We start from the raw sequence: 144179 nt of genomic DNA, 5'->3' as shown, positions 1-144179 counted from the left end.
GTGCAGATCCCTGATAGGATCACATGGAGGGAGTCTGTGCGGGGAGGGGGGACAGGCTCCTCGGACAGGGAGCCTTGGGGAGGGACTGAAGCCGAGGGGGCAGGCGGAGCACACCGGCCATAGGGCACAGCCTGTGTAAGGGCTCCGAGCCTGGCAGCTGTCGGGCAATCCCTCTGTCAGCTCTCCAGGCTTTTGCTCTCTCTACTTTGCCTCCTCCCCAGCTGTTCTTCGACTGAGCCCGGACTCCCCCACAAAGCTGAAGCCTCCCTGGCCTCCCCAGGCAGCTCTGGCTGCTCTATCCCTTTCTTCTTCTACACTGATCCTGGAGGGGGAGCTGGGCCCACTGCCAGGCTGTCCCTCTGCCAGCACCCTCCTCCGAGGACAGTTACCAGCGCCCACAGTTCTGGTGGCTGCTGTCTCCTGACCTCTCTCTCTCTCCAGATTTAGAACATGCTTCTCCTTCATCCCTTGGGGTCCTTGGGACGTCCGAAGTACTCCGGTTTAGGAATCAGCATCAGAGTTGTGTCAAAAAAGGAATTTGGTAGACTCGTTCACATAGTTTTCAAATAGTTTGAGAGTATTTGGAATTAATTCTTCAAATGTTTGGTGGAATTCACTTGTGACATATCTAGCCCTGGAAAATTTTGCTTAGGGAGTTCACTGTTGATTTGTTCAATTTCTTTTCCTAAACTGGGTTTATTTAAGTATTTTGCTTCCTTTTCTGTTAATTTGGACAATTGAGATTTTTGTAATTTCCATTTCAGTCATCTCAATTATGTTGTCAGATATACTGGCACAGTTGAACAAAATAGCTACTAATTGTTGCATTCATTTCCTATTTATGGCAGTAATTCATTTTTCATTTTTGATCCTGGTAATTTGGTTTTCTTTTTTCTTTATCTAATCAAATAAGCCAAAGTTTTACCTATTCTATTGTCTTTTTATCATAAAATCAAATCTTACTTTTATTTCTTAGTTCAATAATTTTCTTACTTTTAACTTTATTAATCTCTTTATTAATCTCTTCTTTGGTATTCAGAATTTTAAAGTTAGCATTCAATTGGAGTTTTAAAATTTGTTATTTTTCTAGATATCTAAAATTAACTGCATAATACACTGATCTCCTCTTTCCTTATTTTATTCATGTAAGGATTTAAAGAAATAAGGATTGCTTTGGCTGTATCCCATAAATTTTGGCATGTTTTTTTAATTGCTATTTTCTTGAATGAAATAAGTTTCTCTGATTTGTTGTTTGATCTATTCATACTTTAGAATTATATTGATTAGTTTCCAATTAGTTTTTTAATCTATCTTTCCTTTATTTCATGTAATACTTATGGTACCATGATCTGGAAATGATGCATTTAATATTTCTGCCTTTCTGCATTGGAGTGTGAGGTTTTATGCCCTCAAATGTGGTCAGTTTTTGTGTCGGTGGCAGGTATTGCTGAGAAAAAGGTATATTTCTTTCTCTCTCTATTCAATTTCTCCAGAAGTCTATCATATCTAACTTTCCTAAAATTCTAATCACTTTCTTAACTTCTTTCGTGTTTATTTTGTGATTACATTTATCTAGTTTTGAGAGGGGAATATTGAGGTTCCCCACTTGTAAGTGTTAAATTTTTGTTAAGTATTTGAAATAAAGTTGATAAAGAACAACAAAAAATGGCCAAACCAATCGTAGTATATTAATGGAACAGAACACTAGTGTGCTGGAAGAAATGAGGTGTGTGATGAATAAAACATTATGGAAAGTCCTATATGATCTGATGCAGAGTAAAGTCATCAGAGCCACAAAAACAATATGCACAATAATGGCAAAAATGTAAATGAAAAGAACAGAAATAAAGAATCAAAAGCAAATATAGCCAAATGATGGGGGTCAAGTGGGACATGAATAAAGAGATATGGGAAGACAATCCTAGTTCATCCCTTCTTGGAGGTGTCCCTTAATGCACATGTTCTCAGACAGTCATAAAGTACTGATAAGTTGTGCTGAAATTTTTTCACCTTTTAAAAAAGAAATACCATATGTCAAAAAAGAGAAACCATCATAAAAAAATTAAGTGTGGAGACTGGATTAGTTACTTGACATCCCAGTCATCCTGTGGCCTCCTGGATTTTTTTCAGTAACATTCCCTGGAATTTATATCAGATGAGGAGATATCCTCATCTCCTGTATAAAATCAAATTAAAAGAAGTAATTGTGTTTCTCCCACAGAAAGAAATTGTAAAAGAATAATAAGATAGAAATTTTTCCTCAAATGGATTCTCTGTGAACAATAACATAGAAGAAGAGAACAGGGTAACAATCAAAATAATAATAATATTAATAGCAGCTTCAAACTTCAACTCATTTTCCATAAAAGGTGGGGGAATGTGGGGAGAACTGAGAATGACAAAGGAAAGTTGTTGAAGGTGAAATACAGGATGAGGAATAAGTGTGGCTGAAGACAGCTTTAGTAGCTCTGATTACCTCCCAGGAAGCCAGAAATGCCAGTTCCTGGGCTCTGGAGAGACCACTGATTGGGTTACCAACCAGAACTAATGGGATGCAACTGTTCCTCTGAATCTCAGAAATTGAAGGGGTTCTCCAGACTCAGTGTACGAGCTGTCATGATCATTGATTTATCAGAGAGGACAAAAGGGCATTGGATCTCTTTATGTTACAGTGCCAAGATGGCAAGGTCCTTTGGAACAAAACAAAAAGACAGCCATTTTTTCTTGCTAGAAAGGTTTCCATGCAGATAGTCCTCATGTCCAAAGATGGCAAACCATGAAGGCATAACAAACCATGAAGACTGAACACAAGGAAACTCTCATTATATACCAATACTATTTAACTTTGCTTTTTATGAAGAGTTCTTAGGTTTCTTCTTTTTTTTCCAATAATTTTTAATGTTTTCCCAATTCCATGTAAAAACAAATTTTCACAATCATTAAATAAATGTTTGAGTTCCAAATTCCTTCCATTTCTCTTTTTCTTCTCTATTCCCTGAAATGGAAAGCAAATTCTTCCAGGCCAAATATATGAAATCACATAAAACATATTTCTATATTAACCATGTAGTGAAAGGAAACACAGACCAAATTTCTCATAAAAGGAAAAAAAGATAAAAAGACTCTTCTTTGACCTGCATTAAGACTCCATCAGTTCTTTCTCTGGAGATAGAATGTTTCATCATGCGACCTTTGGATTTTCTTGGATCACCACACTGCGGTGAATAGCTAAGTCATTCAGTGTTGACCACTGTAACACTGCTGTTACTATGTACAAAATTAGTCTGCTCAATTCACTTTTAATCAATTTGTATAATATGGTTTCCATGTTTTTTCTGAAATCCACATGCTCACCATTTCTTATTGTACAGTAGTATTCCACTGCAAACATATGCCACAGCTTATCCAATTATTCTTGAATTGGTAACATCTCCATTTCCAATTCTTTGCCACCACAAAAAGAATTGCTATAATTCTTTTTTGTACACATATAGTTTTCCCCTTTGAAAATCTCTTTGAGATATAGACCTAGCCACTGGTATTCCTGGGTCATTGGGTATGCAAACCCTTTGGACAGAGTTCCAAATGACTTTCTAGATTTGTGCAACCATTTCACATTTCTTCCAAAAGTACATTAGTGTTCCAGATTTCCCATACCCTCTCCCATACTTGTCATTTTTATTTTCTGTAATATTCGCCAATCTGATGGGTGTGAAGGGTTCCTTCGAGCTGTTCTACTTTGCATTTCTCTATTTAATATTTACACCATTTTTCATATGACCAAGCATCATTAATGCTTGCTGATGGTTGTAGAGAGATGCTCCTTAACATTTTAAAGGAAACCCCCATTTATTCCTAGGCTCTCTAATGTTTTTAACAAAAATGAGTGTTCTATTTGGTCACTAGATTTTGCTGCATCAATTGAGATAATCATATGATTTTTCTAAGTTTTATAATTTAGTTGATTACAGTGACAGTTTTCCTAATATTGACAAAATCCCTATTTTCCTGGTATTATAGATCTCACTTGCTCCTAGCATATTATCCTGGTGATAAATTCTTGTAATCTCTCTATTAATAGTTTATTTAAAGTTTTTACATCAGTATTCTTTGGGAAAATGGTCTGTCATTTTCTTTTCTCTATTTTGGCTTGTCCCGGCTTAGGGAGCAGCATCTTAGTTGTGTCATAAAAGGAATTGGGTAGACTCACATATTTTTCAAATAGTTTATTTGGAATTAATTGTTCTTTAATGTTTGGCAGAATTCCCTTGTAATACATCAAGCCCCGGAACATTTTTCTCGGGGAGCTCACTGATGACTTGTTCCATTTCTTGTCCTAAGATGGGGCTACTTAAGTCTTTTATTTCCTCTTCTGTTAACTTGGACAACGGGTATTTTGGTAATTTCCATTTCATCCATTTCTGTCACATTGTCCATCCAGAGCTAATCTCACAGTGCCACCTAGTGGCTGGAGGTCACCCCAGCCTTGTAAGCAAACCTCAGGAGCCCCACAGCCAGAAGGAGACCCTTGCTTGCTGCCCCCTGTTCCCCAAGCTAGCATCTGTGCACAGGACAAAGGGGCCGCTCGGCCCCAGAGAGGACAACCTTGGGGGGGGGACGTGCTTGTTTTTCCCTGAGTCTCCTAAGGGACAATGGGCCAGAGCTTTGAACCCAAACTGTTCCCAGTCTAAGGTCGAAAAGTAACACAGCGTGAGCGGCTCCTGCAGGTGCTGCAGTCACAGCTTCGGAAAACTGGGAAAGGGGGGACTGGTCCCAAAGAACAAGTTCTGGGGGAGAGTTCTGACCTGGAAGTGACAGGATTTTGTCACTCTAAGTGGGTGATGGGAAAGAGGGAGGGTCAGAAAGACAGAGACAGAGACAGAGACAGAGGCAATAAGCTGCTGTTCCCTCAAGCCAGCCTGAGCGTTCCAGGTGATCTGCAGCCAAAATTTCCAGGAGAAGGGGAGCCCCTTGAGGTTGGGGCTGTCTGCGCTGCTCATTGGGGTCCCCGCCCTCAGCATGGAGCCCCCACACTAAGCACTGCCCACGTGTGTCCATCATTCCTTGTCTGTGCTCCTCTGGCCGAGGGGGAGGATAAAGGCTTCTTTAGGGGGGTCTGTCCGGGGGAGTCTCCCCGCTTGCACTTGCGTCCCCAGTCTCCTTGTGGCCCCGTCACCTGCCAGGACTGAGGGAACTGGGGACACAAACTCTCTGCTGGGGCCGAGGACATCCTGTCTTTGGGGAAAGTCTGGGAGAACCTGAGGAAAGATGCTGAAGGAGCTGGAGCCGCCGGAAGAGAACAGGGGCCGATCCCTAGAGCTGGGCAGAGGCTCCAGGACAGATGTGGGGCCACAGGTCACAGGGACGGGTGAACACCTGCCCAGAGAGGGACAAGGGCCCCGGCGTGGCTATGGCCAAACACGCTTGGGGACAGCAGGACTGCTCCATCTCCTTCATTCCTGAAAAGTGACGGGGCAGGGGCAGCCAGTGGGGGCAGTGGATAGAGCAGCAGCCCTAAAATCAGGAGGAAGTGAGTTCTAATCTAGCTTCTGATACCTAACACTTCCTGGCTGTGGGACCCTGGGCAAGTCACGTCACCCAAATTACCTCAGCAAAAAAAAAAAAAAAAAGATGGTGCTGAGCCTTTGTGATTGAAGAGTGATGGAGTATACACACACACACACACACACACACACACACACACAGACATAACACACACACAATATTATCATCCCATTGTCCTCTGCACAGACCCCCCCTTGTGGAACTGGTGACCATTACCAAGAATCTTCTTGCTCTGAGGCCCCTGAGCTTTGCTGAAAAGGGCGGGACAGTGCTGTGGGTGACTCGAGGGCCTGCAGCCTCTAGGAGACACTGTGGGACTGTCTCTGGGCAGGCAAAGGGGGCAGGAGGAGCCTGGGGGTCTCAGGGGGGATGAGCCCAGCTGCCTGTGTCTGTGGCTGCTCTGACCCTGGGATCCCTCACGAGCGACATCTCAGCTGGGCTGGGCAAGGGCTTTCACTGCTCCATCCCCTCCCCCTGGGAGACATGCCTTCCCCGTGGGACCTGGACCCCACATTTAGGGCCCAGGGCTGCTTCAGAAGACCCAGATTTGCATCCAGCCCCGCCCCTCCCAGCCCCATCCCAGGCTCCCAGGGAGAGGATAAGAGGGGCCTGGCAGAGCCCGGACCCAGCTGCTTCTCTCTGGGGGGCAGAGCTCTCGGGGTCCCCTGCACCATGGGCTGGCCTCTCGTCTGCCTCCTCCTGCTCACCTGCTGCTTAGGTCAGGGCTGACCCTGCTTGTCCTGCTCCCTCCCCCCTGTCCCGGGGTCTCCTGTGAGGGTCTCCCAGCACCTCCCCCCTCCCCCCTGTGCTGGGACATTAATGTCTGTCTGTGCTTCCAGGTTCCTTCTCCCAGCCTGTGCTGATTCAGGCTCCCTCCATGTCTGCGTCCCTGGGAGCCACGGTCAAACTCTCCTGCACCCTGGACAGTCAGCACAGAGGGTACACTATTGGTTGGCACCAGCAGAGCCCGGGAAAGGCCCCTCGGTACCTCATGTATGTCACCAGCAGTGGATATGTAGAGAAGGGCAAGGGGGTCCCCGACCGCTTCTCGGGCTCCAGCTCTGGGGCCGATCGCTACTTGTCCATCAGCAACATCCAGCCTGAGGACGAGGCCGATTACTACTGTTTGGCAGGTGATAGTGATGGTTTACACAGTGATACATTCAGTGGGGAAGTGGGACAAAAACCTCCCTGCCAGCCCAGCCCCCGCCCCCCTGCTGGCCCTGACTTCTGGCGCAGCCCCAGCTGCTAAAGGGCCCTGAGTTTGTGCTTCCTCTTTCTCTGTCTCGGGCTCAGAGGCCGGTGACCAGGACTTGCCCAAGAGCACACTGAGAGTAAGTCCCAGAAATGGAGCATTTGTCTCCCCTGACCCAGCACTTTGCTCCTTCCCAAGCTACTTCCCAGGGCACTGACTCCAGGGCAGGCTTTAGCTGAGCCTTCGGGCTGTGGTGGTGGAGGGGGCTGAGGGGCCCTGGCTCCCTGAGGCTGCCAAGGCCAGGCCCTTGTAGAGTGAAGGCTCTTTGAGGTTCCCATTGGCTCCTACCAAGTGACACAGCCACATAAATCTACAAAGAGACTTAATAAAGAAGCTGAAAGAAGAGGCAAAACCTTATAAAGGGAGCCCAGAGAGGTCGGGAGAATTCTAGAAATTGTCAGCAGATCGGGGAGCCCTGTTATGCCACAGTTCTCTTTAACTGTCCTGACTCAGTTTCCTTGTACAAGTTTCCCTTGTCTCAAGTCTTCCTAATTACTCCCCTAAGCTGTAAATCTCCCTCTGGTCCATGAAGGCTGAGGGCCAATTAGTCTAAGGTTATGAATTGTTAACCCAAGCAAGATAAAGAAGAGAGTAGACCTCCTGATTATCTTCTGTCCTTGAGCATTTACAACATCCCTCTAAAACATTCCAAGGTGTTTCACTGACATCTTTATCTCTGGGTATTCAGACATCCTGTCTCTGGGTTCCTCTTTGATTCACAGCCTTTTCCAGCTGGGCTTCCCGCTCTTTCCTACTCTTTCCCTCTTCTTTGTCTCCAAAAGGCATATAAAGGTTAGAGATTCTCCATTCATTGCTGGAGAATGGCGGCTGGCGGTGGATGCTGGACGCTGGATTCTTTGAGATGACAGTCTCCTCCAGACCTGGGACCAACATGAATTCCTTGGTCCCAGTATATCTTTATCTCTGTCTGGCTGGATAATTTGAGACGAGAGTCCTGTCCAGTCAATCTTACTCTCCCATTAATAAAATTAAAAACTCTCTAATCTCTCTCCTGCCTCAGTTTCTCTGGCATTACAGCCCCAGCTCTAGAATCAGCGGCTGGGAGAGCCCTGGCTCTAGAATGAACATCTGGGGGAGCCCCGGCTCTAGAATCAACATCTGGGGGAGCCCCGGCTCTAGAATCAACATCTGGGGGAGCCCCGGCTCTAGAAACAGCAGCTAGGGGAGCCCAGGGTGGCCAGGCGAGTTCCTGTTGGGAAGGGTCCCAGACAGGGTGTCCTCTCCATGACTCCGACTCCGACCAGGAGCCAGACTGTCCCTGTGAAACGTCTCAGCACAAGAAGGCATCCTACCGGAAGACCTGGCAAAGTCCGAGTCCTTCCATAAGGCTCTGCAGGGGGGATGACCCTCCATGACTCCGGGACAATCTGCCCCCACAGTGGCCGGTTCTGGGGGTCCCCAGGCAGCTGACCATGGTCCTCCTGGAGACTGGCCAGCATCGCACAGGGAGGTTTCCTTCTCGTTCTCCAGACCAGCTGCTCTCGAACATCCTGAGGGTCAGTTACATGTGGTTCAGCGGCTGGTTCTAGAGCAGGTCGTGCTGTAAGTCTCGGGCCTGGGTTTGGATAATCCAGTCCTGGTGTTTCTCATCCTTTCAGCCCTCGCAGCTCCCCCCGAGAGCAGGCTTGTGGGTCTAAGGTGACCCCCCTCACACCCCCCCCCCGACACTTGCCAGGGCCCACGAGCCACTGACCTCGGACACCATGGAGGGAAGCAAAGCCACTAGAAAGGAGGCGGGAACCCCGAGGACGGGGCCGGCTGCTGACCGTCCCTGCCCGAGAGCTGCTCCTGCTGTTAGCCAGCGCCCCCTCCCCAAGGGGCCGTGACCAGGATCTGCTGAGGGCAGCCTGGACCCCGAAACTCTGCCCCCCATGCTGATAATGAGGGCAGCTCTTGTCCAGCTCTGCCAGCCAGGCAGAGGCTACAACCCCCCGCTCTGGGTGATACCGCCCTGGCATTCGAGGCTCTCGCCCCACACAAGCCATTGTCAGTGCCAAAGGTTTAGGCCTCCAGCTCAACTCAAAAGTCCCCTCAGGGAACAGTGCCCTCTACTGGCGTTCCAGAGAGAAGGCTGGCGCTGGGAGCATGAAGAGCTGAGTTCCAATCTGCCCTCAGACAATTATGATGGTTTCAATCTTGACAAATCCGCCTTTCTTGCCTGTTAAACAGGTATAACAGCCCCTACCTCCTGTTGCTCTTTTGAGGATAAAATGAGACGGTAAAACGCATCAAGCTCTATTTTCATGTTATTACGATCGCTAAGTCCACCAGTCCCCCTGACAGGGAACTTCCCCGGGGATACCACAAGGTGATGGTTCCGTGTGGCTGCAAATAACACAAACAGTGGCTCCAAGTCCTGGGAATCATCAGCCCAAGGGCATGAGTTCCTCAAAACTGGCTTTTATGGAAGTGATGTCACTCACCAAGTGGTCAGAAACAGCAATGCAAGGACACTCCCAAGGTCTCTCTGAAGAACGTTAGAATCGATTGTATGACATGGGAGAGCCTGGCCTGGGACCTCTCCGCCTGGCGTGCCCTCCTCAGAGAAGGCGCCACGCTCCGTGGGCAAAGCAGACCCGAACTGGCTCAGAAGAAAGGCCAGATGTGCAAAGTCAGAGAATGCCCCCAGATGTTCAGAGGGATGTTTGTGTCTGAGCTGTGACCCCTGGCATTGTCTGGTCAGCCACGGTTGGATGCCACGTTGGTCCTCCTGGAGAACGAAGCACAATCACCGCCCATCTGTGCAACAGTGATGAACAGACCTGGAGAAACTCCCCCAAAAGGCTGCGGGTCAGGGAGAAGCAGGGGCACCCACTGATGGTCCTCGGGGAGGGACCGCATAGAGGGTCAGGTGGCCACGACAGCCCATTCCGGAGACCCCGCAGGGTCTCATGGCACCGGGCCGGCAGCGGGCACCCAGCATTCCTGACGTATCTGCTCCCCATCAGATACAAAGCTATGAGGAGACAAAGAAAGGGAAATGACCGTCCCAGATTTCCAAGAGCTTACAACCTAAGGGCAGAGGAGACAGAATGAAATGTGCAGATCTCTGATAGGACCCCATGGAGGGAGTCTGTGTGGGGAGGGGGGAAAGGCTACTCGGACAGGGAGCCTTGGGGAGGGACTGAAGCCGAGGGGGCAGGCGGCGCACGCCGGCCATAGGACACAGCCTGTGTAAGGGCTCCGAGCCCGGCGGCTGTCGGGCAATCCCTCTGTCAGCTCTCCAGCCTTGTTGCTCTCTCTACTTTGCCTCCTACCCAGCTGTTCTTCCACTGAGCCCGGACTCCCCCACAAAGCCGAAGCCTCCCTGGCCTCCCCTGGCAGCTCTGGCTGCCCTGTCCCTTTCTTCTTCCACACTGATCCTGGAGGGGGAGCTGGGCCCACTGGCACTGCCAGGCTGTCCCTCTGCCAGCACCCTCCTCCGAGGACAGTTACCAGAGCCCACAGTTCTGGTGGCTGCTGTCTCCTGACCTCTCTCTCTCTCCAGACTTAGAACATGCTTCTCCTTCATCCCTTGGGGACCTTGGGATGCCCGAAGAACTCCGGTTTAGGAATCAGCATCAGAGTTGTGTCAAAAAAGGAATTTGGTAGACTCGTTCACATAGTTTTCAAATAGTTTGAGAGTATTTGGAATTAATTCTTCAAATGTTTAGTGGAATTCACTTGTAACATATCTAGCCCTGGAAAAATTTGCTTAGGGAGTTCACTGTTGACTTGTTCAATTTCTTTTCCTAAACTGGGTTTATTTAAGTATTTTGCTTCCTTTTCTGCCAATTTGGACAATTGATATTTTTGTAATTTCCATTTCAGTCATTTCAATTATGTTGTCAGATATACTGGCACAGTTGAACAAAATAGCTACTAATTGCTGCTTTCATTTTCTATTTATTCACAATAATTCGCTTTTCATTTTTGATCCTGGTAATTTGGTTTTCTTTTTTCTTTATCTAATCAAATAAACCAAAGTTTTACCTATTCTATTGTCTTTTTATCATAAAATCAAATCTTACTTTTATTTCTTAGATCAATAATTTTCTTACTTTTAACTTTATTAATCTCTTTATTAATCTCTTCTTGGGTATTCAGAATTTTAAAGTTAGCATTTAATTAGAGTTTTAAAATTTGTTATTTTTCTAGATTTCTAAAATTAACTGCCTAATACACTAATCTCCTCTTTCCTTATTTTATTCATTTAAGGATTTAAAGAAATAAGGACTGCTTTGGCTGTATCCCATAAATTTTGGCATATTTTTTAATTGCTGTTTTTTTGGATAAAATGACAGTTTCTCTGATTTGTTGTTTGACCTACTTATACTTTAGAATTATACTGATTAGTTTCCAAATAGTTTTTAATGTATCTTTCCTGTATTTCATGTAATACTTATGGCACCATGATCTGGAAATGATACATTTAATATTTCTGCCTTTCTGCATTGGAGTGTGAGGTTTTATGCCCTTATATGTGGTCAGTTTTTGTGTCGGTGGCAGGTACTGCTGAGAAAAAGGTATATTTCTTTCTCTCTCCATTCAATTTCTCCAGAAGTCTATCATATCTAACTTTCCTAAAATTCTAATCACTTTCTTAACTTCCTTCTTGTTTATTTTGTGATTATATTTATCTAGTTTTGAGAGGGGAATATTGAGGTTCCCCACTTGTAAGTGTTAAATTTTTGTTAAGTATTTGAAATAAAGTTGATAAAGAGTAACAAAAAAATGGCCAAACCAATCGTAGTATATTAATGGAACAGAACACTGGTGCACTGGAAGAAATGAGGTGTGTGATGAATAAAACATTATGGAAAGTCCTATATGATCTGATGCAAAGTAAAGTCATCAGAGCCACAAAAACAATATTCACAATAATGGCAAAAAATGTAAATGAAAAGAACAGAAATAAAGAATCAAAAGCAAATATAGCCAAATGATGGGGGTCAAGTGGGACATGAATAAAGAGATATGGGAAGACAATCCTAGTTCATCCCTTCTTGGAGGTATCATTTAATGCACATGTTCTCAGACAGTCATAAGGTACTGATAAGTTGTGCTGGAATTTTTTCACCTTTTTAAAAAGAAATACCATATGTCAAAAAAGAGAAACCACCATAAAAAAAAATTAAGTGTGGAGATTGGATTAGTTACTTGACATCCCAGTCATCCTGTGACCTCCTGGATTTTTTTCAGTAACATTCCCTGGAATTTATATCAGATGAGGAGATATCCTCATCTCCTGTATAAAATCAAATTAAAAGAAGTAATTGTGTTTCTCCCACAAAAAGAAATTGTAAAAGAATCATAAGATAGAAATTTTTCCTCAAATGGATTCTCTGTGAACACTAACATAGAAGAAGAGAACAAGGTAACAATCAAAATAACAATAATATTAATAGCAGCTTCAAACTTCAACTTATTTTCCATAAAAGGTGGGGGAATATGGGGAGACCAGAGAATGACAAAGGAAGGTTGTTGAAGGTGAAATACAGGATGAGGAATTAATGTCGCTGAAGATAGCTTTAGTAATTCTGATTACCTCCCAGGAAGCCAGAAATGCCAGTTCCTGGGCTCTGGAGAGACCACTGATTGGGTTACCAACCAGAACTAATGGGATGCAACTGTTCCTCTGAATCTCAGAAATTGAAGGTGTTCTCCAGACTTATAGTATGAGCTGTCATGATCATTGATTTATCAGAGAGGACAAAAGAGCATTGGATCTCTTTATGTTACAGTACCAAGATGGCAAGGTCCTTTGGAACAAATCAAAAAGACAGCCATTTTTTCCTCATGTCCAAAGATGGAAAACCATGAAGGCATAACAAATAGACTGAAGACAAGGGAACTCTCATTATATACCAATACTATGTTACTTTACTTTTTGTGAAGAGTTCTTAGGTTTCTTCTTTTTTTCCAATAATTTTTAATATTTTCCCAATTCCATGTAAAAACAAATTCCTTCCATTTCTCTTTTTCTTCCCTATTCTCTGAAATGGAAAGCAAATTCTTCCAGGCCAAATATATGAAATCACATAAAACATTTTTCTATATTAACCATGTTGTGAAAGGAAACACAGACCAAATTTCTCATAAATGGAAAAAAAGATAAAAAGACTCTTCTTTGACCTGCATTAAGACTCCATCAGTTCTTTCTCTGGAGATAGAATGTTTCATCATGCGACCTTTGGATTTTCTTGAATCACCACACTGCTGTGAATAGCTAAGTCATTCAGTGTTGACCACTGTAACATTGCTGTTACTATGTACACAATTAGTCTGATTCTGCTCAATTCACTTTTAATCAGTTTGTATAATATGGTTTCCATGTTTTTTCTGAAATCCACATGCTCACCATTTCTTATTGTACAGTAGTATTCCACTGCAATCATATGCCACAGCTTGTCCAACTATTCTTGAATTGGTGACATCTTAATTTCCAATTCTTGCCACCACAAAAAGAATTGCTATAATTCTTTTTTGTACACATGTAGTTTTCCCCTTTGAAAATCTCTTTGAGATATAGACCTAGCCACTGGTATTCCTGGGTCAAAGGGTATGCATAGTTCTGAAGCCCTTTGGACAGAGTTCCAAATGGTTTTCTAGAATTGTGGAACCATTTCACATTTCTTCCAAAAGTACATTAGTGTTCCAGATTTCCCATACCCTCTCCCATACTTGTCATTTTTATTTTCTGTAATATTTGCCAATCTGATGGGTGTGAAGGGTTCCTTCGAGCTGTTCTACTTTGCATTTCTCTATTTAATATTTACACCATTTTTCGTATGACTAAGCATCATTAATGCTTGCTGATGGTTGTAGAGAGATAGTCCTTAACATTTTAAAGGAAACCCCCATTTATTCCTAGGCTCTCTAATGTTTTTAACAAAAATGAGTGTTCTATTTGGTCGCTAGATTTTGCTGCATCAATTGAGATAACCATATGATTTTTCTAAGTTTTATAATTTAGTTGATTATACTGACAGTTTTCCTAATATTGACAAAATCCCTATTTTCCTGGTGTTATAGATCTCACCTGCTCCTAGCATATTATCCTGGTGATAAATTCTTGTAATCTCTTTATTAATAGTTTACTTAAAGTTTTTGCATCAGTATTCTTTGGGAAAAGGGTCTGTCATTTACTTTTCTCTATTTTGGCTTGTCCCGGCTTAGGGAGCAGCATCTTAGTTGTGTCCTAAAAGGAATTGGGTAGACTCACATATTTTTCAAATAGTTTATTTGGAATTAATTGTTCTTTAATGTTTGGCGGAATTCCCTTGTAATACATCAAGCCCCGGACATTTTTCTTGGGGAGCTCACTGATGACTTGTTCCATTTCTTGTACTAAAATGGGGCTGCTTAAGTATTTTGTTTCCTCTTCTGTTAATGTGGACAACGGGTATTTTGGTAATTTCCATTTCATCCATTTCTGTCACATTGTCACATGTACTGGCAGAGTTGAGCAAAAGAGCAGCTAATTGTTGCTTTCGTTTCCTCTTCGCTGGCTTCATGAGCCTCCAGACTTCCTGCCAGCCAAAGCCTGACTGCCATCCCTGGGAAGAAATCCTTGGGAGAAATGGCCCATCTTCCTCAGCACCACCAGCAACCAGTGCTCAGCAGCGCCCCCAAAAGGCAGACAGCCGCATCAAGCAGCGGAGGACCTGGTTCTAGGTCACTCATCCCAAGTCTCCGGGAGGAGAGGAGCTCTCACGGAGGACGGACAGCCGTCCTCAGCAGCTGTCAGCCAAGTGCCCCCCGCAGCGCAGATGAAGCCGTCTGGTTGGAGCAACCAAAGTCCTCGGAGGAATCATGGGAGTTAGTATGGGGGCCACAATCACAACCCCAACCACTCTCCTCCCTCAGGTCCTAAGGGACAATGGGCCAGAGCTTTGAACCCAAACCTGTTCCCAGCCTAAGGTCAAAAAGTAACACAGCGTGAGTAGCTCCTGCAGGTGCTGCAGTCACAGCTTCGGAAAACTGGCAAAGGGGGGACTGGTCCCAAAGAACAAGCTCTGGGGGAGAGTTCTGACCTGTAAGGGACAGGATTTTGTCACTCTAAGTGGTGATGGGAAAGAGGGGGGGGGGTCAGAGAGACAGAGACAGAGACAGAGGCAATAAACTGCTGCTCCCTCAGGCCAGCCAGAGCATTCCATGTGTCCTGCAGCTGAAACTTCCAGGAGAAGGGGAGCCCCTTGAGGTTGGGGCTGTCTACGCTGCTCATTGGGGTCCCCGCCCTCAGCGTGGAGCCCCCACACTAAGCACTGCCCACGTGTGTCCATCATTCCTTGTCTGTGCTCCTCTGGCCGAGGGGGAGGATAAAGGCTTCTTTAGGGGGCTCTGTCCCGGGGAGTCTCCCCGCTTGCACTTGTGTCCCCAGTCTCCTTGCGGCCCCGTCACCTGCCAGGACTGAGGGAACTGGGGACACGAACTCTCTGCTGGGGCCGAGGACATCCTGTCTTTGGGGAAAGTCTGGGAGAACCTGAGGAAAGATGCTGAAGGAGCTGGAGCTGCCGGAAGAGAACAGGGGCCGATCCCTAGAGCTGGGCAGAGGCTCCAGGACAGATGTGGGGCCACAGGTCACAGGGACGGGTGAACAGCTGCCCAGAGAGGGACAAGGGCCCCGGCCTGGCTATGGCCAAACACGCTTGGGGACAGCAGGACTGCTCCATATCCTTCATTCCTAAAAAGTGACGGGGCAGGGGCAGCCAGTGGGGGCAGTGGATAGAGCAGCAGCCCTGAAGGCAGGAGGACCTGAGTTCTAATCTAGCTTCTGATACCTAACACTTCCTGGCTGTGGGACCCTGGGCAAGTCACGTCACCCAAATTTCCTCAGCAAAAAAAAAAAAAAAAAAAAAAGATGGTGCTGAATGGAGCCTTTGTGATTGAAGAGTGATGGAGTATACACACACACACATACACACACACACACACATACACACAGAGACAAACACACACACACACAGACACACACAGACAAACACACACACACATACACACAGACACACACATACACACAGACACACACATTCACACATACACACACACATACACACAGAGACACATACATACACACACATACACACACAGACAAACACACACACACAGACACACACAGACAAACACACACACATACACACAGACAAACACACACACACACAGACACACACATTCACACATACACACACATACACACAGAGACACATACATACACACATACACATACATACACACACATACACACATACACATACATACACACAAACACACACACATACACATACATACACACACATACATACACACAGACACACACACATACACACAGACACATACATACACACATACACACATACACACAGACACACACATTCACACATACACACACATACACACACATACACACATACACACAGAGACACATACATACACACATACACACATACACATACATACACACAGACACACATACACACACATACACATACATACACACAAACACACACATACACACATACACACACATACACATACATACAGACACACACATACACACACATACACACAGAGACACACACATACACACATACACACACATACACACATACACACAGAGACACACACATACACACACATTCACACATACACACATACACACTCAGACACACACATACACACACATACACACACAGACACACACAGACACACACAGACACACACAGACACACACAGACACACACACAGACACACACAGACACACACACTCTCACACACATACACACACATACACACATACACACACAGACACACACATACACACACATACACACACACATACACACACATACACATACAGACACACACATACACACATACACACACAGACACACACATACACACACACAGACACACACATAACACACACACAATATTATCATCCCATTGTCCTCTGCACAGACCCCCCCTTGAGGAACTGGTGACTATTACCAAGAATCTTCTTGCTCTGAGGCCCCTGAGCTTTGCTTAAAAGGGCGGGACAGGGCTGTGGGTGACTCGAGGGCCTGTAGCCACTAGGGGACACTGTGGGACTGTCTCTGGGCAGGCAAAGGGGGCAGGAGGAGCCTGGGGGTCTCAGGGGGGATGAGCCCAGCTGCCTGTGTCTGTGGCTGCTCTGACCCCGGGATCCCTCATGGGTGACGTCTCAGCTGGGCTGGGCAAGGGCTTTCACTGCTCCATCCCCTCCCCCTGGGAGACACGCCTTCCCTGTGGGACCTGGGACCCCACATTTAGGGCCTAGGCTGCTTCAGAAGACCCAGATTTGCATCCAGCCCCCGCCCCCTCCCAGCCCCCTCCCAGGCTCCCAGGGAGAGGATAAGAGGGGCCTGGCAGAGCCCGGACCCAGCTGGTTCTCTCTGGGGAGCAGAGCTCTCGGGGTCCCCTGCACCATGGCCTGGCCTCTCATCTGCCTCCTCCTGCTCACCTGCTGCTCAGGTCAGGGCTGACCCTGCTTGTCCTGCTCCCTCCCCCCTGTCCCAGGCCCTCCTGTGAGGGTCTCCCAGCACCTCCCCCCTCCCTCCTGTGCTGGGACGTTAATGTCTGTCTGTGTTTCCAGGTTCCTTCTCCCAGCCTGTGCTGACTCAGTCTCCCTCCATGTCTGTGTCCCTGGGAGCCACGGCCAGACTCTCCTGCACCCTCAGCAGTCAGCACAAAGGGTACACTATTCGTTGGCACCAGCAGAGCCCGGGAAAGGCCCCCAGATTTGTCATGAGGGTGAACAGTGATGGAAGTGTGAGCAAAGGTGATGGGGTACCCGACCGCTTCTCGGGCTCCAGCTCTGGGGCCAATCGCTACTTGTCCATCAGCGACATCCGGCCTGAGGAGGAGGACGATTATTACTGTGGGGCAAATTATAAGAATGATGGTAACTATGGTTAACACAGTGCTACATTCAGTGGGGAAGTGGGACAAAAACCCCTTGCCAGCCCAGCCCCCCACAGCTGGCCCCGACTTCTGGCGCAGCCCCAGCTGCTAAAGGGCCCTGCGGTTGTGCTTCCTGTTTCTCTGTCTCAGGCTCAGAGCCCAATGTCCAGGACCTGCCCAAGAGCACAGTGAGATAAGTCTCAGAAATAGATCATTTGTCCCCCCATGACCAGCACTTCCCCCCCTTCCCAAACTACTTCCCAGGACACTGACTCCAGGGCAGGGCTTTAGCTGAGCCTTCAGGCTTTAGCTGGTGGAGGGGGGGGAGGGGCCCTGCCTCCCTGAGGCTGCCATGGCCGGGCCCTTGTCAAGTAAAGGTTCTTTGAGGTTTCCATTGGCTCCCACAAATGACACGCCCACATAATTCTACAAAGAGATTTAATAAAGACACTCAAAGCAAAGACAAAACTATATAAACCACCTGTTTATATCCTTCAACAATATATCAGTTGGGGAATGACTTGAATTCTTATCGATCTGACTTCATTCTCTCTATTTATTTTTAAATGAGGCCTTTGTCAGAAACATTTTTTGTAAAATTGGTTTCCCCGTTTTCTGCTTCCCTTTTAATTTTGATTGAATTGGCTTTGCTTGTCCAAAAAAAAATTATTTTCATGTAACCAAAATTATTCATGTTTTGTGTCCTAATGTTCTCTGTCTCTTGTTTAGCCATAAGTTTCTCCCTTCTCCAAAGATGTGATGGATAAACAATTCTTTGTTTTCCTTATTTACTTTGTATAGAATCTTTTAGGTCTAAATCAGGAATCCATTTTGACCTTATCTTGGTATGGGATGTGAATCACTGGTCCATGCCTCATTTCTGCAATACTCTTTCCCACTTTTCCCAGCAGTTTTTGCCAAATAGTGAGCTATTAACCAAGAAGCTGGAGGTTGGGGAGTTATCAAAGAGTAGATTACCATGGATACATGCCTTGTGTACCTTACCTAGTTCACTAATCCACCACTCTTTTTTCTTAGTACCAAATGGTACTAATGCCACTTATAATACAGGTTTAGATATGGCATGATTAAGGTACCATCCTATGCATTTTTTTTTCATTAATTCCTTTGATATTCTTGACCTTTTTAATTAAATCTTGCTTGCATTCACCTTCATAGCATTTCTTGTATATACCTACTTTTTTTCCCTGGCACCGCTACCACCCTGGTAGAGACTCTCATCACTTCATACTTGGACTTCTACAATAGCCTGTTAGTTGCCTCAACTCTTTGCTTCAAATCCATTCCCACTCCAGTCCATCCTCCATGCTGCTACCCAAATCATCATTCTAAAGTGCAAGTCTCCTCTATTTAATAAACTCTTGTGTCTCTTCAGTATCTACAAGATCAGACATAACATTCTCATTTTAAATCCCTTAATAACCCCCAATCAAATACCAAACTTGAAATTCTAAAAATAAAAGATAAATTAATAAATTAATAGTGTGTGCTATTAGCTTGGCAACTTGAAAACTTGCTCACAGTGATGAAATATTTAGCTGCTTCTGCTTCATAAAAGTATTTTGCTGACTTGTCAATGTATTTTTCAGTTTTAATATTTTATCTTTTCTCACTTCTCCAAACAAACAATCATATTTATCTTTATGTTGAGTTTCATAGTGTTCACGCAAATTATATTCTTTGAACATAGAATATAGTGTCTGGTATATCAGACATCCAGCTGTCTCCTTGTACTGCATGGAAAAGTAATCCTAAGTCCACTGTTCTTTGAATATCCTACACTCTGAGTCAAGTTTTCTTTTTCTTGACATCATTATTTCCTAGGCATTCCAAATTGCTTTTAGTAAAATACCAATATACATATACAGCGCCACAAAAACAATATACCAGCAATAACTTTGCCCACACAGAGAGATACAGACTGTAATGCCCAACTTCCTCCAAGCTGCCTCTGTGCTGTGATGCCTCTGTTTCTCTACTCTCTCTCTCATCTTCACACACCCACTTCTGATCTTCACTGCTGCAGTGAATTCCCCCTGCAGCGGCCGTGACATGCACAGCATGCACTCTACATCCCCTGCGTCTGTCTCTTGTGGTGGCTGTTGTTACTGTACAAGGCTGCAGGCTGTCAGTTCTCCATCTTCTGCAACTCTCTCCCTTCCCCACACCACACACCCCAGCCTGGGAACTCACCTCACCTTGGTATCACCTCACACTCTGTCTCTGCAGCCTCAGCCCAGGGCCGGAAGTGTGCATTGCTAACACGAGTTTAGATCCAACGTCACTTCCGGTCTGATTTTGCCATAACCCGGTGGGCCACATAAACATCCTCAGAGGGCCGCATCTGGCCCGTCAGCTGTAGTTTGAGAACCCCTGGTCTAGCTCATGGGGATGGTTTCAGCCACACACAACGGCCATGCTCCTGCATCCCCCCTTCCAAAGCACAAGGGGCTGTGGGATGCTACAGAATCCCCTGGTGATGTCCAAGTGTCTGTCAGGAAGTGAGCTAAGCCCCCATTACACCTATCAGCATGAAGGGTACCTGTTAAGAGACAGGTCAGTTCTCTGGGAGCCTCCCCAGCTGTGGATCACAGTATATGAAAAAGTTGCAGGGCAGCCTTTGCTGACACAGGTGTTGGCGACTGGGAATGAGCTAAATTGGAGGCAGAGGGAAGAGGGGAGAGGTCAGACAACACAACGGCCTCTCAGGCTCCTTGTATCATCCTCTGATATGAGGAGATCCATTCTACAGGTTTGGTTTGGATCTCCAGCAACCATTGTCAGGTACCTCCCATGTATTCCAACAGGTACCCCTCCCACACTTTACTTCACCCCCCTTCCTCACTCCCCCTTCCCTCTCCCCTCCCCCCCGACAGCCTCTTTGAGGCAGGGACACCTTGGCTGTTGTCTTGGTATTCCTGATGCATTGTACATAGGAGAGGCTGAAGGGATGGCTCATTGGTTCATTGATTGGCTGAACATACAGGACACAGTGAGTTCTGAGAGTGTGTGGACAGGGATCAAAGCAGGCCTAGGAGCTCAGGCAAAAGAGCTCTTTGTGCTCCATGACGACCTGAGAGGAGGCTGGCTTGGCCCAGGGATAAAGGAGGAATCCCTAGAAGAAGGAACTCCAGGTTTCTAGGAGGCCCTGGGGCACTATCAGGCTGTGACCAGGAAGGGAAGGCCGGGCTCTGGGGAGAATCTGGGGTCCAGGACATGTGGAAGCCTGCAGGTGAGAAGCAAAGACTTCAGATTCTGGAGGCCCTCATGGCTCCCTCTCTGCTGGCTGAGGGTGGTGGGGGCAAAGCCCCAGGCCAGATGAGGGGACTGAGGAGCAGTAGGGTCTGGGACCCTGAAGCTGCAGCTCAAGGGCTGGCTCTGCTTTTGGGAAGGGGAACAGAGCAGCCATCAGGGGCCTCCTTCATTTGCTGAGGCTCCTGAGGTTTGCCTCCAAGATGGGGCCAGATGGGGATCCTAGAGCCAACAAGGGCATTGAGGGGCTAGTCTAGGACAGGCAGGGGACCATGGGGAGCCCAAGGGTCTCAGGTGGGGATCAGTTCAGCTGGCTGGGGCTGGGGGCTGCTTGCTATAATCACTCAGTTGGAGCATCTCAGCCAGGCTGGGCCAAGAAGGATTACCAAGCAACCATTGTTAGGTGACTCTTGTGTATTCCAACAGGAACCTCTCCCCACTTTCTACCAAGGGCTACCAAGAACTTCAGGCCCGCCCAGAGCTCTGTTCATGCTGCTGCAGCCTGGGTGTGACCTCAGGTTGTAAATGAGAGACCACACTCAGTCCATTGCCCTCCTTCTTCAAATGTGAAAATGTCACCCTTGCACCTGTGACAAGGTCTGCCTTGATTCCCTTACGGGAGGCTTCCAGAGTAGGAGGGAGTGTAAAGGGCCTGCTTGGGAGTATGTGAGAGCAAAGTGATTGTGGGACAAGGGAATGGAGGCCAGAAGGATGTCTCAGTACTTGAGACCCATCTGTCCTGGAGAGAGTGAAGTTGATGAGCCACATCAGAGGAGCCTCACATGGACAATGAGGTGAGGAAGAGAAAGCCAAGAGGAAAATGTTCCCATTTAGAGAGGAATCACGTGGGCTTCCAGCTGCAGCAGGAGCCTAGTCTGGCAATCACAACAGCAATAAAAGGGGTAATAATCACTATGAACCTCTCCCCTACCACATTCAGTCCAGCATTCTGGCCTGACAAGGACTTTGATAAGAAAACTGTCCCCAGAGACTCCAAAATGTTGATATCCACACTTTCTGGGAGAGTTAAATATTTGAAATAAAGTAGATACCGAACAATGAAAAAATGGCCAGACCAATTGTAGTATATTAATGGAGCAGAACACTAGTGCACTGGAAGAGATGTGTGTGAACAACAAAGAATTATGGAAAGACCTATATGATCAGATACAGATTAAAGTAATCAGAGCCACAAAAACAATATGGACAATAATGGCAACAATGTAAATGAAAAGAACTGAACCAAAGACTCAAAAGCAAATGTAGCAAAATGAAGTAATCAGAGCCACAAAAACAATATGCACAATGATGGCAACAATGTAAATGAAAAGAACTGAGCCAAAGAATCAAAAATAAATGTAGCCAAACGATGGAGGTCAAGTGGGACCTGAATGAAGACATCAGGCAAGACATCCCTAGTCCACCCCGTCCTGGAGATGTCCCTCATTGCACATGTTCTCAGACAGTTTTAAGGTATTGATAAGTTGTGCTGGATTTTTTTCACTTCTTAAAAAAACGCTATTTGTGATATGAAAGGGCTCTCAGGCAGGGAAAGGGGAATAGGGAGATATATGTAAAATACTGTGGTGATATAAGAAACAGAAAAATACACAAAAATTATTTTTACAAATGAGAAAACAATATAAAAAATTAAAAGTGTGGAGACTGGATGAGTTACTTGACATCTCAGTCATCCTGTGACCTCCTGGATTTGTTTCAGTGACATTTCCTTGAATCTACATCAGATAAGCCGATATCCTCATTTTTTTGTTCAATTACAAAAAGGCAGTCGTGTTTCCCCCACAAAAAAATTAAATGTAAAAGAATAATAAGATAGAAATTTATCCTCAGATGGATTCTCTGTGAACCGCATCATACATGACGAGAACAAGACAGCCATCAACATAACAGTACTATTAATAGCAGCCTCAAAGTTCAACTCCAACTCATTTCCATATCAAGGTGGGGAATGTGGGGAGAACTGAGAATGAGAAAGGAAAGGTGTGTATTGAAGGCAACCTACAGGATGAGGAATTTGTGTGGCTGGAGACAGCTTTGGTAGCTGTGATTACCTCCCAGGAAGCCAGAAATGCCAGTTTCTGGGTTCTGGAGATACCACTAATTGCTTTGCCAACCAGAACTAATGGGATGCAACTGTTCCTCTGAATCTCAGAAATTCCCCAGACTCACCACACAAGCTGTCATGATCATTGATTTATCAGAGAGAACAAAAGAGCATCGGATCTCTTTATGTTACAGTACCCAAGATGGCAAGGTCCTTTGGAACAAAACAAAAAGGCACTCCATTGTCTCTTGCTCTAAAGGTTCCCATGCAGATGGTCCTAATGTCCAAAGATGACAAACTATGAGGGCATAAGAAATAGACTGAAGACATGGGAACTCTCATTATCTACCAATACTATTTTACTTTACTTTTTATGAAAAATGCTTAGGTTTATTCTTTTTTTTGGAATAATTTTTCATTTTCTTCCCAATTTCATGAAAAAACAATTTATCACATCCATTATTTAAATGTTTGAGTTCCAAATTCTTTCCCTTTCTCTTTTTCTTCCCCATTCCCTCAATTGTTGCAGGCCAAATATGTGAAAACACATAAAACATTTCTATATTAATCATGTTGTGAAAGGAAACACAGACCAAATTTCTTATAAAAGGAAAAAAAAAGATAAAAATATCTGCTTTGACCTGCATTAAGACCCCATCAGTTCTTTCTCTGGAGATAGAATGTTTCATCATGACACGTTTGGGATTTTCTTGGATCACCGCACTGCTGGAATAGCTAAGTCATTCATCATTGATCATTGTAACGTTGCTGTCACTATGTACAACATAGTCTGGTTCTGCTCAAATGACTTTAAATCAGTTTGTATAACATGGTTTTCATGTTTTTCTGAAATCTTCATGCTTGCCATTTCTTATTGCACAATAGTATTCCACTGCAATCATCTGCCTCAGCTAGTCCAACTGTTCTTGAATTGGTGGACATCTCAATTTCCAATTCTTTGCCACCACAAAAAAGTTGCTATAAATATTTTTGTACACATCCAATTTTTCCCCTCTATAAAATCTCTTTGCGATATAGACCTAGTCACTGGTATTCTGGAACAAGGGTATTCGTAGTTCTGAAGCCCTTTGGACAGAGTTCCAAATGGCTTTCTAGAATGTTTGAACTGCTTCACATTTCTACCAGGACTACATTAGTGTACCCAATTTCCCATATACTCTCCCATACTTGTCATTCTTATTTTCTGTAATATTAGCCAATCTGATAGATGTGAAGAGTTCCTCAGAGTTGTTCTACTTTGCATTTCTCTATTCAATCGTTAGACTATTTTTTTCAAGTGACTCTAGATAGCTTTAATTTCTTCTTCAGAAAATCACCTGTTCATCTTCTTGAAGAATTTGTCAATTGGGGAATGATTTTATTTTTATAAATTTGATTTGTATTCTTATAAATTTTGATTATATATTTGAAAAATAAGCTCTTCGAACATAATAAAGATGACAATACTCCCTAAACTAATCTATTTATTTAGTGCTATACCAATCAGACTTCCAAGAAAATATTTTATTGATCTAGAAAAAATAACAACAAAATTCATATGGAACAATAAAAAGTCGAGAATCTCAAGGGAATTAATGAAAAAAAAAATCAAATGAAGGTGGCCTATCTGTACCTGATCTAAAATTATATTATAAAGCAGCAGTCACCAAAACCATTTGGTATTGGCTAAGAAATAGATTAGTGGATCAGTGGAAAAGGCTAGGCTCACAAGACAGAATAGTCAATTATAGCAATCTAGTGTTTGACAAACCCAAAGCCCCTAACTTCTGGGAAAAGAATTCATTATTTGATAAAAACTGCTGGGATAATTGGAAATTAGTATGGCAGAAATTAGGCATGGACCCACACTTAACACCATATACCAAGATAAGATCAAAATGGGTCCATGACCTAGGCATAAAGAACGAGATTATAAATAAATTAGAGGAACATAGAATAGTTTATCTCTCAGACTTGTGGAGGAGAAAGAAATTTGTGACCAAAGATGAACTAGAGACCATTACTGATCACAAAATAGAAATTTTGATTACATCAAATTAAAAAGCCTTTGTACAAATAAAACTAATGCAAACAAGATTAGAAGGGAAGCAACAAACTGGGAAAACATTTTCACAGTTAAAGGTTCTGATAAAGGCCTCATTTCCAAAATATATAGAGAATTGACTCTAATTTATAAGAAATCAAGCCATTCTCCAATTGATAAATGGTCAAAGGATATGAACAGACAATTTTCAGAGGATGAAATTGAAACTATTACCACTCATATGAAAGAGTGTTCCAAATCATTATTGATCAGAGAAATGCAAATTAAGACAACTCTGAGATACCACTACACACCTGTCAGATTGGCTAAGATGACAGGAAAAAATAATGATGAATGTTGGAGGGGATGCGGGAAAACTGGGACACTAATGCATTGTTGGTGGAGTTGTGAACGAATCCAACCATTCTGGAGAGCAATCTGGAATTATGCCCAAAAAATTATCAAATTGTGCATACCCTTTGATCCAGCAGTGTTTCTATTGGGTTTATATCCCAAAGAAATACTAAAGAAGGGAAAGGGACCTGTATGTGCCAAAATGTTTGTAGCAGCCCTGTTTGTAGTGGCTAGAAACTGGAAAATGAATGGATGCCCATCAATTGGAGAATGGCTGGGTAAATTGTGGTATATGAATGTTATGGAATATTATTGTTCTGTAAGAAATGACCAGCAGAATGAATACAGAGAGGACTGGAGAGACTTACATGAACTGATGCTAAGTGAAATGAGCAGAACCAGGAGATCATTATACACTTTGACAACGATATTGTATGAGGACATATTTTGATGGAAGTGGATTTCTTTGACAAAGAGACCTGAGTTTCAATTGATAAATGACAGACAAAAGCAGCTACACCCAAAGAAAGAACACTCGGAAAGGAATGTGAACTATCTGCATTTTTGTTTTTCTTCTCGGGTTATTTATACCTTCTGAATCCAATTCTCCCTATGCAACAAGAGAACTGTTCGGTTCTGCAAACATATATTGTATCTAGGATATACTCCAACATATAAAGGACTGCTTGCCATCTAGGGGAGGGGGTGGAGGGAGGGAGGGAAAAAAAATCGGAACAGAAACGAGTGTCAATATAAAGTAATTATTAAATAAAAATTAAATTAAAAAAAAGATAAAAAAAAAAAGAAAAATAAGCTCTTTATCAGAGAAACATGCTGTAAAAATACACTCTGCAGGTTTCTGCTTTCCTTCTAACTTTAATTGAATTAATTTTGTTTGTGCAAAAATGTAATCAAAATTATTCACTTTACCTGCCATGTTTTGTCCTCCTAAATATTATTGGTCTAGGTGCATGTTTTAACAGTCAAGTCATTTTCCTCTTTTCGTATCCCTTGGAATGATTGGGCATCGAACAAAAATACTACAGTGGACAAATTACCGAAACCAAGATTCAAGATGTACTTGATAATTTATTAATCCAAATGAAGTTTTATCTTTGAAATTTTAAGCATCAAAGACATCGGAGGGAGAGACAACATGGAGAGCCGGCAAATCAAAGGACTGCCCCTGCACTGACCACCATCTCCTCACAGACTCTCACGGGACCCTGGACTCAGGAACTTTGGGAATAGCGGCGCTTCATGAGCCTCCAGACTTCCTGCCAGCCAAAGCCTGACTGCCATCCCTGGGGAGAAATCCCTTCGGAGAAATGACCCATCTTCCTCAGCACCACCAGCAACCAGTGCTCAGCAGCGTCCCCAAAAGGCAGACAGCCGCATCGAGCAGCGGAGGTTTTCCATATGATCTGCAGCCAAAATTTTCAGGAGAACGGGAGCCCTTGAGGTTGGGGCTGTCTGAGCTGCTCATTGGGGTCCCCGCCCTCAGCGTGGAGCCCCCACACTAAGCACTGCCCACGTGTGTCCATCATTCCTTGTCTGTGCTCCTCTGGCTGAGGGGGAGGATAAAGGCTTCTTTAGGGGGGTCTGTCCGGGGGAGTCTCCCCGCTTGCACTTGCGTCCCAAGTCTCCTTGTGGCCCCGTCACCTGCCAGGACTGAGGGAACTGGGGACACAAACTCTCTGCTGGGGCTGAGGACATCCTGTCTTTGGGGAAAGTCTGGGAGAACCTGAGGAAAGATGCTGAAGGAGCTGGAGCCGCCGGAAGAGAACAGGGGCCGATCCCTAGAGCTGGGCAGAGGCTCCAGGACAGATGTGGGGCCACAAGTCACAGGGATGGGAGAACACCTGCCCAGAGAGGGACAAGGGCCCCGGCCTGGCTATGGCCAAACACGCTTGGGGACAGCAGGACTGCTCCATCTCCTTCATTCCTGAAAAGTGACGGGGCAGGGGCAGCCAGTGGGGGCAGTGGATAGAGCAGCAGTCCTGAAGGCAGGAGGAAGTGAGTTCTAATCTAGCTTCTGATACCTAACACTTCCTGGCTGTGGGACCCTGGGCAAGTCACGTCATCCAAATTACCTCAGCAAAAAAAAATGATGGTGCTGAATGGAGCATTTGTGATTGAAGAGTGATGGAGTATATACACACACACACACACACACACACACACACACACACATACACACACATACACATACATACATACACACATACACACACATACATACACACACACATACACATACACACACATACACACACATACATACACACATACACACACATACACACATACACACACATACACACATACATACACACATACACATACACACACATACACATACACACACATACACACACATACACACACATACACATACACACATACACACATACACACACACATACACACACATACACACACATACACACATACACACACATACACACACATACACACATACACACACATACACACATACATACACACACATACACACACACATACACACACATACACACACATACACACATACACACATACATACACATACACACATACACACATACACACATACACACACATACACACATACACACACATACACACATACACACATACACACACACACATACACACACATAACACACACATACACACACATACACACACACAAACATACACACACACACATACACACACATACACACACATACACATACACACATACACACATACACATACACATACACACACATACACACATACACACATACACACATACACACACATACACACACATACACACATACACACACATACACACATACATACACACACATACACACACACATACACACACACATACACACACATACACACATACACACACATACACACATACATACACATACACACATACACACATACACACACATACACACCCCCACACACCAAACACAGATTCACACATAACACACACAAAATATTATCATCCCATTGTCCTCTGCACAGACCCCCCCTTGTGGAACTGGTGACCATTACCAAGAATCTTCTTGCTCTGAGGCCCCTGAGCTTTGCTTAAAAGGGCGGGACAGGGCTGTGGGTGACTCGAGGGCCTGCAGCCACTAGGGGACACTGTGGGACTGTCTCTGGGCAGGCAAAGGGGGCAGGAGGAGCCTGGGAGTCTCAGGGGGGATGAGCCCAGCTGCCTGTGTCTGTGGCTGCTCTGACCCCCGGGATCCTTCAAGAGCGACATCTCAGCTGGGCTGGGCAAGGGCTTTCACTGCTCCATCCCCTCCCCCTGGGAGACACGCCTTCCCCATGGGACCTGGGACCCCACATTTAGGACTCAAGGTGTGGTTTAAAAAACCAAATTTGCATCCAGACCCCACCCACCCCCAGCCCATCCCAGGCTCCCAGGGAGAGGATAAGAGGGGCCTGGCAGAGCCCAGACCCAGCTGGTTCTCTTTGGGGAGCAGAGCTCTTGGGGTCCCCTGCACCATGGCCTGGCCTCTCGTCTGCCTCCTCCTGCTCACCTGCTGCACAGGTCAGGGCTGACCCTGCTTGTCCTGCTCCCTCCCCCCTGTCCCGGGGTCTCCTGTGAGGGTCTCCCAGCACCTCCCCCCTCCCTCCTGTGCTGGGACGTTAATGTCTGTCTGTGTTTCCAGGTTCCTTCTCCCAGCCTGTGCTGACTCAGGCTCCCTCCATGTCTGCGTCCCTGGGAGCCACGGTCAAACTCTCCTGCACCCTCAGCAGTCAGCATAGCAATTACCCAATTGCATGGCACCAGCAGAGCCCGGGAAAGGCCCCTCGGTACCTCATGTATGTCAGCAGTGGTGGATATGTAGACAAGGGCGAGGGGGTCCCCGACCGCTTCTCGGGCTCCGGCTCTGGGGCCAATCGCTACTTGTCCATCAGCAACATCCAGCCTGAGGATGAAGGCGATTACTACTGTGGGACAGGTGATGGTAGTGGTGGTTTACACAGTGCTACATTCAGTGGGGAAGTGGGACAAAAACCCCCCTGCCAGCCCAGCCCCCGCCCCCCTGCTGGCCCCGACTTCTGACACAGCCCCAGCTGCTAAAGGGCCCTGAGTTTGTGCTTCCTCTTTCTCTGTCTCAGGCTCAGAGTCTAGTGTCCAGGACTTGCCCATGAGCACACTGAGAGTAAGTCCCAGAAATGGAGCATTTATCTCCCCTGAACAGCACTTTGCTGCTTCCCAGGGCACTGACTCCAGGGCGGGCTTTAGCTGAGCCTTCAGGCTATGGTAGTGGAGGGGGCTGAGGGGCCCTGGCTCCCTGAGGCTGCCAAGGCCAGGCCCTTGTAGAGTGAAGGCTCTTTGAGGTTCCCATTGGCTCCTACCAAGTGACACAGCCACATAAATCTACACAGAGATTTAATAAAAAAGCTCCAAGAAGAGGCAAAACCTTATAAAGGGAGCCCAGAGAGGTGGGGAGAGTTCTAGAAATCGTCAGCAGATCGGGGGAGCCCCAGCTATAGAATCAACATCTGGGGGAGGCCCGGCTCTAGAAACAGCAGCTGGGGGAGCCCGGGGTGGCCAGGCGAGTTCCCATTGGGAAGGGTCCCAGACAGGGCGTCCTCTCCATGACTCCGACTCCGACCAGGAGCCAGACTGTCCCTGTGAAATGTCTCAGCACAAGAAGGCATCCTACCGGAAGACCTGGCAAAGTCCGAGTCCTTCCATAAGGCTCTGGCAGGGGGGATGACCCTCCATGACTCCGGGACAATCTGCCCCCACAGTGGCCGGTTCTGGGGGTCCCCAGGCAGCTGACCGTGGTCCTCCTGGAGACTCTGGCCAGCATCGCACAGGGAGGTTTCCTTCCCATTCTCCAGACCAGCTGCTCTCGAACATCCTGAGGGTCAGTTACATGTGGTTCAGCGGCTGGTTCTAGAGCAGGTCGTGTTGTAAGTCTCGGGCCTGGGTTTGGATAATCCAGTCCTGGGATTTCTCATCCTTTCAGCCCTCGCAGCTCTCCCTGAGAGCAGGCTTGTGGGTCTAAGGTGACCCCCGGACACTTGCCATGGCCCATGAAACCACAACCACGGACACCATGGAGGGGAAGCAAAGCCACTACAAAGGAGGCGGGAACCCCGAGGACGGGGCCGGCTGCCGACCATCCCTGCCCGAGAGCTGCTCCCTGCTGTTAGCCAGCGCCCCCTCCCCAAGGGGCCGTGACCAGGATCTGCTGAGGGCAGCCTGGACCCTGAAACTCTGCCCCCCATGCTGATAATGAGGGCAGCTCTTGTCCAGCTCTGCCAGCCAGGCAGAGGCTACAACCCCCCGCTCTGGGTGATATCGCCCTGGCATTCGAGGCTCTCGCCCCACACAAGCCATTGTCAGTGCCAAAGGTTTAGGCCTCCAGCTCAACTAAAAAGTCCCTTTAGGGAAAAGTGCCCTCTACTGGTGTTCCAGAGAGAAGGCTGGCGCTGGGAGCATGAAGAGCTGAGTTCCAATCTGCCCTCAGACAATTATGAATAGTTTCAATCTTGATAAATCCGCCTTTCTTGTCTGTTAAACAGGTATAACAGCCCCTACCTCCTGTTGCTGTTTTGAGGATAAAATGAGACGGTAAAACATATCAAGCTCTATTTTCATGTTGTTACGATCGCTAAGTCCACCAGTCCCCCTGACAGAGAACTTCCCCTGGAATACCACAAGGTGATGGTTCTGTGTGGCTCCAAATAACACAAACAGTTGCTCCAAGTCCTGGGAATAATCGGCCCAAGGGCATGCGTTCCTCAAAACTGGCTTTTATGGAAGTGATGTCACTCACCAAGTGGTCAGAAAAAGCAATGCAAGGACACTCCCAAGGTCTCTCTGAAGAACGTTAGAATCGATTGTATGACATGGCAGAGTCTGGCCCGGGACCTCCCCGCTTGGCGTGCCCTCCTCAGAGAAGGCGCCACGCTCCGTGGGCAAAGCAGACCTGAACTGGCTCAGAAAAAATGCCAGATGTGCAAAGTCAGAGAATCCCCCCCAGATGTTCAGAGGGACGTTTGTCTCTGAGCTGTGACCTCTGGCATTGTCTGGTCAGCCACGGTTGGACGCCACGTTGGTCCTCCTGGAGAACAAAGCACAACCACCGCCCATCTGTGCAACAGTGATGAACAGACCCTGGAGAAACTCTCGAGGGTCAGGGAGAAGCGGGGGCACCCACTGGCGGTCCTCGGGGAGGGGCCACATAGCCCTGGAAAATTTTGCTTAGGGAGTTCACTGTTGACTTGTTCAATTTCTTTTCCTAAAATGGGTTTATTTAAGTATTTTGCTTCTTTTTCTGCTAATTTGGACAATTGATATTTTTGTAATTTCCATTTCAGTCATTTCAATGATGTTGTCAGATATACTGGCACAGTTGAACAAAATAGTTACTAATTGTTGCTTTCATTTCCTGTTTATTGGCAGTAATTCATTTTTCATTTTTGATCCTGGTAATTTGGTTTTCTTTTTTCTTTATCTAATCAAATAAACCAAAGCTTTACCTATTCTGTTGTCTTTTTATCATAAAATCAAATCTTACTTTTATTTCTTAGTCCAATAATTTTCTTACTTTTAACTTTATTAATCTCTTTATTAATCTCTTCTTGGTATTCAGAATTTTAAAGTTAGCATTTAATTGGAGTTTTAAAATTTATTATTTTTCTAGATTTCTAAAATTAACTGCCTAATACACTGATCTCCTCTTTCTTTATTTTATTTATGTAAGGATTTAAAGAAATAAGGACTGCTTTGGCTGTATCCCATAAATTTTGGCATATTTTTTAATTGCTGTTTTTTTTGGATAAAATGACAGTTTCTCTGATTTGTTGTTTGACCTACTCATACTTTAGAATTATACTGATTAGTTTCCAATTAGTTTTTTAATCTATCTTTCCTTTATTTCATGTAATATTTATGACATCATGATCTGGAAATGATTCATTTAATATTTCTGCTTTTCTGCATTGGAGTGTGAGGTTTTATGCCCTAATATGTGGTCAGTTTTTGTGTCGGTGGCAGGTACTGCTGAGAAAAAGGTATATTTCTTTCTCTCTCCATTCAATTTCTCCAGAAGTCTATCATATCTAAATTTCCTAAAATTCTAATCACTTTCTTATCTTCCTTCTTGTTTATTTTGTGATTATATTTATCTAGTTTTGAGAGAGGGGTATTGAGGTTATCCACTAGTAAGTGTTAAATTTTTGTTAAGTATTTGAAATAAAGTTGATAAAGAGCAACAAAAAATGGCCAAACCAATAGTAGTATATTAATGGAACAGAACACTAGTGTGCTGGAAGAAATGAGGTGTGTGATGAATAAAACATTATGTGTTGGAATCCTTACTAACTGCTAACTAATGAGAGTTGATCTAATCTTACAAGAAGATGTTTTGGGCAGAACCTGAAACAAGGTACTAAGTAGAACTAATTAATACAAGGCTTGTGTTCACACCTTTACTCATTGGAGTTCAATGAGTCCACACCTCCCTTGAAGCCCTTTGGGCCAGAGAGCACTATGGGAGAAAACCCACAATCCCTCTCTCTGGAAGGAGCATAAATAGGCCAATGGGCCAGTCGAGAGAGGTTCTTCAGAGGAAGACGCTACAAGTCGAGATTTCACCGGAATGACATGAAGACTGGAGCTGGCTAGAGGCTGAAGAAAGCAGAGGCAGAGGCTGAAGGACCAGACCTTTGGATTTAAAGACATTTGGAGAGAGCTCTTGGAACCAAGCAGAGAGATAGGCCTCTAAGCTAACCGGGCTATATTGGAGATAATAAAAGATCTGAACTTTTATCACCTGGCTGCATTTTTGCGAAGAAAAAGATCACAACATTTTGGCGCCCGAACAGGGACGGACAAAATCCTGATTCCAGGCACCCAGAGAGAACTCCAACATTTGAACTCCTAACATCTGAACTAGATCACAACATTTTTAGATCACAACATTTTGGGTGAGTGCAACAAAAAAAATTTTGTTAGAAGAGTTAAAGTAGAATTTCATCTAAGATGGGACAGATATTTAGAAAACAGCCTGTTTCTGTTCAAGGAAAATGTTTAGAGAGCATTGTCAAAGTTATGGAAAGCCAAGGTTTAATTATAATTTTGGAGCAGATCACTGAACTTTTAGAAATTGTTAAGTACATATGTCCTTGGTTTTCTACAGAAAAGGAATTAGATTTAGACGAATGGAAATTAATCGGAGAAAAACTGGGTGAATGCTACAGATCTAATTCAAACTCAATGCAGTGGACATTAGAAAGAGAGGATCTTTTTTTATAATAGAAATGGACCTGACTCAATTTCCAAAGACATAATTAATACATATAATGTAATACAATTGGCTATAAGAAGTTATTTAAGTGATAGAATGATGAAAAGGAAAGTACAGGAGGAAGAAGTGCCAACTTTACTAGGTGAAAAGGAGGACAGATCAGATGAGAATGGAGTTAATTACAATTCTGAGTATGATACTTCACAGCAGGAGGAATTAGGTGATTCCACATCTCATGACCCTCCCTCCGCAATTAACCCTTCATGGGTGGAACAAGGGGGAGGGAGAGAGACAGAAACACAGTCAGCTTCTCCTGTAAAGCAGAATTTAGCAAGATTAGAAAAAGCATTAATTAAGGCAAAAAATGAAGGAGAAGATATATCTGATTTTATAAATGCATATCCTGTGATTGAAGAGCTCAACTCCTCAGGTCAAAAAGAGAGAAAATACACTGCTTTTAATTTGGGAAAAATTAAAGATTTGAAAAAGGATTGCACTCTTTATGAGGCTACATCATCTTATGTGAAGATGTTACTAGATAATTTGTCTTATGAAATCCTAACCCCGAATGACTAGAAATCCATAACGAAAACTTGTCTAGAACCGGGACAAAATTTATTGTGGCTTTCGGAGTTTCATGAATTATGTAGGATTCAAGCCCAACGCAATAGGCAAACAGGAGCTATTGTACAAGTTGCTTTTGACCAACTAGCTGGTGAAGGTCAGTATGCAGAGAGTTCAGAACAGATTTATTATCCCATAACAGTGTATGAGCAAATTTCTAAGGCTGCAATAAAAGCTTGGAATTCTCTCCCTGGACAGAAAGATGGAAATAATGCTTTCACAAAAATAGAGCAAGGTCCCAATGAACCTTTTGCAGATTTTGTGGGACGTTTACAAACAGCTGTAATAAGAACCATTGGAGACAATGCAGCAACAGAAATAATGACTAAACATTTGGCTAAGGAAAATGCCAATGAGGCTTGCAAAAGAATTATATGGGGGCTAGACAAAGATGCTCCTTTAGAGGAAATCATAAGACACTGTGCCACAGTGGGCACAAATGCTTATTATGCCCAGACTATGATGAACATGGAAAGACAAGGTCCTTCTTGGCAGAGGAATTCTAGAGAAACTCGTCGATGTTTTCATTGCGGAAAAGTTGGACATTTGAGAGCCCAATGTAGAAATGGAGATAGGGTGAGAAGACAGGGTGAGAGAAAACCCCAAACCCCATGTCCAAAATGTAACCGAGGCTTTCATTGGGCCTCTAAATGTATATTGACCCAGAGGAAGGAGAGGCAGGACCCAGCTCCAAAGTATCAATCAAAAGACAGGTGGGGCATGATAGCAGTTGAAGTTACACCCAGAGAGACTTTAGAAATTCAGAACTCTGATGTCATCAACCAACAGAAAAGCAATCAGGATTACAGTTGGGAAGAATACAGGCCTTTTAAGACAACAAGGCAATATCCAGTGCAAACAGCTCCAATGTAATTACCAGATGATGAGGAGAAATCCCAAATTTGGTAAATAGAAGGGAATTAGATTAACTGCTTGGGGAAGAGGATCTGCTTATATTTCCACAGATGGAGAAAGAATCAAATGGCTGACAATGAGGCTGTCAAAAGGACTCTTAAAATCTTCAGAAATCATTGGATTTCCTGACACAAAATGAAACTGTTTTAGTTCTTGAAAAACCAGCAAGAATCATTGGGTTCCCTGAGATGAAAAATTGTTGATGAGACCTTTTGCAGTACTTCAGAGCTTACAGGAATTATTAGATTCCTGGCACATGAACTAATGGACAATGGATTGCTTATGGACTATTTCTAGGATTTATGGACATGTGTAAATTTTCAGGTTGATTTATGTTGTTACATTACTACTAGCCTGTGTTATATTGCTATGTGCTTATGTAAATTATGTATAATGCCTCCCATATTGATGGATTTATGTATACCATGTATATCATATTGATGGATTTATGTGTACCCCTTCAGAAACCCCCTATGTTTTAAAACAAAAGAAAGGGGGAGATGTTGGAATCCTTACTAACTGCTAACTAATGAGAGTTGATCTAATCTTACAAGAAGATGTTTTGGGCAGAACCTGAAACAAGGTACTAAGTAGAACTAATTAATACAAGGCTTGTGTTCACACCTTTACTCATTGGAGTTCAATGAGTCCACACCTCCCTTGAAGCCCTTTGGGCCAGAGAGCACTATGGGAGAAAACCCACAATCCCTTTCTCTGGAAGGAGCATAAATAGGCCAATGGGCCAGTCGAGAGAGGTTCTTCAGAGGAAGACGCTACAAGTCGAGATTTCACCGGAATGACATGAAGATTGGAGCTGGCTAGAGGCTGAAGAAAGCAGAGGCAGAGGCTGAAGGACCAGACCTTTGGATTTAAAGACATTTGGAGAGAGCTCTTGGAACCAAGCAGAGAGATAGGCCTCTAAGCTAACCGGGCTATATTGGAGATAATAAAAGATCTGAACTTTTATCACCTGGCTGTGTTTTGAGAAGAAAAAGATCACAACAATTATGGAAAGTCCTATATGATCTGATGCAGAGTAAAGTCATTAGAGCCACAAAAACAATATGCACAATAATGGCAAAAATGTAAATGAAAAGAACAGAAATAAAGAATCAAAAGCAAATATAGCCAAATGATGGAGGTCAAGTGGGACATGAATAAAGAGATATGGGAAGACAATTGTAGTTCATCCCTTCTTGGAGATGTCCCTTAATGCCCATGTTCTCAGACAGTCATAAGGGACTGATAAGTTGTGCTGGAATTTTTTCACCTTTTTAAAAAGAAATACCATATGTCAAAAAAGAGAAACCACCATAAAAAAAATTAAGTGTGGAGATTGGATTAGTTACTTGACATCCCAGTCATCCTGTGGCCTCCTGGATTTTTTTCAGTAACATTCCCTGGAATTTATATCAGATGAGGAGATATCCTCATCTCCTGTATAAAATCAAATTAAAAGAAGTAATTGTGTTTCTCCCACAAAAAGAAATTGTAAAAGAATAATAAGATAGAAATTTTTCCTCAAATGGATTCTCTGTGAACACTAACATAGAAGAAGAGAACAAGGTAACAATCAAAATAATAATAATAATATTAATAGCAACTTCAAACTTCAACTCATTTTCCATAAACGTTGGGGGAATGTGGGGAGAACTGAGAATGACAAAGGAAAGTTGTTGAAGGTGAAATACAGGATGAGGAATTAATGTTGATGAAGATAGCTTTAGTAGCTCTGATTACCTCCCAGGAACCCAGAAATGCCAGTTCCTGTGCTCTGGAGAGACCACTGATTGGGTTACCAACCAGAACTAATGGGATGCAATTGTTCCTCTGAATCTCAGAAATTGAAGGGTTTCTCCAGACTCATTGTACGAGCTGTCATGATCATTGATTTATCAGAGAGGACAAAAGAACATTGGATCTCTTTATGTTACAGTACCGAGATGGCAAGGTCCTTTGGAACAAAACAAAAAGACAGCCATTTTTTCTTGCTGGAAAGGTTTTCATGCAGATAGTCCTCATGTCCAAAGATGGCAAACCATGAAGGCATAACAAATAGACTGAAGACAAGGGAACTCTCATTATATACCAATACTTTGTTACTTTACTTTTTATGAAGAATTCTTAGGTTTCTTCTTTTTTTCCTTTTTTTTAAAAAAATATTTTATTTTATTTTATTTAATAATAACTTTATATTGACAGAATCCATGCCAGGGTAATTTTTTTTACAACATTATCCCTTGCACTTGTTTCTGTTCCGATTTTTCCCCTCCCTCCCTCTACCCCCTCCCCTAGATGGCAAGCAGTCCGATATATGTTAGATATGTTGCAGTATATCCTAGATACAATATATGTTTGCAGAACCGAACAGTTCTCTTGTTGCACAGGGAGAATTGGATTCTGAAGGTAAAAATAACCCAGGAAGAAAAACAAAAATGAAGATAGTTCACACTCGTTTCCCAGTGTTCTTTCTTTGGGTGTAGCTGCTTCTGTCCATCATTTATCAATTGAAACTCAGTTAGGTCTCTTTGTCAAAGAAATCCACTTCCATCAGAATACATCCTCATACAATATCATTGTCGAAGTGTATAATGATCTCCTGATTCTGCTCATTTCACTTAGCATCAGTTCATGTAAGTCTCTCCAGGCCTCTCTGTATTCATCCTGCTGGTCATTTCTTACAGAACAATAATATTCCATAACATTCATATACCACAATTTACCCAGCCATTCTCCAATGGATGGGCATCCATTCATTTTCCAGTTTCTAACCAGCACAGACAGGGCTGCCACAAACATTTTGGCACATACAGGTCTCTTTCCCTTCTTTAGTATCTCTTTGGGATATAAGCCCAATAGAAACACTGCTGGATCAAAGGGGATGCACAATCTGATAACTTTTTGGGCATAATTCCAGATTGCTCTCCAGAATGGTTGGATTCGTTCACAACTCCACCAACAATGCATTAGTGTCCCAGTTTTCCCGCATCCCCTCCAACATTCATCATTATTTTTTCCTGTCATCTTAGCCAATCTGACAGGTGTGTAGTGGTATCTCAGAGTTGTCTTCATTTGCATTTCTCTGATTAATCGCGATTTGAAACACTCTTTCATATGGGTGGTAATAGTTTCAATTTCATCCTCTGAAAATTGTCTGTTCATATCCTTTGACCATTTATCAATTGGAGAATGGCTTGATTTCTTATAAATTTGAGTCAGTTCTCTATATAGTTTGGAAATGAGGCCTTTATCAGAACCTTTAATTGTGAAGATGTTTTCCCAGTTTGTTGCTTCCCTTCTAATCTTGTTTGCATTAGTTTTGTTTGTACAAAGGTTTTGAACCCAAACCTGTTCCCAGCCTAAAGTCAAAAAGTTACAAGGCATGAGTAGCTCCTGCAGGTGCTGCAGTCACAGCTTCGGAAAACTGGGAAAGGGGGGACTGGTCCCAAAGAACAAGCTCTGGGGGAGAGGTCTGACCTGTAAGGGACAGGACTTTGTCACTCTAAGTGGTGATGGGAAAGAGGGAGGGTCAGAAATACAGAGACAGAGGCAATAAGCTGCTGCTCCCTCAGGTGGCAGGAGTTTTCCATGTGATCTGCAGCGGAAATTTCCAGGAGAACGGGAGCCTGTAGCCACTAGGGGACACTGCGGGACTGTCTCTGGGCAGACAAAGGGGGCAAGAGGCGCCTGGGGATCACGGGACGGATGAGCCCAGCTGTCTGTGGCTGTGGCTGCTCTGACCCCGGGGATCCCTCATGAGCGACATCTCAGCTGGGCTGGGCAAGGGCTTTCACTGCTCCATCCCCTCCCCCTTCCCCGTGGGACCTGGGACCCCACATTTAGGACTCAGGGTGTGGTTTAAAAAGCCAGAGTGTAGTTAAAGAAACCCAGATTTGCATCCAGTCCCCGCCCCCTCCCAGCCCCATCCCAGGCTCCCAGGGAGAGGATAAGAGGGGCCTGGCAGAGCCCGGACCCAGCTGGTTCTCTCTGGGGAGCAGAGCTCTCGGGGTCCCCTGCACCATGGCCTGGCCTCTCGTCTGCCTCCTCCTGCTCACCTGCTGCTCAGGTCAGGGCTGACCCTGCTTGTCCTGCTCCCTCCTCCCTGTCCCGGAGTCTCCTGTGAGGGTCTCCCAGCACCTCCCCCCTCCCTCCTGTGCTGGGACATTAATGTCTGTCTGTGTTTCCAGGTTCCTTCTCCCAGCCTGTGCTGACTCAGTCTCCCTCCATGTCTGTGTCCCTGGGAGCCACGGCCAGACTCTCCTGCACCCTCAGCAGTCAGCACAAAGGGTACACTATTCGTTGGTACCAGCAGATCCCGGGAAAGGCTCCCCGTTTTGTCATGAGGGTAAAAAGTGATGGAAGCGTGAGCAAGGGCGAGGGGGTCCCCGACCGCTTCTCGGGCTCCGGCTCTGGGGCCGATCGCTACTTGTCCATCAGCAACATCCAGCCTGAGGACGAGGCCGATTACTACTGTGGGGCAGCTGATAGTAATGGTTTACACAGTGATACATTCAGTGAGGAAGTGGAACAAAAACCCCCCTGCCAGCCCAGCCCCCGCCCCACAGCTGGTCCCGACTTCTGGCGCAGCCCCAGCTGCTAAAGGGCCCTGAGGTTGTGCTTCCTGTTTCTCTGTCTCAGGCTCAAAGCCCCGTGTCCATGACTTGTCCAACACCACACAGAGTAAGTCCCAGAAATGGAACATTTATCTCCCCTAACCAGCACTTTGCCCCTTTTCAAGCTACTTCCCCGGACAAGGACTCCAGGGCAAGGGGTTTTCTGAGCCTTCAGGTTGTGGCAGTGGAGGGGGATGATGGGCTCTGCCTCCCTGAGGTTGCCATGGCTGGGCCCTTGTAGAGTGAAGGCTCTTTGGAGTTCCCATTGGCTCCTACCAAGGGACACGCCCACATAATTCTACAAAGAGATTTAATAAAGAAGCTCCAAGAAGAGGCAAAACCTTATAAAGGGAGCCCAGAGAGGTGGGGAGAGTTCTAGAAATCGTCAGCAGATCAGGGGAGCCCCAGCTATAGAATCAACATCTGGGGGAGCCCCAGTTCTAGAATCAGCGGCTGGGGGAGCCCGGGGTAGCCAGGCAAGTTCCCTTTGGGAAGGGTCCCAGACAGGGCGTCCTCTCCATGACTCTGAATCTGACTGGGAGCCAGACTGTAATGGGCCAGAATTCTGGAGAAATGTACTTGAAACCAGGATTCTTACAGCAAGGTGCTAAGTCAGCGGCACTGAGGAGACAGTGGGTATCTAGTTCAGCGTGAGACTCTGTGGTTCAGTATGACTGACTTAATTTTGCAACAACTAATGGCTCCCTAGCGATAGAATGATTGGTTTGTACTCATTGTGCTGTAATGATGGAATGGTAATAGAGCATAAACTGGGGACAAAGTCAGCCACAGGAGATTCCGTCTTGGACCAGCCTCTGGTGGCTCTGCTAGCTCCTGCACTGAAAGCCAGCCCAGCCCCGGAGAAGGAGACCGACTGTGAGGGAGACAATAAAGACTTTGGACGTTATCCCTGTTTCTTGTGGTTATTATTCTGCTGAAACAAAGGCTGGTTCTGTGACCTCCAGAAAACCAACCAGAACCTTACACTAGACTGTCCCTGTGAAACGTCTCAGCACAAGAAGGCGTCCAAAGGCGCTGGCAAAGTCCGAGTCCTTCCATAAGGCTCTGGCAGGGGGGCCGACCCTCCATGATCCCGGGACCATCCATCCCCACAATGGCCGGTTCTGGGGGTCCCCAGGCAGCTGACCATGGTCCTCCTGGAGACTCTGGCCAGCATCGCACAGGGAGGTTTCCTTCCCGTTCTCCAGACCAGCTGCTCTCGAACATCCTGAGGGTCAGTTACATGTAGTTCAGCGGCTGGTTTTAGTGCAGGTCGTGCTGTAAGTCTCAGGCCTGGGTTTGGATAATCCAGTCCTGGGATTTCTCATCCTTTCAGCCCTCGCAGCTCTCCCCGAGAGCAGGCCTGTGGGTCTAAGGTGACCCCCGGACACTTGCCAGGGCCCACGAGCCACTGACCTTGGATACCATGGAGGGGAAGCAAAGCCACTAGAAAGGAGGCGGGAACCCCGAGGACGGGCCGGCTGCCGACCGTCCCTGCCCGAGAGCTGCTCCCTGCTGTTAGCCAGCGCCCCCTCCCCAAGGGGCCATGACCAGGATCTGCTGAGGGCAGCCTGGACCCTGAAACTCTGCCCCCCATGCTGATAATGAGGGCAGCTCTTGTCCAGCTCTGCCAGCCAGGCAGAGGCTACAACCCCCCGCTCTGGGTGATACCGCCCTGGCATTCGAGGCTCTCGCCCCAGACTAGCCATTGTCAGTGCCAAAGGTTTATCCTCCAGCTCAACTAAAAAGTCCCCTCAGGGAACAGTGCCCTCTACTGGTGTTACAGAGAGAAGGCTGGAGCTGGGAGCATGAAGAGCTGAGTTCCAATCTGCCCTCAGACAATTATGAATGGTTTCAATCTTGACAAATCAGCCTTTATTGGTCTTTTTTTTTTGTCCATTAAATATGTATAAGAGCCCCTACCTCCTGTTGCTGTTTTGAGGAAAAATTGAGGCAATATTTGTAAAGTCCCTTGAGAACCATCAAACTCTATTTTCATATTATTATGATCACTAAGTCCACCAGTCGCACTCACAGAGAACTTCCCCTGGAATACTACCACAAGGTGATGGTTCTGTGTGGATCCAAACAACACGAGCTGAGGCAATTTGGGTGAAGTGATTTTTTCCCAGGTTCACACAGCTAGGAAAGGTGATGTGTCTGAGGCCAGATTTGAACTCAGATCCCCCTGACTTGAGGGCTGGTCCTCAGTCCACTGCACCAGCTAGCTGCCCTAAATCACAGACTTTTGAAGAATCAGCCCAAGGGCATGAGTTCCTCAAAATTGCCTTTTATTTAAATGTCACTCACAATTTGGTCAGAAAAAGCAATGCAAGGACATTCCAAGGTCTCTCTAAAAAACTTTAGAATCTATTATATGACATGAGAGACCCTGGCCCTCCCTGCACGGCGTGCCCTCCTCAGAGAAGGTACAGCTCAAGAATGGCCTCGAGCCCTCTCTAAAGAACTTTGTAACAGATTGGGAGACATGGGAGACACTGGCACAGAATGATCACCTGCAGCACAGGAAGCAGTGTGCTCCATGAGCAAAACGGAAATGCAGTTGCACTAAAGACACGTGAAATGTGCAAACTCAGAGACATCTCCATTCAGATGATTTGTGCCTGATCTGTGGTGGAGCTTTCTGAACTCTCATTGGTATGATCAACCACAGTTGGGCCCATTGTACATTGGCCATGACATCGTGATTTCCTTTTGGTTCTCTTTGAGAATGTAGGATGGACATCATAGTGGTTTGAATTTTGTTTCCCCCATTAGACTGTATCTTGAGACAGGGACCCTTTGCTTTTTTTTCCTATAACACAATGGTTGTAGTGTCCAAAGAAATAGTAGGTTCTTTTTTGCACTTAATGTTAGGTTATTTTTCCCAGTTACATTTAAAGACAGGTTTTGAGATTTATCTTTGTAATGTTTTGAGATCTGTAAGATTTCTACATTATTCATGTTGTGAAAGAACACATTAAAATAAAAGTGAAAAACCACAAGAAAGGGGGAAAAGTGAAAAGAGTGTGCTCCAAACTGCATTTAGTCTCCCTAGTTCTGTTCTTGGAGATGGAGGGGATTTTTACATCAGAAATCAACTGGAATTATCTTGGATGACTATTTTTGCCAAGAAGACCTGTGTATCCTACTTGATTGTCACACAATGTTGCTGTCACTCTGCACAGTTACTTCTGGTTCTTTTCATTTCACTCAGCATCAGTTCATATAAGTCTTCCCAGGGTTTTCTAAAATTCACCTACTCATCATTTATTATAGAACAATAATATTCCATTACATTCATGTACAACAACTGATTCTTCCATTCCCCATTTGATAGGCATTCCCTCAATTTTCAGTTCCTTGCAGCCACAAAAAAGAGTGGCTACAAATATTTTTGTACATGTGGGTCCTTTTCTTTATTCTTTTTAATGATCTCTTTGGGATACCGATGCAGTAGAGACATTGCTGGTTCAAAGGCTATCCACAGTTTTATAGCCCTTTGGACAGAGTTCTAAATTGCTCTCCAGAATGGGTGGATTAGTTCACAACAGTTCACAGTTCTACCATGAGTGCATTAATGTCCCAATTGTCCCATGTCCCTTCCAACATTTATCATAGTTTTTTTTTTCTGTCATCTTACCCTATCTGATAGATAGTACTTCAGACTTGATTTTCTTTGTATTTTTTAATCAATAATGATTTAGAGCATTTTTTCACATGACTATAGATAGCTTTAATTTTTTTTTCCTGTAAACTATCTGTTTATATTCTTTGACAATTTATCAACTGGGGCATGATTTGAATTCATATAAATTTGACTTAGTTCTCTATGTATTTTTAAAATAAGGCCTTTAGCCTCATTTCCAAAATATATAGAGAACTGACTCAAATTTATAAAAAATCAAGCCATTCTCCAATTGATAAATGGTCAAAGGATATGAACAGACAATTTTCAGATGAAGAAATTGAAACTATTACCACTCACATGAAAGAGTGTTCCAAATCACTATTGATCAGAGAAATGCAAATTAAGACAACTCTGAGATATCACTACACACCTGTCAGATTGGCTAAGATGACAGGAAAAAATAATGATGAATGTTGGAGGGGATGCGGGAAAACGGGGACACTGATGCATTGTTGGTGGAGTTGTGAACGAATCCAGCCATTCTGGAGAGCGATCTGGAATTATGCCCAAAAAGTTATCAAACTGTGCATATCCTTTGATCCAGCAGTGTTTCTATTGGGCTTATGCCCCAAAGAGATATTAAAAAAGGGAAGGGGACCTGTATGTGCCAAAATGTTTGTAGCAGCCCTGTTTGTAGTGGCTAGAAACTGGAAAATGAATGGATGCCCATCAATTGGAGAATGGCTGGGTAAATTGTGGTATATGAATGTTATGGAATATTATTGCTCTGTAAGGAATGACCAGCAGGATGAATACAGAGAGGCTTGGAGAGACCTACATGGACTGATGCTAAGTGAGATGAGCAGAACCAGGAGATCATTATACACTTCGACAACAATATTGTATGAGGATGTATTCTGATGGAAGTGGATTTCTCTGACAAAGAGACTTAACTGAGTTTCAATGGATAAATGATGGACAGAAACAGCTACACCCAAAGAAGGAATACTGGGAAAGGAATGTGAACTATTTGCATTTTTGATTTTCTTCCCGAGTTATTTTTACCTTCTGAATCCAATTCTCCCTGTGCAACAAGAGAACTGTTCGGTTCTGCAAATATGTATTGTATCTAGGATATACTGCAACATATTTAACATATATAGGACTGCTTGCCATCCTGGGGGGGGGGGGAGGAGGGAGGGAGGGAAAAAAAGGAAACATAAGTGATTGCAAGGGATAATGTCGTGTAAAAATTATCCTGGCATGGATTCTGTCAATACAAAGTTATTATTAAATAAAATAAAATTAAAAAAAAATAAAATAAAATAAGGCCTTTATCAGAAACACTTTTTGTAAAATTTGTTTCTCAGTTTTCTGCTTCCTTTTTAATTTTGGTTGAATTGGCTTTGCTTTTCCCTGAAAAAAATAGTTTAGTGTAATCAAAATTATTCAGGTTTTGTTTCCTAATGTTCTCTGTCTCTTGTTTAGTCAATCATAGGTTCCTCCCTTCTCCAAAAATCGAATGGGTAAACAATTCTTTGTTTTCCTAATTTACTTTCAGTAGGATCTTTTAGGTCTAAATTAGGAATCCATTTTGACCTTATCTTAGTATGGGATGTGAATTGTTGGTCCATACCTAGTTTCCACAATACTGTTTTCTACTTTTCTCAGCAGTTTTTGCCAAATAGTGAGCTATTAACCAAGAAGCCGGAGTTTTGGAGTTTATCAAAGGTAAATTTCCAGGAATAGAGATCACTGTGCCTTGTGTACCTTCCTATTTATTTCACTGATGCATCACTCTGTGTCTTAGTACCAAATGGTTTTAATTACTGCCCTTTTTAAATACAGTTTTAGGGCTAGTATGGCTAAGGTACATTCCTGTGCATTTTTTTCCCCCAATAATTTCCTTTATATTCTTGACCTTTTGTTCTTCCGTTTGGATTATTTTATAATTTTTTCCTAGCTCTATAAAATAATTCTTGGCGGTTTGGTTCATATGACACTGAAGAAGTAGACTAATTTAAATGGAATTGTGATTTTTATTATATTGGTTCAACTTACTTTGAGCCATTTATATTTTTCCAATTGTTTAGATCTGACTTTGTGTGGAAAGAATTTTGTATACAGTTCCTGGCTTTGTCTTGGCAGATAGATTCTCAAATATTTTATATTATTTATAGTTATTTTAAGTGGAATTTGGCTTTCTATCTCTTGCTGCCAGGGTTTGTTGGTGATATATAGAAATGTCAATGATTTCATGGAGCTTATTTTATATCCTGCAAATTTTCTAAAATTGTTAACAATTTCAAGTAGTTATTAGTTAGTAATGGGGTTATTTCATTATTTTTGCTTCCTTTACTATTAATTTGGCCAATTGATATTTTTGTAATTTCCATTTCATCCATTTCAATTATGTTGTCAGATATACTGGCATAGCTAAGCAAAATAGCTACTACTTGTTGCTTTCATTTCCTCTTCATTGGTGTAAATTCACCCTTTTCATTTTTGATCTTAGTAATTTTATTTTTTGCCCCTTTACCTTATAAAATAAAACAAAGTTTTCCCAATTATGTTGTCTTTTTATCATAAAATCAACTCTTACTTTTATTTTTTTAGTTCAATAGAGTTCTTACTTTTGGCTTTATTAATCTTTCCTTTGGTATTCAGAATTTCTAATTTAGTATTTAATTGATCTTTTTAAATGTGTTATTTTTCTAGATTTCTAAATTTCACTGCCTAATTCACTGATCTCCTCTTTCCTTATTTTATTCATGTAAGCATTTAAAGAAATAAGGATGCCTTTGGCTGTATCCCCTAAATTTTGGCATGTTGTTTTATTGCTGCTATTTTCTTGGATGAAATTATTGTTTCTCTGATTTGTTGTTTGCCCTACTCATTTTTTAGAATTAGATTGTTTGGTTTCCAATTAGTTTTTTAATCTATCTTTCATTTATTGCATGTAATTTTTATGGCCTCACAGTCTGGAAAGGATGCATTTAATATTTCTACCTTTCTGTATTTGAGTGTCAGGTTTTATGCCTAATATGTGATCAGTTTTTTTTTTTTGTAGGTTGCATGTACTATAGAGAAAAATATATATTCCTTTCTCTCTATATTCAATTTTCTCTAGATGTCTATCATATCTAACTTTCCTAAAATTCTACTCACTTCCTTAACTTCTTTCTTGATTATTTTGTGGTTAGATTTCTCTAGATGTGAGAGGGGGAGGCTGAGATTCCCCTCTAGCATAGTTATGATTTCTATTTCTTCTTGTAACTCACTTCATTTCTCCTGTAGGAATTTGGATGCTATGCCACTTGTAGCACAAATTATTAGTATTGAAATTACTCCCTCGTTTATGGGATCCTTTAGTAAGATGTAGTTTTCTCCCTTATCTCTTTTAATTAGACCTATTTTTGCTTCTGTTTTGTCTGAGATCAGGATTGCTCCCCCTGCTCTTTATTACCTCAGCTGAAGCAGAATATCTCCTAATCAAGCCTTTTGCTTTTATTCTGCATGTTTCTCCCTTACCATCTTCAGTCCAGCATTCTGGCCTGACAAGAACTTTGATCAAGGACTTTGATAAGAAAAATATCCCCATAGACTCCAAAATGTTGATATCCACACTTTCTGGGAGAGTTAAATGTTTGAAATAAAGTAGATACCAAACAACGAAAAAATGGCCAAAACAATTGTAGTATATTAATGAAAAAGAATACTAGTGCACAGGAAGACATGATGTGTGTGATGAACAAAGCATAATGGAAAGACCTATATGATCTGATGCAGAGTGAAGTAGTCAGGGCCACACACACACACACACACACACACACAAAACCGATGTGCACAATGATGGCAACAGTGTAAATGAAAAGAACAATGAGACAACAAAGAAACCAAAGCAAATGTAGCAAAATGATGGAGTTCAAGTGGAGAGAACTGACAATGACAAAGCAAACGTGCTTATTGAAGGTGACATACAGGAGGAGGAATTAGTGTGGCTGAAGACAGTTTGGGTAACTGAGATTACCTCCCAAGAAGCCAGAAATGCTAGTGACCGGGCTCTGGAAATACCCCTGATTGGGTTACCAACCAGATCTAATGGGAAGACATTCTTAGTCCACCTCTTCCTGCAGGGGTCCCTCATTGCACATGTTCTCAGACAGTCTTAAGTTATTGATGAGTTATGCAGGCTTTTTTTCACCTTACTAAAAAAAATGACCATTTGTCATGTGGAATTGCTCTCAGGGAGGGGAAGGGGAATAGGGAGGTCTATGTAAGATACTGTGGTGATGTAAGAAACAGAAAACATCCAGAAAAATTATTAAAAGACCAGTTGGACAATGGGTCAATAAGTTATGGTATGTGAATGGTATGGAATATTATTGTTCTCTTTTAATTAGATCTATTTTTGCTTTTGTTTCTTCTGAGCTCAGGATAGCTACCCCAGCTTCTTATTCCCTCAGCTGAAGCAGAGAATCTCCCATTCCAGCCTTTTGCATTTGTTCTGGATATCTCCCTCACCGCTTTGTCCCTTGCCAATTCCTTCCCAGCCTAAGGTCAAAAAGTAACACAGCGTGAGTAGCTTCTGCAGGTGCTGCAGTCACAGCTTTGGAAACTTGGGAAAGGGAGGACTGGCCCCAAAGAATGCGGCTCTGGAGGATAGTGCTGAGCTGGAAGTGACAGGATTTTGTCACTATCAGTGGTGATGGGGAAGAGGGAGAGTCAGAGACACAGAGAGAGACAGAGAGAGACAGGCAGAGAGAGACAGAGACAGACAGAGACAGACGGAGAGAGGCAGACAGAGAAAGACAGAGGCAATAAACTTCTGCTTGCTGCTGCTCCCTCAAGCCGGCAGAACTTTTCTTGTTACCTGCAACAGAAATCTTCCAGGAGAATGGGAGCCACTTGAGGACAGGGCTGCTGCGCTGCTCAGTGGTGTCCCCGGCCCTTAACCTGGAGTCCCCACACTAAGCACTGCCCGTTTATGTCCATCATTCCTTGTCTGTGCTCCTCTGGCAGAGGGGGAGCATAAAGGCTTCTTTAGGGGGGTCTGTCCCAGGGAGTCTCCCCACTTGCACTTGTGTCCCAAGTCTCCTTGTGGCCCATCACCTGCCAGGACTGAGGGAACTGGGGACACAAACTTTCTGCTCAGGCCGAGGACATCCTGTCTTTGGGGAAACTCCAGGAGAACGTGAGGAAAGATGCTGAAGGAGCTGGAGTGGCCGGAAGAAAACAGGCCGATCCCTAGAGCTGGGCAGAGGCTCCAGGACAATGTGGGACCACAGGTCACAGGGACGGGAGAACACCTGCCCAGAGAGGGACAAGGGCCCCGACTTGGCTATGACAAAAGTCGCTTGGTGACTCCATTGGTGCAGGGGGCAGCAAGTGGGTGTAGTGTGGTGTAGTGGATAGAGCACCAGCCCTGAAGTCAGGAGGCCCTGAGTTCAAATCTGACCTCAGACACATTGCCTGGCTGTGTGACCTTGGGCAAGTCACTTGACCCCAATTGCCTCAGGGAAAAAAAAAGCAAAAAATGATGGTGCATTTGAGGACCCACTAAATGTGCCGATTGCAGTATTTGTGATTAAAGAGTGATGCAGGACACACAGAGACACACGCAGAAAAAATGTTATCATCCCATTGACTTGTGCACAGATGTCCCCTTGTGGGACTGTGAGCAGCAAGCTGGGCTCTCCTGGCTGTGGGGCCCTTTAGCTTTGCTGACAAGGCTCAAGTGACCTGGGGGGGGCCGGCAGCCACTAGGGGGCACTGTGGGGCTGGCTATGGGCAGGAATGGGGCCACATCTCAGCTGGGCTGGAAGAAGGACTTTCACGGCTCCATCCCCTCCCCCTGGGAGACACGCCTTCCCCAAGAGACCAGTGACCCCACATTTAGGGCCCAGGCTGCTTCAGAAGGACCAGATTTGCATCCAGCCCCCACCCACCCCCAGCCCATCCCAGGCTCCCAGGGAGAGGATAAGAGGGGCCTGGCAGAGCCCGGCCCCAGCTGGTTCTCTCTGGGGAGCAGAGCTCTCGGGGTCCCCTGCACCATGGCCTGGCCTCTCGTCTGCCTCCTCCTGCTCACCTGCTGCTCAGGTCAGGGCTGACCCTGCTTGTCCTGCTCCCTCCCCCCTGTCCCGGGGTCTCCTGTGAGGGTCTCCCAGCACCTTCCCCCTCCCTCCTGTGCTGGGACATTAATGTCTGTTTGTGTTTCCAGGTTCCTTCTCCCAGCCTGTGCTGACTCAGGCTCCCTCCATGTCTGTGTCCCTGGGAGCCACGGCCAAACTCTCCTGCACCCTGGACAGTCAGCACAGCAATAATGGAATTGGTTGGCACCAGCAGAGCCCGGGAAAGAGCCCTCGGTACCTCATGCTTGTCTACAGTGATGGAGATGTGAACAAGGGCGAGGGGGTCCCCGACCGCTTCTCGGGCTCCAGCTCTGGGGCCGATCGCTACTTGTCCATCAGCAACATCCAGCCTGAGGACGAGGCCGATTACTACTGTGGGGCAGCTGATAGTAATGGTTTACACAGTGATACATTCAGTGAGGAAGTGGGACAAAAACCCCCCTGCCAGCCCAGCCCCCGCCCCATAGTTGGCCCAGACTTCTGGCGCAGCCCCAGCTGCTAAAGAGCCTGATTTTGTGCTTCCTGTTTCTCTGTCTCGGGCTCAGAGGCCGGTGACCAGGACCTGCCCAAGAGCCCACTGAGAGTAAGTCCCAGAAATGGAGCATTTGTCTCCCTTGACCAACACTTTGCCCCTTCCCAAGCTACTTCCCAGGGCACTGACTCCAGGGCAGGCTTTAGCTGAGCCTTCAGGCTGTGCTGGTGGAGGGGGCTGAGGGGCCCTGGCTCCCTGAGGCTGCCAAGACCAGGCCTTTGTACAGTGAAGGCTCTTTGAGGTTCTCATTGGCTCCTACCAAGTGACAGGCCCACATAATTCTACAAAGAGATTTAATAAAGAAGCTCCAATAAGATGCAAAACCTTATAAAGGGAGCCCAGAGAAGTCGGGAGAGTTCTAGAAATCATCAGCAGATCAGGGGAGCCCCGGCTCTAGAATTAGCAGCTGGGGGAGCCCCGGGGTGGCCAGGCGAGTTCCCGTTGGGAAGGGTCCCAGACAGGGCGTCCTCTCCATGACTCTGACTCCCACTGGGAGCCAGACTGTCCCTGTGAAATGTCTCAGCACAAGAAGGCATCCTACCGGAAGACCTGGCAAAGTCCGAGTCCTTCCATAAGGCTCTGCAGGGGGGATGACCCTCCATGACTCCGGGATCATCCACCCCCACAGTGGCCGGTTCTGGGGGTCCCCTGGCAGCTGACCGTGGTCCTCCTGGAGACTCTGGCCAGCATCGCACAGGGAGGTTTCCTTCTCGTTCTCCAGACCAGCTGCTCTCGAACATCCCGAGGGTCAGTTACATGTGGTTCAGCGGCTGGTTCTAGTGCAGGTCGTGCTGTAAGTCTCGGGCCTGGGTTTGGATAATCCAGTCCTGGGATTTCTCATCCTTTCAGCCCTCGCAGCTCTCCCCGAGAGCAGGCTTGTGGCCTAAGGTGACCCCCGGACACTTGCCAGGGCCCACGAGCCACTGACCTCGGACACCATGGAGGGGAAGCAAAGCCACTAGAAAGGAGGCGGGAACCCCGAGGATGGGGCCGGCTGCCGACCGTCCCTGCCCGAGAGCTGCTCCTGCTGTTAGCCAGCGCCCCCTCCCCAAGGGGCCGTGACCAGGATCTGCTGAGGGCAGCCTGGACCCTGAAACTCTGCCCCCCATGCTGATAATGAGGGCAGCTCTTGTCCAGCTCTGCCAGCCAGGCAGAGGCTACAACCCCCCTGCTCTGGGTGATACCGCCCTGGCATTCGAGGCTCTCGCCCCACACTAGCCATTGTCAGTGCCAAAGGTTTAGGCCTCCAGCTCAACTAAAAAGTCCCTTCAGGGAAAAGTGCCCTCTACTGGTGTTCCAGAGAGAAGGCTGGCGCTGGGAACATGAAGAGCTGAGTTCCAATCTGCCCTCAGACAATTATGATGGTTTCAATCTTGACAAATCCGCCTTTCTTGTCTGTTAAACAGGTATAACAGCCCCTACCTCCTGTTGCTGTTTTGAGGATAAAATGAGATGGTAAAACACATCAAGCTCTATTTTCATGTTGTTACGATCACTAAGTCCACCAGTCCCCCTGACAGGGAACTTCCCCGGGAATACCACAAGGTGATGATTCCGTGTGGCTCCAAATAACACAAACAGTGGCTCCAAGTCCTGGGAATCATCGGCCCAAGGGCATGAGTTCCTCAAAATTGGCTTTTATGGAAGTGATGTCACTCACCAAGTGGTCAGAAACAGCAATGCAAGGACACTCCCAAGGGGTCTCTGAAGAACGTTAGAATCGATTGTATGACATGCGAGAGCCTGGCCCGGGACCTCCCCGCCTGGCGTGCCCTCCTCAGAGAAGGCGCCACGCTCCGTGGGCAAAGCAGACCCGAACTGGCTCAGAAGAAATGCCAGATGTGCAAAGTCAGAGAATGCCCCCAGATGTTCAGAGGGACGTGTGTGTCTGAGCTGTGACCCCTGGCATTGTCTGGTCAGCCACAGTTGGATGTCACGTTGGTCCTCCTGGAGAACAAAGCACAACCACCGCCCATCTGTGCAACAGTGATGAACAGACCTGGAGAAACTCCCCCAAAAGGCTGCGGGTCAGGGAGAAGCAGGGGCACCCACTGGCGGTCCTCGGGGAGGGGCCGCATGGAGGGCCCGGGTGGCCACAACAGCCCATTCCGGGGACCCCGCAGGGTCTCATGGCACCGGGCCGGCAGCGGGCACCCAGCATTCCTTATGTACCTGCTCCCCATCAGATACAAAGCTCCGAGGAGACAAAGAAAGGGAAATGACCATCCCAGATTTCCAAGAGCTTACAACCTATGGGCAAAGGAGACAGAATGAAATGTGCAGATCCCTGATAGGACCACGTGGAGGGAGTCTGTGCGGGGAGGGGGGAAAGGCTTCTCAGACAGGGAGCCTTGGGGAGGGACTGAAGCCGAGGGGGCAGGCGGAGCACGCCGGCCATAGGGCACAGCCTGTGTAAGGGCTCCGAGCCTGGCGGCTGTCGGACAATCGCTCTGTCAGCTCTCCAGCCTTGTTGCTCTCTCTACTTTGCCTCCTCCCCAGCTGTTCTTCGACTGAGCCCGGACTCCCCCACAAAGCTGAAGCCTCCGTGGCCTCCCCAGGCAGCTCTGGCTGCCCTGTCCCTTTCTTCTTCCACACTAATCCTGGAGGGGGAGCTGGGCCCACTGGCACTGCCAGGCTCTCCCTCTGCCAGCACCCTCCTCCGAGGACAGTTACCAGCGCCCACAGTTCTGGTGGCTGCTTTCTCCTGACCTCTCTCTCTCTCCAGATTTAGAACATGCTTCTCCTTCATCCCTTGGGGTCCTTGGGATGCCCGAACAACTCCGGTTTAGGAATCAGCATCAGAGTTGTGTCAAAAAAGGAATTTGGTAGACTCGTTCACATAGTTTTCAGATAGTTTGAGAGTATTTGGAATTAATTCTTCAAATGTTTGGTGGAATTCACTTGTAACATATGTAGCCCTGGAAAAATTTGCTTAGGGAGTTCACTGTTGACTTGTTCAATTTCTTTTCCTAAACTGGGTTTATTTAAGTATTTTGCTTCCTTTTCTGTTAATTTGGACAATTGATATTTTTGTAATTTCCATTTCAGTCATTTCAATTATGTTGTCAGATATACAGGCACAGTTGAACAAAATAGCTACTAATTGTTGCTTTCATTTCCAATTTATTCACAGTAATTTTTCATTTTTGATCCTGGTAATTTGGTTTTCTTTTTTCTTTAATCAAATAAGGCAAAGTTTACCTATTCTATTGTCTTTTTTATCATAAAATCAAATCTTACTTTTATTTCTTAGTTCAATAATTTTCTTACTTTTAACTTTATTAATCTCTTTATTAATCTCTTCTTTGGTATTCAGAATTTTAAAGTTAACATTTAATTGGAGTTTTAAAATTTGTTATTTTTCTAGATATCTAAAATTAACTGTCTAATACACTGATCTCCTCTTTCCTTATTTTATTCATGAAGGGATTTAAAGAAATAAGGACTGCTTTGGCTGTATCCCTTAAATTTTGGCATGTTTTTTTAATTTCTATTTTCTTGGATGAAATAACAGTTTCTCTGATTTGTTGTTTGATCTATTCATACTTTAGAATTATATTGATTAGTTGTCAATTAGTTTTTTAAATCTATCTATCCTTTATTTCATGTAATACCTATGGCACCATAATCTGGAAATGATGCATTTAATATTTCTGCCTTTCTGCATTGGGGTGTGAGGTTTTATGCCCTAATATGTGGTCAGTTTTTGTGTCGGTGGCAGGTACTGCTGAGAAAAAGATATATTTGTTTCTCTCTCCATTCAATTTCTCCAGAAGTCTATCATATCTAACTTTCCTAAAATTCTAATCACTTTGTTAACTTCCTTCTTGTTTATTTTGTGATTATATTTATCTAGTTTTGAGAGGGGGGTGTTGAGGTTCCCCACTAGTAAGTGTTAAGTTTTTGTTAAGTATTTGAAATAAAGTTGATAAAGAGCAACAAAAAATAGCCAAACCAATTGTAGTATATTAATGGAACAGAACACTAGTATGCTGGAAGAAATGAGGTGTGTGATGAATGAGGTGTGAAAATGAATTATGGAAATCCCTATATGATCTGATGCAGAGTAAAGTAATTAGAGCCACAAAAACAATATGTACAATAATGGCAAAAATGTAAATGAAAAGAACTGAAATAAAGAATCAAAAGCATATATAGCCAAATGATGGAGGTCAAGTGGGATATGACTAAAGAGATACGGGAAGACAATCCTAGTTCATCCCTTCTTGGAGGTGTCCCTTAATGCACATGTTCTCAGACAGTCATAAGGTACTGATAAGTTGTGCTGGAATTTTTTCACCTTTTTAAAAAGAAATACCATATGTCAAAAAAGAGAAACCACCATTAAAAAAAATTAAGTGTGGAGATTGGATTAGTTACTTGACATCCCAGTCATCCTGTGGCCTCCTGGATTTTTTTCAATAACATTCCCTGGAATTTATATCAGATGAGGAGATATCCTCAGCTCCTGTATAAAATCAAATTAAAAGAAGTAATTGTGTTTCTCCCACAAAAAGAAATTGTAAAAGAATAATAAGATAGAAATTTTTCCTCAAATGGATTCTCTGTGAACACTAACATAGAAGAAGAGAACAAGGTAACAATGAAAATAATAATAATATTAATAGCAGCTTCAAACTTCAACTCATTTTCCATAAAAGGTGGGGGAATGTGGGGAGAACTGAGAATGACAAAGGAAAGTTGTTGAAGGTGAAATACAGGATGAGGAATTAATGTCGATGAAGATAGCTTTAGTAGTTCTGATTACCTCCCAGGAAGCCAGAAATGCCAGTTCCTGGGCTCTGGAGAGACCACTGATTGGGTTACCAACCAGAACTAATGGGATGCAACTGTTCCTCTGAATCTCAGAAACTGAAGGTGTTCTCCAGACTTATTGTATGAGCTGTCATGATCATTGATTTATCAGAGAGGACAAAAGAACATTGGATCTCTTTATATTACAGTACCAAGATGGCAAGGTCCTTTGGAACAAAACAAAAAGACAGCCATTTTTTCTTGCTGGAAAGGTTTCCATGCAGATAGTCCTCATGTCCAAAGATGGCAAACCATGAAGGCATAACAAATAGACTGAACACAAGGAAACTCTCATTATATACCAATACTATTTAACTTTACTTTTTATGAAGAGTTCTTAGGTTTATTCTTTTTTTCCAATAATTTTTAATATTTTCCCAATTCCATGTAAAAACAAATTTTCACATTCATTAAATAAATGTTTGAGTTCCAAATTCCTTCCATTTCTCTTTTTCTTCCCTATTCCCCGAAATGGAAAGTAAGTTCTTCCCGGCCAAATATATGAAATCACATAAAACATATTTCTATATTAACCATGTAGTGAAAGGAAACACAGACCAAATTTCTCATAAAAGGAAAAAAAGATAACCTTCTTTTGACCTGCATTAAGATTCCATCATCAGTTCTTTCTCTGGAGATAAAACGTTTCATCATGCGACCTTTGGGATTTTCTTGGATCACCACACTGCTGTGAATAGCTAAGTCATTCAGTGTTGACCACTGTAACATTGCTGTTACTATGTACAAAATTAGTTTCATTCTGCTCAATTCACTTTTAATCAGTTTGTATAATATGGTTTCCATGTTTTTTCCGAAATCCACATGCTCACCATTTATTATTGTGCAGTAGTATTCCACTGCAATCATATGCCACAGCTTATCCAACTATTCTTGAATTGGTGACATCTCAATTTCCAATTCTTTGCCACCACAAAAAGAGTTGCTATAAATATTTTTGTACACATATAGTTTTCCTCTTTGAAAATCTCTTTGAGATATAGACCTAGCCACTGGTGTTCCTGGGTCAGAGGGTATGCATAGTTCTGAAGCCCTTTGGACAGAGTTCCAAATGGCTTTCTAGAATTGTGGAACCATTTCACATTAGTGTTCCAGATTTCCTATACCATCTCTCATACTTGTCATTTTTATTTTCTGTAACATTAGCCAATCTGATAGGTGTGAAGGGTTCCTTGGAGTTGTTCTACTTTGCATTTCTCTATTTAATGTTTACACCATTTTTCATGTGACTAAGCCCTTTACATATAATGCTTGCTGATGGTTTAGAGAGATACTCCTTAACATTTTAAAGGAAACCCCCATTTATTCCTAGGCTCTCTAATGTTTTTTTTTTTTAACAAAAATGAGTGTTCTATTTGGTCACTAGATTTTGCTGATCAATTGAGATAACCATATGATTTTTCTAAGTTTTATAATTTAGTTGATTATACTGACAGTTTTCCTAATATTGACAAAAATCCCTATTTTCCTGGTATTATAGATCTCACCTGCTCCTAGCATATTATCCTGGTGATAAATTCTTGTAATCTCTTTACTAATAGTTTATTTAAAGTTTTTGCATCAGTATTCTTTGGGAAAAGGGTCTGTCATTTTCTTTTTTCTATTTTGTCTTGTCCCGGCTTAGGGAGCAGCATCTTAGTCATAAAAGGAATTGGTTAGACTCGAATATTTTTCAAATAGTTTATTTGGAATTAATTGTTCTTCAATGTTTGGTGGAATTCCCTTGTAATACATCAAGCCCCGGAACATTTTTCTTGAGGAGCTCACTGATGACTTGTTCCATTTCTTGTCCTAAGATGGGGCTACTTAAGTATTTTGTTTCCTCTTCTGTTAATGTGGACAATGGGTATTTTGGTAAATTCCATTTCATCCATTTCTATTACATTGTCACATATACTGGCAGAGTTGAGCAAAAGAGCAGCTAATTGTTGCTTTCCTTTCCTTGTCTCTGGCTTCATGAGCCTCCAGACTTCCTGCCAGCCAAAGCCTGACTGCCATCCCTGGGAAGAAATCCTTGGGAGAAATGGCCCATCTTCCTCAGCACCACCAGCAACCAGTGCTCAGCAGCGCCCCCAAAAGGCAGACAGCCGCATCGGGCAACGGAGGGCCTGGTTCTAGGTCACTCATCCCAAGTCTCCCCTAGGAGAGGAGCTCTCACGGAGGGCGGACAGCCGTTCTCAGCAGCTGTCAGCCAAATGCCCCCCACAGCGCAGATGAGGCCGTCTGGTTGGAGCAACCAAGGCCCTCGGAGGAATCATGGGAGTTAGTATGGGGGCCACAATCACAACCCCCACCACTCTCCTCCCTCTGTCCCTAAGGGACAATGGGCCAGAGCTTTGAACTCAAACCTGTTCCCAGTCTAAGGTCAAAAAGTAACACAGCCTGAGCAGCTCCTGCAGGTGCTGCAGTCACAGCTTCGGAAAACTGGGAAAAGGGGGGGCTGGTCCCAAAGAACAAGCTGTGGGGGAGAGTTCTGACCTGGAAGTGACAGGATTTTGTCACTCTAAGTGGTGATGGGAAAGAGGGAGGGTCAGAAAGACAGAGACAGAGACAGAGACAGACAGAGGCAATAAGCTGCTGCTCCCTCAGGTGGCAGAAGTTTTCTAGATGATCTGCAGCCAAAATTTCCAGGAGAACGGGAGCCCCTTGAGGTTGGGGCTGTCTGCGCTGCTCATTGGGGTCCCCGCCCTCAGCATGGAGCCCCCACACTAAGCACTGCCCACGTGTGTCCATCATTCCTTGTCTGTGCTCCTCTGGCCGAGGGGGAGGATAAAGGCTTCTTTAGGGGGGTCTGTCCCGGGGAGTCTCCCCACTTGCACTTGTGTCCCCAGTCTCCTTGTGGCCCCGTCACCTGCCAGGCCTGAGGGACCTGGGGACACGAACTCTCTGCTGGGGCCGAGGACATCCTGTCTTTGGGGAAAGTCTGGGAGAACCTGAGGAAAGATGCTGAAGGAGCTGGAGCCGCCGGAAGAGAACAGGGGCCGATCCCTAGAGCTGGGCAGAGGCTCCAGGACAGATGTGGGGCCACAGGTCACAGGGACGGGAGAACAGCTGCCCAGAGAGGGACAAGGGCCCGGCCTGGCTATGGCCAAACACGCTTGGGGACAGCAGGACTGCTCCATATCCTTCATTCCTAAAAAGTGACGGGGCAGGGGCAGCCAGTGGGGGCAGTGGATAGAGCAGCAGCCCTGAAGGCAGGAGGAAGTGAGTTCTAATCTGCCCTCAGACACTTAACACTTCCTGGCTCTGTGACCCTGAGCAAGTCACTTAACCCCAATTTCCTCAGGAAAAAAAACAAATGAAGGTGCATTTACTGACCCACTAGATGTGCTGACTGGAGCCTTTGTGATTGAAGAGTGATGGAGGACACACACACACACACACACACACACACACACACACACACACACAAAATGTTATCATCCCACTGCCCAGTGCACAGATGCCCCCTTGTGGGACTGGTGAGCATTGCCAAGCATCTTCTTGCCATGGGGCCCCTGAAGTTTGCTTACAAGGCTGGGGCCTGCAGCCACTAGGGGACACTGTGGGACTGGCTCTGGAAGGTAAAGGCGGCAGGAAGAGCTTGGGGATCTCAGGGGGGATGGGCCCAGCTGCCTGTGTCTGTGGCTGCTCTGACCCCTCGGATCACTCATGGGTGACAAATCAGCTGGTTTTCCCCCTGAGAGACTCACCTACACTAGGGGACCCATAATCCCAGATTTAGGACCAAGGGGGACTTAAAAAGCCCCAGATTTGCATCCAGACCCCACCCTCTTCCCCAACCCCATCCCGGGCTCCCAGGGAGAGGATAAGAGGGGCCTGGCAGAGCCCGGACCCAGCTGGTTCTCTCTGGGGAGCAGAGCTCTCGGGGTCCCCTGCACCATGGCCTGGCCTCTCGTCTGCCTCCTCCTGCTCACCTGCTGCTCAGGTCAGGGCTGACCCTGCTTGTCCTGCTCCCTCCCCCCTGTCCCGGGGTCTCCTGTGAGGGTCTCCCAGCACCTCCCCCCTCCCCCCTGTGCTGGGACATTAATGTCTGTCTCTGTTTCCAGGTTCCTTCTCCCAGCCTGTGCTGACTCAGGCTCCCTCCATGTCTGTGTCCCTGGGAGCCACGGCCAGACTCTCCTGCACCCTCAGCAGTCAGCACAGCAGCTACTTTATTCATTGGTACCAACAGAGCCCGGGAAAAGCCCCCAGATTTATCATGAGGGTGAACAGTGATGGAAGTGTGAGCAAGGGCGAGGGGGTCCCCGACCGCTTCTCGGGCTCCAGCTCTGGGGCCAATCGCTACTTGTCCATCACCAGCCTCCAGCCTGAGGATGAAGCCGATTACTACTGCGGAGCACCTTATGGTAGTGGTAATAACTATGGTTAACACAGTGCTACATTCAGTGGGGAAGTGGGACAAAAACCCCTTGCCAGCCCAGCCCCTGCCCCCCTGCTGGCCCCGACTTCTGGCGCAGCCCCAGCTGCTAAAGGGCCCTGAGGTTGTGCTTCCTGTTTCTCTGTCTCAGGCTCAGAGCCCAATGTCCAGGACCTGCCCAAGAGCACAGTGAGATAAGTCCCAGAAATGGATCATTTGCCTCCCCATGACCACCACTTCCCCACCCTCTCAAACTACTTCCAAGGACACTGACTCCAGGGCAGGGCTTTAGCTGAGCCTTCAGGCTTTAGCTGGTGGAGGGGGGTGAGGGGCCCTGTCTCCCTGAGGCTGCCACCGCCGGGCCCTTGTCAAGTAAAGGTTCTTTGAGGTTTCCATTGGCTCCCACAAAATGACACGCCCACATAATTCTACAAAGAGATTTAATAAACATGCTCAAAGAAAAGGCAAAACCTTATAAACCACCTGTTTATATCCTTCGACAATATATCAGTTGGGGAATGACTTGAATTCTTATCGTTCTGGTTCATTCTCTGTATTTATTTTTAAATGAGGCCTTTGTCAGAAACACTTTTTGTAAAATGTGTTTCCCAGTTTTCTGCTTCCCTTTTAATTTTGATTGATTTGGCTTTGCTTGTCCAAAAAAAAAATTATTTTCATGTAACCAAAATTATTCATGTTTTGTGTCCTAATGTTCTCTCTCTTGTTTAGCCATAAATTTCTCCCTTCTCCAAAGATGTGATGGGTAAACAATTCTTTGTTTTCATTATTTACTTTGAGTAGGATGTTTTAGGTCTAAATCAGGAATCCATTTTGACCTTATCTTGGTATGGGATGTGAATTGTTTGTCTATACCTAGTTTCTGCAATACTCTTTTCTACTTTTCCCAGCAGTTTTTGCCAAATAGTGAGCTATTAACCAAGGAGCTGGAGGTTGGGGAGTTATCAAAGAGTAGATTACCATGGATACATGCCTTGTGTACCTTACCTAGTTCACTAATCCACCAATCTTTTTTCTTAGTACCAAATGGTACTAATGCCACTTAATACAGGTTTAGGTATGGTATGATTAAGGTACCTTCCTATGCATTTTTTTCATTAATTCCTTTGATATTCTTGACCTTTTTTATTAAAACTTGCTTGAATTCACTTTCATAGCATTTCTTGTATATACCTACTTTTTTCCCCTGGCACTGCTACCACCTTGGTAGAGACTCTCATCTTTCATACTTGGACTTCTACAATATTCTGTTAGTTGCTTCAACTCTTTGCTTCAAATCCATTCCCACTCCAGTCCATCCTCCATGCTGCTACCCAAATCATCATTCTAAAGTGCAAGTCTCCTCTATTTAATAAACTCTTGTGTCTCTTCAGTCTCTACAAGATCAGACATAACATTCTCATTTTAAATCCCTTAATAACTTCCAATCAAATACTAAACTTTAAATTCTAAAAATAAAAGAGGACATTAATAAAATTGAAAATTAAAAAAAAACTATTGAATTAATAAATAAAACAAAGAGTTGGTTTTATGAAAAAGCCAACAAAATAGATAAACCTTTAGTTAATTTGATTTAAAAAAGGAAAGAGGAAAATCAAATTGTTAGTCTCAAAAATGAAAAGAGAGAACTTTCCACCAATGAAAAAGAAATTAGAGCAATAATTAGGACTTATTTAGGGGCCAAAGATCTTGCTGATTCCATGAAGGTTATTTAGAGCCAAAGACCAACAGTCTCAAGTACTCAGTACTTATGAATCCTCACCGATCAGTGATAAAGACATGATCTTTTAGAGATGTCCTGAACACTTCCAGAGTCTTCTCAAGAGCCCATCCCCAACCAATGCTGAAGCCACTGACTGTATACATCTTGTTGAAGTCAATCTCTCTCTAGCTAAACTTCCAACTGAAGGAGGTCATTAGCACCTGGTGCTGATTCTTTTCTAGTTGAACTTTACAAGGTAGGGAGTCCACTGGTCAGCAAAATCTGATTTATATTTTGGATCATAAAGCAAGAGGCGGTTGTCCCTCAGGAGTTCAAAGATGCATCCGTTTTCCATCACCATAAAAGAAAAGAAAATAGGCTATTATGTGACAATCACCTAGGGAGGGGGGATGTCTGTCTCAGTCACTGCTGACAAAATTCTTGCCAATGCCCTTTTCAATAAGCTAATTCTTTACCTGGAAGATGGTCATCTCCCCAAGAACCAGGGTGACTTCAGAAAGGTCTGAGGAACGGCTGATTTGCTATTTGTTTCCTGACCATTCAAGGACAAATGCTAGAGCAGAACAGAGGTATGTACACATTTGTCAAATTGACCAAAGCTTTTGATTGTGACAGTTGGGAGGGATTGTGGGAGACGATAGAAGAATTTAGCTGCCCAGAGAAGTCCATCGACACTGTACATCAGGCATGCTGGCCTGGCTTCTGGATGAAGAATCATGATCTCTCACTTTCCCAAACAAAACAGGGCTGTATACTCACTCCCTTTTTAAAAAGCACGATGTTCTCAGGAACGCTGTTGGTGCCTTCTTCAGTGAGGGTGAGAATGTCTTCAAGGTCAGCTTCTGCACTGATGGTAAATCACCTAACTGGAAAATGCTACAAGGCAAGATTACAATCCAGGCAAAGTGGATGCAGGATGTCTTACTTACAGATGATTGCGCCCTCAGGGTAGCCACTGAGTCTGAGAAGCAATGAAGTATGGATGGATTTTTCTAGTCCTAATTTTGCTCAGACAATTAAAACAAGAAAGCAAAGGTTCTCCAGCAGCCAGCACCACGCCATCCATGTGTGGAACCATCAATCACAACAAATGGAGATGTGCTGAAGATAAGTAACTTAGCCTGGCACTCATACTCCCAGAATGTCCACAGAGATGATGAAGTTGGTGCATGAGAGGATAACCACCCCCCCCCCATCATGTAAAGCAAGAACAAACCCAAAGAAGTGAGCTGCTCCTTCACAGACCATTTCTTGGCCCCTGACAGAGAAATTGTGCCTCTCCTCATCCTGAGGCTTCCAGCACATCTTGGCTCTCCCACAGGAAGTGAGGAACGACAAGGCCACTAACCCCTTTTTGCTGGAACCAACCATAAGGCTTCTCTCCTTTGCATTTCATCAGAAAAGGGAACTAGTAACAGAATGGGGCCCAGGCTCCAGGGAGGAAAGTGTGTAATGTTCTCTCTAAAATGTGATATTCTCTGTTAAGGTTTTCTTGGGGTCTCTGGGAGCAGCCTTCATTTCAATTCAGTAATCACCACAAGTGCAGCCAGGTGTTAAAGTCCAAATCCTTTATTGTCTCCTTCAAAGTCTTGTCTCCTTTCCTGCAGCCCAGTTAGCTTTCTTATAGTCCAGATCCTTTATTATCTCCTTCCTGGGCCTGGGCAGCATTCTGGAGAGCCTTCTGGAATCTTGGTTTCAGTGAAGAAGAGAAGAAGAAGAGCCTTCCACCAAGGTGGTGTGATATGGGATGAATGAATGTGGCTCTGAGTCCCCGCTTATATGCCCCACACTGAGTATATACCAATCATTATATCACTAGGAAACCATCATTTGTTGTAGGATTAAGTCAATGCTAAACTAGATTTAACCACTGTCTCCTCAGTTCCATTTTGTTTTCCTTGTTTACTTTGAGTAGGATCTTTTAGGTCTAAATCAGGAATCTATTTTGACCTTATCTTGGTATGGGATGTGAATCGCTGGTCCATGCCTCATTTCTGCAGTACTCTTTTCCACTTTTCCCAGCAGTTTTTGCCAAATAGTGAGCTATTAACCAAGAAGCCAGAGTTTGGGAGTTTTCAAGTTCTGGCCCATGACATCTCCTTGTAGGATTAAATCAATCATAGTGAATAATGCCAAATTACATAACTATTGTCTCTATCAATTCCATTGGCTTTGTACCTTGTAAGACTCCTTTGTTTCAAGTTCAGAGTTCTGGCCCATAACAGAAGTGGGCCTGATCATTCCACATGCACTGGTCCTTATGGGAGGAGGGTCTAACCTAGAGGTCCTCAAACTTTTTAAATAGGAGGCCAGTTCACTGTCCCTCAGACTGTTGGAGGGCCGGACTATAGTAAAAACAAAAACTATGAACAAATTCTTATGCATGCTGAATATATCTTATTTTGAAGTGAAGAAACAAAACAGGAACAAATACAATATTTAAAATGAAGTAAAGTTAAATCAACAAACTTGCCAGTATTTCGATGGGAACTATGGGCCTGCTTTTGGCTAATGAGAAGGTCAATGTCTGGTTCCATATTTGTCACTGCTAGTTGTAACAAGTGATGCAAGTGTGCATCTGTTAGTCTTGATCTGGTTGGAGATTTCAAATGTGTTGGAGTTCTTGTTCTTCTATAAAATATTATAAAAGTTCTCTCTGGGTGCCTTCCCTGGAATCAGGATTTTGTCGGTCCCTGTTCGGGCGCCAAAATGTGGTGAGCTTTTTCTTCTCAAAACACAGCCGGTGATAAAAGTTCAGATCTTTTATTATCTCCAATATAGCCCGGTTAGCTTAGAGGCCTATCTCTCTGCTTGGTTCCAAGAGTTCTTGTCGCTTTGTCGCCAAATCCAAAGGTTTTGTCCTTCAGCCTCTGCCTCTGCTTTCTTCAGCCTCCAACCAGCACAGAGATGGAATGAATCTCTTGTCTCCTTCACTTGGGGCTGGGCTAGCTTTCTGGTGAGTCTTTCAGACCAGCTTGGTCTCAGTGGGGGAAGTGCAGGAGCCCAGCCACCAACTCCTCTCCAATGCAGCTGAACTCTCTTCTGCGACCAGCCAGCCAAGCGGAAAATATATTCTCTCTTGCCTTGCCTCGGAGAGAGGGCTTCTGGCGTAACTCTGCTGAAATCTGACCGAGAGGCTCTGTCTGTTTCTTTTATCCAAGAGGGAGGAATCGTGGGATACGAGAGAGAGGGATTATGAGTTTTCTCCCATAGTGCTCTCTGGCCCAAAGAGCTTCAAGGGAGGTGTGAACTCATAAAGGTACAAAGTTTACTTTGCGAAGCTGGCATACTTGTGAACTCCAATGAGTAAAGGTGTAAACACAAGCCTTGTATTAATTAGTCCTACTTAGTACCTTGTTTCAGGTTCTGCCCAAAACACAAATGTTTCATTCTAGAAAAAGTCTGTTCACAGACATAAGTGCTGCCAAAGATGGTTGCCATTTTGAGTGCATGGTCCTGAGATGAGGATATGCCTCAGAGGGGAGAGATGCATAGAAACTATGAAGGCTGCTTGACTTGAATGACTCTTTCAGAGAGTCACAATTCTGCAGTTCAGCCAGTTCCATTTGGTAAATTGTATCTACATTTTCAATGTCAATAAAAAATGGGTTATGGAAAAGCTGTATGTCCTGTTCATGGAGAAAAAGCTCTTTACATCTAAATTGGAACTCCTTTTGCAATTTTTCCAGTGAATCCACACACGTTTTGTTTGGGAATGCAATCAGCAGATTTTCCGCTAAGAGATTTTGTGTTGTGGGGAGATGGCAGAAGTTTTCTTCCTTCACTTGTTTGATGAGGAGGCCTAATTTTACTTCAAATGCTTTGACATGTGATTGCATATCATAGATGAGCTTCCCTTTTCCTTGAAGTTGCATATGGAAATTGTTGAGTAGCTCTGTTACATCTGTCAGAAAGCCAAGGTGAAAAAAAAAAATTAAAAAAAAAAAAAAAAGAAAGCCAAGGTGCCATTTCCATTATGCATCATTGAGCTCTGGTACTTCTTTGTTTTTTGAAAGCAGAAAAGTTGTAATCTGTGGATGTAAGTCATAGAAACGTTTCAAAACTCTCCCTTGACTCAGTCAATGGACTTCTGTGTGATATAGAACATCTTTATACTCAACATTTATCTCAGATAGAAATTCTTGAAATTGTCTGTGATTTAATGCATTAGCTCTAATGAAGTTAACACAAGATACCACAATTTTCATGACAGAGTCCCACTTCAGTGATTTACTACACAGCACTTGTTGGTGGATGAGGCAATGTATGGCTATTGAATGAAAATGGTTATGTTTTAAGCAAGTGCAAGGGATAATGTTGTAAAAAATTACCCTGGCATGGACTCTGTCAATATAAAGTTATTATTAAATGAAATAAAATTAAAATTTAAAAAAAAAAGAAAAAATGTTTTCCACAAACTCATGTTCTTCCAAAACTGATGGGAAATAGTTTAGTATTTTATCACTTTATTATCATGAGGACATATTTCTACAGTATAGGAGCTACAGAAAGTCCTTGTGGAATTTTCAGATTTTCTAGTAACTTGGAGTATAGAGATGATAGAAACAATAATCTGTCTAGTAAGAATGGCGACTTTTCTTTTAATAGCTAGCATGGACCTAAGTTTTGTTTAACAAAGGGCCTAGTTTATATTCTTATCAAACAGTGCCAATTTTTATTCGTCACAGAATCTGAAATCACATTGTATACAACTCTGTATTAAATGTACTCATTTTAAACTGTAATAAATTTGCTTTCAAAATGCCAAAAAACAAAACAAAACAAAACAAAAAAAGAGAATGGTTATGTTTGTCCACCTTTTGGTTAATGCGAGCAATTACTCCTTTCTTAGACCCCACCATGGTAGGAGCACCATCAGTTGTCACGCTGGCTAGTTTAGCCCAGTCCAGCTCCAAACCATTCATAGTTTGGCAAACCTTTTCATAGATATCCCCTCCTGTAGTCGTTCCTTTGATGCTTGGCAGTGCAGCAAGCTCTTCTATGACTTCAAAATCATTTGTCACACGAATAAAAATTAGAAGTTGTGCAGAATCATGAACATCATTGCTTTCATCGAGTGCCAAGGAAAAATATGAAATTTTTTTATGGAGTTTTGCAAATGCTGATGCAGATTGTCAATCATTTCTTCAATCCTCTATGTAATTGTAGGTCCTGAAAGACTCACTGTACTAAATAAATCGACCTTCTCTGGACACATCTTTTTAGCAACAGAAAGAAGGCATTCTTTAACAAATTCTCCCTCCACGAATAGTCTGCCAGTGCGTGCTATTAGCTTGGCAGTTTGAAAACTTGCTCACAGTGATGAAATGTTTAGCTGCTTCTGCTTCACAAAAGTATTTTGCTGAGTTGTCAATGTATTTCTGTTTTAATATTTTATCTTTTCTTACTTCTCCAACCAATCATATTTATCTTTATGTTGAGTTTCATAGTGTCCACCCAAATTATAGTCTTTGAACACAGACACTATATTCTGGCATATCAGACATCCAGCTCTCTCCTTGTACTGCATGAATAAGTAATCATAAGTCCACTTTTCTTTGAATTTCCTACACTCCGAGTCAATTTTTCTTTTTCTTGACATCATTATTTCCTAGGGATTCCAAATTGCTATTAGTAAAATACCAATATATATTATATATTTGTATATATGTATATATATATATGTATATATATATACAGCACTACAAAAACAATATACCAGCAATAACTTTGCCCACACAAAGACATACAGACTGTAATGTCTCCTCCAACTTCCTCCAAGCTGCCTCTGTGCTATGATGCCTCTGTTTCCCACACTCTTCTGTTCTTCACACACCCACTTCCGACCTTCACTGCTGCAGTGAATTCCCCTTTCAGTGGCCGTGACATGCACAGCATGCACTCTACATCCTCTGCGCCTGTCTGGTGTGGTGGCTGCCATTACTGTACAAGGCCGCAGGCCGTCACTTCTCGGTCTTCTGCATCTCTCTCTCTTCCCCACACCACACACCCTGGCCTGGGAACTCACTTCACCTCGGTATCACCTCACATTCTGTCTCTGCCGTTTCAGCCCAGTGCTGGAAGTGTGCATTGCTAACGGGAGTTTAGGTCGAACGTCACTTCTGGTCTGATTTTGCCATAACCTGGTGGGCCACATAAACATCCTCAGTGGGCCGCATCTGGCCCCGGGCCATAGTTTGAGGACCCCTGGTCTAGCTCATGGCAGTGGTTTCAGCCAGACACAATGGCCATGCTCCTGCATCCCCCCTTCCATTGCACAGGGGGCTGTGGGATGCTACAGAATCCCCTGGTGATGTCCAAGTGTCTGTCAGGAAGTGAGCTAAGCCCCCATTACACCTATCAACATGAAGGATACCTGTTAAAAGACAAGTCAGTTCTTCGGGAGCCTCCCCAGCTGTGGATCACAGCATATGAAGGAGCTGCAGAGCAGCCTTTGCTGACACAGGTGTTGGGGATGGGGAATGAGCTAAATTGGAGGCAGAGGGAAGAGGGGAGAGGTCAGACAACACAACGGCCTCTCAGGCTCCTTGTATCATTCTCTGACATGAGAAGATCCATTTTGCAGATTTGGTTTGGATCTCTAGCAACCATTGTCAGGTAGCTCCCATGTATTCCAACAGGTACCCCCCACACTTTGCCTCGCTCCCCCTCCTCCCCCTCCACCCCCCTGGACAGCCTCTTTGAGGCAGGGATGCCTTGGCTGTTGTCTTGGTATTCCTGATGCATTGTACATAGGAGAGGCTGAAGGAATAGCTCATTGGTTCATTGACTGGCTGAACATGCAGGACACAGTGAGTTCTGAGAGTGTGTGGACAGGGATCAAAGCAGGCCTAGGAGCTCAGGCAAAAGAACTCTTTGTGCTCCATGACGACCTGAGAGGAGGCTGGCTTGGCCCAGGGATAAAGGAGGAATCCCTAGAAGAAGGAACTCCAGGTTTCTAGGAGGCCCTGGGGCACTATCAGGCTGTGACCAGGAAGGGAAGGCCGGGCTCTGGGGAGATTCTGGGGTCCAGGACATGTGGAAGCCTGCAGGTGAGAAGCAACGACTTCAGATTCTGGAGGCCCTCATGGCTCCCTCTCTGCTGGCTGAGGGTGATGGAGGCAAAGCCCCAGGCCAGATGAGGGGACTGAGGAGCAGTAGGGTCTGGGAACCTGAAGCTGCAGCTCAAGGGCTGGCTCTGCTTTTGGGAGGGGAAACAGAGCAGCCATCAGGGGCCTCCTTCATTTGCTGAGGCTCCTGAGGTTTGTTTCCAAGATGGGGCCAGATGGGGATCCTAGAGACAACAAGGGCATTGAGGGGCTGATCTGGGACAGGCAGGGCACCATGAAGAGCCCAAGGATCTCAGCTGGGGATCAATCCAGCTGGCTGGGGCTGGGGCTGCTTGCTATAATCACTCAGTTGGAGCATCTCAGCTAGGCTGGGCCAAAAAGGACTATCAAGAACTTCAGGCCCGCGCAGAGCTCTGTTCATGCTACTGCAGCCTGGGTTTGACCTCAGGTTGTAAATGAGAGACCACACTCAGTCCATTCCCCTTCTTCTTCAAATATGAAAATGTCACCGTTGCAACTGAGACAAGGTCTGCCTTGATTCCCTTAAGAGAGGCTTCCAGAGTAGAAGGGAGTGTAAAGGGCCTTGTTGGGAGTATGTGAGAGCAAAGTGATTGTGGGACAAGGGAATGGAGGCCAGAGGGATGTCTCAGAACTTGAGACCCATCTGTCCTGGAGAGAGTGAAGTTGATGAGCCACATCAGAAGAGCCTCACATGGACAATGAGGTGAGGAAGAGAAAGCCAAGAGGAAGATGTTTCCCATTTAGAGAGGAATCACATGGGCTTCCAGCTGCAGCAGGAGCCTAGTCTGGCAATCACAACAGCAATAAAAGGGGTAATAATCATAATCAACCTCTCCCCTCCCACATTCAGTCCAGCATTCTGTCCTGACAAGAATTTTGATAAGAAAAGTGTCCCTATAAAAAACTGGAACCTTTACCAGTAAGATCTGGAGTGAAGCAAGGTTGCCCACTATCACCATTATTATTCAATATTGTATTAGAAATACTAGCCTCTGCAATAAGAGTCGAGAAAGAGATTAAAGGAATTAGAGTAGGCAATGAGGAAACCAAACTATCACTCTTTTCAGATATGATGGTATACCTAGAAAACCCCAGAGATTCTACTAAAAAGCTATTAGAAATAATTCATAATTTTAGCAAAGTAGCAGGATACACAATAAATCCCCATAAATCCCCAGCATTTTTATACAGCATCAACAAAATCCAAGAGCAAGAGATACAAAGAGAAATTCCATTCAAAATAACTGCTGATAGCATAAAATATTTAGGAATCTACCTACCAAAGGAAAGTCAGGAATTATTTGAGCAAAATTACAAAAAAGTTTCCACACAAATAAAGTCAGACTTAAATAATTGGAAAAATATTAAGTGCTCTTGGATAGGCCAAGTGAATATAATAAAGATGACAATACTTCCTAAACTAATCTATTTATTTAGTGCTATACCAATCAGACTTCCAAGAAAAGTATCCACATAGATTCCAAAATGTTGATATCCACACTTTCTGGGAGAGTTAAATATTTGAAATAAAGTAGATACCGAACAACGAAAAAAATGGCCAGACCAATTGTAGTATATTAATGGAGCAGAACACTAGTGCACTGGAAGAAATGTGTGTGAACAACAAAGAATTATGGAAAGACCTATATGATCAGATACAGAGTGAAGTAATCAGGACCACAAAAACAATATGCACAATGATGGCAACAATGTAAATGAAAAGAACTGAACCAAAGAATCAAAAGCAAATGTAGCAAAATGAAGTAATCAGAGCCACAAAAACAATATGTACAATGATGGCAACAATGTAAATGAAAAGAACTGAGCCAAAGAATCAAAAACAAATATAGCCAAACAATGGAGGTCAAGTGGGACCTGAATGAAGAGATATAGCAAGACATCCCTAGTCCACCCCTTCCTGGAGGTGTCCCTCATTGCACATGTTCTCAGACAGTCATAAGGTACTGATAAATTGTGCTGGATTTTTTCACTTCTTAAAAAAAACGTCATTTGTGATATGAAAGGGCTCTAAGGGAGGGAAAGGGGAATAGGGAGATATATGTAAAATACTGTTGTGATATAAGAAACAGAAAAATACACAAAAATTATTTTTACAAAAGAGAAAACAATATAAAAAATTAAAAGTGTGGAGACTGGATGAGTTACTTGACATCCCAGTCATCCTGTGACCTCCTGGATTTGTTTCAGTGACATTTCCTTGAATCTACATCAGAGAAGCCGATATCCTCATTTTTTGTTCAATTACAAAAAGGCAGTCGTGTTTCCCCCACAAAAAAATTAAATGTAAAAGAATAATAAGATAGAAATTTATCCTCAGATGGATTCTCTGTGAACCCTATCCTACACGATGAGAACAAGACAGCCATCAACATAACAGTACTATTAATAGCAGCCTCAAAGTTCAACTCCAACTCACTTCCATATCAAGGTGGGGAATGTGGGGAGAACTGAGAATGACAAAGGAAAGGTGTGTATTGAAGGCAACCTACAGGATGAGGAATTTGTGTGGCTGGAGACAGCTTTGGTAGCTGTGATGACCTCCCAGGAAGCCAGAAATGCCAGTTTCTGGGTTCTGGAGATACCACTAATTGCTTTACCAACCAGAGCTAATGGGATGCAACTGTTCCTCTGAATCTCAGAAATTCCCCAGACTCACATACACACATACACACATGCACACACATACATCCACATACACACACATATATAACACACACACAAAATATTATCATCCCATTGTCCGCTGCACAGACCCCTCCTTGAGGAACTGGTGACCATTACCAAGAATCTTTGTGTTCTGAGGCTCCTGAGCTTTACTTAAAAGGGCGGGACAGGGCTGTGGGTGACTCGAGGGCCTGCAGCCACTAGGGGACACTGTGGGACTGTCTCTGGGCAGGCAAAGGGGGCAGGAGGAGCCTGGGGGTCTCAGGGGGGATGAGCCCAGCTGCCTCTGTCTGTGGCTGCTCTGACCCCCCGGGATCCCTCACGAGTGACATCTCAGCTGGGCTGGGCAAGGGCTTTCACTGCTCCATCCCCTCCCCCTGGGAGACACGCCTTCCCCATGGGACCTGGGACCCCACATTTAGGGCCCAGGGCTGCTTAAGAAGGCCCAGATTTGCATCCAGCCCCCGCCCCCTCCCAGCCCCCTCCCAGGCTCCCAGGGAGAGGATAAGAGGGGCCTGGCAGAGCCCGGACCCAGCTGGTTCTCTCTGGGGAGCAGAGCTCTCGGGGTTCCCTGCACCATGGCCTGGCCTCTTGTCTGCCTCCTCCTGCTCACCTGCTGCTCAGGTCAGGGCTGACCCTGCTTGTCCTGCTCCCTCCCCCCTGTCCCAGGGTCTCCTGTGAGGGTCTCTCAGCACCTCCCCCCTCCCTCCTGTGCTGGGACATTAATGTCTGTCTGTGTTCCCAGGTTCCTTCTCCCAGCCTGTGGTGACTCAGTCTCCCTCCATGTCTGTGTCCCTGGGAGCCACGGCCAGACTCTCCTGCACCCTCAGTAGTGAATACGATGATTATGGAGTTACTTGGCACCAGCAGATCCCGGGAAAGGCCCCTCGGTATCTCCTGTATGTCAGCAGCGATGGAGATGTGAACAAGGGTGAAGGAGTCCCCGACCGCTTCTCGGGCTCCGGCTCTGGGGCCAATCGCTACTTGTCCATCAGCAACATCCAGCCTGAGGATGAGGCCGATTACTACTGTGAGACAAGTGGTAGTGATGGTTCACACAGTGACACAGTCAGTGAGGAAGTGGGACAAAAACCCCCCTGCCAGCCCAGCCCCCGCCCCATAGTTGGCCCAGACTTCTGGCGCAGCCCCAGCTGCTAAAGAGCCTGATTTTGTGCTTCCTGTTTCTCTGTCTCGGGCTCAGAGCCCCATGTCCAGGACCTGCCCAAGAGCACACTGAGAGTAAGTCCCAGAAATGGAGCATTTATCTCCCTTGACCAGCACTTTGCCCCTTCCCAAGCTACTTCCCAGGGCACTGACTCCAGGGCAGGCTTTAGCTGAGCCTTCAGGCTGTGGCAGTGGAGGGGGCTGAGGGGCCCTGGCTCCCTGAGGCTGCCAAGGCCAGGCTTTTGTACAGTGAAAGCTCTTTGGAGTTTCCATTGGCTCCTACTAAGTGACAGGCCCACATAATTCTACAAAGAGATTTAATAAAGAAGCTCCAAGAAGAGGCAAAACCTTATAAAGGGAGCCCAGAGAGGTCGGGAGAGTTCTAGAAATCGTCAGCAGATCAGGGGAGCCCTGGCTCTAGAATTAATGGCTGGGGGAGCCCGGGGTGGCCAGGCGAGTTCCCGTTGGGAAGGGTCCCAGAGAGGGCATCCTCTCCATGACTCCAACTCCAACTGGGAGCCAGACTGTCCCTGTGAAACATCTCATCACAAGAAGGCATCCTACTGGAAGACCTGGCAAAGTCCGAGTCCTTCCATAAGGCTCTGGCTATGATCACTCAGATGGAACATCTCAGCCAGGCTGGACCAAGAAGGACAACTAAGAACTTCAGGCCCGCCCAGAGCTCTGTTCATGCTGCTGCAGCCTGGGTTTGACCTCAGCTTGTAAATGAGAGACCACACTCAGTCCATTCCCCTTCTTCTTCAAATATGAATATGTCACCGTTGCAACTGTGACAAGAACTGCCTTGATTCCCTTACGGGAGGTTTCCAGAGTAGAAGGGAGTGTAAAGGGCCTGCTTGGGAGTATGTGAGAGCAAAGTAATTGTGGGACAAGGGAATGGAGGCCAGAGGGATGTCTCAGTACTTGAGGCCCATCTATCCTGGAGAGAGTGAAGTTGATGAGCTACATCAGAAGAGCCTCACATGGACAATGAGGTGAGGAAGAGAAAGCCAAGAGAAAGATGTTTCCCATTTAGAGAGAAATCACGTGGGCTTCCAGCTGCAGCAGGAGCCTAGTCTGGCAATCACAACAGCAATAAAAGGCATAATAATCACAATGAACCTCTCCCCTACCACATTCAGTCCAGCATTCTGTCCTGACAAGGATTTTGATAAGAAAACTGTCCCCAGAGACCCCAAAATGTTGATATCCACACTTTCTGGGAGAGTTAAATATTTGAAATAAAGTAGATAACAAACAACGAAAAAATGGCCAGACCAATTGTAGTATATTAATGGAACAGAACACTAGTGCACTGGAAGAAATGTGGGTGAACAACAAAGAATTATGGCAAGACTTATATGATCAGATACAGATTAAAGTAATCAGAGCCACAAAAACAATATGCACAATGATGGCAACAATGTAAATGAAAAGAACTGAAACAAAGAATCAAAAACAAATGTAGCCAAATGATGGAGGTCAAGTGGTACCTAAATGAAGAGATATGGCAAGACATCCCTAGTCCACCCCTTCCTGGAGATGTCCCTCATTGCACATGTTCTCAGACAGTTTTAAGGTATTGATAAGTTGTGCTGGATTTTTTCACTTCTTTAAAAAAATGCCATTTCTGATATGAAAGAGCTCTCAGGCAGGGAAAGGGGAATAGGGAAATATATGTAAAATACTGTGGTGATATGAGAAACAGAAAAATACACAAAAATTATTTTTACAAAACAGAAAACAATATAAAAAATTAAAAATGTGGAGACTGGATGAGTTACTTGACATCTCAGTCATCCTGTGACCACCTGGATTTGTTTCAGTGACATTTCCTTGAATCTACATCAGATAAGCCGATATCCTCATTTTTTTTGTTCAATTACAAAAAGGCAGTCGTGTTTCCCCACAAAAAAAATTAAATGTAAAAGAATAATAAGATAGAAATTTATCTTCAGATGGATTCTCTGTGAACCCTATCCTACACGATGAGAACAAGACAGCAATCAACATAACAGTAGTATTAATAGCAGCCTCAAAGTTCAACTCCAACTCACTTCCATATCAAGGTGGGGAATGTGGGGAGAACTGAGAATGACAAAGGAAAGGTGTGTATTGAAGGCAACCTACAGGATGAGGAATTTGTGTGACTGGAGACAGCTTTGGTAGCTGTGATGACCTCCCAGGAAGCCAGAAATGCCAGTTTCTGGGTTCTGGAGATACCACTAATTGCTTTGCCAACCAGAGCTAATGGGATGCAACTGTTCCTCTGAATCTCAGAAATTCCCCAGACTCACCACACAAGCTGTCATGATCATTGATTTATCAGAGAGAACAAAAGAGAATCGGATCTCTTTATGTTACAGTACCCAAGATGGCAAGGACTTTTGGAACAAAACAAAAAGGCACTCCATTGTCTCTTGCTAGAAAGGTTCCCATGCAGGTGGTCCTAATGTCCAAAGATGACAAACTATGAGGGCATAAGAAATAGACTGAAGACATGGGAACTCTCATTACCTACCAATACTATTTTACTTTACTTTTTATGAGAACTGCTTAGATTTATTCTTTTTTGGAATAATTTTTCATTTTCTTCCCAATTTCATGAAAAAACAATTTATCACATCCATTATTTAAATGTTTGAGTTCCAAATTCTTTCCCTTTCTCTTTTTCTTCCCCATTCCCTGAATTAGAAAGCAAATTGTTACAGGCCAAATATGTGAAAACACATAAAACATTTCTATATTAATCATGTTGTGAAAGGAAACACAGACCAAATTTATTATAAAAGGAAAAAAAAGATAAAAATATCTGCTTTGACCTGCATTAAGACTCCATCAGTTCTTTCTCTGGAGATAGAATGTGTCATCATGACACGTTTGGGATTTTCTTGGATCACCACACTGCTGGGAATAGCTAAGTCATTCATCTTTGATCATTGTAACATTGCTGTCACTATATACAACATAGTCTGGTTCTGCTCAAATGACTTTAAATCAGTTTGTATAAGACGGTTTTCATGTTTTTCTGAAATCTTCATGCTCGCCATTTCTTATTGCACAGTAGTATTCCATTGCAATCATCTGCCTCAGCTAGTCCAACTGTTCTTGAATTGGTGGACATCTCAATTTCCAATTCTTTGCCACCACAAAAAAGTTGCTATAAATATTTTTGTACACGTACAATTTTTCCCCTCTTTAAAATCTCTTTGCGATATAGACCTAGTCACTGGTATTCTGGAACAAGGGGTATTCGTAGTTCTGAAGCCCTTTGGACAGAGTTCCAAATGGCTTTCTAGAATGTTTGAACTGCTTCACATTTCTACTAGGACTACATTAGTGTACCCAATTTCTCATATACTCTCCCATACTTGTCATTCTTATTTTCTGTAATATTAGCCAATCTGATAGGTGTGAAGAGTTCCTCAGAGTTGTTCTACTTTGCATTTCTCTATTCAATCGTTAGACTATTTTTTTCAAGTGACTATAGATAGCTTTAATTTCTTCTTCAGAAAATCACCTGTTCATCTTCTTGAAGAATTTGTCAATTGGGGAATGACTTTATTTTTATACATTTGATTTGTATTCTTATAAATTTTGATTGTATATTTGAAAAATAAGCTCTTTATCAGAGAAACATGCTGTAAAAATACGCTCTGCAGGTTTCTGCTTTCCTTCTAACTTTAATTGCATTAATTTTGTTTGTGCAAAAATGTAATCAAAATTATTCACTTTACCTGCCATGTTCTGTCCTCCTAAATATTATTGGTCTAGGTGCATGTTTTAACAGTCAAGTCATTTTCCTCTTTTCGTATCCCTTGGAATGACTGGGCATCGAACAAAAATAGTACAGTGGACAAATAAACCACAACCAAGATTCAAGATGTACTCGATAATTTATTAATCCATATGAAGTTTTATCTTTGAAATTTTAAGCATCAAAGACATCGGAGGGAGAGACAACATGGAGTGCCGGCAAATCAAAGGACTGCCCCTGCACTGACCACCATCTCCTCACAGACTCTCACGGGTCTCGGGACTCGGGAACTTTGGGAATAGCGGCGCTTCATGAGCCTCCAGACTTCCTGCCAGCCAAAGCCTGACTGCCATCCCTGGGGAGAAATCCCTTCGGAGAAATGACCCATCTTCCTCAGCACCACCAGCAACCAGTGCTCAGCAGCCCCCCCCAAAGGCAGACAGCCGCATCGAGCAGCGGAGGGTCTGGTTCTAGGTCACTCATGCCAGGTCTCCCCTAGGAGAGGAGCTCTCACGGAGGACGGACAGCCGTCCTCAGCAGCTGTCAGCCAAGTGCCCCCCACAGCACAGATGAAGCCGTCTGGTTGGAGCAACCAAGGTCCTCGGAGGAATCATGGGAGTTAGTATAGGGGCCACAATCACAACCCCAACTACTCTCCTCCCCCAGGTCCTAAGGGACAATGGGCCAGAGCTTTGAACCCAAACCTGTTCCCAGCCTAAGGTCGAAAAGTAACACATTGTGAGTAGCTCCTGCAGGTGCTGCAGTCACAGCTTCGGAAAACTGGGAAAGGGGGGACTGGTCCCAAAGAACAAGCTCTGGGGGAGAGTTCTGACCCGGAAGTGACAGGATTTTGTCACTCTAAGTGGTGATGGGAAAGAGGGAGGGTCAGAAAGACAGAGACAGAGACAGAGACAGACAGAGGCAATAAGCTGCTGCTCCCGCAGGTGGCAGAAGTTTTCCATGTGATCTGCAGCCAAAATTTCCAGGAGAAGGGGAGCCCCTTGAGGTTGGGGCTGTCTGCGCTGCTCATTGGGGTCCCCGCCCTCAGCGTGGAGCCCCCACACTAAGCACTGCCCGCGTGTGTCCATCATTCCTTGTCTGTGCTCCTCTGGCCGAGGGGGAGGATAAAGGCTTCTTTAGGGGGCTCTGTCCCGGGGAGTCTCCCCACTTGCACTTGTGTCCCCAGTCTCGTTGCGGCCCCGTCACCTGCCAGGACTGAGGGAACTGGGGACACAAACTCTCTGCTGGGACCAAGGACATCCTGTCTTTGGGGAAACTCTGGGAGAACCTGAGGAAAGATGCTGAAGGAGCTGGAGCCGCCGGAAGAGAACAGGGGCCGATCCCTAGAGCTGGGCAGAGGCTCCAGGACAGATGTGGGGCCACAGGTCACAGGGACGGGTGAACACCTGCCCAGAGAGGGACAAGGGCCCCGGCCTGGCTATGGCCAAACACGCTTGGGGACAGCAGGACTGCTCCATCTCCTTCATTCCTGAAAAGTGACGGGGCAGGGGCAGCCAGTGGGGGCAGTGGATAGAGCAGCAGCCCTAAAATCAGGAGGAAGTGAGTTCTAATCTAGCTTCTGATACCTAACACTTCCTGGCTGTGGGACCCTGGGCAAGTCACTTCACTCAAATTACCTCAACAAAAAAAATGTGATGGTGCTGAATGGAGCCTTTGTGATTGAAGAGTGATGGAATATAACACACACACACACACACACACACACACACACACAGACACACACACACATACACACACACACATACACACACACACACAGAGACACACATACACACACACACACAAAATATTATCATCCCATTGTCCTCTGCACAGACTCCCCCTTGTGGAACTGGTGACCATTACCACGAATCTTCTTGCTCTGAGGCTCCTGAGCTTTCCTTAAAAGGGCGGGACAGGGGTGTGGGTGACCTGGGGCCTGCAGCCACTAGGGGACACTGTGGGACTGTCTCTGGGCAGGCAAAGGGGGCAGGAGGCGCCTGGGGGTCTCAGGGGGGATGAGCCCAGCTGCCTGTGTCTGTGGCTGCTCTGACCCCGGGATCCCTCACGAGCGACATCTCAGCTGGGCTGGGCAAGGGCTTTCACTGCTCCATCCCCTCCCCCTGGGAGACACGCCTTCCCCATGGGACCTGGGACCCCACATTTAGGACTCAAGGTGTGGTTTAAAAAACCAAATTTGCATCCAGACCCCACCCACCCCCAGCCCATCCCAGGCTCCCAGGGAGAGGATAAGAGGGGCCTGGCAGAGCCCGGACCCAGCTGGTTCTCTCTGGGGAGCAGAGCTCTCGGGGTCCCCTGCACCATGGCCTGGCCTCTCGTCTGCCTCCTCCTGCTCACCTGCTGCTCAGGTCAGGGCTGACCCTGCTTGTCCTGCTCCCTCCTCCCTGTCCCAGTGTCCCCTGTGAGGGTCTCCCAGCACCTTCCCCCTCCCTCCTGTGCTGGGACATTAATGTCTGTCTGTGTTTCCAGGTTCCTTCTCCCAGCCTGTGCTGACTCAGCCTCCCTCCATGTCTGTGTCCCTGGGAGCCACGGCCAGACTCTCCTGCACCCTGGACAATCAGCACAGAGGGTACACTATTGGTTGGCACCAGCAGAGCCCGGGAAAGGCCCCTCGGTACCTCATGTATGTTGGTACTGGTGGAGCTGGAGGCAAGGGCGAGGGGGTCCCCGACCGCTTCTCGGGCTCCAGCTCTGGGGCCAATCGCTACTTGTCCATCAGCAACATCCAGCCTGAGGACGAGGCCGATTACTACTGTGGGGCAGATTATGGTAGTGGTGGTAACTATGGTTTACACAGTGCTACATTCAGTGGGGAAGTGGGACAAAAACCTCCCTGCCAGTCCAGCCCCCGCCCTACAACTGCCTTCTGACACAGCCCCAGCTGCTAAAGGGCCCTGAGGTTGTGCTTCCTCTTTCTCTGTCTCAGGCTCAGAGCCCGGTGTCCAGGACTTGCCCAAGAGCACACTGAGAGTAAGTCCCAGAAATGGAGCATTTGTCTCTCCTGACCCAGCACTTTGCTCCTTCCCAAGCTACTTCCCAGGGCACTGACTCCAGGGCAGGCTTTAGCTGAGCCTTCGGGCTGTGGCAGTGGAGGGGGCTGAGGGGCCCTGGCTCCCTGAGGCTGCCAAGGCCAGGCCCTTGTAGAGTGAAGGCTCTTTGAGGTTCCCATTGGCTCCTACCAAGTGACACGCCCACATAATTCTACAAAGAGATTTAATAAAGAAGCTCCAAGAAGAGGCAAAACCTTATAAAGGGAGCCCAGAGAGGTCTGGAGAGTTCTAGAAATCGTCAGCAGATCGGGGGAACCCTGGCTCTAGAATCAACATCTGGGGGAGCCCCGGCTCTAGAATTAGCGGCTGGGGGAGCCCGGGGTGGCCAGGCGAGTTCCTGTTGGGAAGGGTCCCAGACAGGGTGTCCTCTCCATGACTCCGACTCCGACCAGGAGCCAGACTGTCCCTGTGAAACGTCTCAGCACAAGAAGGCATCCTACCGGAAGACCTGGCAAAGTCTGAGTCCTTCCATAAGGCTCTGGCAGGGAGGATGACCCTCCATGACTCCGGGACAATCTGCCCCCACAGTGGCCGGTTCTGGGGGTCCCCTGGCAGCTGACCGTGGTCCTCCTGGAGACTCTGGCCAGCATCGCACAGGGAGGTTTCCTTCCCGTTCTCCAGACCAGCTGCTCTGGAACATCCCGAGGGTCAGTTACATGTAGTTCCAGGGCTGGTTCTAGTGCAGGTCGTGCTGTAAGTCTCGGGCCTGGGTTTGGATAATCCAGTCCTGGGGTTTCTCATCCTTTCAGCCCTCGCAGCTCTCCCCAAGAGCAGGTTTGTGGTCTAAGGTGACCCCCGGACACTTGCCAGGGCCCACGAGCCACTGACCTCGGACACCATGGAGGGGAAGCAAAGCCACTAGAAAGGAGGCGGGAACCCCGAGGACGGGGCCGGCTGCTGACCCTCCCTGCCCGAGAGCTGCTCCTGCTGTTAGCCAGCGCCCCCTCCCCAAGGGGCCGTGACCAGGATCTGCTGAGGGCAGCCTGGACCCTGAAACTCTGCCTCCCATGCTGATAATGAGGGCAGCTCTTGTCCAGCTCTGCCAGCCAGGCAGAGGCTACAACCCCCCTGCTCTGGGTGATACCGCCCTGGCATTCGAGGCTCTCGCCCCACACAAGCCATTGTCAGTGCCAAAGGTTTAGGCCTCCAGCTCAACTCAAAAGTCCCCTCAGGGAAAAGTGCCCTCTACTGGTGTTCCAGAGAGAAGGCTGGCGCTGGGAGCATGAAGAGCTGAGTTCCAATCTGCCCTCAGACAATTATGATGGTTTCAATCTTGACAAATCCGCCTTTCTTGTCTGTTAAACAGGTATAACAGCCTCTACCTCCTGTTGCTCTTTTGAGGATAAAATGAGACGGTAAAACACATCAAGCTCTATTTTCATGTTGTTACGATCGCTAAGTCCACCAGTCCCCCTGACAGGGAACTTCCCCGGGGATACCACAAGGTGATGGTTCCGTGTGGCTCCAAATAACACAAACAGTGGCTCCGAGTCCTGGGAATAATCGGCCCAAGGGCATGAGTTCCTCAAAACTGGCTTTTATGGAAGTGATGTCACTCACCAAGTGGTCAGAAACAGCAATGCAAGGACACTCCCAAGGTCTCTCTGAAGAACATTAGAATCGATTGTATGACATGGGAGAGCCTGGCCTGGGACCTCTCCGCCTGGCGTGCCCTCCTCAGAGAAGGCGCCACGCTCCGTGGGCAAAGCAGACCCGAACTGGCTCAGAAGAAAGGCCAGATGTGCAAAGTCAGAGAATGCCCCCAGATGTTCAGAGGGATGTTTGTGTCTGAGCTGTGACCCTTGGCATTGTCTGGTCAGCCACGGTTGGACGTCACGTTGGTCCTCCTGGAGAACGAAGCACAAGCACCGCCCATCTGTGCAACAGTGATGAACAGACCCCGGAGAAACTCCCCCAAAAGCCCGAGGGTCAGGGAGAAGCAGGGACACCCACTGGCGGTCCTCGGGGAGGGGCCGCATGGAGGGCCCGGGTGGCCACGACAGCCCATTCCGGGAACCCCGCAGGGTCTCATGGCACCGGGCCGGCAGCGGGCACCCAGCATTCCTTACGTACCTGCTCCCCATTAGATACAAAGCTCTGAGGAGACACAGAAAGGGAAATGACCGTCCCAGATTTCCAAGAGCTTACAACCTAAGGGCAGAAGAGACAGAATGAAATGTGCAGATCCCTGATAGGACCACGTGGAGGGAGTCTGTGCGGGGAGGGGGGAAAGGCTCCTCGGACAGGGAGCCTTGGGGAGGGACTGAAGCCGAGGGGGCAGGCGGAGCACGCCGGCCATAGGACACAGCCTGTGTAAGGGCTCCGAGCCTGGCGGCTGTCGGGCAATCCCTCTGTCAGCTCTCCAGGCTTGTTGCTCTCTCTACTTTGCCTCCTCCCCAGCTGTTCTTCCACTGAGCCCAGACTCCCCCACAAGGCTGAAGCCTCCCTGGCCTCCCCTGGCAGCTCTGACTGCCCTGTCCCTTTCTTCTTCCACACTGATCCTGGAGGGGGAGCTGGGCCCACTGGCACTGCCAGGCTGTCCCTCTGCCAGCACCCTCCTCCGAGGACAGTTACCAGAGCCCACAGTTCTGGTGGCTGCTGTCTCCTGACCTCTCTCTCTCTCTCCAGACTTAGAACATGCTTCTCCTTCATCCCTTGGGGTCCTTGGGATGCCCGAAGAACTCCGGTTTAGGAATCAGCATCAGAGTTGTGTCAAAAAAGGAATTTGGTAGAGTCGTTCACATAGTTTTCAAATAGTTTGAGAGTATTTGGAATTAATTCTTCAAAAGTTTGCTGGAATTCACTTGTAACATATCTAGCCCTGGAAAATTTTACTTAGGGAGTTCACTGTTGACTTGTTCAATTTCTTTTCCTAAACTGGGTTTATTTAAGTATTTTGCTTCCTTTTCTGTTAATTTGGACAATTGATATTTTTGTAATTTCCATTCCAGTCATTTCAATTATGTTGTCAGATATACTGGCACAGTTGAACAAAATAGTTACTAATTGTTGCTTTCATTTCCTATTTATTGGCAGTAATTCATTTTCCATTTTTGATCCTGGTAATTTGGTTTTCTTTTTTCTTTATCTAATCAAATAAACCAAAGTTTTATCTATTCTGTTGTCTTTTTATCATAAAATCAAATCTTACTTTTATTTCTTAGTCCAATAATTTTCTTACTTTTAACTTTATTAATCTCTTCTTTGGTATTCAGAATTTTAAAGTTAGCATTTAATTTAAGTTTTAAAATTTGTTATTTTTCTAGATTTCTAAAATTAACTGCCTAATACACTGATCTCCTCTTTCCTTATTTTATTCATGTAAGGATTTAAAGAAATAAGGACTGCTTTGGCTGTATCCCATAAATTTTGGCATATTTTTTAATTGCTGTTTTTTGGATAAAATGACAGTTTCTCTGATTTGTTGTTTGACCTACTCATACTTTAGAATTATACTGATTAGTTTCCAATTAGTTTTTTAATCTATCTTTCCTTTATTTCATGTAATACTTATGACACCATGATCTGGAAATGATGCATTTAATATTTCTGCCTTTCTGCATTGGAGTGTGAGGTTTTATGCCCTAATATGTGGTCAGTTTTTGTGTGGGTTGCAGGTACTGCTGAGAAAAAGGTATATTTCTTTCTCTCTCCATTCAATTTCTCCAGAAGTCTATCATATCTAACTTTCCTAAAATTCTAATCACTTTCTTAACTTCCTTCTTGTTTATTTTGTGATTATATTTATCTAGTTTTGAGAGGGGAATATTGAGGTTCCCCACTTGTAAGTGTTAAATTTTTGTTAAGTATTTGAAATAAAGTTGATAAAGAGCAACAAAAAATGGCCAACCCAATCGTAGTATATCAATGGAACAGAACACTGGTGCACTGGAAGAAATGAGGTGTGTGATGAATAAAACATTATGGAAATCCCTATATGATCTGATGCAGAGTAAAGTCATCAGAGCCACAAAAACAATATGCACAATAATGGCAAAAATGTAAATGAAAAGAACAGAAATAAAGAATCAAAAGCAAATATAGCCAAATGATGGAGGTCAAGTGGGACATGAATAAAGAGATATGGGAAGACAATCGTAGTCCATCCCTTCTTGGAGGTGTCCCTTAATGCACATGTTCTCAGACAGTCATAAGGTACTGATAAGTTGTGCTGGAATTTTTTCACCTTTTAAAAAAGAAATACCATATGTCAAAAAAGAGAAACCACCATAAAAAAATTAAGTGTGGAGATTGGATTAGTTACTTGACATCCCAGTCATCCTGTGGCCTCCTGGATTTTTTTTCAGTAACATTCCCTGGAATTTATATCAGATGAGGAGATATCCTCATCTCCTGTATAAAATCAAATTAAAAGAAGTAATTGTGTTTCTCCCACAGAAAGAAATTGTAAAAGAATAATAAGATAGAAATTTTTCCTCAAATGGATTCTCTGTGAACACTAACGTAGAAGAAGAGAACAAGGTAACAATCAAAATAATAATAATATTAATAGCAGCTTCAAACTTCAACTCATTTTCCATAAAAGGTGGGGGAATGTGGGGAGAACTGAGAATGACAAAGGAAAGTTGTTGAAGGTAAAATACAGGATGAGGAGTAAGTGTGGCTGAAGACAGCTTTTGTAGCTGTGATTACCTCCCAGGAAGCCAGAAATGCCAATTCCTGGGCTCTGGAGATACCCCTGATTGGGTTACCAACCAGAAATAATGGGATGCAATTGTTCCTCTGAATCTCAGAAATTGAAGGGGTTCACCAGACTCATTGTATGAGCTGTCATAATCATTGATTTATCAGAGAGGACAAAAGAGCATTGGATCTCTTTATGTTACAGTGCCAAGATGGCAAGGTCCTTTGGAACAAAACAAAACACAGCCATTTTTTCTTGCTAGAAAGGTTTCCATGCAGATAGTCCTCATGTCCAAAGATGGCAAACCATGAAGGCATAACAAATAGACTGAAGACAAGGGAACTCTCATTATATACCAATACTATTTAACTTTGCTTTTTATGAAGAGTTCTTAGGTTTCTTCTTTTTTTCCAATAATTTTTAATGTTTTCCCAATTCCATGTAAAAACAAATTTTCACATTCATTAAATAAATGTTTGAGTTGCAAATTCCTTCCATTTCTCTTTTTCTTCCCTATTCCCTGAAATGGAAAGGAAATTCTTCCAGGCCAAATATATGAAATCACATAAAACATATTTCTATATTAACCATGTAGTGAAAGGAAACACAGACCAAATTTCTCATAAAAGGAAAAAAGCTTAAAAAGACTCTTCTTTGACCTGCATTAAGACTCCATGAGTTCTTTCTCTGGAGATAGAATGTTTCATCATGCGACCTTTGGGATTTTCTTGGATCACCACACTGCGGTGAATAGCTAAGTCATTCAGTGTTGACCACTGTAACACTGCTGTTACTTTGTACAAAATTAGTCTGCTCAATTCACTTTTGATCAGTTTGTATAATATGGTTTCCATGTTTTTTCTGAAATCCACATGCTCACCATTTCTTATTGAACAGTAGTATTCCACTGCAATCATATGCCACAGTTTGTCCAATTATTCTTGAATTGGTTACATCTCAATTTCCAATTCTTTGCCACCACAAAAAGAATTGCTATAAATTTTTTTTTGTACACATATAGTTTTCCTCTTTGAAAATCTCTTTGAGATATAGACCTAGCCACTGGTATTCTTGGGTCATTGGGTATGCATACCCTTTGGACAGAGTTCCAAATGGCTTTCTAAAATTGTGGAACCATTTCACATTTCTTCCAAAAGTACATTAGTGTTCCAGATTTCCCATACCCTCTCCCATACTTGTCATTTTTATTTTCTGTAATATTCGCCAATCTGATGGGTGTGAAGGGTTCCTTGGAGCTGTTCTACTTTGCATTTCTCTATTTAATATTTACACCATTTTCGTATGACTAAGCATCATTAATGCTTGCTGATGGTTGTAGAGAGATAGTCCTTAACATTTTAAAGGAAACCCCCATTTATTCCTAGGCTCTCTAATGTTTTTAACAAAAATGAGTGTTCTATTTGGTCACTAGATTTTGCTGCATCAATTGAGATAATCATATGATTTTTCTAAGTTTTATAATTTAGTTGATTACAGTGACAGTTTTCCTAATATTGACAAAATCCCTATTTTCCTGGTATTATAGATCTCACCTGCTCCTAGCATATTATCCTGGTGATAAATTCTCATAATCTCTCTATTAATAGTTTATTTAAAGTTTTTACATCAGTATTCTTTGGGAAAATGGTCTGTCATTTTCTTTTCTCTATTTTGGCTTGTCCCGGCTTAGGGAGCAGCATCTTAGTTGTGTCCTAAAATGAATTGGGTAGACTCACATATTTTTCAAATAGTTTATTTGGAATTAATTGTTCTTTAATGTTTGGCGGAATTCCCTTGTAATACATCAAGCCCCGGAACATTTTTCTCGGGGAGCTCACTGATGACTTGTTCCATTTCTTGTCCTAAGATGGGGCTACTTAAGTCTTTTATTTCCTCTTCTGTTAACGTGGACAACGGGTATTTTGGTAATTTCCATTTCATCCATTTCTGTCACATTGTCCATCCAGAGCTAATCTCACAGGGCCACCTAGTGGCTGCAGGTCACTCCAGCCTTGTAAGCAAACCTCAGGAGCCCCACAGCCAGAAGGAGACCCTTGCTTGCTGCCCCCTGTTCCCCAAGCTAGCATCTGTGCACAGGACAAAGGGGCCGCTCGGCCCCAGAGAGGACAACCTGGGGGGGGACGTGCTTGTTTTTCCCTGAGTCTCCTAAGGGACAATGGGCCAGAGCTTTGAACCCAAACTGTTCCCAGTCTAAGGTCGAAAAGTAACACAGCGTGAGCGGCTCCTGCAGGTGCTGCAGTCACAGCTTTGGAAAATTGGGAAAAGGGGGGACTGGTCCCAAAGAACAAGTTCTGGGGGAGAGTTCTGACCTGGAAGTGACAGGATTTTGTCACTCTAAGTGGGTGATGGGAAAGAGGGAGGGTCAGAAAGACAGAGACAGAGACAGACAGAGGCAATAAGCTGCTGTTCCCTCAAGCCAGCCTGAGCGTTCCAGGTGATCTGCAGCCAAAATTTCCAGGAGAAGGGGAGCCCTTGAGGTTGGGGCTGTCTGCGCTGCTCATTGGGGTCCCCGCCTTCAGCGTGGAGCCCCCACACTAAGCACTGCCCACGTGTGTCCATCATTCCTTGTCTGTGCTCCTCTGGCCGAGGGGGAGGATAAAGGCTTCTTTAGGGGGGTCTGTCCCGGGGAGTCTCCCCACTTGCACTTGTGTCCCCAGTCTCCTTGCGGCCCCGTCACCTGCCAGGACTGAGGGAACTGGGGACACGAACTCTCTGGTGGGGCCGAGGACATCCTGTCTTTGGGGAAATCTGGGAGAACCTGAGGAAAGATGCTGAAGGAGCTGGAGCCGCCGGAAGAGAACAGGGGCCGATCCCTAGAGCTGGGCAGAGGCTCCAGGACAGATGTGGGGCCACAGGTCACAGGGACGGGAGAACACCTGCCCAGAGAGGGACAAGGGCCCCGGCCTGGCTATGGCCAAACACGCTTGGGGACAGCAGGACTGCTCCATCTCCTTCATTCCTGAAAAGTGACGGGGCAGGGGCAGCCAGTGGGGGCAGTGGATAGAGCACCGGCCCTGAAGGCAGGAGGACCTGAGTTCTAATCTAGCTTCTGATACCTAACACTTCCTGGCTGTGGGACCCTGGGCAAGTCACTTAACCCCAATTACTCAGCAAAAAAAAATGATGGTGCTGAATGGAGCCTTTGTGATTGAAGAGTGATGGAGTATACACACACACACACAAACACACAGACACACACACATACACACACATACACATACACACACATAACACACACAAAATATTATCATCCCATTGTCCTCTGCCCAGACTCTCCCTTGAGGAACTGGTGACCATTACCACGAATCTTCTTGCTCTGAGGCCCCTGAGCTTTGCTGAAAAGGGCGGGACAGGGCTGTGGGTGACCTGGGGCCTGCAGCCACTAGGGGACACTGTGGGACTGTCTCTGGGCAGGCAAAGGGGGCAGGAGGAGCCTGGGGGTCTCAGGGGGGATGAGCCCAGCTGCCTGTGTCTGTGGCTGCTCTGACCCCGGGATCCCTCACGAGCGACATCTCAGCTGGGCTGGGCAAGGGCTTTCACTGCTCCATCCCCTCCCCCTGGGAGACACGCCTTCCCCATGGGACCTGGGACCCCACATTTAGGACTCAGGGTGTGGTTTAAAAAACCAAATTTGCATCCAGCCCCCGCCCCCTCCCAGCCCCATCCCAGGCTCCCAGGGAGAGGATAAGAGGGGCCTGGCAGAGCCCGGACCCAGCTGGTTCTCTCTGGGGAGCAGAGCTCTCGGGGTCCCCTGCACCATGGCCTGGCCTCTCGTCTACCTCCTCCTGCTCACCTGCTGCTCAGGTCAGGGCTGACCCTGCTTGTCCTGCTCCCTCCCCCCTGTCCCGGGGTCCCCTGTGAGGGTCTCCCAGCACCTTCCCCCTCCCTTCTGTGCTGGGACATTAATGTCTGTCTGTGCTTCCAGGTTCCTTCTCCCAGCCTGTGGTGACTCAGTCTCCCTCCATGTCTGCGTCCCTGGGAGCCACGGTCAAACTCTCCTGCACCCTCAGCAGTCAGCACAGAGGGTACACTGTTGGTTGGCACCAGCAGAGCCCGGGAAAGGCCCCTCGGTACCTCATGTATGTCACCAGCAGTGGAAGTGCAGGCAAGGGCGAGGGGGTCCCCGACCGCTTCTCGGGCTCCAGCTCTGGGGCCAATCGCTACTTGTCCATCAGCAACATCCAGCCTGAGGACGAGGCCGATTACTACTGTGGGGCAGGTGATAGTGATGGTTTACACAGTGATACATTCAGTGAGGAAGTGGAACAAAAACCCCCCTGCCAGCCCAGCCCCCGCCCCCTGCTGGCCCCGACTTCTGACACAGCCCCAGCTGCTAAAGGGCCTGAGTTTGTGCTTCCTGTTTCTCTGTCTCGGGCTCAGAGGCCGGTGACCAGGACTTGCCCAAGAGCACACTGAGATAAGTCTCAGAAGTGGATCATTTGTCTCTCCTGACCCAGCACTTTGCTCCTTCCCAAGCTACTTCCCAGGGCACTGACTCCAGGGCAGGCTTTAGCTGAGCCTTCGGGCTGTGGCGGTGGAGGGGGCTGAGGGGCCCTGGCTCCCTGAGGCTGCCAAGGCCAGGCCCTTGTAGAGTGAAGGCTCTTTGAGGTTCCCATTGGCTCCTACCAAGCGACACAGCCACATAATTCTACAAAGAGACTTAATAAAGAAGCTCCAAGAAGAGGCAAAACCTTATAAAGGGAGCCCAGAGAGGTCGGGAGAATTCTAGAAATTGTCAGCAGAGCAGGGAGCCCTGTTATGCCACAGTTCTCTTTAACTGTCCTGACTCAGTTTCCTTGTACAAGTTTCCCTTGTCTCAGCCTCCCTAATTACTCCCCTAAGCTGTAAATCTCCCTCTGGTCCATGAAGGCTGAGGACCAATTAGTCTAAGGTTATGAATTGTTAACCCAAGCAAGATAAAGAAGAGAGTAGACCTCCTGATTATCTTCTGTCCTTGAGCATTTACAACATCCCTCTAAAACATTCCAAGGTGTTTCACTGACATCTTTATCTCTGGGTATTCAGACATCCTGTCTCTGGGTTCTTCTTTGATTCACAGCCTTTTCCAGCTGGGCTTCCCGCTCTTTCCTACTCTTTCCCTCTTCTTTGTCTCCAAAAGGCATATAAAGGTTAGAGATTCTCCATTCATTGCTGGAGAATGGCGGCTGGCGGTGGATGCTGGACGCTGGATTCTTTGAGATGACAGTCTCCTCCAGACCTGGGACCAACATGAATTCCTTGGTCCCAGTATATCTTTATCTCTGTCTGACTGGATAATTTGAGACGAGAGTCCTGTCCAGTCAATCTTACTCTCCCATTAATAAAATTAAAAACTCTCTAATCTCTCTCCTGCCTCAGTTTCTCTGGCATTACAGCCCCAACTCTAGAATCAGTGGCTGGGGGAGCCCCGGCTCTAGAATCAACATCTGGGGGAGCCCCGGCTCTAGAAACAGCAGCTAGGGGAGCCCGGGTGGCCAGGCGAGTTCCTGTTGGGAAGGGTCCCAGACAGGGCATCCTCTCCATGACTCCGACTCCGACCGGGAGCCAGACTGTCCCTATGAAACATCTCAGCACAAGAAGGCATCCTACCGGAAGACCTAGCAAAGTCCGAGTCCTTCCATAAGGCTCGGGCAGGGGGGATGACTTTCCATGACTCCGGGATCATCCACCCCCACAGTGGCAGGTTCTGGGGGTCCCCAGGCAGCTGACCGTGGTCCTCCTGGAGACTGGCCAGCATCACACAGGGAAGTTTCCTTCTCGTTCTCCAGACCAGCTGCTCTCGAACATCCTGAGGGTCAGTTACATGTAGTTCCGGGGCTGGTTCTAGAGCAGGTCGTGCTGTAAGTCTCGGGCCTGGGTTTGGATAATCCAGTCCTGGGATTTGTCATCCTTTCAGCCCTCGCAGCTCTCCCCGAGAGCAGGCTTGTGGGTCCAGATTTCCAAGAGCTTACAACCTAAGGGCAGAAGAGACAGAATGAAATGTGCAGATCCCTGATAGGACCACGTGGAGGGAGTCTGTGTGGGGAGGGGGGAAAGGCTCCTCGGACAGGGAGCCTTGGGGAGGGACTGAAGCCGAGGGGACAGGCAGAGCACACCGGCCATAGGGCACAGTCTGTGTAAGGGCTCCGAGCCTGGCGGCTGTCGGGCAATCCCTCTGTCGCTAAGGTGACCCCCGGACACTTGCCACGGCCCATGAAACCACAACCACGGACACCATGGAGGGGAAGCAAAGCCACTAGAAAGGAGGCGGGAACCCCGAGGAGGGGGCCGGCTGCTGACCGTCCCTGCCCGAGAGCTGCTCCCTGCTGTTAGCCAGCGCCCCCTCCCCAAGGGGCCGTGACCAGGATCTGCTGAGGGCAGCCTGGACCCTGAAACTCTGCCCCCCATGCTGATAATGAGGGCAGCTCTTGTCCAGCTCTGCCAGCCAGGCAGCGGCTACAACCCCCCGCTCTGGGTGATACCGCCCTGGCATTCGAGGCTCTCGCCCCACACAAGCCATTGTCAGTGCCAAAGGTTTAGGCCTCCAGCTCAACTCAAAAGTCCCCTCAGGGAAAAGTGCCCTCTACTGGTGTTCCAGAGAGAAGGCTGGCGCTGGGAGCATGAAGAGCTGAGTTCCAATCTGCCCTCAGACAATTATGAACGGTTTCAATCTTGACAAATCAGCCTTTCTTGCCTGTTAAACAGGTATAACAGCCCCTACCTCCTGTTGCTCTTTTGAGGATAAAATGAGACGGTAAAACACATCAAGCTCTATTTTCATGTTGTTACGATCGCTAAGTCCACCAGTCCCCCTGACAGGGAACTTCCCCTGGAATACCACAAGGTGATGGTTCTGTGTGGCTCCAAATAACACAAACAGTGGCTCCAAGTCCTGGGAATAATCGGCCCAAGGGCATGAGTTCCTCAAAACTGGCTTTTATGGAAGTGATGTCACTCACCAAGTGGTCAGAAAAAGCAATGCAAGGACACTCCCAAGGTCTCTCTGAAGAACTTTAGAATCGATTGTATGACATGGGAGAGCCTGGCCCGAGACCTCCCCGCCTGGCGTGCCCTCCTCAGAGAAGGCGCCACGCTCCGTGGGCAAAGCAGACCCGAACTGGCTCAGAAGAAATGCCAGATGTGCAAAGTCAGAGAATGCCCCCAGATGTTCAGAGGGACGTTTGTCTCTGAGCTGTGACCTCTGGCATTGTCTGGTCAGCCACGGTTGGACGTCACGTTGGTCCTCCTGGAGAACGAAGCACAACCACCGCCCATCTGTGCAACAGTGATGAACAGACCCTGGAGAAACTCCCCCAAAAGGCCGAGGGTCAGGGAGAAGCAGGGGCACCCACTGGCGGTCCTCGGGGAGGGGCCGCATGGAGGGCCCGGGTGGCCACGACAGCCCATTCCGGGGACCCCGCAGGGTCTCATGGCACCGGGCCGGCAGCGGGCACCCAGCATTCCTTACGTACCTGCTCCCCATCAGATACAAAGCTCTGAGGAGACAAAGAAAGGGAAATGACCATCCCAGATTTCCAAGAGCTTACAACCTAAGGGCAAAGGAGACAGAATGAAATGTGCAGATCCCTGATAGGATCACATGGAGGGAGTCTGTGTGGGGAGGGGGAACAGGCTCCTCAGACAGGGAGCCTTGGGGAGGGACTGAAGCCGAGGGGGCAGGCGGAGCACACCGGCCATAGGGCACAGTCTGTGTAAGGGCTCCGAGCCTGGCGGCTGTCGGGCAATCCCTCTGTCATCTCTCCAGGCTTGTTGCTCTCTCTACTTTGCCTCCTCCCCAGCTGTTCTTCCACTGAGCCCAAACTCCCCCACAAAGCCGAAGCCTCCCTGGCCTCCCCAGGCAGCTCTGGCTGCCCTGTCCCTTTCTTCTTCCACACTGATCCTGGAGGGGGAGCTGGGCCCACTGGCACTGCCAGGCTGTCCCTCTGCCAGCACCCTCCTCCGAGGACAGTTACCAGAGCCCACAGTTCTGGTGGCTGCTGTCTCCTGACCTCTCTCTCTCTCCAGACTTAGAACATGCTTCTCCTTCATCCCTTGGGGTCCTTGGGACGCCCGAAGAACTCCGGTTTAGGAATCAGCATCAGAGTTGTGTCAAAAAAGGAATTTGGTAGACTCGTTCACATAGTTTTCAAATAGAGTATTTGGAATTAATTCTTCAAATGTTTGGTGGAATTCACTTGTAACATATCTAGCCCTGGAAAATTTTGCTTAGGGAGTTCACTGTTGACTTGTTCAATTTCTTTTCCTAAACTGGGTTTATTTAAGTATTTTGCTTCCTTTTCTGTTAATTTGGACAATTGATATTTTTGTAATTTCCATTCCAGTCATTTCAATTATGTTGTCAGATATACTGGCACAGTTGAACAAAATAGTTACTAATTGTTGCTTTCATTTCCTATTTATTGGCAGTAATTCATTTTCCATTTTTGATCCTGGTAATTTGGTTTTCTTTTTTCTTTATCTAATCAAATAAACCAAAGTTTTATCTATTCTGTTGTCTTTTTATCATAAAATCAAATCTTACTTTTATTTCTTAGTCCAATAATTTTCTTACTTTTAACTTTATTAATCTCTTTATTAATCTCTTCTTTGGTATTCAGAATTTTAAAGTTAGCATTTAATTTAAGTTTTAAAATTTGTTATTTTTCTAGATTTCTAAAATTAACTGCCTAATACACTGATCTCCTCTTTCCTTATTTTATTCATGTAAGGATTTAAAGAAATAAGGACTGCTTTGGCTGTATCCCATAAATTTTGGCATATTTTTTAATTGCTGTCTTTTTTTGGATAAAATGACAGTTTCTCTGATTTGTTGTTTGACCTACTCATACTTTAGAATTATACTGATTAGTTTCCAATTAGTTTTTTAATCTATCTTTCCTTTATTTCATGTAATATTTATGACACCATGATCTGGAAATGATTCATTTAATATTTCTGCCTTTCTGCATTAGAGTGTGAGGTTTTATGCCCTAATATGTGGTCAGTTTTTGTGTGGGTTGCAGGTACTGCTGAGAAAAAAGGTATATTTCTTTCTCTCTCCATTCAGTTTCTCCAGAAGTCTATCACATCTAAATTTCCTAAAATTCTAATCACTTTCTTATCTTCCTTCTTGTTTATTTTGTGATTATATTTATCTAGTTTTGAGAGGGGAGTATTGAGGTTACCCACTAGTAAGTGTTAAATTTTTGTTAAGTATTTGAAATAAAGTTGATAAAGAGCAACAAAAAATGGCCAAACCAATCGTAGTATATTAATGGAACAGAACACTAGTGTGCTGGAAGAAATGAGGTGTGTGATGAATAAAACATTATGGAAAGTCCTATATGATCTGATGCAGAGTAAAGTCATCAGAGCCACAAAAACAATATGCACAATAATGGCAAAAATGTAAATGAAAAGAACAGAAATAAAGAATCAAAAGCAAATATAGCCAAATGATGGAGGTCAAGTGGGACATGAATAAAGAGATATGGGAAGACAATCCTAGTTCATCCCTTCTTGGAGGTGTCCCTTAATGCCCATGTTCTCAGACAGTCATAAGGGACTGATAAGTTGTGCTGGAATTTTTTCACCTTTTAAAAAGAAATACCATATGTCAAAAAAGAGAAACCACCATAAAAAAAATTAAGTGTGGAGATTGGATTAGTTAATTGACATCCCAGTCATCCTGTGACCTCCTGGATTTTTTTCAGTAACATTCCCTGGAATTTATATCAGATGAGGAGATATCCTCATCTCCTGTATAAAATCAAATTAAAAGAAGTAATTGTGTTTCTCCCACAAAAAGAAATTGTAAAAGAATAATAAGATAGAAATTTTTCCTCAAATGGATTCTCTGTGAACACTAACATAGAAGAAGAGAACAAGGTAACAATCAAAATAATAATAATAATATTAATAGCAGCTTCAAACTTCAACTCATTTTCCATAAACGTTGGGGGAATGTGGGGAGAACTGAGAATGACAAAGGAAAGTTGTTGAAGGTGAAATACAGGATGAGGAATTAATGTCGCTGAAGATAGCTTTAGTAGCTCTGATTACCTCCCAGGAACCCAGAAATGCCAGTTCCTGGGCTCTGGAGATACCCCTGATTGGCTTACCAATCAGAACGAATGGGATGCAATTGTTCCTCTGAATCTCAGAAATTGAAGGGTTTCTCCAGACTCATTGTACGAGCTGTCATGATTATTGATTTATCAGAGAGGACAAAAGAACATTGGATCTCTTTATGTTACAGTACCAAGATGGCAAGGTCCTTTGGAACAAATCAAAAAGACAGCCATTTTTTCTTGCTGGAAAGGTTTTCATGCAGATAGTCCTCATGTCCAAAGATGGCAAACCATGAAGGCATAACAAATAGACTGAAGAGAAGGGAACTCTCATTATATACCAATACTTTGTTACTTTACTTTTTATGAAGAGTTCTTAGGTTTCTTCTTTTTTTCCTTTTTTTTAAAAAATATTTTATTTTATTTTATTTAATAATAACTTTATATTGACAGAATCCATGCCAGGGTAATTTTTTTTTACAACATTATCCCTTGCACTCGTTTCTGTTCCGATTTTTCCCCTCCCTCCCTCTACCCCCTCCCCTAGATGGCAAGCAGTCCGATATATGTTAGATTTGTTGCAGTATATCCTAGATACAATATATGTTTGCAGAACTGAACAGTTCTCTTGTTGCTCAGGGAGAATTGGATTCTGAGGGTAAAAATAAGCCAGGAAGAAAAACAAAAATGAAGATAGTTCACACTCGTTTCCCAGTGTTCTTTCTTTGGGTGTAGCTGCTTCTGTCCATCATTTATCAATTGAAACTCATGTCTCTTTGTCAAAGAAATCCACTTCCATCAGAATACATCCTCATACAATATCGTTGTCGAAGTGTATAATGATCTCCTGGTTCTGCTCATTTCACTTAGCATCGGTTCATGTAAGTCTCGCCAGTCCTCTCTGTATTCATCCTCCTGGTCATTTCTTACATAACAATAATATTCCATAACATTCATATACCACAATTTATTCAGCCATTCTCCAATGGATGGGCATCCATTCATTTTCCAGTTTCTGGCCACTACAAACAGGGCCGCCACAAACAGTTTGGCACATACAGGTCCCTTTCCCTTCTTTAGTATTTCTTTGGGATATAAGCCCAGTAGCAGCACTGCTGAATCAAAGGGTTTGCACAGTTTGATAACTTTTGGGGCATAATTCCAGATTGCTCTCCAGAATGGTTGGATTCGTTCACAGCTCCACCAACAATGCATCAGTGTCCTAGTTTTCCCGCATCCCCTCCAACATTCATCATTATTTTTTCCTGTCATCTTAGCCAATCTGACAGGTGTGTAGTGGTATCTCAGAGTTGTCTTAATTTGCATTTCTCTGATCAATAATGATTCGGAACACTCTTTCATATGAGTGGAAATAGTTTCAATTTCATCCTCTGAAAAATGTTCATATCCTTTGACCATTTATCAATTGGAGAATGGCTTGATTTCTTATAAATTTGAGTCAGTTCTCTATATAGTTTGGAAATGAGGCCTTTATCAGAACCTTTAACTGTAAAGATGTTTTCCCAGTTTGTTGCTTCCCTTCTAATCTTGTTTGCATTAGTTTTGTTTGTACAAAGGCTTTGAACCCAAACCTGTTCCCAGCCTAAAGTCAAAAAGTTACAAGGCATGAGTAGCTCCTGCAGGTGCTGCAGTCACAGCTTCAGAAATCTGGGAAAGGGGAGACTGGTCCCAAAAAACAAGCTCTGGGGGAGAGTTCTGACCCGGAAGTGACAGGATTTTGTCACTCTAAGTGGTGATGGGAAAGAGGGAGGGTCAGAAAGACAGAGACAGAGACAGAGACAGAGACAGAAGCAATAAGCTGCTGCTCCCTCAGGCGGCAGAAGTTTTCCATGTGATCTGCAGCGGAAATTTCCAGGAGAATGGGAGCCTCTTGAGGTTGGGGCTGTCTGCGCCGCTCATTGGGGTCCCCGCCCTCAGCGTGGAGCCCCCACACTAAGCACTGCCCGCGTGTGTCCATCATTCCTTGTCTGCGCTCCTCTGGCCGAGGGGGAGGATAAAGGCTTCTTTAGGGGGCTCTGTCCCGGGGAGTCTCCCCGCTTGCACTTGTGTCCCCAGTCTCCTTGCGGCCCCGTCACCTGCCAGGACTGAGGGAATTGGGGAAACAAACTCTCTGCTGGGGCCGAGGACATCCTGTCTTTGGGGAAAGTCTGGGAGAACCTGAGGAAAGATGCTGAAGGAGCTGGAGCAGCCGGAAGAGAACAGGGGCCGATCCCTAGAGCTGGGCAGAGGCTCCAGGACAGATGTGGGGCCACAGGTCACAGGGACGGGTGAACACCTGCCCAGAGAGGGACAAGGGCCCCGGCCTGGCTATGGCCAAACACGCTTGGGGACAGCAGGACTGCTCCATCTCCTTCATTCCTGAAAAGTGACGGGGCAGGGGCAGCCAGTGGGGGCAGTGGATAGAGCAGCAGTCCTGAAGGCAGGAGGAAGTGAGTTCTAATCTAGCTTCTGATACCTAACACTTCCTGGCTGTGGGACCCTGGGCAAGTCACTTCACTCAAATTACCTCAGCAAAAAAAAAAAAAAAAAAAAATGATGGTGCTGAATGGAGCCTTTGTGATTGAAGAGTGATGGAGTATACACACACACACACACACACACACACACACACACACACACAGACACACACACACACACACACACACACACACACACAGACACACACACACACAGACACACACAGACACACACACACACACACAGACACACACACACACACACACAGACACACACACACTGAGACACACACCCCCACACACCAAACACAGATTCACACATAACACACACAAAATATTATCATCCCATTGTCCGCTGCACAGACCCCCCCTTGTGGAACTGGTGACTATTACCAAGAATCTTCTTGCTCTGAGGCCCCTGAGCTTTGCTTAAAAGGGCGGGACAGGGCTGTGGGTGACTCGAGGGCCTGTAGCCACTAGGGGACACTGTGGGACTGTCTCTGGGCAGGCAAAGGGGGCAGGAGGAGCCTGGGAGTCTCAGGGGGGATGAGCCCAGCTGCCTGTGTCTGTGGCTGCTCTGACCCCGGGATCCCTCACGAGCGACATCTCAGCTGGGCTGGGCAAGGGCTTTCACTGCTCCATCCCCTCCCCCTGGGAGATGCGCCTTCCCCGTGGGACCTGGGACCCCACATTTAGGACTCAGGGTGTGGTTTAAAAATCTAGATTTGCATCCAGCCCCGCCCCCTCCCAGCCCCATCCCGGGCTCCCAGGGAGAGGATAAGAGGGGCCTGGCAGAGCCCGGACCCAGCTGCTTCTCTCTGGGGAGCAGAGCTCTCGGGGTCCCCTGCACCATGGCCTGGCCTCTCGTCTGCCTCCTCCTGCTCACCTGCTGCTCAGGTCAGGGCTGACCCTGCTTGTCCTGCTCCCTCCTCCCTGTCCCGGGGTCCCCTGTGAGGGTCTCCCAGCACCTCCCCCCTCCCTCCTGTGCTGGGACATTAATGTCTGTCTGTGCTTCCAGGTTCCTTCTCCCAGCCTGTGCTGACTCAGGCTCCCTCCATGTCTGTGTCCCTGGGAGCCACGGCCAGACTCACCTGCACCCTCAGCAGTCAGCACAGCAACTTCTATATTCATTGGTACCAGCAGAGCCCAGGAAAAGCCCCCAGATTTGTCATGAAAGTGAACAGTGATGGAAGTGTGAGCAAGGGCGAGGGGGTCCCCGACCGCTTCTCGGGCTCCAGCTCTGGGACCAATCGCTACTTGTCCATCAGTAACATCCAGCCCGAGGACGAGACCGATTATTACTGTGGGGCAAATTATAAGAGTGGTGATAACTATGGTTACCACAGTGCTACATTCAGCGGGGAAGTGGGACAAAAACCCCCCTGCCAGCCCAGCCCCCGCCCCACAGCTGGCCCAGACTTCTGGCGCAGCCCCAGCTGCTAAAGGGCCCTGAGGTTGTGCTTCCTGTTTCTCTGTCTTAGGCTCAGAGCCCCGTGTCCAAGACTTGCCCAAGAGCACAGTGAAATAAATCTCAGAAATGGATCATTTGTCTCCCCATGACCAGCACTTCCCCCCCTTCTTATTTACTTTGAGTAGAATCTTTTAGGTCTAAATCAGGAATCCATTTTGACTTTATCTTGGTATGGGATGTGAATCTCTGATCCATGCCTTGTTTCTGCAATACTCTTTTTGACTTTTCCCAGCAGTTTTTGCCAAATAGTGAGCTTTTAACCAAGAAGCCTGAGTTTGGGAGTTTTCAAGTTCTGGTCCATAACATCTCCTTGTAGGATTAAATCAATCATAGTGAATCATGCTAAATTACATTAACTATTGTCTCTATCAATTCCATTGGCTTAGTACCTTGTAAGAATCCTTTGTTTCAAGTTCAGAGTTCTGGCCCATAAAAGAAGTGGCCCTGATCATTCCACATGCACTGGTCCTTGTGGGAGGAGGGTCTTGCCTAGAGGTCCTCAAACTTTTTAAATAGGGGGCCAGTTCACTGTCCCTCAGACTGTTGGAGGGCTGGACTATAGTAAAAACAAAAACTATGAACAAATTCCTATACACGCTGCATGTCTTATTTTGAAGTGAAGAAGCAAAACGGGAACAAATACAATATTTAAAATGAAGTAAAGTTAAATCAACAAACTTACCAGTATTTCAATGGGAACTATGGGCCTGCTTTTGGCTAATGAGAAGGTCAATGTCTGGTTCCATATTTGTCACTGCTAGTGGTAACAAGTGATGCTTGTGTGCATCCGTTAGTCTTGATCTGGTTGGAGATTTCAAATGTTTCATTCTAGAAAAAGTCTGTTCACAGACATAAGTGCTGCCAAAGATGGTTGCCATTTTGAGTGCATGGTTCCTGAGATGAGGATATGTCTCAGAGGGGAGAGATGCATAGAAATTATGAAGGCCACTTGACTTGAATGTGTCTTTCAGAAAGTCTCATTTCTGCAGTTCAGCCAGTTCCATTTGGTAAATTGTATCCATATTTTCAATGTCAATAGAAAATGGGTTATGGAAAAGCTGTATGTTCTGTTCATGGAGAAAAAGCTCTTTAAATCTAAATTGGAACTCCTTTTGCACTTTTTCCAGTGAATCCACACATGTTTTGTTTGGGAATGCAATCAGCGGTTTTCTGTTAACAGATTTTGAGTTGTGGGGAGATGGCAGAAGTTTTCCTCCTTCACTTGTTTGATGAGGAGGCCTAATTTTACTTCAAATGCTTTGACATGTGATTGCATATCACAGAGGAGCTTCCCCTTTCCTTGAAGTTGCATATTGAAATTGTTGAGTAGCTCTGTTACATTTGTCAGAAAGGCAAGATGCCATTTCCATTCTGCATCATTGAGCTCTGGTACTTCTTTGTTTTTTGAAAGCAGAAAAGTTGTAATCTGTGGACGTAAATCATAGAAATGTTTCAAAACTCTCCCTCGACTCAGCCAATGGACTTCTGTGTGATATAGAACATCTTCATACTCAACATTTAGCTCAGACAGAATTCCTGAAATTGTCTGTGATTTAGTGCTCTATGAAGTCCATGAAAGTCTAACGAAGTTAACACAAGATACCACAATTTTCATAACAGAGTCCCACTTCAGTGATTTTACTACACAGCGCTTGTTGGTGGATGAGGCCGTGTATGACTATTGGATGAGAATGGTTATGTTTGTCCATCTCTTGGTTAATGCGAGCAATTACTCCTTTCTGAGACCCCACCATATTAGGAGCACCATCAGTTGTCACGCTGACTAGTTTAGCCCAGTCCAGCTCCAAACCATTCATAGTTTGGCAAAACTTTTCATAGATATCCTCTCCTGTAGTTGTTCCTTTGATGCTTTGTAGTGCAGCATGCTCTTCGATGACTTCAACATAATCATTCCTCCCAAGAATAAAAAGTAGAAGTTGTGCAGAATCATGAACATCATTGCTTCGTCAAGTGTCAAGGAAAAATGTGAATTTTTTTGTGGAGTTTTTCAAATGCTGATGCAGATTGTCTCCCATTTCTTCAATCCAACGTCTAATTGTAGGTCCTGAAAGACTCACTGCACTTAATAAATCGGCCTTCTCTGGACACATCTCTTTGGCAACAGGAAGAAGGCATTCTTTAACAAATTCTCCCTCCAAGAATGGCCTGCCAGTGTGTGGTAATGATGCGGGAAAGCTTCCTTTCTAGATTCCCACCCTCTCCTAGTTAATAATGTAAATTGCCCTTTAACTCACAAATCCTGGTCCCTTTGAATTCCAATAGAAGATCTGACCTGTTCCCAGCCCCACCCGGATATGAGCCAACTTTGGGGCTACACCCAAAAACCCCTCAAGCTAAGTCTCCTATTATAAAAAGGCCACGTTGGGAACCCCTCTTTGCAGAGATTCCAAACATGGCTACCATGTGAGGACCCTCTGTCCACTGGACCCTCTGTCCAGTGCCCTCCTTATCTCTACCTTCGCCCATACTTTAACTTTGCTTACCCAATAATAAACCTCTTTTATCAATCTAGCTCTCTGGGCCAATAAATGCTTTTATTGGGAACTCGCGCTGCTACTAGACCCCCTTGCGCCGAATCTGTACCCCACACCTGCCACTAGACCTTAACCCTAATTTCATTTAGGTACCCCAAAGCTAGACCTCAACAGTATTAGCTTGGCAATTTGAAAACTTGCTCACAATGATGAAATATTTAGCTGCTTCTGCTTCACAAAAGTATTTTGCTGAGTTGTCAATGTATTTTTCAGTTTTAATATTTTATCTTTTCACACTTCTCCAACCAAACAATCATATTTATCTTTATGCTGAGTTTCATAGTGTCCACACAAATTATATTCTTTGAACACAGACACTATATTCTGACATATCAGACATCCAGCTCTCTCCTTGTACTGCATGAAAAAGTAATCATAAGTCCACTGTTCTTTGAATTTCCTACACTCTGAGTCAATTTTTCTTCTTCTTGACATCATTATTTCCAAGGGATTCCAAATTGCTATTAGTAAAATACCAATATATACATATAGTGCTACAAAAACAATATGCCAGTGATAATTTTGCCCACACAGAGATATACAGACTGCAATGCCCAACTTCCTCCAAGCTGCCTCTGCTCTGTGATGCCTCCATTTCCCGCAATCTCTCTTCTGTTCTTTGTGCTCCTGCTTCCGACCTTCACGGCTGCATTGAATTCCCCCTGCAGCGGCCGTGATATGCGCAGCATGCACTCTACATCCCCTGTGCCTGTCTCTTGTGGTGGCTGCTGTTACTGTACAAGGCCGGGAACCATCAGTTCTCCATCTTCTGCATCTCTCTCCCTTCCCCACACCACACACCCCAGCCTGGGAACTCACCTCACCTCGGTATCATCTCACACTCTGTCTCCGCCCAGTGCCGGAAGTGTGCGTTGCTAACGTGAGTTTAGGTCGAACATCACTTCCAGGATGATTTTGCCATAACCCGGCGGGCCACATAAATGTCCTCAGAGGGCTGCATCTGGCCCATGGGCTGTAGTTTGAGGACCCCTGGTCTAGCTCATGGGGATGGTTTCAGCCAGACACAATGGCCATGCTCCTGTATCCCCCCTTGCAATGCACAGGGGGCTGTGACATGCTACAGAATCCCCTGGTGATGTCCAAGTGTCTGTCAGGAAGTGAGCTAAGCCCCCATTACACCTATCAGCATGAAGGGTACCTGTTAAGAGACAGGTCAGTTCTCCGGGAGCCTCCCCAGCTGTGGATCACAGCATATGAAGGAGTTGCAGGGCAGCCTTTGCTGACACAGGTGTTGGGGACTGGGAACGAGCTAAATTGGAGGCAGAGGGAAGAGGAGGGAGGTCAGACAACACAAAGGTCTCTCAGGCTCCTTGTATCATTCTCTCACATGAGGAGATCCATTCTGCAGATTTGGTTTGGATCTCCAGCAACCATTGTCAGGTAGCTCCTGTGTATTCCAACAGGTACCCCTCTCACACTTTGCCTTACCCCCTTCCTCCCCGCTGCCCCCTCCGGGGCAGCTTCTTTGAGGCAGGGATGCCTTGGCTGTTGTCTTGGTATTCCTGATGTTTGTACAAAGGAGAGGCTGAAGGGATGGCTCATTGGTTCATTGATTGGCTGAACATGCAGGACACAGTGAGTTCTGAGAGTGTGTGGATAGGGATCCAAGCAGGCCTAGGAGCTCAGGCAAAAGAGCTCTTTGTGCTCCACGATGATCTGAGAGAAGGCTGGCTTGGCCTAGGGATAAAGGAGGAATCCCTAGAAGAAGGAACCCCAGGTTTCCAGGAAGCCCTGGGGCACTATCAGGCTGTGACCAGGAAGGGAAGGCCGGGCTCTGGGGAGATTCTGGGGTCCAGGACATGTGGAAGCCTGCCAGGTGAGAGGCAAAGACTTCAGATTCTGGAGGCCCTCATGGCTCCCTCTCTGCTGGCTGAGGGGGGTGGGGGCAAAGCCCCAGGCCAGATGAGGGGACTGATGAGCAGTAGGGTCTGGGACCCTTAACCTGCAGCTCAAGGGCTGGTTCTGCCTTTGGGAGGGGGAACAGAGCAGTTATTAGGGGCCTCCTTCATTTGCTGAGGCTCCTGAGGTTTGCCTCCAAGATGGAGCCAGATGAGGATCCTAGAGCCAACAGGGGCATTGAGGGGCTGGTCTAGGACAGGCAGGGGATCATGAGGAGCCCAAAGATCTCAGCTGGGGATCAGTCCAGCTGGCTGGGGCTGGGGCTGCTTGCTATAATCACTCAGATGGAACATCTCAGCCAGGCTGGGCCAAGCACTACCAAGAACTTCAGGCCCGCCCAGAGCTCTGTTCATGCTGCTGCATCCTGGGTTTGATCTCAGATTGTAAATGAGAGACCACACTCAGTCCATTCCCCTTTGTCTTCAAATATGAAAATGTCACCGTTGCAACTGTGACAAGGTCTGCCTTGATTCCCTTAAGGGAGGCTTCCAGAGTAGAAGGGAGTGTAAAGGGCCTTGTTGGGAGTATGTGAGAAAAAAAGTGATTGTGGGACAAGGGAATGGAGGCCAGAGGGATGTCTCAGAACTTGAGACCCATCTGTCCTGGAGAGAGTGAAGTTGATGAGCTACATCAGAGGAGCCTCACATGGACAATGAGGTGAGGAAGAGAAAGCCAAGAGGAAGATGTTTCCCATTTAGAGAGGAATCACATGGCCTTCCAGCTGCAGCAGGAGCCTAGTCTGGCAATCACAACAGCAATAAAAGGGGTAATAATCATAATCAACCTCTCCCCTCCCACGTTCAGTCCATCATTCTGGCCTGAAAAGGTCTTTGATAAGAAAAGTGTCCCCAGAGACTCCAAAATGTTGATATCCACACTTTCTGAGAGAGTTAAATATTTGAAATAAAGTAGATACCGAACAATGAAAAAATGGCCAGACCAATTGTAGTATACTAATGGAACAGAACACTAGTGCACTGGAAGAAATGTGGGTGAACAACAAAGAATTATGGAAAGACTTATATGATCAGATACAGAGTGAAGTAATCAGAGCCACAAAAACAATCTGCACAATGATGGCAACAATGTAAATGAAAAGAACTGAACCAAAGAATCAAAAGCAAATGTAGCAAAATGAAGCAATCAGAGCCACAAAAACAATATGCACAATGATGGCAACAATGTAAATGAGAAGAACTGAGCCAAAGAATCAAAAACAAATGTAACCAAACGATGGAGGTCAAGTGGGACCTGAATGAAGAGATAAGGCAAGATATACCTAGTCCACCCCTTCCTGGAGGTCTCCCTCATTGCACATGTTCTCAGACAGTTTTAAGGTATTCATAAGTTGTGCTGGATTTTTTCACTTCTTAAAAAACGCTATTTGTGATATGAAAGGGCTCTCAGGCAGGGAAAGGGGAATAGGGAAATATATGTAAAATACTGTGGTGATATAAGAAACAGAAAAATACACAAAAATTATTTTTACAAAAGAGAAAACAATATAAACAATTAAAAGTGTGGAGACTGGATGAGTTACTTGACATCTCAGTCATCCTGTGACCTCCTGGATTTGTTTCAGTGACATTTCCTTGAATCTACATCAGATAAGCTGATATCCTCATTTTTTATTCAATTACAAAAAGGCAGTCGTGTTTCTCCCACAAAAAAATTAAATGTAAAAGAATAATAAGATAGAAATTTATCTTCAGATGGATTCTCTGTGAACCCCATCATACATGATGAGAACAAGATAGCAATCAACATAAAAGTAGTATTAATAGCAGCCTCAATGTTCAACTCCAACACATTTCCATATCAAGGTGGGGAATGTGGGGAGAACTGAGAATGACAAAGGAAAGGTGTGTATTGAAGGCAACCTACAGGATGAGGAATTTGTGTGGCTGGAGACAGCTTTGGTAGCTGTGATGACCTCCCAGGAAGCCAGAAATGCCAGTTTCTGGGTTCTGGAGATACCACTAATTGCTTTACCAATCAGAACTAATGGGATGCAACTGTTCCTCTGAATCTCAGAAATTCCCCAGACTCACCACACAAGCTGTCATGATCATTGATTTATCAGAGAGAACAAAAGAGCATTGGATCTCTTTATGTTACAGTACCCAAGATGGCAAGGACCTTTGGAACAAAACAAAAAGGCATTCCATTGTCTCTTGCTAGAAAGGTTCCCATGCAGATGGTCCTAATGTCCAAAGATGACAAACTATGAGGGCATAAGAAATAGACTGAAGACATGGGAACTCTCATTACCTACCAATACGATTTTACTTTACTTTTTATGAAAAATGCTTAGATTGATTCTTTTTTTGGAATAATTTTTCATTTTCTTCCCAATTTCATGAAAAACAATTTATCACATCCATTATTTAAATGTTTGAGTTCCAAATTCTTTCCCTTTCTCTTTTTCTTCCCCATTCCCTGAAATGGAAAGCAAATTGTTACAGGCCCAATATGTGAAAACACATAAAACATTTCTATATTAATCATGTTGTGAAAGGAAACACAGACCAGATTTCTTATGAAAAGAAAAAAAGATAAAAATATCTGCTTTGACCTGCATTAAGACTCCATCAGTTCTTTCTCTGGAGATAGAATGTTTCATCATGACACGTTTGGGATTTTCTTGGATCACCACACTGCTGGGAATAGCTAAGTCATTCATCATTGATCATTGTAACATTGCTGTCACTATGTACAACATAGTCTGGTTCTGCTCAAATGACTTTAAATCAGTTTGTATAACACGGTTTTCATGTTTTTCTGAAATCTTCATGCTCGCCATTTCTTATTGCACAATAGTATTCCATTGCAATCATCTGCCTCAGCTCGTCCAACTGTTCTTGAATTGGTGGACATCTCAATTTCCAATTCTTTGCCACCACAAAAAAAAAAATTGGTATAAATATTTTTGTACACATACAATTTTTCCCCTCTTTAAAATCTCTTTGAGATATAGACCTAGTCACTGGTATTCTGGAACAAGGGTATTCGTAGTTCTGAAGCCCTTTGGACAGAGTTCCAAATGGCTTTCTAGAATGTTTGAACTGCTTCACATTTCTACCAGGACTACATTAGTGTACCCAATTTCCCATATACTCTCCCATACTTGTCATTCTTATTTTCTGTGATATTAGCAATTCTGATAGGTGTGAAGGGTTCCTCAGAGTTGTTCTACTTTGCATTTCTCTGTTCAGTTGTTAGACCATTTTTTTCAAGTGACTATAGATAGCTTTAATTTCTTCTTCAGAAAGTCACCTGTTCATCTTCTTGAAGAATTTGTCAATTGGGGAATGACTTTTATTTTTATAAATTTGATTTGTATTCTTAAAAATTTTGATTATATATTTGAAAAATAAGCTCTTTATCAGAGAAACATGCTGTAAAAATATGCTCTGCAGGTTTCTGCTTTCCTTCTAACTTTAATTGCATTAATTTTGTTTGTGCAAAAATGTAATCAAAATTATTCACTTTACCTGCCATGTTCTGTCCTCCTAAATATTATTGGTCTAGGCGCATGTTTTAACAGTCAAGTCATTTTCCTGTTTTCGTATCCCTTGGAATGATTGGGCATCGAACAAAAATAGTACAGTGGACAAATATACCGAAACCAAGATTCAAGATGTACTTGATAATTTATTAATCCATATGAAGTTTTATCTTTGAAATTTTAAGCATCAAAGACATCGGAGGGAGAGACAACATGGAGTGCCGGCAAATCAAAGGACAGCCCCAGCACTGACCACCATCTCCTCACAGACTCTCACGGGACCCTGGACTCGGGGACTTTGGGAATAGCGGCGCTTCATGAGCCTCCAGACTTCCTGCCAGCCAAAGCCTGACTGCCATCCCTGGGGAGAAATCCCTTCGGAGAAATGACCCATCTTCCTCAGCACCACCAGCAACCAGTGCTCAGCAGCGTCCCCAAAAGGCAGACAGCCGCATCGAGCAGTGGAGGTTTTTCATGTGATCTGCAGCCAAAATTTCCAGGAGAACGGGAGCCCTTGAGGTTGGGGCTGTCTGAGCTGCTCATTGGGGTCCCCGCCCTCAGCGTGGAGCCCCCACACTAAGCACTACCCACGTGTGTCCATCATTCCTTGTCTGTGCTCCTCTGGCCGAGGGGGAGGATAAAGGCTTCTTTAGGGGGGTCTGTCCCAGGGAGTCTCCCCACTTGCACTTGCGTCTCAAGTCTCCTTGTGGCCCCGTCACCTGCCAGGCCTGAGGGACCTGGGGACACGAACTCTCTGCTGCGGCCGAGGACATTCTGTCTTTGGGGAAAGTCTGGGAGAACCTGAGGAAAGATGCTGAAGGAGCTGGAGAGGCCAGAAGAGAACAGGGGCCGATCTCCAGAGCTGGGCAGAGGCTCCAGGACAGATGTGGGGCCACAGGTCACAGGGACGGGTGAACAGCTGCCCAGAGAGGGACAAGGGCCCCGGCGTGGCTATGGCCAAACACGCTTGGGGACAGCAGGACTGCTCCATATCCTTCATTCCTGAAAAGTGACGGGGCAGGGGCAGCCAGTGGGGGCAGTGGATAGAGCAGCAGCCCTGAAGGCAGGAGGAAGTGAGTTCTAATCTAGCTTCTGATACCTAACACTTCCTGGCTGTGGGACCCTGGGCAAGTCACGTCATCCAAATTACCTCAGCAAAAAAAAATGATGGTGCTGAATGGAGCATTTGTGATTGAAGAGTGATGGAGTATACACACACACACACACACAAACACACACTCTCACACACATACACACACACACTCACATACACACATACACACACACACTCATACACACACATACACACACATATACACACACACACTCATACACACACAGAGAGACACACAAACACACACACATACACACACACACATACACATACACACACACCAAACACAGATTCACACATAACACACACACACAATGTTATCATCCCATTGTCCTCTGCACAGACTCCCCCTTGTGGAACTGGTGACTATTACCAAGAATCTTCTTGCTCTGAGGCCCCTGAGCTTTACTTAAAAGGGCGGGACAGGGCTGTGGGTGACCTGGGGCCTGCAGCCACTAGGGGACACTGTGGGACTGTCTCTGGGCAGGCAAAGGGGGCAGGAGGAGCCTGGGGGTCTCAGGGGGGATGAGCCCAGCTGCCTGTGTCTGTGGCTGCTCTGACCCCTGGGATCCCTCATGAGCGACATCTCAGCTGGGCTGGGCAAGGGCTTTCACTGCTCCATCCCCTCCCCCTGGGAGACGCGCCTTCCCCATGGGACCTGGGACCCCACATTTAGGGCCCAGGGATGCTTCAGAAGGCCCAGATTTGCATCCAGCCCCGCCCCCTCCCAGCCCCATCCCAGGCTCCCAGGGAGAGGATAAGAGGGGCCTGGCAGAGCCCGGACCCAGCTGGTTCTCTCTGGGGAGCAGAGCTCTCGGGGTCCCCTGCACCATGGCCTGGCCTCTTGTCTGCCTCCTCCTGCTCACCTGCTGCTCAGGTCAGGGCTGACCCTGCTTGTCCTGCTCCCTCCCCCCTGTCCCGGGGTCCCCTGTGAGGGTCTCCCAGCACCTCCCCCCTCCCTCCTGTGCTGGGACGTTAATGTCTGTCTGTGCTTCCAGGTTCCTTCTCCCAGCCTGTGCTGACTCAGGCTCCCTCCATGTCTGTGTCCCTGGGAGCCACGGCCAGACTCTCCTGCACCCTGGACAGTCAGCACAGAGGGTACACTATTGATTGGCACCAGCAGATCCCGGGAAAGGCCCCTCGGTACCTCATGTATGTCGACAGTGATGGAGATGTAGAGAAGGGCGAGGGGGTCCCCGACCGCTTCTCGGGCTCCAGCTCTGGGGCCAATCGCTACTTGTCCATCAGCAACATCCAGCCTGAGGACGAGGCCGATTACTACTGTGGGACAGGTGATAGTGATGGTTTACACAGTGATACATTCAGTGGGGAAGTGGGACAAAAACCCCACTGCCAGCCCAGCCCCGCCCCCCTGCTGGCCCCGACTTCTGATACAGCCCCAGCTGCTAAAGGGCCCGAGGTTGTGCTTCCTCTTTCTCTGTCTCAGGCTCAGAAGCCGGTGACCAGGACTTGCCCAAGAGCCCACTGAGAGAAAGTCCCAGAAATGGAGCATTTGTCTCCCCTGACCAGCATTTTGCCCCTTCCCAAGCTACTTCCCAGAGCACTGACTCCAGGGCAGGCTTTAGCTGAGCCTTCGGGCTGTGGCGGTGGAGGGGGCTGAGGGGCCCTGGCTCCCTGAGGCTGCCAAGGCCAGGCCTTTGTAGAGTGAAGGCTCTTTGAGGTTCCCATTAGCTCCTACCAAGTGACACGCCCACATAATTCTACAAAGAGATTTAATAAAAAAAGCTCCAAGAAGAGGCAAAACCTTATAAAGGGAGCCCAGAGAGGTCGGGAGAGTTCTAGAAATCGTCAGCAGATCAGGGGAGCCCCGGCTCTAGAATTAGCGGCTGGGGGAGCCCGGGGTGGCCAGGCGAGTTCCCATTGGGAAGGGTCCCAGACAGGGCGTCCTCTCCATGACTCCGACACCGACTGGGAGCCAGACTGTCCCTGTGAAACATCTCATCACAAGAAGGCGTCCTACCCAAAGGCGTTGGCAAAGTCTGAGTCCTTCCATAAGGCTCTGGCAGGGAAGATGACCCTCCATGACCCCGGGGACTATCTGCCCCCACAGTGGCCGGTTCTGGGGGTCCCCAGGCAGCTGACCGTGGTCCTCCTGGAGACTCTGGCCAGCATCGCACAGGGAGGTTTCCTTCTCATTCTCCAGACCAGCTGCTCTAGGACATCCTGAGGGTCAGTTACATGTAGTTCCGGGGCTGGTTCTAGTGCAGGTCGTGCTGTAAGTCTCGGGCCTGGGTTTGGATAATCCAGTCCTGGGGTTTCTCATCCTTTCAGCCCTCGCAGCTCTCCCCGAGAGCAGGCTTGTGGGTCTAAGGTGACCCCCCTCACAACCCCCCCCCCCCGACACTTGCCAGGGCCCACGAGCCACTGACCTCGGACACCATGGAGGGGAAGCAAAGCCACTAGAAAGGAGGCGGGAACCCCGAGGACGGGGCCAGCTGCTGACCGTCCCTGCCCGAGAGCTGCTCCCCGCTGTTAGCCAGCGCCCCCTCCCCAAGGGGCCGTGACCAGGATCTGCTGAGGGCAGCCTGGACCCTGAAACTCTGCCCCCCATGCTGATAATGAGGGCAGCTCTTGTCCAGCTCTGCCAGCCAGGCAGAGGCTACAAGCCCCCGCTCTGGGTGATACCGCCCTGGCATTCGAGGCTCTCGCCCCACACAAGCCATTGTCAGTGCCAAAGGTTTAGGCCTCCAGCTCAACTCAAAAGTCCCCTCAGGGAACAGTGCCCTCTACGGGTGTTCCAGAGAGAAGGCTGGCGCTGGGAGCATGAAGAGCTGAGTTCCAATCTGCCCTCAGACAATTATGATGGTTTCAATCTTGACAAATCAGCCTTTCTTGTCTGTTAAACAGGTATAACAGCCCCTACCTCCTGTTGCTGTTTTGAGGATAAAATGAGATGGTAAAACACATCAAGCTCTATTTTCATGTTGTTACAATCGCTAAGTCCACCAGTCCCCCTGACAGAGAACTTCCCCAGGAATACCACAAGGTGATGGTTCTGTGTGGCTCCAAATAACACAAAAAGTGGCTCCGAGTCCTGGGAATAATCGGCCCAAGGGCATGAGTTCCTCAAAACTGGCTTTTATGGAAGTGATGTCACTCACCAAGTGGTCAGAAAAAGCAATGCAAGGACACTCCCAAGGTCTCTCTGAAGAACGTTAGAATCGATTGTATGACATGGGAGAGCCTGGCCCGGGACCTCCCCGCCTGGCGTGCCCTCCTCAGAGAAGGCGCCACGCTCCGTGGGCAAAGCAGACCCGAACTGGCTCAGAAGAAATGCCAGATGTGCAAAGTCAGAGAATGCCCCCAGATGTTCAGAGGGACGTGTGTGTCTGAGCTGTGACCCCTGGCATTGTCTGGTCAGCCACGGTTGGACGTCACGTTGGTCCTCCTGGAGAACGAAGCACAAGCACCGCCCATCTGTGCAACAGTGATGAACAGACCCCGGAGAAACTCCCCCAAAAGCCCGAGGGTCAGGGAGAAGCAGGGGCACCCACTGGCGGTCCTCGGGGAGGGGCCGCATGGAGGGCCCGGGTGGCCACGACAGCCCATTCCGGGGACCCCGCAGGGTCTCATGGCACCGGGCCGGCAGCGGGCACCCAGCATTCCTGACGTACCTGCTCCCCATCAGATACAAAGCTCTGAGGAGACAAAGAAAGGGAAATGACCATCCCAGATTTCCAAGAGCTTACAACCTAAGGGCAGAAGAGACAGAATGAAATGTGCAGATCCCTGATAGGACCACGTGGAGGGAGTCTGTGCGGGGAGGGGGGAAAGGCTCCTCGGACAGGGAGCCTTGGGGAGGGACTGAAGCCGAGGGGGCAGGCGGAGCACGCCGGCCATAGGACACAGCCTGTGTAAGGGCTCCGAGCCTGGCGGCTGTCGGGCAATGCCTCTGTCAGCTCTCCAGGCTTGTTGCTCTCTCTACTTTGCCTCCTCCCCAGCTGTTCTTCCACTGAGCCCGGACTCCCCCACAAGGCTGAAGCCTCCCTGGCCTCCCCTGGCAGCTCTGGCTGCTCTGTCCCTTTCTTCTTCCACACTGATCCTGGAGGGGGAGCTGGGCCCACTGGCACTGCCAGGCTCTCCCTCTGCCAGCACCCTCCTCCGAGGACAGTTACCAGCGCCCACAGTTCTGGTGGCTGCTGTCTCCTGACCTCTCTCTCTCTCTCCAGACTTAGAACATGCTTCTCCTTCAGGACTCCAGGACTGAGGGAAATGGGGACACCAACTCTCTGCTGGGGCCGAGGACATCCTGTCTTTGGGGAAACTCTGGGAGAACCTGAGGAAAGATGCTGAAGGAGCTGGAGCAGCCGGAAGAGAACAGGGGCCGATCCCTAGAGCTGGGCAGAGGCTCCAGGACAGATGTGGGGCCACAGGTCACAGGGACGGGAGAACACCTGCCCAGAGAGGGACAAGGGCCCCGGCCTGGCTATGGCCAAACACGCTTGGGGACAGCAGGACTGCTCCATCTCCTTCATGAAAAGTGACGGGGCAGGGGCAGCCAGTGGGGGCAGTGGATAGAGCACCGGCCCTGAAGGCAGGAGGAAGTGAGTTCTAATCTAGCTTCTGATACCTAACACTTCCTGGCTGTGGGACCCTGGGCAAGTCACGTCACCCAAATTACCTCAGCAAAAAAAAAAAAAAAAAGATGGTGCTGAATGGAGCCTTTGTGATTGAAGAGTGATGGAGTATACACACACACACACACACACACAGACACACATACACACAGACACACATACACACAGACACACACACATACACATACACACATACATGCACACACATACACACAGACACACACATACACACATACATGCACACACACACATACACACAGACACACACACATTCACACATACACACACATACACACACATACACACAAACACACACAGACACACACAGACACACACAGACACACACTCTAACACACATACACACGCACACACACACATACACACATATACACACACAGACACACACACACACACACAGACACACACAGACACACACAGACACACATACACACAGACACACACATACACACACACATACACACATATACACACACATACACACATATACACACACATACACACACAGACACACACAGACACACAGACACACACAGACACACATACACACACATACACATACATACACATAAACACACACAGACACACACAGACACACACAGACACACACTCTCACACACATACACACGCACACACACATACACACATATACACACACAGACACACACACAGACACACACAGACACACACAGACACACACTCTAACACACATACACACGCACACACACACATACACACATATACACACACAGACACACACACATACACACACAGACACACACAGACACACACAGACACACATACACACAGACACACACACATACACACACACATACACACATATACACACACATACACACACAGACACACACAGACACACATACACACACATACACACACATACACACACATACACACATACACACACATACACACACAGACACACACACATACACACACACATACACACATACACACACCCCCATACACACGCACACACACAATATTATCATCCCATTGTCCGCTGCACAGACCCCCCCTTGTGGAACTGGTGACCATTACCAAGAATTTTCTTGCTCTGAGGCCCCTGAGCTTTGCTGAAAAGGGCGGGACAGGGCTGTGGGTGACTCGAGGGCCTGCAGCCACTAGGGGACACTGTGGGACTGTCTCTGGGCAGGCAAAGGGGGCAGGAGGAGCCTGGGGGGTCTCAGGGGGGATGAGCCCAGCTGCCTGTGTCTGTGGCTGCTCTGACCCCCGGGATCCCTCACAAGCGACATCTCAGCTGGGCTGGGCAAGGGCTTTCACTGCTCCATCCCCTCCCCCTGGGAGACACGCCTTCCCCGTGGGACCTGGGACCCCACATTTAGGGCCCAGGGATGCTTCAGAAGACCCAGATTTGCATCCAGCCCCTGCCCCCTCCCAGCCCCCTCCCAGGCTCCCAGGGAGAGGATAAGAGGGGCCTGGCAGAGCCCAGACCCAGCTGGTTCTCTCTGGGGAGCAGAGCTCTCGGGGTCCCCTGCACCATGGCCTGGCCTCTCTTCTGCCTCCTCCTGCTCACCTGCTGCTCAGGTCAGGGCTGACCCTGCTTGTTCCTGCTCCCTCCCCCCTGTCCCAGGCCCTCCTGTGAGGGTCTCCCAGCACCTCCCCCCTCCCTCCTGTGCTGGAACATTAATGTCTGTCTGTGTTTCCAGGTTCCTTCTCCCAGCCTGTGCTGACTCAGGCTCCCTCCATGTCTGTGTCCCTGGGAGCCACGGCCAGACTCTCCTGCACCCTCAGCAATCAGCACAGTGACTACTATATTGCTTGGTACCAGCAGAGCCCAGGAAAGGCCCCTCGGTACCTCATGTATGTCAGCAGCGGTGGATATGTAGAGAAGGGCGAGGGGGTCCCCAACCGCTTCTCGGGCTCCAGCTCTGGGGCTGATGGCTATTTGTCCATCAGCAACATCCAGCCCGAGGACGAGGCCGATTACTACTGTGAAACAAGTGATAGTAATGGTTTACACAGTGATACATTCAGTGAGGAAGTGGGGCAAAAACCCCCCTGCCAGCCCAGCCCCCGCCCCACAGCTGGCCCGGACTTCTGGTGCAGCCACAGCTGCTAAAGGGCCCTGAGGTTGTGCTTCCTGTTTCTCTGTCTCAGGCTCAGAGCCCAATGTCCAGGACCTGCCCAAGAGCACAGTGAGATAAGTCCCAGAAATGGATCATTTATCTCCCTTGACCAGCACTTCCCCCCCTTCCCAAACTACTTCCCAGGGCACTGACTCCAGGGTAGGGCTTTAGCTGAGCCTTCAGGCTTTAGCTGGTGGAGGGGGGTGAGGGGCCCTGTCTCCCTGAGGCTGCCATGGCCGGGCCCTTGTCAAGTAAAGGTTCTTTGAGGTTTCCATTGGCTCCCACAAAATGACACGCCCACATAATTCTACAAAGAGATTTAATAAAGACACTCAAAGAAAAGACAAAACCTTATAAACCACCTGTTTATATCCTTCGACAATATATCAGTTGGGAAATGACTTGATTTCTTATTGATCTGACTTCATTCTCTCTATTTTTAAATGAGGCCTTTGTCAGAAACACTTTTTGTAAAATTGGTTTCCCCGTTTTCTGCTTCCCTTTTAATTTTGATTGAATTGGCTTTGCTTGTCCAAAAAAAAATTATTTTCATGTAACCAAAATTATTCATGTTTTGTGTCCTAATGTTCTCTGTCTCCTGTTTAGCCATAAGTTTCTCCCTTCTCCAAAGATGTGATGGGTAAACAATTCTTTGTTTTCCTTATTTACTTTGAATAGAATCTTTTAGGTCTAAATCAGGAATCCATTTTGACCTTATCTTGGTATGGGATGTGAATCGCTGGTCCATGCCTCGTTTCTGCAATTCTCTTTTCCACTTTTCCCAGAAGTTTTTGCCAAATAGTGAGCTATTAACCAAGAAGCTGGAGGTTGGGGAGTTATCAAAGAGTAGATTACCATGGATACATGCCTTGTGTACCTTACCTAATTCACTAATCCACCACTCTTTTTTCTTAGTGCCAAATGGTACTAACGCCACTTATAATACAGGTTTAGTTATGGCATGATTGAGGTACAATCCTATGCATTTTTTTCATTAATTCCTTTGATATTCTTGACCTTTTTATTAAATCTTGCTTGCATTCACCTTCATAGCATTTCTTGTACATACCTACTTTTTTCCCCTGGCACCGCTACCACCCTGGTAGAGACTCTCATCCTTCATACTTGGACTTCTACAATATCCTGTTAGTTGCTTCAACTCTTTTCTTCAAGTCCATTCCCACTCCAGTCCATCCTCCATGCTGCTACCCAAATCATCTTTCTAAAGGGCAAGTCTCCTCTATTTAATAAACTCTTGTGTCTCTTCAGTGTCTACAAGATCAGACATAACATTCTCATTTTAAATCCCTTAATAACCCCCAATCAAATATCAACTTGAAATTCTAAAAATAAAAGGCGACATTAATAAAATTGAAAATTAAAAAAAACTATTGAATTAATAAATAAAACAAAGAGTTGGTTTTATGAAAAAGCCAACAAAATAGATAAACCTTTAGTTAATTTGATTTAAAAAAGGAAAGAGGAAAATCAAATTGTTAGTCTCAAAAATGAAAAGAGAACTTTCCACCAAAGAAAAAGAAATTAGAGCAATAATTAGGACTTATTTAGGGGCCAAAGATCTTTCTGATTCCATGAAGGCTATTAAGAGCCAAAGACCAACAGTCTCAAGTACTCAGTACTTATGAATCCTCACTGATCAATTATAAGGACATGATCTTTTAGAGATGGCCTGAACACTTCCAGAATCTTCTCAAGAGCCCATCCCCAACCAATGCTGAAGCCACTGACTGTATGTCTAGTTGAAGTCAAAGTCTGTCTAGCTAAACTTCCAACTGAAGGAGGTCATTAGCACCTGGTGCTGATTCTTTTCTAGTTGAACTTTACAAGGTAGGGAGTCCCCTGGTCAAGAAAATCTGATTTATATTTTGGATCATAAAGCAAGAGGCGGTTGTCCCTCAGGAGTTCAAGGATGCATCCGTTTTCCATCACCATAAAAGAAAAGAAAATAGCCTATTATGTGACAATCACCTAGGGAGGGGGGATGTCTGTCTCAGTCACTGCTGACAAAATTCTTGCCAATGCGCTTTTCAATAAGCTAATTCTTTACCTGGAAGATGGTCATCTCCCCAAGAACCAGGGTGGCTTCAAAAAGGTCTGAGGAACGGCTGATTTGCTATTTGTTTCCTGACCATTCAAGGACAAATGCTAGAGCAGAACAGAGGTATGTACACATTTGTCAAATTGATCAAAGCTTTTGATTCTGACAGTTGGGAGGGATTGTGGGAGACGTTAGAAGAATTTAGCTGCCCAGAGAAGTCCATCCACACTGTACATCAGGCATGCTGGCCTGGCTTCTGGATGAAGAACCATGATCTCTCATTTTCCCAAACAACACAGGGCTGTATACTCTCTCCCTTTTTAAAAAGCACTATGCTCTCAGGAACACTGTTGGTGCCTTCTTCAGTGAGGGTGAGAATGTCTTCAAGGTCAGCTTTTGCACTGATGGTAAATCACCTAACTGGAAAATGCTACAAGGCAAGATTACAGTCAAGGCAGAGTGGATGCAGGATGTCTTACTTTAGAGATGATTGTGCACTCAGGGTAGCCACTGAGTCTGAGAAGCAATGAAGTATGGATGGATTTTTCTAGTGCTAATTTTGCTCAGACAATTAAAAGAAGAAAGCAAAGGTTCTCCATCAGCCAGCATCATGCCATCCACGTGTGGAACCATCAATCACAACAAATGGAGATGGGCTGAAGATAAGTAACTTAGCCTGGCACTCATACTCCCAGAATGTCCACAGAGATGATGAAGTTGATGCATGAGAGGATAACCAATCCCCCTTCCCATCACGTAAAGCAAGAACAAACCCAAAGAAGCGAGCTGCTCCTTCACAGACCATTTCTTGGCCCCTGACAGGGAAGTTGTGCACCTCCTCATCCTGAGGCTTCCAGCACATCTTGGCTCTCCCACAGGAAGTGAGGAACGACAAGGGCACTAACCCCTTTTTGTTGGAACCAACCATAAGGCTTCTCTCCTTTGCATTTCATCAGAAAAGGGAACTAGTAACAGAATGGGGCCCAGGCTCCAGGGAGGGAAGTGTGTAATGTCCTCGCTAAAATGAGATGTTCTTTGTTGGGGTTTTCTTGGGGTCTCTGGGAGCAGCCTTCATTTCAATTCAGTAATCACCACAAGTGCAGCCAGGTGTTAAAGTCCAAATCCTTTATTGTCTCCTTCAAAGTCTTGTCTCCTTTCCTGCAGCCCAGTTAGCTTTCTTGTAGTCCAGATCCTTTATTATCTCCTTCCTGGGGCTGGGCAGCATTCTGGAGAGCCTTCTGGAGTCTTGGTTTCAGTGGAGAAGACAAGAAGAAGAGCCTGCCACCAAGGAGGTGTGATATGGGATGAATGAATGTGGCTGTGAGTCCCCGCTTATATGTCCCACACTGAGTATACACCAATCATTATATCACCAGGAAACCGTTATTTGTTGTAGGATTAAGTCAATGCTAAACTAGATTTAACCACTGTCTCCTCAGTTCCATTTTGTTTTCCTTGTTTACTTTGAGTAGGATCTTTTAGGTCTAAATCAGGAATCTATTTTGACCTTATCTTGGTATGGGATGTGAATCACTGATCCATGCCTCATTTCTGCAATACTCTTTTCCACTTTTCCCAGCAGTTTTTGCCAAATAGTAAGCTATTAACCAAGAAGCCAGAGTTTTGGAGTTTTCAAGTTCTGGCCCATAACATCTCCTTGTAGGATTAAATCAATCATAGTGAATCATGCTAAATTACATAACTATTGTCTCTATCAATTCCGTTGCCTTAGTACCTTGTAAGAATTCTTTGTTTCAAGTTCAGAGTTCTGGCCCATAACAGAAGTGGGCCTGATCATTCCACATGCCCTTGTCCTTGTGGGAGGAGAGTCTGGCCCAAGGGTCCTCAAACTTTTTAAATAGGGGGCCAGTTCACTGTCCCTCAGAATGATGGAGGGCTGGTGTATAGTAAAAACAAAAACTATGAACAAATTCCTAAGCATGCTGCATATATCTTATTTTGAAGTGAAGAAACAAAAAGGGAACAAATACAATATTTAAAATGAAGTAAAGTTAAATCAAGCAAACTATGGGCCTGCTTTTGGCTAACGAGATGGTCAATGTCTGGTTCCATATTTGTCACTGCTAGTGGTAACAAGTGATGCTTGTGTGCATCCGTTAGTCTTGATCTGGTTGGAGATTTCAAATGTTTCATTCTAGAAAAAATCTGTTCACAGACATAAGTGCTGCCAAAGACGGTTGCCATTTTGAGTGCATGGTCCTGAGATGAGGATATGTCTCAGAGAGGAGAGATGCATAGAAATTATGAAGGCTGCTTGACTTGAATGCATCTTTCAAAGAGTCACAATTCTGCAGTTCAGCCAGTTCCATTTGGTAAATTGTATCCACATTTTCAATGTCAATAGAAAATGGGTTACAGAAAAGCTGTATGTCCTGTTGATGGAGATGAAGCTCTTTAAATCTAAATTGGAACTCCTTTTGCAATTTTTCCAGTGAATCCACACATGTTTTGTTTGGGAATGCAATCAGCGGTTTTTTCGCTAACAGATTTTGAGTTGTGGGGAGATGGCAGAAGTTTTCCTCCTTCACTTGTTTGATGAGGAGGCCTAATTTTACTTCAAATGCTTTGACATGTGATTGCATATCACAGATGAGCTTCCCTTTTCCTTGAAGTTGCATATTGAAATTGTTGAGTAGCTCTGTTACATCTGTCAGAAAGGCAAGGTGCCATTTCCATTCTGCATCATTGAGCTCTGGTACTTCTTTGTTTTTTGAAAGCAGAAAAGTTGTAATCTGTGGAAGTAAGTCCTAGAAATGTTTCAAAACTCTCCCTCGACTAAGCCAATGGACTTCTGTGTGATATAGAACATCTTCATACTCAACATTTAGCTCAGATAGAAATTCCTGAAATTGCCTGTAATTTAGTGCATTAGCTCTAATGAAGTTACCACCAGATACCACAATTTTCATAACAGAGTCTCACTTCAGTGATTTACTATACAGCACTTCTTGGTGGATGAGGCTGTGTATGGCTATTGGGTGAGAACGGTTATGTTTGTCCATCTCTTGGTTAATGCGAGCAATTACTCCTTTCTTAGACCTCACCATGCTAGGAGCACCATCAGTTGTCACGCTGGCTAGTTTAGCCCAGTCCAACTCCAAACCATTCATAGTTTGGCAAACCTTTTCATAGATATCCTCTCCTGTAGTTGTTCCTTGGATGTTTTGCAGTGCAGCAAGCTCTTCTATGACTTCAAAATCATTTGTCCCACGAATAAAAATTAGAAGTTGTGCAGAATCACGAACGTTATTGCTTTCATCTAGTGCCAAGGAAAAATATGAATTTTTTTAAATGGAGTTTTGCAAATGCTGATGCAGATTGTCTCCCATTTCTTCAATCCTCCATGTAATTGTAAGTCCTGAAAGACTCACTGCACTAAATAAATCGACCTTCTTCGGACACATCTCTTTGGCAACAGAAAGAAGGCATTCTTTAACAAATTCTCCCTCCACGAATGGTCTGCCAGTGTATGCTGTTAGCTTAGCAATTTGAAAACTTGCTCACAGTGATGAAATATTTAGCTGCTTCTGCTTCACAAAAGTATTTTGCTGAGTTGTCAATGTATTTTTCAGTTTTAATATTTTATCTTTTCTCACTTCTCCAACCAAACAATCATATTTATCTTTATGTTCAGTTTCATAGTGTCCACGCAAATTATATTCTTTGAACATAGAATATAGTGTCTGGTATATCAGACATCCAGCTGTCTCCTTGTACTGCATGAAAAAGTAATCCTAAGTCCACTGTTCTTTGAATTTCCTACACTCCGAGTCAATTTTTCTTTTTCTTGACATCATTATTTCCAAGGGATTCCAAATTGCTATTAGTAAAATAACATTATATATATATTTACAATATTTACAATAGCAATAATATATATATATGTATGTATGTATGTATATATAATAGTGCTACAAAAACAATATAACAGCAATAACTTTGCCCACACAGAGATATACAGGATATACAGACTGCAATGCCCAACTTCCTCCAAGCTGCCTCTGTGCTGTGATGCCTGTGTTTCCGTACTCTTTTTCTTGTCTTCACACTCCCACTTCCGACCTTCACTGCTGCAGTGAATTCCCCCTGCAACGGCTGTGACATGCGCAGCATTCACTGTACATCCCCCGCGCCTGTCTGTTGTGGTGGCTGCCATTACTGTACAAGGCCGCGGACCATCAGTTCTCCATCTTCTGCATCTCTCTCCCTTCCCCACACCACACACCTTGGCCTGGGAACTCACCTCACCTCGGTATCACCTCACACTCTGTCTCTGCTGTCTCAGCCCAGTGCCGGAAGTGTGCGTTGCTAACACGAGTTTAGATCGAATGTCACTTCTGGTCTGATTTTGCCATAACCTGGCGGGCCACATAAACATCCTCAGAGGGCTGCATCTGGCCCGTGGGCTGTAGTTTGAGGACCCTTGGTCTAGCTCATGGCGATGGTTTCAGCCAGACACAACGGCCATGCTCCTGCATCCCCCCTTCCAATGCACAGGGTGCTGTGAGATGCTACAGAATCCCCTGGTGATGTCCAAGTGTCTGTCAGGAAGTGAGCTAAGCCCCCATTACACCTATCAGCATGAAGGGTACCTGTTAAGAGACAGGTCAGTTCTCCGGGAGCCTCCCCAGCTGTGGATCACAGCATATGAAAGAGTTGCAGGGCAGCCTTTGCTGACACAGGTGTTGGGGACTGGGAATGAGCTAAATTGGAGGCAGAGGGAAGAGGGGAGAGGTCAGACAACACAACGGCCTCTCAGGCTCCTTGTATCATTCTCTCACATGAGGAGATCCATTCTGCAGGTTTGGTTTGGATCTCCAGCAACTATTGCCAGGTAGCTCCCGTGTGTTCCAACAGGTACCCCTCCCACACTTTGGCTCACCCCCCTTTCTCCCCGCCCCCCCTCCCCGGGGCAGCCTCTTTGAGGCAGGGATGCCTTGGCTGTTGTCTTGGTATTCTTGATGCATTGTACATAGGAGAGGCTGAAGGGATGGCTCATTGGTTCATTGATTGGCTGAACATAGAGGACACAGTGAGTTCTGAGAGTGTGTGGACAGGGATCAAAGCAGGCCTAGGAGCTCAGGCAAAAGAGCTCTTTGTGCTCCATGATGACCTGAGAGGAGGCTGGCTTGGCCCAGGGATAAAGGAGGAATCCCTAGAAGAAGGAACCCCAGGTTTCCAGGAGGCCCTGGGGCACTATCAGGCTGTGACCAGGAAGGGAAGGCCGGGCTCTGGGGAGATTCTGGGGTCCAGGACATGTAGAAGCCTGCCAAATGAGAGTCAAAGGCTTTAGGTTCTGGAGCCCCTCATGGCTCCCTCTCTGCTGGCTGAGGGGGGTGGGGGCAAAGCCCCAGGCCAGATAAGGGGACTGAGGAGCAGTAGGGTCTGGGACCCTTGACCTGCAACTCAAGGGCTGGCTCTGCCTTTGGGAGGGGGAACAGAGCAGCCATCAGGGGCCTCCTTCATTTGCTGAGGCTCCTGAAATTTGCCTCCAAGATGGAGCCGGATGAGGTTTCTAGAGCCAACAAGGGCATTGAGGGGTTGGTCTGGGACAGGCAGGGGACAATGAGGAGCCCAAGGATCTCAGCTGGGGATCAGTCCAGCTGGCTGGGGCTGGGGCTGCTTGCTATAATCACTCAGATGGAACATCTCAGCCAGGCTGGGCCAAGCACTACCAAGAACTTCAGGCCCACCCAGAGCTCTGTTCATGCTGTTGCATCCTGGGTTTGATCTCAGATTGTAAATGAGAGACCACACTCAGTCCATTCCCCTTTGTCTTCAAACATGAAAATGTCACCGTTGCAACTGAGACAAGGTCTGCCTTGATTCCCTTACGGGAGGCTTCCAGAGTAGAAGGGAGTGTAAAGGGCCTGCTTGGGAGTATGTGAGAGCAACGTGATTGTGGGACAAGGGAATGGAGGCCAGAGGGATGTCTCAGAACTTGAGGCCCATCTGTCCTGGAGAGAGTGAAGTTGATGAGCCACATCAGAGGAGCCTCACATGGACAATGAGGTGAGGAAGAGAAAGCCAAGAGGAAGATGTTTCCCATTTAGAGAGGAATCACATGGGCTTCCAGCTGCAGCAGGAGCCTAGTCTGGCAATCACAACAGCAAAAAAAGGGGTAATAATCATAATCAACCTCTCCCCTCCCACATTCAGTCCATCATTCTGGCCTGAAAAGGTCTTTGATAAGAAAAGTGTCCCTAGAGACTCCAAAATGTTGATATCTACACTTTCTGAGAGACTTAAATATTTGAAATAAAGTAGATACCGAACAATGAAAAAATGGCCAGACCAATTGTAGTATATTAATGGAGCAGAACACTAGTGCACTGGAAGAGATGTGTGTGAACAACAAAGAATTATGGAAAGACCTATATGATCAGATACAGATTAAAGTAATCAGAGCCACAAAAACAATATGGACAATGATGGCAACAATGTAAATGAAAAGAACTGAACCAAAGAATCAAAAGTAAATGTAGCAAAATGAAGTAATCAGAGCCACAAAAACAATATGCACAATGATGGCAACAATGTAAATGAAAAGAACTGAGCCAAAGAATCAAAAGTAAATGTAACCAAACGATGGAGGTCAAGTGGGACCTGAATGAAGAGATAAGGCAAGACATCCCTAGTCCACCCCTTCCTGGAGGTCTCCCTCATTGCACATGTTCTCAGACAGTTTTAAGGTATTCATAAGTTGTGCTGGATTTTTTCACTTCTTAAAAAAAAATTTTTTTTTCACTTCTGATATGAAAGGGCTCTCAGGCAGGGAAAGGGGAATAGGGAAATATATGTAAAATACTGTGGTGATATAAGAAACAGAAAAATACACAAAAATTATTTTTACAAAAGAGAAAACAATATAAACAATTAAAAGTGTGGAGACTGGATGAGTTACTTGACATCTCAGTCATCCTGTGACCTCCTGGATTTGTTTCAGTGACATTTCCTTGAATCTACATCAGATAAGCTGATATCCTCATTTTTTATTCAATTACAAAAAGGCAGTCATGTTTCTCCCACAAAAAAATTAAATGTAAAAGAATAAGATAGAAATTTATCTTCAGATGGATTCTCTGTGAACCCCATCATACATGATGAGAACAAGATAGCAATCAACATAACAGTAGTATTAATAGCAGCCTCAAAGTTCAACTCCAACTCATTTCCATATCAAGGTGGGGAATATGGGGAGAACTGAGAATGACAAAGGAAAGGTGTGTATTGAAGGCAACCTGCAGGATGAGAAATTTGTGTGGCTGGAGACAGCTTTGGTAGCTGTGATGACCTCCCAGGAAGCCAGAAATACCCGTTTCTGGGTTCTGGAGATACCACTAATTGCTTTACCAACCAGAGCTAATGGGATGTAACTGTTCCTCTGAATCTCAGAAATTCCCCAGACTCACCACACAAGCTGTCATGATCATTGATTTATCAGAGAGAACAAAAGCATTGGATCTCTTTATGTTACAGTACCCAAGATGGCAAGGACCTTTGGAACAAAACAAAAAGGCACTCCATTGTCTCTTGCTAGAAAGGTTCCCATGCAGATGGTCCCAATGTCCAAAGATGATAAACTATGAGGGCATAAGAAATAGACTGAAGACATGGGAACTCTCATTATCTACCAATACTATTTTACTTTACTTTTTATGAAAAATGCTTAGATTGATTCTTTTTTTGGAATAATTTTTCATTTTCTTCCCAATTTCATGAAAAAAACAATTTATCACATCCATTATTTAAATGTTTGAGTTCCAAATTCTTTCCCTTTCTCTTTTTCTTCCCCATTCCCTGAAATGGAAAGCAAATTGTTACAGGCCCAATATGTGAAAACACATAAAACATTTCTATATTAATCATGTTGTGAAAGGAAACACAGACCAAATTTCTTATGAAAAGAAAAAAAGATAAAAATATCTGCTTTGACCTGCATTAAGACTCCATCAGTTCTTCCTCTGGAGATAGAATGTTTCATCATGACATGTTTGGGATTTTCTTGGATCACCACACTGCTGGGAATAGCTAAGTCATTCATCACTGATCATTGTAACATTGCTGTCACTATGTACAACATAGTCTGGTTCTGCTCAAATGACTTTAAATCAGTTTGTATAACACGGTTTTCATGTTTTTCTGAAATCTTCATGCTCGCCATTTCTTATTGCACAATAGTATCCCATTGCAATCATCTGCCTCAGCTAGTCCAACTGTTCTTGAATTGGTGGACATCTCAATTTCCAATTCTTTGCCACCACAAAAAACTTGCTATAAATATTTTTGCACACGTACAATTTTTCCCCTCTTTAAAATCTCTTTGCGATATAGACCTAGTCACTGGTATTCTGGAACAAGGGTATTCGTAGTTCTGAAGCCCTTTGGACAGAGTTCCAAATGGCTTTCTAGAATGTTTGAACTGCTTCACATTTCTACCAGGACTACATTAGTGTACCCAATTTCCCCTATACTCTCCCATACTTGTCATTCTTATTTTCTGTAATATTAGCCAATCTGATAGGTGTGAAGGGTTCCTCAGAGTTGTTCTACTTTGCATTTCTCTATTCAATCGTTAGACCATTTTTTTCAAGTGACTCTAGATAGCTTTAATTTCTTCTTCAGAAAATCACCTGTTCATCTTCTTGAAGAATTTGTCAATTGGGGAATGACTTTATTTTTATACATTTGATTTGTATTCTTATAAATTTTGATTATATATTTGAAAAATAAGCTCTTTATCAGAGAAACAAGCTGTAAAAATATGCTCTGCAGGTTTCTGCTTTCCTTCTAACTTTAATTGTATTAATTTTGTTTGTGCAAAAATGTAATCAAAATTATTCACTTTACCTGCCATGTTCTGTCCTCCTAAATATTATTGGTCTAGGTGCATGTTTTGACAGTCAAGTCATTTTCCTCTTTGGGTATCCCTTGGAATGATTGGGTATCGAACAAAAATAGTACAGTGGACAAATTACCGAAACCAAGATTCAAGATGTACTTGATAATTTATTAATCCATATGAAGTTTTATCTTTGAAAATTTAAGCATCAAAGACATCGGAGGGAGAGACAACATGGAGTGCCGGCAAATCAAAGGACAGCCCCAGCACTGACCACCATCTCCTCACAGACTCTCACGGGACCCTGGACTCAGGAACTTTGGGAATAGCGGCGCTTCATGAGCCTCCAGACTTCCTGCCAGCCAAAGCCTGACTGCCATCCCTGGGGAGAAATCCCTTCGGAGAAATGACCCATCTTCCTCAGCACCACCAGCAACCAGTGCTCAGCAGCCCCCCCCCCCCAAAGGCACACAGCCGCATCGAGCAGTGGAGGGTCTGGTTCTAGGTCACTCGTGCCAGGTCTCCCCTAGGAGAGGAGCCCACACAGAGGACGGACAGCCGTCCTCATCAGCTGTCAGCCAAGTGCCCCCCACAGCACAGATGAGGCCGTCTGGTTGAAGCAACCAAGGTCCTCGGAGGAATCATGGGAGTTGGTATGGGGGCCATAATCACAACCCCAACCATTCTCCTCCCTCAGGTCCTAAGGGACAATGGGCCAGAGCTTTGAACCCAAACCTGTTCCCAGCCTAAGGTGAAAAAGTAACACATTGTGAGTAGCTCCTGCAGGTGCTGCAGTCACAGCTTCGGAAAACTGGGAAAGGGGGGACTGGTCCCAAAGAACAAGCTCTGGGGGAGAGTTCTGACCCGGAAGTGACAGGATTTTGTCACTCTAAGTGGTGATGGGAAAGAGGGGGGGTCAGAGAGACAGAGACAGAGACAGAGGCAATAAACTGCTGCTCCCTCAGGCCGGCCAGAGCATTCCATGTGTCCTGCAGCTGAAACTTCCAGGAGAAGGGGAGCCCCTTGAGGTTGGGGCTGTCTGCGCTGCTCATTGGGGTCCCCGCCCTCAGCGTGGAGCCCCCACACTAAGCACTGCCCACGTGTGTCCATCATTCCTTGTCTGTGCTCCTCTGGCCGAGGGGGAGGATAAAGGCTTCTTTAGGGGGGTCTGTCCGGGGGAGTCTCCCTGCTTGCACTTGTGTCCCCAGTCTCCTTGTGGCCCCGTCACCTGCCAGGACTGAGGGAACCGGGGACACGGACTCTCTGCTGGGGCCGAGGACATCCTGTCTTTGGGGAAACTCCGGGAGAACCTGAGGAAAGATGCTGAAGGAGCTGGAGCCGCCGGAAGAGAACAGGGGCCGATCCCTAGAGCTGGGCAGAGGCTCCAGGACAGATGTGGGGCCACAGGTCACAGGGACGGGAGAACACCTGCCCAGAGAGGGACAAGGGCCCCGGCCTGGCTATGGCCAAACACGCTCGGGGACAGCAGGACTGCTCCATCTCCTTCATTCCTGAAAAGTGACGGGGCAGGAGCCAGTGGGGGCAGTGGATAGAGCAGCAGCCCTGAAGGCAGGAGGAAGTGAATTCTAATCTAGCTTCTGATACCTAACACTTCCTGGCTGTGGGACCCTGGGCAAGTCACGTCACCCAAATTACCTCAGCAAAAAAAAATGATGGTGCTGAATGGAGCCTTTGTGATTGAAGAGTGATGGAGTATACACACACACACACACTCTCACACACATACACACACACACTCACACACACAAACACACTCACACACACATACACACACATACATACACACACATACACACACACACTCACACACACAAACACACACACATACACACACACACATACATACACACACACACACTCACACACACAAACACACACACATACACACATACACACATACACACACTCTCACACACATACACACACTCACACACACATACACACACACTCACACACACACATACACACATACACACACACACTCTCACACACATACACACACACACTCACACACACACATACACACACATATACACACATACACACACACACACACACACACAGACACACACATACACACACACAGACACACACAGACACACACAGACACACACATACACGCACACACACACAAACACACACACATACACACACACATACACACACACATACACACATACACACATACACACACTCTCACACACATACACACACACTCACACACACACATACACACATACACACACACACACTCTCACACACATACACACACACTCACACACACACATACACACACACATATACACACACAGACACACACACACTCACACACACACAGACACACACATACACACACACACTCTCACACACATACACACACACACTCACACACACACATACACACACACATACACACACAGACACACACAGACACACACATACACGCACACACACACACGCACACACACACACAGACACACACAGACACACACATACACGCACACACACGCACATACACACACATACACATACACAAACATACACACACAGACACACACACACTCATACACACACAGAGACACACACAAACATACACACATACACACAGACACACACATACACACACACGCACATACACACACATACACACACACAGACACACACAGACACACACATACACGCACACACACACATACACACACATACACACACGCACATACACACGCAGACACACACATACACGCACACACACGCACATACACACACATACACATACACAAACATACACACACAGACACACACACACTCATACACACACACATACACACACACACTCATACACACACTGAGACACACACACACACTTCCCAAACACAGATTCACACATAACACACACACAATGTTATCATCCCATTGTCCGCTGCACAGACCCCCCCTTGTGGAACTGGTGACCATTACCAAGAATCTTCTTGCTCTGAGGCCCCTGAGCTTTGCTGAAAAGGGCGGGACAGGGCTGTGGGTGACTCGAGGGCCTGTAGCCACTAGGGGACACTGTGGGACTGTCTCTGGGCAGGCAAAGGGGGCAGGAGGCGCCTGGGGGTCTCAGGGGGGATGAGCCCAGCTGCCTGTGTCTGTGGCTGCTCTGATCCCCCGGGATCCCTCACGAGCGACATCTCAGCTGGGCTGGGCAAGGGCTTTCACTGCTCCATCCCCTCCCCCTGGGAGATGCGCCTTCCCCGTGGGACCTGGGACCCCACATTTAGGACTCAGGGTGTGGTTTAAAAAACCAAATTTGCATCCAGACCCCACCCACCCCCAGCCCCATCCCAGGCTTCCAGGGAGAGGATAAGAGGGGCCTGGCAGAGCCCGGACCCAGGTGGCTCTCTTTGGGGAGCAGAGCTCTCGGGGTCCCCTGCACCATGGCCTGGCCTCTCGTCTGCCTCCTCCTGCTCACCTGCTGCTCAGGTCAGGGCTGACCCTGCTTGTCCTGCTCCCTCCCCCCTGTCCCGGGGTCTCCTGTGAGGGTCTCCCCAGCACCTCCCCCCTCCCTCTTGTGCTGGGACATTAATGTCTGTCTGTGTTTCCAGGTTCCTTCTCCCAGCCTGTGCTGACTCAGTCTCCCTCCATGTCTGCGTCCCTGGGAGCCACGGTCAAACTCTCCTGCACCCTCAGCAGTCAGCACAGCAACTACTATATTGCTTGGCACCAGCAGAGCCCGGGAAAGGCCCCTCGGTACCTCATGTATGTTGGTACTGGTGGAGCTGGAGGCAAGGGCGAGGGGGTCCCCGACCGCTTCTCGGGCTCCAGTTCTGGGGCCAATCGCTACTTGTCCATCAGCGACATCCGGCCTGAGGATGAAGCCGATTACTACTGCGCAGCACCTTATGGTAGTGGTGCTTACCACAGTGCTACATTCAGTGGGGAAGTGGGACAAAAACCTCCCTGCCAGCACAGCCCCTGCCCAACAGCTGCCTTCTGATACAGCCCCAGCTGCTAAAGGGCCCTGAGGTTGTGCTTCCTGTTTCTCTGTTTGGGGCTCAGAGCCCCGTGTCCAGGACTTGCCCAAGAGCACACTGAGAGTAAGTCCCAGAAATGGATCATTTGTCTCCCCTGACCAGCACTTTGCTCCTTCCCAAGCTACTTCCCAGGGCACTGACTCCAGGGCAGGGATTTAGCTGAGCCTTCGGGCTGTGGTGGTGGAGGGGGCTGAGGGGCCCTGGCTCCCTGAGGCTGCCAAGGCCAGGCCTTTGTAGAGTGAAGGCTCTTTGAGGTTCCCATTGGCTCCTACCAAGTGACACGCCCACATAATTCTACAAAGAGACTTAATAAAAAAAGCTCCAAGAAGAGGCAAAACCTTATAAAGGGAGCCCAGAGAGGTCGGGAGAATTCTAGAAATTGTCAGCAGAGCAGGGAGCCCTGTTATGCCACAGTTCTCTTTAACTGTCCTGACTCAGTTTCCTTGTACAAGTTTCCCTTGTCTCAGCCTCCCTAATTACTCCCCTAAGCTGTAAATCTCCCTCTGGTCCATGAAGGCTGAGGACCAATTAGTCTAAGGTTATGAATTGTTAGCCCAAGCAAGATAAAGAAGAGAGTAGACCTCCTGATTATCTTCCGTCCTTGAGCATTTACAACATCCCTCTAAAACATTCCAAGGTGTTTCACTAACATCTTTATCTCTGGGTATTCAGACATCCTGTCTCTGGGTTCCTCTTTGATTCACAGCCTTTTCCAGCTGGGCTTCCCGCTCTTTCCTACTCTTTCCCTCTTCTTTGTCTCCAAAAGGCATATAAAGGTTAGAGATTCTCCATTCATTGCTGGAGAATGGCGGCTGGCGGTGGATGCTGGACGCTGGATTCTTTGAGATGACAGTCTCCTCCAGACCTGGGACCAACATGAATTCCTTGGTCCCAGTATATCTTTATCTCTGTCTGACTGGATAATTTGAGACGAGAGTCCTGTCCAGTCAATCTTACTCTCCCATTAATAAAATATTAAAAACTCTCTAATCTCTCTCCTGCCTCAGTTTCTCTGGCATTACAGCCCCAACTCTAGAATCAGCGGCTGGGGGAGCCCCGGCTCTAGAATCAACATCTGGGGGAGCCCCGGCTCTAGAAACAGCAGCTAGGGGAGCCCGGGTGGCCAGGCGAGTTCCTGTTGGGAAGGGTCCCAGACAGGGCATCCTCTCCATGACTCTGACTCCGACCAGGAGCCAGACTGTCCCTATGAAACATCTCAGCACAAGAAGGCATCCTACCAGAAGACCTAGCAAAGTCCGAGTCCTTCCATAAGGCTCGGGCAGGGGGGATGACCCTCCATGACTCCGGGATCATCCACCCCCACAGTGGCCGGTTCTGGGGGTCCCCAGGCAGCTGACCGTGGTCCTCCTGGAGACTGGCCAGCATCACACAGGGAAGTTTCCTTCTCGTTCTCCAGACCAGCTGCTCTCAAACATCCTGAGGGTCAGTTACATGTAGTTCCGGGGCTGGTTCTAGAGCAGGTCGTGCTGTAAGTCTCGGGCCTGGGTTTGGATAATCCAGTCCTGGGATTTCTCATCCTTTCAGCCCTCGCAGCTCTCCCCGAGAGCAGACTTGTGGGCCTAAGGTGACCCCCGGACACTTGCCAGGGCCCACGAGCCACTGACCTCGGACACATGGAGGGGAAGCAAAGCCACTAGAAAGGAGGCGGGAACCCCGAGGACGGGGCCGGCTGCTGACCATCCCTGCCCGAGGGCTGCTCCCTGCTGTTAGCCAGCGCCCCCTCCCCAAGGGGCCGTGACCAGGATCTGCTGAGGGCAGCCTGGACCCTGAAACTCTGCCCCCCATGCTGATAATGAGGGCAGCTCTTGTCCAGCTCTGCCAGCCAGGCAGAGGCTACAACCCCCCGCTCTGGGTGATACCGCCCTGGCATTCGAGGCTCTCGCCCCACACAAGCCATTGTCAGTGCCAAAGGTTTAGGCCTCCAGCTCAACTCAAAAGTCCCCTCAGGGAACAGTGCCCTCTACTGGTGTTCCAGAGAGAAGGCTGGCGCTGGGAGCATGAAGAGCTGAGTTCCAATCTGCCCTCAGACAATTATGATGGTTTCAATCTTGACAAATCCGCCTTTCTTGTCTGTTAAACAGGTATAACAGCCCCTACCTCCTGTTGCTGTTTTGAGGATAAAATGAGACGGTAAAATACATCAAGCTCTATTTTCATGTTGTTACGATCGCTAAGTCCACCAGTCCCCCTGACAGGGAACTTCCCCTGGAACACCACAAGGTGATGGTTCCGTGTGGCTCCAAATAACACAAACAGTGGCTCCAAGTCCTGGGAATCATCAGCCCAAGGGCATGTGTTCCTCAAAACTGGCTTTTATGGAAGTGATGTCACTCACCAAGTGGTCAGAAACAGCAATGCAAGGACACTCCCAAGGTCTCTCTGAAGAATGTTACAATCGATTGTATGACATGGGAGAGCCTGGCCCGGGACCTCCCCGCCTGGCGTGCCCTCCTCAGAGAAGGTGCCACGCTCCGTGGGCAAAGCAGACCCGAACTGGCTCAGAAGAAAGGCCAGATGTGCAAAGTCAGAGAATGCCCCCAGATGTTCAGAGGGACGTGTGTGTCTGAGCTGTGACCCCTGGCATTGTCTGGTCAGCCACAGTTGGATGTCACGTTGGTCCTCCTGGAGAACAAAGCACAACCACCACCCATCTGTGCAACAGTGATGAACAGACCCTGGAGAAACTCCCCCAAAAGGCTGAGGGTCAGGGAGAATCAGGGGCACCCTCTGGTGGTCGTCGGGGAGGGGCCGTATGGAGGGCCAGGGTGGCCACGACAGCCCATTCCGGAGACACCGCAGGGTCTCATGGCACCGGGCCGGCAGCGGGCACCCAGCATTCCTGACATACCTGCTCCCCATCAGATACAAAGCTCTGAGGATACAAAGAAAGGGAAATGACCATCCCAGATTTCCAAGAGCTTACAACCTAAGGGCAGAGGAGACAGAATGAAATGTGCAGATCCCTGATAGGACCACGTGGAGGGAGTCTGTGTGGGGAGGGGGGAAAGGCTCCTCGGACAGGGAGCCTTGGGGAGGGACTGAAGCCGAGGGGACAGGCGGAGCACACCGGCCATAGGGCACAGCCTGTGTAAGGGCTCCGAGCCTGGCGGCTGTCGGGCAATCCCTCTGTCAGCTCTCCAGCCTTGTTGCTCTCTCTACTTTGCCTCCTCCCCAGCTGTTCTTCCACTGAGCCCGGACTCCCCCACAAAGCTGAAGCTTCCCTGGCCTCCCCAGGCAGCTCTGGCTGCCCTGTCCCTTTCTTCTTCCACAGTGATCCTGGAGGGGGAGCTGGGCCCACTGCCAGGCTGTCCCTCTGCCAGCACCCTCCTCCGAGGACAGTTACCAGAGCCCACAGTTCTGGTGGCTGCTTTCTCCTGACCTCTCTCCCTCTCCAGACTTAGAACATGCTTCTCCTTCATCCCTTGGGGTCCTTGGGACGCCCGAAGAACTCCGGTTTAGGAATCAGCATCAGAGTTGTGTCAAAAAAGGAATTTGGTAGACTCGTTCACATAGTTTTCAAATAGAGTATTTGGAATTAATTCTTCAAATGTTTAGTGGAATTCACTTGTAACATATCTAGCCCTGGAAAATTTTGCTTAGGGAGTTCACTGTTGACTTGTTCAATTTCTTTTCCTAAACTGGGTTTATTTAAGTATTTTGCTTCCTTTTCTGTTAATTTGACAATTGATATTTTTGTAATTTCCATTCCAGTCATTTCAATTATGTTGTCAGATATTCTGGCACAGTTGAACAAAATAGTTACTAATTGTTGCTTTCATTTCCTGTTTATTGGCAGTAATTCATTTTCCATTTTTGATCCTGGTAATTTGGTTTTCTTTTTTCTTTATCTAATCAAATAAACCAAAGTTTTATCTATTCTGTTGTCTTTTTATCATAAAATCAAATCTTACTTTTATTTCTTAGTCCAATAATTTTCTTACTTTTAACTTTATTAATCTCTTTATTAATCTCTTCTTTGGTATTCAGAATTTTAAAGTTAGCATTCAATTGGAGTTTTAAAATTTGTTATTTTTCTAGATTTCTAAAATTAACTGCCTAATACACTGATCTCCTCTTTCCTTATTTTATTCATTTAAGGATTTAAAGAAATAAGGACTGCTTTGGCTGTATCCCATAAATTTTGGCATATTTTTTAATTGCTGTTTTTTTGGATAAAATGACAGTTTCTCTGATTTGTTGTTTGACCTACTTATACTTTAGAATTATACTGATTAGTTTCCAAATAGTTTTTAATGTATCTTTCCTGTATTTCATGTAATACTTATGGCACCATGATCTGGAAATGATACATTTAATATTTCTGCCTTTCTGCATTGGAGTGTGAGGTTTTGTGCCCTTATATGTGGTCAGTTTTTGTGTCGGTGGCAGGTACTGCTGAGAAAAAGGTATATTTCTTTCTCTCTCCATTCAATTTCTCCAGAAGTCTATCATATCTAACTTTCCTAAAATTCTAATCACTTTCTTAACTTCCTTCTTGTTTATTTTGTGATTATATTTATCTAGTTTTGAGAGGGGAATATTGAGGTTCCCCACTTGTAAGTGTTAAATTTTTGTTAAGTATTTGAAATAAAGTTGATAAAGAGTAACAAAAAAATGGCCAAACCAATCGTAGTATATTAATGGAACAGAACACTGGAAGAAATGAGGTGTGTGATGAATAAAACATTATGGAAAGTCCTATATGATCTGATGCAAAGTAAAGTCATCAGAGCCACAAAAACAATATGCACAATAATGGCCAAAAATGTAAATGAAAAGAACAGAAATAAAGAATCAAAAGCAAATATAGCCAAATGATGGGGGTCAAGTGGGACATGAATAAAGAGATATGGGAAGACAATCCTAGTTCATCCCTTCTTGGAGGTATCATTTAATGCACATGTTCTCAGACAGTCATAAGGTACTGATAAGTTGTGCTGGAATTTTTTCACCTTTTATAAAAGAAATACCATATGTCAAAAAAGAGAAACCACCATAAAAAAATTAAGTGTGGAGATTGGATTAGTTACTTGACATCCCAGTCATCCTGTGGCCTCCTGGATTTTTTTCAGTAACATTCCCTGGAATTTATATCAGATGAGGAGATATCCTCATCTCCTGTATAAAATCAAATTAAAAGAAGTAATTGTGTTTCTCCCACAGAAAGAAATTGTAAAAGAATAATAAGATAGAAATTTTTCCTCAAATGGATTCTCTGTGAACACTAACATAGAAGAAGAGAACAAGGTAACAATCAAAATAATAATAATATTAATAGCAGCTTCAAACTTCAACTCATTTTCCATAAAAGGTGGGGAATGTGGGGAGAACTGAGAATGACAAAGGAAAGTTGTTGAAGGTAAAATACAGGATGAGGAGTAAGTGTGGCTGAAGACAGCTTTTGTAGCTGTGATTACCTCCCAGGAAGCCAGAAATGCCAGTTCCTGGGCTCTGGAGAGACCCCAGATTGGGTTACCAACCAGAACTAATGGGATGCAACTGTTCCTCTGAATCTCAGAAATTGAAGGGGTTCACCAGACTCATTGTATGAGCTGTCATGATCATTGATTTATCAGAGAGGACAAAAGGGCATTGGATCTCTTTATGTTACAGTGCCAAGATGGCAAGGTCCTTTGGAACAAAACAAAACACAGCCATTTTTTCTTGCTAGAAAGGTTTCCATGCAGATAGTCCTCATGTCCAAAGATGGCAAACCATGAAGGCATAACAAATAGACTGAAGACAAGGGAACTCTCATTATATACCAATACTATTTAACTTTGCTTTTTATGAAGAGTTCTTAGGTTTCTTCTTTTTTTTCCAATAATTTTTAATGTTTTCCCAATTCCATGTAAAAACAAATTTTCACATTCATTAAATAAATGTTTGAGTTCCAAATTCCTTCCATTTCTCTTTTTCTTCCCTATTCCCTGAAATGGAAAGCAAATTCTTCCAGGCCAAATATATGAAATCACATAAAACATATTTCTATATTAACCATGTAGTGAAAGGAAACACAGACCAAATTTCTCATAAAAGGAAAAAAGCTTAAAAAGACTCTTCTTTGACCTGCATTAAGACTCCATGAGTTCTTTCTCTGGAGATAGAATGTTTCATCATGCGACCTTTGGGATTTTCTTGGATCACCACACTGCTGTGAATAGCTAAGTCATTCAGTGTTGACCACTGTAACACTGCTATTACTTTGTACAAAATTAGTCTGCTCAATTCACTTTTGATCAGTTTGTATAATATGGTTTCCATGTTTTTTCTGAAATCCACATGCTCACCATTTCTTATTGTACAATAGTATTCCACTGCAATCATATGCCACAGCTTGTCCAACTATTCTTGAATTGGTAACATCTCAATTTCCAACTCTTTGCCACCACAAAAAGAATTGCTATAAATTTTTTTTTGTACACATATAGTTTTCCCCTTTGAAAATCTCTTTGAGATATAGACCTAGCCACTGGTATTTTTGGGTCATTGGGTATGCATACCCTTTGGACAGAGTTCCAAATGACTTTCTAGAATTGTGCAACCATTTCACATTTCTTCCAAAAGTACATTAGTGTTCCAGATTTCCCATACCCTCTCCCATACTTGTCATTTTTATTTTCTGTAATATTCGCCAATCTGATAGGTGTGAAGGGTTCCTTGGAGCTGTTCTACTTTGCATTTCTCTATTTAATATTTACACCATTTTCGTATGACTAAGCATCATTAATGCTTGCTGATGGTTGTAGAGAGATAGTCCTTAACATTTTAAAGGAAACCCCCATTTATTCCTAGGCTCTCTAATGTTTTTAACAAAAATGAGTATTCTATTTGGTCGCTAGATTTTGCTGCATCAATTGAGATAATCATATGATTTTTCTAAGTTTTGTAATTTAGTTGAATATACTGACAGTTTTCCTAATATTGACAAAATCCCTATTTTCCTGGTATTATAGATCTCACCTGCTCCTAGCATATTATCCTGGTGATAAATTCTCATAATCTCTCTATTAATAGTTTATTTAAAGTTTTTGCATCGGTATTCTTTGGGAAAAGGGTCTGTCATTTACTTTTCTCTATTTTGGCTTGTCCCGGCTTAGGGATCAGCATCTTAGTTGTGTCATAAAAGGAATTGGGTAGACTCACATATTTTTCAAATACAATTTATTTGGAATTAATTGTTCTTCAATGTTTGGCGGAATTCCCTTGTAATACATCAAGCCCCGGAACATTTTTCTTGGGGAGCTCACTTGTTCCATTTCTTGTCCTAAGATGGGGCTACTTAAGTCTTTTATTTCATCTTCTGTTAACGTGGACAACGGGTATTTTGGTAATTTCCATTTCATCCATTTCTGTCACATTGTCACATGTACTGGCAGAGTTGAGCAAAAGAGCAGCTAATGGTTGCTTTCGTTTCCTCTTCTCTGGCTTCATGAGCCTCCAGACTTCCTGCCAGCCAAAGCCTGACTGCCATCCCTGGGAAGAAATCCTTGGGAGAAATGTCCCATCTTCCTCAGCACCACCAGCAACCAGTGCTCAGCAGCGCCCCCAAAAGTCAGACAGCCGCATCGGGCAGTGGAGGACCTGGTTCTAGGTCACTCATCCCAGGTCTCCCCTAGGAGAGGAGCTCTCATGGAGGACGGACAGCCGTCCTCAGCAGCTGTCAGCCAAATGCCCCCCGCAGCTCAGATGAGGCCGTCTGGTTGGAGCAACCAAAGTCCTCGGAGGAATCATGGGAGTTACTATGGGGGCCACAATCACAACCCCAACCACTCTCCTCCCTCAGGTCCTAAGGGACAATGGGCCAGAGCTTTGAACCCAAACCTGTTCCCAGCCTAAGGTCAAAAAGTAACACAGCCTGAGCAGCTCCTGCAGGTGCTACAGTCACAGCTTCGGAAAACTGGGAAAGGGGGGACTGGTCCCAAAGAACGCGGCTCTGGGGGAGAGTTCTGACCCGTAAGTGACAGGATTTTGTCACTCTAAGTGGTGATGGGAAACAGGGAGAGTCAGAGAGACAGAGACAGAGAGAGACAAACACTGAGACAGAGACAGACATAGAGGGAGGCAAAAAGCTGCTGCTTTCTCAGGCCGGCCAGAGCATTCCATGTGTCCTGCAGCGGAAACGTCCAGGAGAATGGGAGCCCCTTGAGGTTGAGGCTGTCTGCGCTGCTCATTGGGGTCCCCGCCCTCAGCATGGAGTCCCCATACTAAGCACTGCCCACGTGTGTCCATCATTCCTTGTCTGTGCTTCTCTGGCCAAGGGGGAGGATACAGGTTTCTTTGGGGGGGGGTCTGTCCCGGGGAGTCTCCCTGCTTGCACTTGTGTCCCCAGTCTCCTTGCGGCCCCGTCACCTGCCAGGCCTGAGGGAACTGGGGACACGAACTCTCTGCTGGGGCCGAGGACATCCTGTCTTTGGGGAAACTCTGGGAGAACCTGAGGAAAGATGCTGAAGGAGCTGGAGTGGCCAGAAGAGAACAGGGGCCGATCCCTAGAGCTTGATATGATCTTTGATTCTTGCAATAACCTTGGGAGTGTTGAGTGAAATGAGCAGGACCAGCAGATCATTATATACTTCAACTACAATACTATATGGTGATCAATTCTGATGGACGTGGCCATCTTCAGCAATGAGATGAACCAAATCAGCTCCAATAGAGCAGTAATGAATTGAACCAGCTACACCCAGCGAAAGAACTCTGGGAGACGACTATGAACCATTACATAGAATTCCCAATCCCGCTATTTTTGTCCGCCTGCATTTTTTATTTCCTTCACAGGTACACTATTTCAAACTCCGATTCTTTTTGTACAGCAAAATAACTGTTAGAACATGTATGCTTATATTGTGTTTAATTTATACTTTATCATACTTAACATGTATTGGTCAACCTGCCATTGCGGGGGGAGGGGATGGAGGGAAGGAAGGGGAAAAATTGGAACAAAAGGTTTGGCAATTGTCAATGCTGTAAAATTACCCATGCATATAACTTGTAAATAAAAAGCTATAATAAAAAAAAAAAAAAAACCTTGGGAGGAAGTACTAGAAGTAGTGATCCCATTTTACAGTTCAAGACAAAGGATTCGGAGATTTTGTGAATGAATTTGTCCATAACTCCTCCCATGCTAATAGGATCTGAGGCAGGATTTCAACTCGGGATTTCTCTTACTCCAAGGCCACAGGAATTTCCACTACACTGTGGAGGAGTCAGTCAGGAGAAAAATTTCAGGAGGTAAGCATGGCGTGGAAATATAGAGAAAAATGAGTATCTTAAAGGTCATCTGAGAACTTCTTACACCTTTTCCACTCGCAACACCTTTTTGCCTGAGAAATTACATGATCCCAGGCATATAGAAATATAAAATAGGTATGAAGTTAAACATTTACTGACAACGAATCATAAATTCATGACCTCCACATTTAGTTATGAGACCCAATAGCTTAAAGAATTGAACTGAATTGCTCAGTCAGAAGCTTAGAGACAGAGACAGAGACAGAGACAGAGACAGAGAGGGAGAAGAAAGAATCGGAAGCCATTGAGCATTTTACATCATGGTCAGAAATATCATTTAAATCTTATTTAGGGTTTTTGTTTTGTTTTTGGCAAAGACCTTTTTGAATCAAAGAGTTCAGGGAGCTGAAGATTATAAGATCATTTTGTCCTTCTTCCCCAGCATTTCTTGGCAAAAATCTTGCTAAATATCTTGTTATTGGGCACATGAGAGAAATCAAAGGTGACTCACTCCCAAGGTGCATATGGGTGTTTGGGGGCAGGCAGTTTATCAAACAGCAGCAGCATAGCTGTGGAGTTTCTGGAGCTGGGAGGGGGTGATGTTTCTCCAGGTTCTCTAGAACCCCAGGTGTGGTTCTGGACTGCTGCTGCCGATTCCAGTGTTGGGGCTTCCTTCTGCACTTGCTTCCTCATGCGGGAGCATGAGATTGTTATGTTTTATTTCCAACTGAGACTCAAGGAATCAGAGCCCAAAGTTAAATTCAACTTTTTTGCAATTCTTTATTTAGTCTTTGGTCTAGCCCTTTGAAGATTCTTACCTGCCTGCTTTATATGAATACAAATACGTACACTATAATAACATTATTTCCTAGCACACATGCATTACATACATCCACATGGAAGGGTCTGTGAGACATTTACTGGGGACCGTATTTTGAACCATAGAATTTCAGAACTGAATGGGACGTAGGTAACCACCTGGTCTGGCCTGCACCGGGAAGGGAGCCTCCCTGCACTTAGGAGGCACATTCCCCATTAAACCTGACTTGTGGGATGCACTCTGGGCAGGGCTGTGTGACCAAGTCTCTCCCAGCTTCAGGGACTAAACTTCCTAGAACCGGAGTCAGCCGGCCCTTTAACATTTAGAGCCCTTCCCTCAGGCTCCCGTTGCCACTTCAGGTTCCTGGCATATCACCCCCTCTCACCCCACAAGCTAACCATGTTCCTCGTAAAAGACCTTCCATCCCTCCCCTCCTGGCCCCTGCCCAGGCCATCCTCTGCATCCAGCATCTGCGCTTTCCTCCTCGAGGCTCCTGGAACGCCTGGTTTCCTCCAGCTCACCTGCTACGTGGGCCTTTCCTCATTCCCGCAGACTGCTGACACCTCTCCTTGGATGACCTTCCATGTCCCTGCCTCCTATTTATACACATTTATATTTCCCCTGATAAAGTGACATGATGCCTTGGGGAAAACTCTGGAAGAACAAGGGGAAAGATGCTGACAGTGTTGGATCAAATTGCCACGGACCTGGCTCTCTGCAACACTCAGCGATTCCAATAGACTTGTGATGGAAAGCCAAAGGCATACAGAGAATTAGGGACACTGAATGTGGATCAAAACATAGTATTTTCACCTTTTGTTACAGTTTTGTTTGTTTTTATTTCTCGTTTTTTTTCTTTCACCTTTTAATCTGATTTTTCTTGTGCAGCATGACAAATGTAGAAATATGTTTAGAAGAAGTGCACATATTTAACCTAGATGAGCTTGCTGTCTACTGGAGGGGATGGGAAGAGGGAGCAAAACTGGGAGCACGAGGTTTTGCAAAGATGAATGTTAAAACCTATCTTTGCGTGTATTTGGAAAAATAAAAAGCTGTTAAAAGAAAACAGAAAAAAAGAAAGAAAAGCGTTGGATCAGCCAGAAGAAAATGACCGATGACTTCCAGTGACAACCCCTAGAGCCGAGCAGAGACTCGGTCACGGATGTGAGAGCACGAGTGCAGAGAAGGCACACGTGCTCCTGACTTGGCTATGGCCAGAGGCCCTGTGAAATCCCAGGACTTTGTTCCATTTTCTTCCCCGTTCCTTCCGTGATGGTGCATTTACTGAACCACTCTCTGTGGTCGGGGGCATCTGGGATTGAAGAGTGATGCAGCAGAGGACAGAAGCAAGTCTGTGGGAGTGAGCTAAGCCTTTGGCTAAGTATCCGAGGGTCAGGGAAAAACAAGCACGTCCCCCCCCCCCCCAAGGTTGTCCTCTCTGGGGCCGAGCGGCCCCTTTGTCCTGTGCACAGATGCTAGCTTGGGGAACAGGGGGCAGCAAGCAAGGGTCTCCTTCTGGCTGTGGGGCTCCTGAGGTTTGCTTACAAGGCTGGGGTGGCCTGCAGCCACTAGGTGACACTGTGGGATTAGCTCTGGATGGGCAATGGGGGCAGGAGGAGCCCAGCTGGCTGTGGCTGCTCTGACCCCCTGGGATCATTCATGGGTGACTTCTCAGCTGGGCTGAGGGCTGATGACGCTGCATCCCTTCCCCATGAAATACAGGCTTTCCCCAAGGGATCTGTGACCCCAGATTTAGGGCCAGGGCTGCTTCAGAAGGCCCAGATTTGCATCCAGCCCCCGCCCCCTCCCAGCCCCATCCCAGGCTCCCAGGGAGAGGATAAGAGGGGCCTGGCAGAGCCCGGACCCAGCTGGTTCTCTCTGGGGAGCAGAGCTCTCGGGGTCCCCTGCACCATGGCCTGGCCTCTCGTCTGCCTCCTCCTGCTCACCTGCTGCTCAGGTCAGGGCTTCCCTGCTTGTCCTGCTCCCTCCTCCCTGTCCCGGGGTCCCCTGTGAGGGTCTCCCAGCACCTTCCCCCTCCCCCCTGTGCTGGAACATTAATGTCTGTCTGTGCTTCCAGGTTCCTTCTCCCAGCCTGTGCTGACTCAGGCTCCCTCCATGTCTGCATCCCTGGGAGCCACGGTCAAACTCTCCTGCACCCTCAGTAGTGAATACGATGATTATGGAGTTACTTGGCACCAGCAGATCCCGGGAAAGGCCCCTCGGTACCTCATGTATGTCTACAGTGATGGAGATGTAGAGAAGGGCGAGGGGGTCCCCGACCGCTTCTCGGGCTCCAGCTCTGGGGCCAATCGCTACTTGTCCATCAACAACATCCAGGCTGAGGACGAGGCCGATTACTACTGTGGGGCAGGTGATGGTAGTGGTGGTTACCACAGTGCTACATTCAGTGAGGAAGTGGGACAAAAACCCCCCTGCCAGCCCAGCCCCTGCCCCACAGCTGGCCCCGACTTCTGACACAGCCCCAGCTGCTAAAGGGCCCGAATTTGTGCTTCCTCTTTCTCTGTCTGGGGCTCAGAGCCCCGTGTCCAGGATCTGCCCAAGAGCCCACTGAGAGTAAGTCCCAGAAATGGATCATTTGTCTCCCCTGACCAGCACAAATAGTGAGCTATTAACCAAGAAGCTGGAGGTTGGGGAGTTATCAAAGAGTAGATTACCATGGATACATGCCTTATGTACCTTACCTAGTTCACTAATCCACCACTCTTTTTTCTTAGTACCAAATGGTACTAATGCCACTTATAGTACAGGTTTAGTTATGGTATGATTAAGGTACCATCCTATGCATTTTTTCCCTTAATTCCTTTGATATTCTTGACCTTTTTATTAAATCTTGCTTGCATTCACCTTCATAGCATTTCTTGTATATACCTACTTTTTTTCCCCTGGCACTGCTACCACCCTGGTAGAGACTCTCATCCTTCATACTTGGACTTCTACAATATCCTGTTAGTTGCCTCAACTCTTTTCTTCAAGTTCATTCCCACTGCAGTCCATCCTCCATGCTGCTACCCAAATCATCTTTCTAAAGTGCAAGTCTCCTCTATTTAATAAACTCTTGTGTCTCTTCAGTGTCTACAGGATGAGACATAACATTCTCATTTTAAATCCCTTAATAACCCCCAATCAAATATCAAACTTGAAATTTTAAAATTAAAGGGGACATTAATAAAATTGAAAGTAAAAAAACTATTGAATTAATAAATAAAACAAAGAGTTGGTTTTATGAAAAAGCCAACAAAATAGATAAACCTTTAGTTAATTTGATTAAAAAAAGGAAAGAGGAAAATCAAATTGTTGGTCTGAAAAATGAAAAGAGAACTTTCCACCAAAGAACAAGAAATTAGACCAATAATTAGGACTTATTTAGGGGCCAAAGATCTTTCTGATTCCATGAAGGCTATTTAGAACTAAAGACCAACAGTCTCAAGTACTCAGTACTTATGAATCCTCACTCATCAGTGATAAGGACATGACCTTTTACAGATGGCCTGAACACTTCCAGAGTCTTCTCAAGAGCCCATCCCCAACCAATGCTGAAGCCACTGCCTGTATGTCTAGTTGAAGTCAAAGTCTGTCTAGTTAAACTTCCAACTGAAGGAGGTCATTAGCACCTGGTGCTGATTCTTTTCTAGTTGAACTTTACAAGGTAGGGAGTCCCCTGGTCAATAAAATCTGATTTATATTTTGGATCAGAAAGCAAGAGGCGGTTGTCCCTCAGGAGTTCAAGGATGCAGTCATTTTCCATCACCATAAAAGAAAAGAAAATAAGCTATTATGTGACAATCACCTAGGGAGGGGGGATGTCTGTCTCAATCACTGCTGACAAAATTCTTGCCGATGCCCTTTTCAATAAGCTAATTCTTTACCTGGAAGATGGTCATCTCCCCAAGAACCAGGGTGGCTTCAGATTTGCTATTTGTTTCCTGACCATTCAAGGACAAATGCTAGAGCAGAACAGAGGTATGTACACATTTAACAAATTGACCAAAGCTTTTGATTCTGACAGTTGGGAGGGATTGTGGGAGACGATAGAAGAATTTAGCTGCCCAGAGAAGCCCATCGACACTGTACATCAAGCATACTGGCCTGGTTTCTGGATGAAGAATCATGATCTCTCACTTTCCCAAACAAAACAGGGCTGTGTACTCTCTCCCTTTTTAAAAAGCACGATGTTCTCAGGAACGCTGTTGGTGCCTTCTTCAGTGAGGATGAGAATGTCTTCAAGGTCAGCTTCTGCACTGATGGTAAATCACCTAACTGGAAAATGCTACAAGGCAAGATTACAGTCGAGAAAAAGTGGATGCAGAATGTCTTACTTTAGAGATGATTGCGCCCTCAGGGTAGCCACTGAGTCTGAGAAGCAATGAAGTATGGATGGATTTTTCTAGTGCTAATTTTGCTCAGACAATTAAAAGAAGAAAGCAAAGGTTCTCCAGCAGGCAGCACCACGCCATCCATGTGTGAAACCATCAATCTCAACAAATGGAGATGTGCTGAAGATAAGTAACTTAGCCTGGCACTCATACTCCCAGAATGTCCACAGAGATGATGAAGTTGATGCATGAGGGGATAACCAACCCCCCCTCCCCATCATGTAAAGCAAGAACAAACCCAAAGAAGTGAGCTGCTCCTTCACAGACCATTTCTTGGCCCCTGACAGAGAAATTGTGCCTCTCCTCATCCCGAGGCTTCCAGCACATCTTGGCTCTCCCACAGGAAGTGAGGAACGACAAGGGCACTAACCCCTTTATGCTGGAACCAACCATAAGGCTTCTCTCCTTTGCATTTCATCAGAAAAGGGAACTAGTAACAGAATGGGGCCCAGGCTCCAGGGAGGGAAGTGTGTAATGTTCTCTCTAAAATGTGATGTTCTCTATTGAGGTTTTCTTGGGTCTCTGGGAGCAGCCTTCATTTCAATTCAGTAATCACCAAAAATGCAGCTAGGTGTTAAAGTCCAAATCCTTTATTGTCTCCTTCAAAGTCTTATCTCCTTTCCTGCAGCCCAGTTAGCTTTCTCATAGTCCTGATCCTTTATTATCTCCTTCCTGGGGCTGGGCAGCATTCTGGAGAGCCTTCTGGAGTCTTGGTTTCAGTGGAGAAGAGAAGAAGAGTCTTCCACCAAGGTGGTGTGATATGGGATGAATGAATGTGGCTCTGAGTCCCCGCTTATATGCCCCACACTGAGTATACACCAATCATTATATCACCAGGAAACCATTATTTGTTGTAGGATTAAGTCAATGCTAAACTAGATTTAACCACTGTCTCCTCAGTTCCATTTTGTTTTCCTTGTTTACTTTGAGTAGGATCTTTTAGGTCTAAATCAGGAATCTATTTTGACCTTATCTTGGTATGGGATGTGAATCGCTTGTCCATGCCTCATTTCTGCAATACTCTTTTCCACTTTTCCCAGCAGTTTTTGCCAAATAGTGAGCTATTAACCAAGAAGCCAGAGTTTTGGAGTTTTCAAGTTCTGGCCCATAACATCTCCTTGTAGGATTAAATCAATCATAGTGAATCATGCCAAATTACATAACTATTGTCTCTATCAATTCCATTGGCTTAGTACCTTGTAAGACTCCTTTATTTCAAGTTCAGAGTTCTGGCCCATAACAGAAGTGGGCCTGATCATTCCACATGCACTGGTCCTTATGGGAGGAGGGTCTAGCCTAGAGGTCCTCAAACTTTTTAAATAGGGGGCCAGTTCACTGTCCCTCAGACT

At 45.8% G+C, this 144179-nt stretch overlaps 1 protein-coding gene, 1 long non-coding RNA gene and 12 gene segments (V, D, J or C); 13 read left to right on the top strand and 1 right to left on the bottom strand.

Moving 5' to 3' along the window:
• Window positions 1–6107: 6107 nt before the first annotated feature.
• LOC127545820 (immunoglobulin lambda variable 4-60-like) lies at window positions 6108–6832 on the top strand. The segment is given in 2 exon segments: window positions 6108–6283; window positions 6405–6832. Coding segments are annotated over 2 exon segments (459 nt in total).
• Window positions 6833–14046: 7214 nt separating this feature from the next.
• LOC127545833 (uncharacterized) lies at window positions 14047–27333 on the bottom strand. The gene is made up of 2 exons (XR_007949840.1): window positions 27224–27333; window positions 14047–15305 (listed from the first exon to the last, which is right to left on the bottom strand). It is a non-coding gene; the product is annotated as an uncharacterized LOC127545833 (long non-coding RNA).
• On the top strand, window positions 16798–20413 carry LOC127545832 (immunoglobulin lambda variable 4-69-like). The segment is given in 2 exon segments: window positions 16798–17314; window positions 17436–20413. Coding segments are annotated over 2 exon segments (369 nt in total).
• Window positions 27334–28938: 1605 nt separating the features above from the next.
• LOC127545819 (immunoglobulin lambda variable 4-60-like) lies at window positions 28939–29581 on the top strand. The segment is given in 2 exon segments: window positions 28939–29047; window positions 29169–29581. Coding segments are annotated over 2 exon segments (444 nt in total).
• A 9646-nt stretch (window positions 29582–39227) lies between these two features.
• On the top strand, window positions 39228–40819 carry LOC127545827 (immunoglobulin lambda variable 4-60-like). The segment is given in 2 exon segments: window positions 39228–39375; window positions 39497–40819. Coding segments are annotated over 2 exon segments (459 nt in total).
• An 8726-nt stretch (window positions 40820–49545) lies between these two features.
• On the top strand, window positions 49546–97568 carry LOC127545826 (immunoglobulin lambda variable 4-69-like). The segment is given in 2 exon segments: window positions 49546–49652; window positions 97129–97568. Coding segments are annotated over 2 exon segments (471 nt in total).
• LOC127545831 (immunoglobulin lambda variable 4-69-like) lies at window positions 58864–59436 on the top strand. The segment is given in 2 exon segments: window positions 58864–58977; window positions 59099–59436. Coding segments are annotated over 2 exon segments (369 nt in total).
• Window positions 71337–72084, top strand: LOC127545972 (immunoglobulin lambda variable 4-69-like). The segment is given in 2 exon segments: window positions 71337–71550; window positions 71672–72084. Coding segments are annotated over 2 exon segments (459 nt in total).
• Window positions 78099–78753, top strand: LOC127545821 (immunoglobulin lambda variable 9-49-like). The segment is given in 2 exon segments: window positions 78099–78216; window positions 78338–78753. Coding segments are annotated over 2 exon segments (447 nt in total).
• LOC127545825 (immunoglobulin lambda variable 4-69-like) lies at window positions 87272–129354 on the top strand. The segment is given in 3 exon segments: window positions 87272–87388; window positions 87510–88574; window positions 129002–129354. Coding segments are annotated over 2 exon segments (537 nt in total).
• Window positions 107411–108167, top strand: LOC127549138 (immunoglobulin lambda variable 4-69-like). The segment is given in 2 exon segments: window positions 107411–107555; window positions 107677–108167. Coding segments are annotated over 2 exon segments (537 nt in total).
• LOC127545822 (immunoglobulin lambda variable 4-60-like) lies at window positions 112693–113923 on the top strand. The segment is given in 2 exon segments: window positions 112693–112863; window positions 112986–113923. Coding segments are annotated over 2 exon segments (459 nt in total).
• LOC127545830 (immunoglobulin lambda variable 4-69-like) lies at window positions 127728–129354 on the top strand. The segment is given in 2 exon segments: window positions 127728–127813; window positions 127936–129354. Coding segments are annotated over 2 exon segments (438 nt in total).
• Window positions 129355–139792: 10438 nt separating this feature from the next.
• LOC127545818 (T-cell surface glycoprotein CD8 alpha chain-like) lies at window positions 139793–141601 on the top strand. Its single transcript, XM_051973324.1, has 2 exons — window positions 139793–140393; window positions 140514–141601. Exons 1-2 carry the CDS (start codon window positions 140033–140035, stop codon window positions 140909–140911), a joined length of 759 nt encoding a protein of 252 aa, XP_051829284.1. The 5' UTR covers window positions 139793–140032; the 3' UTR covers window positions 140912–141601.
• Window positions 141602–144179: the final 2578 nt, after the last annotated feature.

Source organism: Antechinus flavipes, chromosome 1 (genome assembly GCF_016432865.1).
Source record: "Antechinus flavipes isolate AdamAnt ecotype Samford, QLD, Australia chromosome 1, AdamAnt_v2, whole genome shotgun sequence".
Classification (NCBI taxonomy): Eukaryota; Metazoa; Chordata; class Mammalia; order Dasyuromorphia; family Dasyuridae; genus Antechinus; species Antechinus flavipes.
The sequence above is the reverse complement of the archived record's forward strand: the minus strand, read 5'-3'. Positions and strand labels throughout refer to the sequence as shown.

Coding starts and splice junctions, on each gene's coding strand:
- LOC127545818 (XM_051973324.1), top strand. CDS start 140,033: ATGGGCAATGGGGGCAGGAGGAGCCCAGCTGGCTGTGGCTGCTCTGAC. Junction 140,394..140,513: donor CCTGCTCACCTGCTGCTCAG/GTCAGGGCTTCC, acceptor CTGTGCTTCCAG/GTTCCTTCTCCCAGCCTGTG.